The 144179-nt window shown below is 38.3% G+C and overlaps 2 protein-coding genes across 2 annotated transcripts; both read left to right on the top strand.

Annotated features, from left to right (window-relative positions):
- Positions 1–2647: 2647 nt before the first annotated feature.
- On the top strand, positions 2648–6423 carry LOC134041688 (cytochrome c oxidase subunit 7A2, mitochondrial). The gene is made up of 4 exons (XM_062488588.1): positions 2648–2703; positions 3782–3871; positions 5268–5352; positions 6209–6423. Exons 1-4 carry the CDS (start codon positions 2686–2688, stop codon positions 6265–6267), a joined length of 252 nt encoding a protein of 83 aa, XP_062344572.1. The 5' UTR covers positions 2648–2685; the 3' UTR covers positions 6268–6423.
- Positions 6424–23581: 17158 nt separating this feature from the next.
- Positions 23582–119203, top strand: COL12A1 (collagen type XII alpha 1 chain). The gene is made up of 65 exons (XM_062488587.1): positions 23582–23654; positions 31794–31910; positions 32586–32729; positions 33616–33672; positions 34356–34619; positions 34724–34888; positions 35344–35517; positions 36326–36616; positions 36839–37441; positions 38820–39092; positions 41330–41602; positions 42523–42795; positions 53501–53770; positions 55638–55904; positions 57780–57972; positions 59332–59453; positions 62013–62162; positions 62249–62368; positions 62896–63060; positions 63251–63397; positions 63996–64135; positions 65303–65432; positions 66284–66429; positions 66696–66825; positions 67606–67745; positions 68493–68622; positions 70005–70144; positions 70397–70529; positions 70631–70657; positions 70968–71110; positions 73241–73370; positions 74188–74324; positions 75445–75574; positions 76234–76376; positions 77308–77437; positions 78372–78514; positions 79888–80017; positions 80220–80339; positions 80952–81098; positions 81850–81966; positions 82364–82510; positions 82640–82714; positions 83266–83405; positions 85276–85399; positions 85595–85738; positions 87582–87746; positions 90504–90542; positions 90635–90773; positions 92926–93068; positions 93443–93552; positions 98564–98713; positions 99129–99206; positions 99803–99889; positions 100727–100780; positions 101302–101397; positions 102812–102865; positions 103782–103835; positions 105023–105076; positions 106203–106274; positions 111961–111996; positions 112101–112167; positions 113735–113923; positions 114975–115043; positions 116079–116249; positions 118686–119203. Exons 1-65 carry the CDS (start codon positions 23582–23584, stop codon positions 118865–118867), a joined length of 9366 nt encoding a protein of 3121 aa, XP_062344571.1. The 3' UTR covers positions 118868–119203.
- Positions 119204–144179: the final 24976 nt, after the last annotated feature.

Raw genomic sequence — 144179 nt, 5'->3', positions numbered from 1 at the left:
AGAAGAGACTGCTTCCAGCAGTGTAAAAATAGACTGAGGCTTATTTTCGTAAAGCCCAATTGTGAAAAGCTTTGGGATTTTGTTAGTTTAGTATTACTATTAAATTTTCCTCAGAGCACCAGGAGTATTTTCATGTAAATATTCCCTCCCTTCTAGCTCACAGAATGTTCAATATTGTCTTCTATGCCTACATGTGAAGTCTAATCTTATTTGACATTTTCAGTTTGGACTGAGGACCAGTATGAAATGGCCTGATAAAAATTAGCAGGTCCTTACATGACCTGAGTCTCAAGTAATAAAGTACCTCCCCATAAGCCTGCCATTGTGAACACCCTTAGTCAGTGCTGTAAAGTGATACTGTCCACCTGAGTTATAGCAACTGCTGCTTCAAAGTCTGAAGTTGGAAGATTATCTCTGATTTTATGACAGGGATGAAACAAAGAGGAATAAAAGTCTAAGTCAATCATTAAGGAAGCTCAATATGTTTTTTCAAAACTAAATTGAAAGGAAGTATGTGGAGAACTTTCTGACTGGACCCTGGATAAAGATCATGTAAAATAAACAATTTGAGCAAATGTAATTCCAGAGTTATGGGCAAATTCAGTTGAATTTTTACTTGAGTACTTTGCTCAGATTTTGCAAAATACAATGGTGAGTTGCTTAGTGTTAGAAGTGCAAGAAGGTAATTAATAACCTCATTAGTTCTCATTAGTTCTGAAAATGGGAAGGACCAGACTGGTATTCTTGAAAGAAAGGAAAATATAAAATATGACTGTCTTTAGGGTAGCCTACTGAGGCCTAATTTTATGTGTCATCTCTTTATCAGGATTTATGTACCCTTGTATTACTGGCTGATGAGGTAGAACACTTCTGTGATGAATGCTTTTAAACACTAGATTAAACAGCCCTGCTTTCTGTCTTAAACAGAACGGATCAAAAATGAGTTTTGATAAACAGTTTTGTTACACACAATGCAGTACATTCAAGAGTTGCTCTGTTCAGTTAGGAAGAAGCAAGTGTGTTTGTTTCTCATGAAACATACTCATCCTAAAGCAGCAAGTTGCCATTTCTCATTCCCTCAGGTTTTCATTTCTTCACGAATTAGTCAACACTGAAGAAACCAGCTGTGCTTGGTCTGAGCACTTACCATGTAGCTTTGATGGGTCAGTAACTCACGACAATCCTTAAGTATGGCCTTTGTGTTGTGAAGTATATTTTTACAGAAATTACCCCTGAAGTTTAGATTCAGACATAGCAGAAATTAGGAATAATAATTTCTCTGTGAATTATGAATCCTTTTACCAATATCTCATTACAACTGAGTGTATGAAAATCAGAATAAAATATTGTACCCATTCCTAAGATTGCAAGAAGAATGAATGTAAATCTGTCTTGGAGTGGTAGTAATGTATTTTTAAGTATTACTCTGATAGCACTGCTTGAATGTTTGAAAACCATTTGTTAAATAATGCATCCAGTTTCCTCTTTTGTTAAAGCACCTACTTGTCCATGACTGTGCTTTCTAAATTCTATTTTTAGTATTCTGCACAGCTAAGGGTATACCTGTAAATACTCCATCATTGCATTTTCAGTTTCTTTCTGGGACAGCTCATCAGATTGAGAAGTGTAGTGCTTTAAGATGTGATCCTTGTTATTTTCATACTGAATTGAGCACTAATCTGTCGTGTTTGACACACGTTGTTCATCATGAGGTTTGGCACCAGTGCAGAAGCATTGTAATGCTAAAAACCGAGTGCTCTTCAACTGCAGCAAAGCCAGCAAAGAGCATTCCCGACAGCATTGTATTTTAGCATAGGGTTGAAGCATGAGAAGATGCAATTACGGGGCTAGATCTGCAATGCAGAAGAAACAGAGGTTTCTCAGATTAATTTCCTGAAGGGCAAATAAGAGAACGAGATAAACAGATTTGTATTTCGTACAATTCCGGCATTACTTCACTCTATGTAATTTTACATTGTGAAACACGAAGCTGAAGTTGTTTTTTTGGGTTGCCCCCCACTCGGAGGCAGTGGGCAGGTACTACAAGGAGTAGTTAAGAGTTTTCCTGAGTGCAGTGGCTCAACAAGGGATGCCATATCCACCGGGGGCTGAGTCGGACGCAGGCTCTGCCTCGCTCGGCGTCCTTGCCTGAAGTGGCCCCTGGGGATGTCCAGCGAGTCCATGCGAACAGGCACAGCCCAGGATGCTGCTCTTCCAGGACAGGCATCCCGCCCTCCGCAGATATTAAACTTTGCAACGAAAGGGGATTTAAGAATCTGTATGTAGGAGCTCGGGGGGACGTTTCGTGGATTTCCCAAAGCCCCCTCTGAAGGCGCAGGGAGGCGGCCGCCAACCACAGAACGCCGCGGCAGCAGGTTCCCCGCCGGGGCTGTGTGGAAACAAACGCTCCCGGTGTGCCTCAGCCGCTGCCGGCCCCGCGCCTTCCGAGAGCTCACCGCTCCTTCCCGGTGCTGGGGTCTCAGCCCGAGTCCCCGGCCCAGCCCCGCCGCGCTGCCGCAGCCGGGCCGTGCCGGGCCGGGCCGGGCGGACTGGAGGGGGGCGCTGTGGGCTCTGCGGCGGCGCTCCGGGCCGCTCCCTCTGTGGTGCGTCCGCCGTGGGCGGGGGAGCCGCTTCCCCTTCCGCTGCCCTTGTTGCCGGCGGGAGGTGACAGGACCAAGAGCCGCGATGTGGCGAAACGTGCTGGTGAGGCCCGGGGAGAGCGGCCCGCTGCCGCCGGCGGTGTGTGGGGCTCGCTCAGGGTGCCCGCCCGGCTGTGGGGCTCGGCCGTGCTGGCCGCTGTCCCTGCCCGGCGCTGCGGAGCGACCTGCGGGGGTCGGCGCAAGGTCTTGGGCTCGCTGCACGTAGCGCTGAGCTTCAGGGACTGGAGGGGATAAAGTTGAGTCGGGGGGCTCGAGTACTTAGCTCCTCCTTAAGGAGGTATATTTATAGCGTGTTATACCCTTGGGGCGGGTAAGGACGGGAAGTGCCTAGTCTCGTTCCTTGCAACCAGCATCGCCTGTATGTTTGCTCGCCCCGTGGCTGCGTTTTTAGCGGTGTAATTGTGTGGGAACGATATGTTGTCAATATTGCTTGAAGGAGGCCGAAGCCGCTGGCACCTTAGAGCTACCGCGCTTTGAGCCTTGACATTTTACCGAAGGCAGATTAAAGAATTGTATATAGGTCATTGATTTTGGTAGGCTGCCCTGTATGATCAGTCTGTGGAAACAGATTCCAGCTCAGGACATAGCCGGGTGATTTAAGCTGTGTGTGTGTGGCAGGATTGGAGGTGCCTTCTTAGTGCTGTGAAGGTTGTCTCCTGTGCTGGTGGCTCTTAGGTGAACTGCAGCAGTGACAGGACACAAACACAATTGTTAAAATTGTCCCCTTTGGCTAGGGACAATACTATTTTTATTGTCCCTGACAAAGAAAGTGGTGCCTAAAACAGGTATAAGGGGCAGAGGCTGAGATTTCCCCTGGAAGGGAACCTGAAAGTTATGTTGCAGATCCGTAAATCTGTTGTGTCTTACTCAAAGAAATTTTCCCGAGTTTTTCAGGTGGCTAGTCAAGCAGTCCTTTACAAAGATTGCTGAAAATTTTACCGAATTCAAAACTAGCATGTTTAGGCGAAGTTCTGTGTGTTTGTTTGTTTTTAAAAACCTTTTTTTTTTTGTTTATTTTTTGCTATCTCACTTCTTTCTTTTCAAGGAAGCAATTTCTACCCAGTGTGGACAGAGCTGTAAAATGTCACTTTTATTAAAACACTGTTTATCTTTTATTTCAGGCTCTTCGCCAGGTTTCCCAGAGAACCATAAGCACTGCTTCACGCAGGCAGTTTGAAAATAGGGTTTCTGAGAATCAGAAGCTTTTTCAGGTAATGAGTGAGTTGAATAATGTTAGTAGATTAGCGAGGTTTTAGTAGATCATAACTGCATGGTTTTTTTCTGAAGAACTGGTCAGGTCCCCCTTTACATCTGAAGAGAGTGCTCAAAATCTATTTGTATGACAAGAGCATTTGCAGTGCAGTTATTTTCTGCAGAGGTTGAGTATTTTTACATGCATACTTGACTTGCTGTCTCTTTAGGGGGTTTTTTTACCCCATGAAATGAGTTGATATGGGGGAGTATGTCCAAAGAACAAATAGAGAAAAAGAATCAGAAGAAAGAAATACAGTGAAAAGGTAAACCTGAAATCTTACATTTCTTTGATAGCTCATAGATAAGCACCATAATTTTTAATTAGGATGTGGTATTAACATATTTCTCTGTTATGAAAACTATAAAGGTCTTAAGTGATTGGATTAATTCCTTGCAAATTACTGAATCTTCACAAATAATTTCTGAATTACTCTTTTCCTGATTGATAGGGCCACTGAGTGAAGTAGTAAAAGCAGAGAACACTCGAGAGTAATCCCAGCTGCGAGCCACAACCTGGAGCTGTAGCTTCATACTGAGGATAAATTTGGCTTCAGATCTGTGAAAGGGACCAAGTATATTAGAAGCCCCACTTAAATAGTTTTAGCATCTTATTGCTTTCCTTTCCCCTGAAAGAGAAAGCCAGTCTTGTTGAGACCCTTGACTAAGGAGCACGATGTTCATTGTGAGCCAAGGGGAAGGAAATGGGAGGGTGATGTTGGTGATGGGAGGGGGTTAGAGATTCAGTTTCTGCTGGCAGAGGTCTTTAGGCATATCTCTTCCTCCTTTCACTCCTGTCTTGTGGGACAGCAAGTTAAGCTGGAGTAGGTTTTAGTCACCAGCACTGGAGGCTGGCTTGAAGTCCGGAGCAGTGTGATCTTACTGACAGGGGTAAAGATCATGTGGATCTGGTGCTTAGTTTTGCTTTGGGTGGAGCAAAACAATTTCCTGTATGCCACCAAGTGACAGTACAGACTCCTCCCCCTGTTGCTTCCTGTAGCATTGACTGTAGGGATTGACTATACTGGAGATGGATGGGAGGTTTCTAGGGATGGTAATCACATTCTGTGCACTCGAGGGGTCTGGCTGGTGTCAGAAGTGTTCAGGCATCTACCAGTCACTGCTTTACATATGAACTGTGCACATGATTTATTATACTCCCCTAGTGAGTCATCACCTGATACCAGAATGAAAGCTTTCAAGACAGAATGGGGTCTAAATAAGTTTCAGTGTCTTTTGGGACTCAGAAAGATAATGTAGGGTAGTAGTTCTTCCACTGGGTAGTTGTAGTTACATTAACACAATATTGCAAGAACTGCATATAAATAGTTTATTTTTGTCACTTGTTTCCATTAGGAGGATAATGGCCTCCCAGTGCATCTTAAAGGCGGGGCAAAAGATTCTCTGTTGTACAGAACCACTGCGGGTCTTACAGTGTTAGGTAAGGCTAATACTGTAATATTTATTACACTTTGGTACAATTTCCAATGCACTAATATTTTCATATTTTTTCTTTGGTATGGTTTGCAACACAGATGGTGTTTTCTCTGTAAAATGATTACAGAGTGTCTTCAGTCTGTTCTTTATAACATGCAAAGTTTATGTAGAGAAGAAGAAACCACATTTAGACATACTCGGTGTCCATTTGTGCTTTTTTTCCAGGTTTAGATTTTCATATGGCTTTTTCCCAGACTAAGTACTGTGGTCTGAATATTCGTTCAGTTTTCATGTATGGTGTTAGAGAAAAGCAGAATTACTTAATCTATTATGCAAAGGACTAAAATGTAATAATAGCACATACCAGTTTTCAAACTAACCTGACTCTTCTTAGTGATAGGTGATACTCAGTGTACTGAGTTTTCATGTGCTGTAAAAACTAGCAGAATTATAAGCAAGGTTCATAATACTGTATACATTTAACCTTTATGTTGCTTGTTACCTAATTTTGCAATAGCCTCTAACTTAAATATGTTGATGGAACTGATTTTCAGTTCAGATACTTTAAGAATGAGTAACAAGTACTTCTTGATTGTGTGGGTTCCACAGACATGCCTCTCCCCACTTTTTTTTCCCATGTGTCTTTATTTTTGTGCAGCCTGTGGAGATGTATTTAAGTTTTTTCTTCTCTAAAATATGAATTACCAAAAAAAAAAAAATTGAGGCGTGGCTGTGAGAATCTATTTCGTCTGAATTGTAGCTGTTTATTGTCTATATTTCTTCTGGAACAAACTGGAAAGCTGACTTGAAAGGAATTCTGTGTTCTAATCTGAAAATATAATTTCTGTCTCTTAATTCAGGAACAATGTATGCTGTTTATTATCTGCTTGTCTCTTCAATGCCCAAGAAGCCGAACTGATTACATTTGAGAATGTCTCAGCAACTAACATCTCTTTGTCCAGTACCCATGTGACTGTGGTGGCAGCTTATTATAAGCAGCTGGCCCAATGATTGGAATCTTATGTTGATTGTAACATGTAAACTGCAATCAATAAAGCAGTTTTTATGTGGTGTAGTGGGCGTCTGGACTGCATCATCTGTTTATGTGTGTGAGCATATTTGGTCATAGGGTTGTCAAGGGGCTTTACTAAAGTTGCCAGCAGAGGAGAGCCTCAGTCCGTCCCACTCCTCATCTCAATTTGATGCCAGTGCCAGCCATAGGTGCCCAGAGCCAGGAAAGGGGTCACAGGTTAGCAGGTGCACCTGCAGAGCAGCACAGAGGACTCACGGACATTCCAGCCAGGAAGTCTGTCTCATTAGGGACACAACAGTGCCTCTGTGGCAATGCACACAGCCTGGGGAATGAACAGGAGGAGTTAAAGACCTGTAAGACACAGCTAGAGGGCTGTGACCTCAGTGGTGTCACAGAGAAGTGATGGGATGGTGGCTCCTACAGCTGGAGTGCTGGGATGGAAGGACTGGCAGGGAAGTTGTGGTGCTACCCTCTGTGACAATGACTGGCCAGGGTGCAAGGAACTCTGTCTGGGGATAGAATGAGGAGTTGATGCGGAGCTTATGGGTCAGGATTAAAGGGAGGGCAAGGTACAGGTGACATTGTGGTGGGGGGGTCTGTTGCTGGCCACCCAACCAGGAAGATTGAGTGAATGAGTCTACAGACAGCGTCATGGTGGACTTCACCCCAGTCTCTTAGAGGAACAACAGCAGGCCATAAGCATCACTTGTAAGGTACTGTGATGGCTCTTAATAACTTGATTATTGCAGTTATTGGGGAAAATCATAATGGAAACAAATAGCTGTGCATCCCTAGTTCAGTTTTACCTTCTTAACAGAATTTGTTCCTTTTTAACTTTCCTGTCAAGCTGTTTCATGTGGGTTATTATTCCCAAAGTCTGGTATTGACTCTGTAACAAATAGGGTTTCTAAAAAACCCCAGACGATTTCATTAAAGTAGTCCTTTTGTTTCTCTTCTCAAGGAAACAGTGGAATTTTCAAAATGTGAAAACAAGCTCAAAAATCTAGCCTCCCACTACAGTGCTATTTTAAGCCTTTTGTGGATTATGGTTTTTTCCAATTTTTTGTTGCTATCCTGGAGAACTGAAGTATGCTTGTTAAACTTGAGGCAAACTGGAAGAGTACAAGTGTACTCAGGACTCTCTAGTAGAACCAAAAATTAGAACAACCAAAAATAAAGGTGACTGGGGGAATACCCCTCAATGGTAGCTTTTCTACACAGGTGACTTGGCCAATTGCAAGACTAAAAGAATAAGAAATACCTGGATGGATTTGTTGGAAAAAAACGGTTTGGGAAGTGGGGATGAACATTGATGCCTACCATGAGGAACCTCGTGGCCCAGTGAACTATACTACACAGAATCTGAAGCAATCAGTCTGCTCTGTGCAATGCTGCTAAGCCTGCTGCTGCCATCACATGACAGGGTTACCCTCAAGAAGTGGACCAAGTGATGGACATCCGGAAGGCAGCATAAGGAAAGATTAACATGTTTTAAAAGACCACATCTTTTCCTGCCCACAAAGATTATGAAGAATTTTGAAGGGAGTAATTGTTCAAAAACTCCAAATTATAAAAATCCTGTGATGAGCTAGGCAGTAAATACATGTCTGTGTGTGTAACCAAAGCAGAATGTGGAGCTGTTCTTGTTTTTGCATTGAGCTATGTCTCAGAGTCCAATGTCCCAGGATCTGCAGCAGGCTGCGAGCTCTGGGGCCAGCAGCAGCCCTGGTGGAAGAGCACGGGTGGTAAAATGCAGGCTACGAAAAAGCTTCATCCCACACAACAATCACTATTTATAGTCAGAGCCTTGAAATGTTATTTAAATGGATATCAAATGGTAAAAAGTGGTTCTGGCAGGGTTGGGTCCAGTAACCGCGAGACGGGTTTCTGGAGCGTGCAGCTGGGGCAGGCGGGAGAGCGGTGGCATTGCCAGGACTCTCACTGGGAGGCGTCAGCGATCTGCGGGCTGCCAGCACTGCGGGAGCTCTGCTGCTGCAGGAGCAGGGGAAAACCAAACAAAAACCACGCTCAGCACCATTTTATGGGACTGCACTACAACGCTAGCAGGGAACTTCCCATCTGCTGTGCAGTCTATACATGTATTTCATTGCAGGCTCAACCACATCACAGATTGCAAGAGGTAAACTGGGTGCCTGTATTTCCTATACTGTCTCTCTCTAGGAAAATACAAAAATAGAGCTGTGTATTTTCTCTGTTGCTAAAATATCTGAAGATCTTAACCTCAATCTTCCTATGGGTATTATATGAGTAACAGAAAATAAAATAGGCAACTTCCATTACTCCTTGCCAATGTGAAAAGTTGTAACTATAAAGGAATAAAATGGTCACTGATATGAAGTCATGGGCTTCTAGCAGCTAACACCCTCAGCTTAGAAGTGTGCCAGCTTCGTCAAAATGAAAAAAAAATCTTCATGCTACTGTAAGAGAAATTAATATTCATATAATAATCAGATTAAATAATCAGATGAAAAAGTTAAATCCTCAGTACTGCAGTTCCAGGTTCTACAATCCCCTCTGAGACTCCAGATGTACAGATCATGTTTTGCTTTCTCCATTTGGAAGGTAGCTCAAAATATCAGCTCTTAGAATGGTGCCCTGGGCTACATTTTCTTGGCTGCTGAATACATGTATAAATCCAATTAGCTTGACACACACAAAAATTTCCCCAGTAAAAGTCTGAGTACTAATGATATCACAATAACACAGCATTGACTTCCTAAAAGACACCATGAAAAAGTTCAGAAACTCTCAGAAGAAAAAAAAAACAAAACAGGGAGATCTCTAAGTGTATGATCTTCACTGTACTTTTTTATTTTTTCAAGATCCCAGAGTAAAAATACCAGGTTTCTAATGTTGCTCACTTTGACTATCACTGCTCTGAACTATGAGAAAGCATGATGAATGCTGGGGTTTTTTTTGGCTTTTTTCATAATATGCTGTTGCTCCTTTTAAATATCAGACCTGGAGGTTAATCTTCACAGTCACTAGGGTGAATCAGACTTTCAGAGGCAAAATCAATCTGATCAACCTGACTTGACCCTAAATAAGGTATTTAGGGGATGAGTAAGTCAGAACTAATGTATCTTTTCATGTGCATGCTTGTGTGATTATTTTTTTAAAGAAGTTCCTTTTAGCAATAACACCACCTTCTCTAATCTAACTTGCCTGAACCTTTCCACTTATTTTTTCAGTACTCAGCCAATTCTGCTGTAAAAATAATGGCTTGTCCAGAAACACCATCTGATGAGAATCTCTTGGCTGGACTGTAGTTTCTCTGAATGTAAATAGTCACAGAATCACAGAATTAACTAGGCTGGAAATGATTTTTGAGGTAATCAAGTCCAGCCTATATCCAAGTCTTCAAATTCAGAGGGCAACACATACAGTCTGTGATTCATTTTTTGGTCTTGCCCCAGTATTCTTGAAGAGTAGTTATCACCCACAGGTTATCTATTAGACTAAGTGATCATAGCCACTCCCAAAACACATCTAAAGTTAAAAGCACACTTGTACCCATTTCCTCAAAATTTATATCCTTGTCAAAGTTGGTCATTGGCTGGGATTCCTATTTATTAACGTTGTGACAAGCCAAATTCATTCTCAGTGGGTTGGGGAGGTACTTGAAGGAAGGGGTTATCCCACTGAGTCTCCAGTCAGTGAGTTCTGAGCTTAGATCCTCAGTGTGAGTATATAGCTCACTAAGTTCTCAAAACATTCACTCTCATTGCATATAGCCTGCTGAGTCCTAGAGAAAACTGCCAAAGAGAGATAAATTTGTCCTTTGTTTATGTGTTTCTTTCTTTGAGTTCCCAATCCACAAGTCTGAACTTTCTGAAACATAAGGATCTCTTGTCTCTTCAGTCTAGTTTATAAGGTGCAATCTTGTAATCTTCCTTCTGCTTCCACGGTATTTTATTTTTTTTTATTAGATTAAACCACTTTAGTATTTTCATTCATGAAAATGTCTGTCCCTTGCCTTGTTGGGTCTCTGCTGTCTGCAAGAAAAGGCAAGATGCTTGGTGAGCATGGAAATAAGTCGGAAAGTGATGATAAGATTAGTAATATTTAAGCTTTATGTATATCAGAACATAGAAGGAGTTGCAATAAAAAATACCACAGGAGGCTTGGAGTTTAAAAATGGTCTAAGTTAAGATTTCCTGAAGAGAATTCTTGTGAACCAGGTATGAAATGAGCAGGGTCACAGTATTGCTTTAAAAACATATTTCAGCATAAGCACTCTCCTCTGTGAACTACATGTTTGATTGCTAACAGAGTTGTAAAATAAGAGAGAAGTAGAGAGTCTTGTGATACGTCAATCTAATAAAATGGTATCCTTTACCTTAGAGACATATTGTGGAATAGCTCTCTTGAGGCTGCCTGTGAAGCTCAGCTGGAGATACAGTTCCCTGTGAGCTGTAGAAGTATCCCAGGAGCAGCAGAAGAATGGTTTCCTTGAAAGGAACAGTAAGATGTTCAGTGCAGATACTTAAAATGTGCTAATTGAGTTAAATATTTTGTAGAGGACTTTTCGGGCCCAAAGATATATAGTCCAGTTTTAACAATATCTGAATCAGCAGAAAAAAAATAAATACTTTTAGATGTCTGTCTTATTTTTTCCATGGAAGTTTTCCCTTTTAGCCAAGAAATCTGGACTGCACAGTACCTGAAGTACATGATCTGTCCAAAGTTCCATATTACAGATTAAGATTCTAAGACTTTCTACGCAAATCTTATGGTATCATCTTCATCAATGCAACTGTAACATGATTCATAGGTATTTGGAGATTCTTTTGGGAATAAAAGAGAGAGAAGAAGATTCAGTGCTATTAGACTTCATTGTAGGTATTGAGACACTTTGCTCCGAATAACTGTGAGCGGCTTCTGTTCCTACAGGGTTCCAAAGAGAAGCTTGTGATTCCATCAGGATCTTTAAGTTACTAGTGTGTTCATAATAATAATTGAGTTATATATGTTTATGTAATGTAAAAATGTTTCTGTATTGTTTCATTTCAACATGAGCACTTACTCTGGATGACTAATGCTCTGGGCCCTGAAGTTTATAATGGAAAGGTTGACACACACTCAGTCTTATCTATCATAGCACTATGCAAAAGGGAATTATATAATTAAAACATTATAAAGATCTCTATTGCTCAGTGGGCAGTTACAAGTCCCACAGGAGTCAGGCCAACTGTGTTATCAGGTTTATTCCGTCATCTCTTAGGAGCAGTGGGCACATTTTGCTAAATATAGCAAAATGGTGTGCTAATAAGTGCTCCGTGTGGAGCATTGCACTGGGATCACTGTGCCACAGAGCTACAGTGCAGTGCATGGGATGTTAGCCCACCTCTCTGGCTGAGATTTTCAGAAGGAAGTGCTTAAACTTAGACTGCTAAATCCATACTCTGACATTTACATAAATAGCTTGATTTTTCAGAAAAGCAATACCAAGAAATTCTCTTCTATTAAAATAAAAAAAAAATAGAAAAATGTCTTACAACAACAAAAAAAGAGTTGATTATTTCTGGAAATATTGCTCAAGTGTATGAGCAGATTTCTGGGAAAAGAAGAGGGGAACCACAGCTTTTGGTTTCCCCAGCTTAATTAATTGTGGGATGTAAATGTAGTTTCTTAAAGAAAGTCACAAAATGGGTGTGATGCAGGATAGACCTCAACACTATGGCTGGTCTGTATATGATGTGTTTTACAGAGTTAGGCAGGAATCTCTGTCTCAATCCATACCTCGCTTTTTGGGTCTGAGATCCAAAAGCAGAAAAACATATGAGTAGGACCTGAAAACCACATATTTTTATTATCTCCAGGCCCATTTACTGATCTTATTTTGGTTCCTGGTAAATAGATATTTATATGAGTAGACTACAGAGCTTTGCACCAGCAGAATACTTCACTGGCTAAAGTGCCAGAGATGAAAAGTAAAAGTGCTTGATCCAGTGCCTCAGCTGGGGTGCCCAACACCATCTCAGATTATATTGGAGGCATTTGGTTGGGGCTGGCAAATATGACAGAGGATCTGCAGGAGACTCACACTTGCATTACAGCGAAGGGGAACTATCAGGAGACCTGTGATACCCAAAACAGCACAGAGGGCTTGCCTCTGCCTCCTGGGTGGTCCAGAACAGTTTGAGATGTGTCAGCATATGTGGGTCCTTGTCTGTAGCTGACAGCTCCACAAGAGATCTCTGATGCTGCAGAGCACTCGGATGGCTCTAGATCCCACTGTGATAGCAACAGAGCTAAACCCAACAGATGGGGGGTGGCCAGACTGCTGAGGCAGTGCTGAGTTCAGTAACTCAGGTCTTCATCAGACACTGCAGAAGTTTAGATGCTGGGCTCATATGCAGGCACCTAATGTACCATAACCCAGAGCCAAATGCCACCTGAGGTGGCCAGGACAGAGCAGTGGGCACAGCCAATGTTCCTTAAGAGCAAAGCTACAGAGGTGGGGCATGTGTAAAGCAGGACACGTGCCCTGTCTGCCCTCTCAACCACTCTGGAGGACTCTGGAGTTTTTATTTGAAAACTAGATCCCAACAGCTACTCCTAGCATAAAGGGACCTCATCTTGCAGCAGCTGTTCTTAGCTGTGGAAGAAGATCATGATGTAGTAAAGCTTCATGTTATGATGTGCCTTAAACAGGAAACCCTCTAATTACATTTTAAAGGGCACTGGGCAGAGTGTGAAGGAGCAACAGGTCAGGTTTACCAAAAGCCTATTTGTTTAAAACTCCTAAGCAGATAAATTAATTAGTTTATTTAAAAAAAAATAAAAATTGATAAACAAATAAGAGACAGTGGAGCTAGTAGCAAATGCATTTCTCCAGATAAAAAATACATGCAGAAATCAAGACAATGCCAAACCCAAGACATGTTCTCTAAACTGGGCTGACTAAAAGCTAACAGAGTAGGGAGGCCAGCTGGAGAGCATCCAAGAGATAGGAGGAAAGGGCATATGAGAGGAGACATTTTAACAACTTCAACTGAAGCCTCTCAGCAGGCTGTAGAGGTGTTGATATCCAGGAGAGAGACTCAACTCCAACAGGTGAAAAAGGCTGTCAGCAAACAGTACATGGAAGCTTTCAAGTAACCTTTAAAAGTACAAACAAAAGCCAACAGTTTTCTATTTACACAGCAGAGTGCTTCTGATATTGAAGCACAGGGCAACATCTATTTATAATCCAAATAAATCTTGCGTTCTGGTATTTGGAACTGTCCATATTCAGCACACTGGGAAGCAGCAGCCACAAGGCTGCATTAAGTAATACTGATTTAGATCTGCATTGTTTTGGTCCATGCATTTTCCTCCTTAGTCACTTGCCAATGGTGACTTTTGCAAAAGAAACAGGTTTCTTTTTCAAAGCTGGCTCATGTGGAGTTCATAAATGTTGCGACAGGTGACACATAGGCTGTGCTTTTAATACCTGTGAGCTAAACTCTTGCCTGACTCTTTTTTCCACAAACCCTCAAAGTTTCCAAGTGTCCATCAGTATCTGTGATAGGTGACATGCAGATGAGAACCCCAGATGATAGGTACAAGGAAAGTATATGTAAATTAAAGCTATCCAGCTGCTTGGGCCTGTTGCATTCCCTAGCTGCGTCCTAGCCCAAGTTTTACCTCTGTCACTCTTTATTTTGCAGAGGAAAAAGCTGTTATGAATGCCACAGTCTGCCCATTTGAATATGAAGGCACTGAGACTGAGAAGCTATGGGGAGTGGGGAGAAGGGATGGTGGTGACCATGGAGTCCATTTCCCATGAAGTCTGGAAATGGTCAAAAAAATTGCATGACTATTGTATGCAGACATACGGTAACAGCAAAAGGGGTTTTAGCAAAACTGGTGGGATCTGCACCTCTGACAGTTGCATACAAGAAGGGTTCTCCCAGCCTGGCTTCATTGCTCTCTCTCTGAGATTTTGCAGGCATGACAGTTAAGCAAGAAATTTTTCACAATAAACCAAGGCTATTTTTGTGAAATCAAGATGGTTGGAAACTTGATGATTCTTAAGGTCCCTTCCAACCCATACCATTTTATGATTCTCTGATCCAATGATACAGGCACCTCTGGTGTAGCTGTATTTTTTGGTTTCTGACAGCTGTGCTCATAGTCATATTCTGGACAACTTGCAAGTCACCTAAAAAAAGTTATTATCTATTGTCAGCTGCTACAAAACAGCTCCCCAAAGTATGCTGTTAGTACTAAGTATGGTATGGAGAATTTCTCTTTGAAGTCCTGGGGTACTTGAAATAACAGGTCATGAACTAAATGGCCTCTAGGGCTCTTTTCCAGCCTCATTTACTATGGTTGTGTGCATTTGCATCAGATTCACTTGTCAGAATGCTTAAAATTTTGAATGTTTTTCCTGCTGAACTGAGGATTTGGGGCTGACCTTTAATCCTCTAAACCCTCTTGGAAAGATATGTATTGGGATGGAGTGCAGTAGCAGCTGATTATTCCCTCTTGACAACTTTCCTCCAACTTGCTCTTCAGTCAGAGGAGTCACCATATCCTCAATGCCTTTGGTGTTTGTGGTGGAGAGAAGGCCAGCATCAGCCTAATGAGAAGGTACTGAGTCTTAAAATTCCCACCATTAATTATTCCACATTTGCAACAAAAGGATCAGGTCAGTCATTAGCTAGTGCAACCTGAACTTTCAACAGCTTTGAGTACTTTGTCCATTCAGGCACAAGCTTATATTCTCAATAAGACTGCTTACCACCTACACACGCCCTGCTGTCCCAATAGGTACTGATTTTTTTAATATATAGAAGTACTAAGAGGAAATACTAAGCAAAATGTTCCTATTCAGAGCTTGGCACTGCGCCTTTTCAGACTTTCTTGTGGGTTAATATTGACAGCTTCTTCACAGGAAGAAATTACTTTGCAATAGTTGAAGTGCATACCAAATAGTTGAAGTATACTAAATACAGGGAAACCCATGGCTATTAATCCTTCAGCAGATGTTTAATCCAATTATACTATATATTATACCAATTGTATATAATGTATATAATATATATAATTATACCAATTGTATTATAACACTCTGCAAGTAGCAGCTAGTGGCTAGTGATTTCTAAAAATATTTTAATTTTTCAAAATTATGGGTTTTCTCAGTGAACCATCATTCTTTCACCAAAGAACCCTCAGCTACATGAAGAGGAATGCTTAGATCTGCGTTCACAATTATTTGTGGCTAGTCCATTGCTGTGACAGGAACAATTATGTTAAAACATACAGTGATACCTGAAAAATATACAGAGTCACTGTCCTCATTTAATTTATTTTCTTGTCTTCTTTAATCAAGGAAGATTTGTACTGGTTTCATGGAGGAGTGCTTCCTGAATAGATCAGGACTCTGTCATGAAATAATGAACCAGCTTATTTGAAAGAAAAGCAACTTTATTTAGAAATGTTACAATATAAACTGTGTTTGTGTATATATATGGGACTATAGGATCATTGTATCTATGTTTTTCCAATTTTAGTATTAAAGATCTATATTTTTAAAAAAATTACTGACTACAAATTAAGTGGACTTTCTCAGACTCCCAAACTCCACTGAATGCCAGCTTCTTTCTATTTATAACTCTGCTCTTGAAAGATTTATTTACTTTTCCAGTTCTACTTATCTGGAGCCACAATAATTAACTTTCAGAACATTACATAATGGGAAAAAACAGTTACAGAAATTGGAGAAATAAATAGTTGCTAAGGGAAACATACCTGGTAAGGCAGATAATTATTTCATGAATGTCACACTTTCCAGGGATGCTGCTTCTGTAGTTGTTTCACTGAACGAGCAGATTTCAGATAGCACCAGTCCTCTCTGAACACTGCTAATATATGAAGCCAATCCTCATTATGAGAGGTCAGACTAGTTCTGCTCTGTGAATATCAGCTCTGAAATGAACTCATCCAAATAAACAAACACCAGACTGAGTTTTTATCCTGCCATTAACTGGAAATCTCTTGCAGAAGGAAGAGCCTGGTGAAAGCAGTTTAGTATGTTCTGTCCTTCTGCATTTTATGAGTGCAGATATAATCCCATGCAATATTAGTCTTATGACTGATTTAATAGGGAATAAAAAATATGCCGGAAAGTCTGTCCGAATGGGCCTCTTAAATGACTGAACTAAGGCAGTGTTTAATTTAGATGCACTTCAGTGCTAGATGCAGTGATAGACTGATCAGCAAAGTACTTCCTAAGCAGATGTATTGTGCTGACTGCAAGTCACTGGCACCAGCAAAATTTTGCTTACTTAACAACACTTAATGCTTAATCTATATATTGTTTGATGTTCAAAGAGCTGACACTTTTTTTTCATTCTTCCTCTATGCAAAACATATACTCAAATGCGTATAATGTATATATACATATGAATGACACATTTACCATATTCGTATGTAAAGCAGATGGAACTAAATGTCAGGACAACACAGAGGCCAAATCTAGTGTGATAGCCACATGGAAATGATATTCAAGGTTTACAGTGCTGAAATGCAGAATGTCCTGTTTTATTCTGTCCTGGCGATGCAGTTTGAGGTAACAAATAAAAAAAGAGGTGTCAGAAAGACAAAGTTGCCTGAATTACTCTAGATCCAAAACTATTTCAAATTTTCTAAGAAATTCCTGGTTACCTGCAATATTACTATTACATACCTACACCAGAAATGGACAATATTATTAAAAGTATAAATATGAATTTAAATGCTGATTTTTGTACTTAAATCTGTCACTGTTTCAGTGTGTTCAGATTAGATAGCAAAGAAAATTGTAGAGTTAGAGTGCAATGGTCTTAATGTGTTTAACACTTGTCTAAGAAACAAGCAGACAGGAGTGTTAGTAAATGTTTATGCATTTCAGAAATGCCTTCTGCATCACATACTATGTATTCAGACTATGAATGTACATAGCAACAATGCTGATTAAAAACAACCCATTTAATTACTGTGATATATGGAAGCACACACTCTAAATACAATTTGTTGGAGTATTTTGCACATAAATGATCTTAGGATAGTCATGGTTAGAAGAGTTAGAATAAGAAGTTAAGGATAAGAACAAAATCCTGGTGCCCTCGGAGTCAATTGATTGCTTGCTCTTGCCAGCTCTGAATCTTATTTAGTCCAAAGAAATTAAGCAAAGCTGGTCAGCTGACAGGAAGGGGAGTGTTGGGGGTTTGGTTTTTTTCCCTTTCCAGCCTCTGGAATTTTCCCCACTGACATGCTAAGAAGTCTGATAGCTAGTGACAGGGGGAAGGGGGAAAAAGTTGGGGAAAAGGATGGGGAAAACCGCGAGATCAGAAGCAGGTAAAGGCGAAGAGAGAGGCGCTTCTCTCCCCGCTTGCTCGTGGAGTCGGAGGAGGACGGTCGCTGCTGCTGCCCCCACCCCTGCCATCCCAATGCCGGGATCCACCTTTTCTGCGGTTGGATCTCCGCCCTGCTGCCTTCTCGCTCAGCCTGCTATCTCCAAGCTCCCTGCTGAGCACCGGGACCCACACCGTGAGCGGAAGGGTCTCTCCTCCATCCCTTTCCCACCCGGGACAGCGCCACCATCACCCCCAGCACTCCCGAAGCTGTGCGGGACCTGCCGCTGCCCAGCCGCGGTACCTGCAGCACAGGGAGGGGGTGCCTGCGGCCAAAAAAGGACTGCAGCTGAGTTATTGCTCTGTTTGTTGTTCATTTCATAGCTGTTGTTTTGTTTGTCTTGTTAGATATACTAATAAAGAACTGTTATTCCTATCCCCCATCTTTGCCTGAGAGCCCCTTAATTCCAAACTTACACTAATTCAGAGGGGGGGATGGGGGTGGTTTATTAGCTCCATTCCGAGGGAAGGCCCTGCTCTTCCCTAGCACATACCTGTCTTTTCGAACCAGGACAGGGAGATACTCCCCTTGGCAACATCCAAGTCTGTGAGAGAGTGTATGAGGTTCTTGCAGACCTGAGAGACTCCTTGCTTTCTAAGTCTCCACTAACGTAATTCCACTTGTAGCTTTATACCAAATTATTTGAACATTTAAAACAGATATTTCTGAGTGATTTAACTTTTGCATAGAATAATACATATTTTTTTCCAGCCTCATAATTTGCCTTAATTGCTTTTAAATATTAACATAAAATCTTGGTTGTCCTATGATAAAAAAATCCACAGTATATTGTAAAAGAAAAAAAATACCATTGTAGTGCATAAAGTGATAAAAATACCTCATTTGTGTTAATTCACTTCTTGTGGAAGGATATTTCATTGTGATCCCTGACGTCCATTCTTCTGAAACTATTTTCCACACCACGTTTATACTTGTGTTCTTGCTGTGTTCATTCAAAGAACTAAATTTTTTAAAATGTATTATTTCTTAGAAATATTGCTTTTCTATATCAGATCTGGATAAGAAAAATCCAGTTCCCCATGCCAAAATGATGCCAAAAGAGAAAATCCAACTCAACAGGTCAGCAAGGGGGTTTAATAGGTCAAGGGTTTTATCAGCAGAGGAGATGTTGCTTTTGGAAAGTGCATTCTATCAATACCAGTCAGCTGAAACTGTGCCGTGTCCCAAAGAGGAGCTGACTCACTTCCAAAGTGTCTGGAAATGTCAGCGCATGTCTTCTGCTTATCACTTTCTTTTCAGCATTTGGGTTCTTGTGTAGATGACAGGTCTGTTGCAGAAATGAAGCTTAGGAGACACAATTCCTCCTGCCGACAGGTCCTTGATCTTCCAGTCCTGCGGAAAAGTGCCCGGGAGCGGTCCTCTGATAAAATATAAATCTCTGCTATCGGTCACTTCCCGGCTGTAACCCCCCCGATGACTCTGCCAGTCACGTCGTGCACGGAGCCGAAAGGGATCCAGCGCGGTCCCGGCCGCTCCGAGCGGGGGTCCCAAGCTCTGCGCTGAGGCATGGCCCCATCTCTCGCTCCCTCCGTCCTTCTCGACCCGGGTTCCCGTCTCGCCCCCACCGCGGTGGCCCCGGGGGCCCAGCGGCAGCCTCGGCAGGCGGACAGACGGACGGTCGGTCTGTCGGTCCTGCTGCTGCCCGCCGCCGCCACCGGGGGGCGCTCGGTCACCACGGATGGTCCCGGTGCGGCGGGGCCGTGACGCTGGGGCTCCGGAACGAGCGGGGCTGCGGCTGGGACAAACCCGCAGCTTTCTCCCCTCCCTGTTCGCCCCTGCTCCTCGCCCGTCTCTGTTCCACGTCCCGAGTTGGCGCACCCGCTCCTAGGGGACGGTGACAACCCGTGTTTTAGCCCGGAGGGGTCCCGGAGGAGTCTCGCCCGCGAGCGATACTGGGGATGCCGTTCCCCACGGCTTCGGGAGCAACCCCGCTGCTGGCGCGGCCCCCCCGGGATGCTCCGTCTGGGCCCGGGGCAGAGAAGGGCCCGGGCGGTTCTCCCTGTCACTCTCTGGCGCGGCGCGCTGCAGGGGCCGGGACACGTCGGGTGACCCGGGCAGGCTCCCGAGAGCGAGTGATGGGAGTCCCTCGCGGAGCCTGTCCCCCAGCGGATTATCCGATTGTGGAAGGTGAAGTTCCTTAGGAAGACATGGATTTTTCAGACGTGGGCGACGGGCGCGGATTTTCCGCGGGGTCGTAGGGAGGGTCGGTGCGGCGGTGCGCCCCGTCCCTCGGCCCGGGCAGCCGTACCCGCCCCGCCCCAGGCTGCTCCCGGCGCCCGCGGCGATTTGTGCTCCAAGTAATACACCAATGTGCCGGAGAGCTGTCGGTGGGAATGCGTATTTAATGTATGTTTAATGTATGTATGGCTGCACAGCGTTGAGGCCACACACACCTGAACCGTGCCACAGTGTTTATATCCCCTTTGCCCTCAAGGCTCCCGGCCGCGCCACCGGGAGTTCCCGCGCTTCTCTACAAGACTGTGCCGGCGCTCAGCCCAGCCTCGGATCCTCCGCGGGGGCGACGGGGGCTGCGGTGGAACCCCCCGCTCGGGGACACCCTCCTCGCCGCAGTCCCTCGAAGCCTGCCCGGAGACTCAGTTTTTCCACTGCCCTCCCGTGTCCTCCCCGTTTGGGAAGCCTAGGGGAGGGAGGGAGGGGGCGGCGGGCCGGGCCCCTGCCTCTGGGCGCGCTGCCGCCGCGGCTCCCGTCTCATGCCGCAGGAATGCGCGGAGGTATGCGCCAGTTTCCAGAAGTGGATCCCCTTCCTTGCTGGAGCACAGCAGCGCATATATCACCCGGTGGCAGCCGTCCACCTTCCCTGAAGTTTCGTAACCGCTTACGAGGGTAAATTGAGAGTAGGGAACAGCCCTCTATTAAGTAGCAGATTGAGAAGAGGCTCTTCCCACTTGGAGAAGGCAAGTCTTCCCAGACAGACCCCTCGCATCGGGAGCTACAGTAATCGAGACGCCTCCTCTGCGCTCACTGCTGCCGCTGCTGCTGCTCCTCCTTCGACGCTGCTGCTACTTGCTGCTCCTTCCACAAGGTGCCCCCGGAGCTTCATCCTTTATCCTCCTCCCTTTATCCAGGTCCGACGGCTGCGCTCCCGCCGCTGCGGGCACCGCCGAAGCCATCGCCGGAGGAGCTGTCCCGTCACCGACCCCGGCAGCCTACGGCCACCCCGGAAGGTCTGTGTGTGTGTGCCCGCGAAGGAGCGGGGATCCCCTGCCCGCTCCGCCGCCGACCCCCGTGTCCCGCTCTGTCCGCACGCACCACGCACCCAGCCCCTCGCACTGCACCTTAGGCTGGGGTAACAGCTCCGGGCTGGAAGCTGACGGGATTAGCAGGAGCGTGTGTGCGCGCGTTGGGCATGTCGGAGCCGGCTGCAGGCGTGCGGCCGGGCGGGCGGAGAGGTGCGGGGCAGAGCGCCCCGGCACTGCTGGCTGTCAGCCCGGGCGGAGGCACGGGGCATCCCGGCGGGATGCCGGCCCCGAGCGCTGCTGGCGGACCGGTGCCTCGGCAGAAATGCGGGCAGGGGCGGTGGTGTCCCGGAGACGGCGGCTCCCGGCGTCCGGAGGCTCCAGGCGGAGCCCGCTGTCAGCGCCCAGCGCGCCTGCCGGCACGCTACCGCTGCGGGTTTGGCAGGAGCTCTCGCTTCCCTCCCTTGTATGTGCAGCTGCCGGTGATGCTTTCTCCTGCTTCCAGTTTTTTTTTATGTCTTTGATGGGTAGTGGGCTTTCCTTGAGGTTTTTCTCTTTTTCCGTTCACGTTAATTTTTTTCTTCTTGAAAATGATAAATGACGTGCACTGTGAGGTTTAGAAAAATCTTTGGCTAAGCTTTTGCCGGTTGAATTAGCATGAGATAGGACTGGCACTGTGAAAGCTCGGGTTTGACTTTTTCTAAGTGGTCTCTAAAGATCTGTGAGAAAACCTTCGGTCCTGACACGAAGTCAGTTGTGTCCCTGCTGAGCTAGGAGGTGTCCTCTGCTATCTCCAGGGTTTCTTTCACATACCTAAATTCGCGAGAAGGAAACAGTATCTCTAGGTTAGCGAATAAATGCTTTGGCTGAGGTGGTGTATTTCATGAAACAAAAACGTGTATCAGGAATGGTAGACCAGCAGCAGTGGAGAATTCCTAGATGCCTTTGTGAGATGATTAATTTCCGTTGCTTTTCAAAATGATCAAAAGATGGCAGTCAAAGCTTGCACGAGATTATCAGGACAAAATGCCCTTTTGCGTTGAATTTAGACAATGCTTAAACTCACTGCAGGATGCTGTAGATCTGCCCAGGGCAGCTGTTTCCCACGAAGAGCAGCAATAGGATTTTTGAGCTTTCAGAGCAATTTAATGGCAATCTTCGCTTTCCTTATGTTAGTGTCATTATGGTCAGTATTACTCTTCTGTTTAGCCACTGGAACTGCCATTAGACTGAAACCTTTGCTTAGATTTTTGTTTAGCTCTTGGTATTTTCACGTACAGTAAAGGCGTTTGGCCAAGGCAGGTATATACAGCTGCTCAAATGAATCCTGTTAAGCTCAGTGTCAGTAACTGGGAAATTCCTGGATCTCCAAATGTGCCTTGCTGGGTAGTTCTTTAGATGGTAGAAGAATATTGTTTTCCCTTTCAGATATTTCTGCAGACTAATGATTTACGTATTTTTCTTTTGTTTTGCTCCTGGCATCTTCCTGATAGAATCTGTTGCCTAATTGCTTTTGGAATTCTCTTTCCCCCAGACTAATTATGATATATGATGCATTTATTACTTTATCCCCTACTTCTGGAGACAGAAAATCTGAAACTATAGAAACATGCATGTGTAGGTTCATATTAGACTTTACTTAGACAAGGAAATAATTTGGAAGTCCTGCTGGAGTAATTGGCAGTAATTTTACATGACCTAGAGCATATAGTTATGAAGGTATGGCTGCTTGCAATTAAGAACCACTAACTTGGCCTAATCCCACTTATTTTGCTAGACAACCAGCAGTGGTTGTGAGACTCTTATGCCTGTCAGCTTTATATAGTGTATTTTAAATATATTTTCTCTCAGGACATGTAAATGAATTATCAGATGTTGAAACATCATGGCTAGACAGACGCGTCAAATTTCAGATGTGTGTTACACACACTTCTGTGTAACGTATTTCAGACTTTCAAGAAAGAAAGAATAGCACATTTGTAGGCAGAACCCCTCAAAAAAGTTTTATTACAGTTTCCAAACTGCCTTGAGACCAGTAAAACAAAGCTAACTAAGTGGTTCAACAGTTATGAAAAAGGAGCCGATTAAAATCCCCAGCTGAAAGAGACATTTAGTTGATCCAAGGCAGGAATGACCTCTGAATTAGCTATCATCACATTCAGCGATGAAGTCATGGAGCTCCCTTCTGGCTCCTGCCTGTGTGGAGGCACAGATCTTCACTGCACTTCCCTGATCAAATTAACCCTAACTAGGTTAAACCTTCATGTGCTTACTGTGATTGGAAAGAGTTCAGCAACAAAAGGCACATTATTGTGAGATGAGACTCTTCAGTTAGTCATACAGATCTTTTGTCGTCTTGGACAGCTTTCAAGTCTAGAGGTTTCAACCTGGTCCCGTGGGTGGGGGCTGGGGATAAGGGAACAAAGTGAAATCCATGGTTTGTCTTTTTTATGTTTCATGAATACACCCACGCAATCCTTTAATCCACATGTATCATTTCCTTCTCGTTTTTTCCCCTTCCTCTCTTCCCCATCACTGCAGATCCATTCATGTTGTTGTGATCTGAAAGGGCAGAAATGAAGACAGCGCTGTGCTCGGCAGTCGCTGCTCTGTGTGCAGCCACCCTCCTCTCCTCCATCGAGGCTGAAGGTAACCTTCTCCTCCCTGCCCTCTTGCCCCGGTGCCCCGCTGACCAGCAAATCTCCCAATCAGCCTTGAGCTACTGGCTCTCTCCCTCTCTGTTTTTGAGTGTGAATACTTCACCTTCTTTCCTTCTCTCCTTCAGAGAAACGCCTCTCCTTCCTTGCCCAGCTCCTTCTGTGTTCTCTTTCTCCCGGCTAGCGAGCCGGACCGTAGCTCCCTCTCTCTGTCCCTCTGGTGTGCTGTCCACACCACCCCACAGACAGTACGTGGGCCAGCTGCTGTGGCCACCGGGCACGGTGCCCCGAGAAGCCCATTGCCACTGGGGCCATGGCTCTGCCCCCAGGATGGACCAAGAAGGGCTGGTCTCTGGCCTCTTTTGGTAGTGTTGAGAGAGGAAACAGAAAACCTACTACTAAGACAGCTCGCAACTTTGAAATAAAATGCTCCAACAGAGTCTGGCTCTCCGCGCCTGTGTGTTTTGTCCAGCCGGATCCTCGCCTCTGCATCGGCCTCCCCTGCTCGGCGGGGCGACCCCCGGCTGAGCCTCGGGGTGGCCGGACCCTCCCTCAGGGACACCTCAACCTCTGTGGCGGGTCTGACCTGGGGAGCGCGCCTGGGGAGATGCTGCCAGCGCCGTGACGCACGGCATGGGCACCGCTGAAGGGAAGGCTGGGCCAGGCCTTGCTGTGGCAGCCAGGGCTCCGAGGCTCTGGCATGCGTGTGGTACTGTTACCTCCAAAAAGGCTTTTCCTTTCCTTCTTCTTCTCCTCAGCCCTCGGTGCAGTCTCTCTGGAGGCTGGGGCTCCTGCCAGCCCTGGCAGCATCCTGCCTCCGGCTGAAGATGTGGGGAGACCCATTTTCACTGGCTCAAATGGCCTGGCCTGGCATTTGCTCCCCAGTGGATTAACAGCAGCTGCGTCCTGTGCCCTCAGCGTGCCCTTTGCTGTGCTTTTGGTCACAGTCTTGGCATTTCTGGCAGCAGTGGCTGCTGGGGGAAATAAAAAGGCTGTACGTCCTGCACTGAAATGACTTGATCTGACCTCCAGGACCTGACTCCATCATAGGTGTGAACTCCCCTCGATTTCCTGGGAAAAAAAAACAGAAGCCAGCAACTGATAATTCCATTTTTTTTTGCCTTCCTTCTCTTTCTGTCTTGACCTGAAACAAATTCCCTGATCATGGCCTGCTACAAGCTCCTTGTCTGGACCTGGTCACCTTGGCTGATCTCTTCTAAAAGCATGGGGTATCAGAGATGCTTCCGCAGTGTCTGCCCCCCAAGCAGTTGTGCTTGCTTGGGGCATGTAGATGTAAAGTACACTGGCTTTCTGGAAAAAGATGGCATTTTTGCCATTAATGCAATATCTGGTCACCCTAAGAGAGAATCAGTCCACTGCCTTCCTCTCGTGCTGTGTTGCTGTTGGCAAAGGAACTGAAAAAGGTCATTTGAAGTCATTTCAGAGTTGCATTTGAAACACAGGACTGCTGTGCCAGACAAAGCAGAGAAAGTGTAGAGTTTTGATGGAGGAAGGGAGTGGATGTGTTTGTGCATTCTTCCCCATCTTAGAAGGGAGTTCACTTGGAGCTGGAGTAATATTGCTGTTGTCCTGCACTGTGCATTACATGTATGGAGTATGTTGTTTCAGAACACAAGTGAGGGTATCTTATTTAGCTATAGTGTAGACTAAACCAGTCATAGCTTCAGTACTGTTAAAGCAAGCTACAAAAATGTATTTGGAGCAGCACAGTTATAATAGCAAATCTTGACACATAGCTGGATGACCTCGATTAGATGTTGGAGGGTGCACTATTGCCAAGCAAAAGAGTGGATAAAGTCTGATCTTGAGAGTTGTAGAGGGCTTTTGGACAGAACTTATATTACTTTGCATTTAGAAATGTTTGGTAAATAAAATACCAAATTTACAGTGATCATGTTTCTATGAGAAAATTCTCCTAGCTCCAGAGTTTTGAAGTAAGAGCAGAGAAGTGTGGGGTGAAAAATTGTGGTGCTGAAAATGGAGTAAGAAATAGTGGTGCTGAAAATGAAATTTCAAAACTAGGAGTACCTTAGGACTTGTTGTGGTGGGAACTGCTTTTGTAGAGATTTTTACAGTGGGGTTTTTGTTTGCAGTATGCGGGTCATTCTTTTGCACTGTTTTAATTTTATGCTGCAAGTTTGCATAATTTTGTAAATGGCGTCTTATTTACTTTAGAAAATTATTTATTTATTTACTTTATTCTGGTGTCATTGCAACTTAAATTGTGTCTGCTGAACTGACTTTCTCCTGTGAACATTTGGTATTATTGTAGTTCTCTTTGTGGCAAAGCGATCCTCCCCCACCAGTCAGTCAGTCAGTCTTTTTGACTCTGTGTACCATTCACAGGGCATGCATTTTAAATTTTCTTTCAGCCTAAAGGTGTGGGTAGACACTTCATGGTATGAAGAAATGAGAGAATGAGAGAGAGGGCTATTTAATGTGACAAAGATTATCGATATGAGGTGGAAAGATGGGGTGAGAGCAGAGGACAGAAAAAGCTTAGTTTTCTTCCATCCTTCAGCTTTCATTTTTCAGTCTCCCCTGGGAGCACTCTGTTTATCTGATGCTGCTGTTCATAGATTCCTGAACTTTCCAGTATGAAATAGACTCTTCATCAGCATCACAGATGCTCTGAAGTCCTTAGTGAGAGCTATGCTCTGCTGCTTTTGTAAGGCAGTGACCTACAGTAATGATATTAGAGCTTTTCTACAGAGGTACAGCAGAACAGGAGTTTCTAGCTGGTCAGTCAGTGTCGGAGTAGAGGAGGTAAAACCCACATAGAGTCTGAATGTATTCATGCCATTTCACTGGGGAAGTTATTTGTTTACTGCTGTCAAGGAAGCAAGTCTGTTTTCATTCTCAGCATTTTTTGCTCTTTTCTGCTACAGTGTAACTCTTCTTGTTTTATTTTGCAATCCTTCTGATATTTCTTTCCCCGTTTAAATTCTTTGTATGTGATTCTGCATTTTATATTTTGTTTTGTGCCTTTTTAGTCCAGCACAGCAATAGTCCAGTGCACTCCATATCTGTCCACATGTCAGAATTTGTTTCTGTTACAGTATTTTTTTGGTCTGTGATCACAGAGAGCCAAGGGCTCTTATTTTAGTCATAGTTAAGTCAAGTATATTAGCATGTGAAGAATCTATTAGTTATAACCTCAAGTTACTACTGTGGTATTGTCATGGCTTCTGTAGCACATCATGTTTTTTAATACAGAGGGATTTTCAAAGGCACAGAAAAGAAATGAGGAAACCATTGGTTTTGTGTAACCTGACTGAGCTTCTGAAGGTGTTGACTTTTCCATTTTTCAGGAATTGGTTCAGATGTAGAAAAATCTGTTTTCTAGGCTAGAGGTAAGGAAGGAGGGCATCACTGATCAAAGTGAAACCTTTGTGTTGTGCATAAAAAGGTTTGTCTGGTGTAAAATCTGTTACCAGGATACCCAGTACAGTAAGTGACAAATAATTGCAGCACAGCAGTTGCAGAGGATTAGAATTTTTTGGCTTGTAATAAAGCTGTGTTGAGTACATTAATTTTCATTGACTGAATGATTTAGTGGTGATCTGGGATAACTGACACTTTTGAAGTTTTGAAGCTGGTTGGTAGGACAACTTTATTTTATTATATATTTTATTATCTTTTGATGGCAATATCTTTTGAGGAAGAAACTGTTGATTTCAAAGTTCCTAAATAGAAACCATGTAGATTGACACGTGAAATTGAATTTTTTATATACATGAGGGTGACTATACACCTCTATTTTTCCTGCTAATTAAAAGCAAAATATACATGCATTTGTAAGTGTATATACACATGCACATACATACATATGCAGAAACATGCAAAATTTGGTAAATATTCATACATACAAGGTGTGTATATGTACGTGTTATGTTGAGATACATATGTATTTGTATAGGTATATAGATTTAAATGAATTTTTTTCAAAATACATCTATGAGCTATGCATCTTCTATTTTGAAGGAAAGTCATACAATACATAAAATTTAAAAAATGCAAAGATAGAGATGGCAATGTTGCTGTGCTGAGATTGGCAGTGAATATCTAACAAGTCTGAGAAGTTGCTCTTTTGAGAAGCTGCTCTTTTACTACATTTCTAGGCTGTAGGTCATTCTTTCTCCCAGACGTATTGACAATGCAGACTTCAGAGGAGATTAACCAGGGTCATGATCTAGTTGTATCAAATTCATGCAATTTCTAAAAAAATAGTAAATGAAGAGTTTTGACACCTTCCAGCCCCAGCAGGCCTTATTGCTGGGATGGTAAGGCTGAGCTTACTCTTCAGCTTCTGCAGACTGTATGTTATTTTAACATGGGCTAACACATTATTTTACATGCTAATTATAGTGTGTCCTTTCCAGTGATGGAATCGCAAAATATGTTTCTCATAGGGATTGGGGATGGCAGCTACTTCCAAGTTATATAACATTTAAATCTGGTTCTAGATATAAATCACTTGATATTCCAGTTATATTTTATTTCTGTCTTGTTAGGGTGTTAATTGGAATTCTCTAGCAGTCATATTGTGTTATCTGCAAAAAGCTGTAAAATTTTTATTTTACCTGTGAAGTAATACAAGATAATATAAGATACATAAGACATGAATAGCATGAGAAAGATGCTTTTTTTTTGTTTCAGAAATTATATTCTTATTATATGTGCATATAACGCAAGAACTGGCAATGTTTTAAGTATATTATGTCCAATTTTTTCTTTTGTTTTTCTTTCGTGGTACATAATATAGAAGATCCAGTTAAGGAAATGATCATAGCACAGTTCTAAGAGTAGTCAAAATTAGTGCTGTGGAAACATGATTGTTGTACAGCAGGATATTTCTTTTCTACTCGAAACCTGTAGGGGAGCCATGCATTTCTGTGCATCAACAGTTGGATCACTGTATGAAGGCAATACTACAGCACAAAGACACCTTATGGTCATGATCCTATACCTTGACAAGTCAGTGAGAGGTTTGGCATGGATTTTGATGGACGCAGGATTAGCAGTGCCACTACACTAAGAATAGGTGCAGCTTCACTGCTGCAAGTAGCCTGACATCAAGACTGCTTGCTGGAGTTAAGCTGCAATCACATGTAAGATTTTGTTGAGTGAAATTTTAAGGTTTGTCTCTGTAAAGGGGCAAACTCCTACTACAACAAGGGGATTTTTTTCCCAAGGACTCTGCTTTGATTCAGTATTGCAAATATATTCTTTTTCCACTGGTGAATTCCCTTCTGGAAGAATAATTTTAATGAAATGGAGTAACAGTTACCCTATTTTACTATCACAATAAGGTTTTTATCATCTAAACATTTTTCTGTACTTCAGATCAGCTTACTACTCTCAGTCATATGACCATGGTTTGGTCTTCACCCCACAGCTGGTTTCACTTGGGTGAAATCTGACCCCTGTGATGGTCCATGGATATTTTGGAGATTCTCTTTGAGTATCAAAAGCTCACAGGCCATCTGGAAGACATTTTGATGATATTGGATCCAAACGGCTTTTTCTTTCACTCAAGCAAGATTCCTTTTTGGATTCCTATGGGAGAAGTATTCAGTGCTTGAGTTTGATAAAACAGCCATAGGCTGAGAATGAATGGAGTTAAAGTACGGCAATGAAGATGGGGATTAGGTGTCAGAAATAAATATGATGATAAAGGCAGTGAGGTTTTGGAGTAATTTCTGTGGGAAGCTGTCAGTCTTGACAATAGTGGGGGTCTTTAAGAATGATCTGAGAAAACATGTCAGGAATGACACGGGGTGGGCAATCTTGTCTTGACCATGGGATGGACAAAGGGATGTTCAAGTTCCCCTGCAATGCCACTGTTCTATGATCACCTGGATGAATGGATACAACACTCATGTACCAATGTACTTTTCTTGTTATCGGCCAAGATTGACATCTGAATTTTCATGGAATAAAATCCTTTGAAATGCTAAAGACTTCTCACAGTCAGCTTTTTCAGTTTATCTGGAATCCGGTCATTTGGATATCAACAAGTTGGGCTGCTGCTGTTCTTCAGCAGTTAAAGCCTAAAGTCTCTGCTGCAACATGCCAATTTACTTGCAAGGTTGGTGGTGCTACTTTTTCCATGTACTGATTTTTTTTTAAAGCATGCTCAGGTCAGTTGTCTCTGCCTTTGCATTAAATTTGTCCTGAGCCATTGCTACTGAAACAATATTTTATAATGATATTCTTATCAGCTAAATGTATTTTACTATTAACATGTGTTGCATGATTTTGATACTAAGTAACTACTTTGCCATCTCTAGCATTGTGATACTCATAAAGTGAATGATGAATAATCTGTGCATGCAGGTTCATGGTCTAATCTCACTGCCTGTGTATGGACAACAGGAATAATAACATTTACTTCAGTACTAGTGTTATCTATTGTATTAGTGTTATAAAGCCATATTATCCTATGGTTGGAAATTACAGAAAATTAAAAGAAAAAATACCATATTTTTAGCACAGTTTTGCTTTTTGCAATTGGACAGTGTCTTTTCATAAATAAACATTCTAGCATTTACTACTTTATCTGCTTCTAAAATGATATTCAAATCTGATATTAAATCTGACATATGATGGAGATCTTCTATGAAACAGAAGATCTGTCCTTTAAAAATGCCTGCAAAACTCTCTCACTAGTAGTTAAGGAAAGTATGGCTGGATCTAATCTTACTTTGTAGACCTATTTAAACAATAATATATAATACACCTACCATGCACTGACAGTGAGTCAGTAAAATACTGCATGAATAAGCATGATAATTTTACAAAGAGAATATCATTATAAAATATTTATGAAACGTCTTTGTGTAATGAACCTTGTACATGGAGGCTTTGTCCATTGTGGGAAGCTAAAAATCCAATAATCAACATTTCATTTACGTATGCATGATGCTGCAAATTAGCGTATGTAAACTATTTCTTTCTGTACTGTTCAGTTACTTCTGTCATCAGCTCCTAAAAGTTTTATTTGCAGTAATTTGTTCAGTTCAGTGGTGCCCTCTTTGCCATTTTCTATAAATTCTGTAAAATAAATGTCCTTAAATATATTTTGATGTTGTCTTTTCAGAATTAACCATTGTGTTGTTTGGAACCATACTGGCATTTTATGTTAAAATGCCACTATTAGTATGGGTACACCTGCTGCAAAGGGAACAATAGTATGAAAACAATAGTTTACACCTTTAAAATTGTACAGAAATCTGGTGTAAACAGGTAGAATTTTATTTTTGAGAATTTTGCATCAGCTCAAATATTTTGGTAAATTGCAACAATTACTAATGCCACCTATTATTCCCTTAGTTCCTGAATCCTTTGTTGCTATATGCAAAGTATGTCACTTTAGTGGCTTCTAGGAACAAAGGGGTGGAGTGCTCCATATTTTGTAATGTAATGATACATCAGTGTATCATTATTGCTGATATACATTTTTCATCTATATTCATATCTAGACCCCAAAAGAAATTGTTTTACTGAACATTAAATGCCCAATCTTTTCCTGTATACTTTAAATTATTTCTTCTCTCTGCCAAGTTGCTAGATTCAGTGAAATTGATAAGAAATATCATATGCAGAGACTATATTAAAAAGGCTGATCAATTCTTTCAATGTCTAATTAAGAAGAGTATTGTGTTCTCCACATCCTAAATGATCTCACGATATTGTAAGCAGGTTGTGATTTGGCATGCTTGTACAGATTGCACCCAGCATGTAAAAAAAATTCCTTTAATTGTTATGTGAAATGTTTGCATATGTGGTGATTATCTGTGAACTCATTGTACATGTATCCAAATGTGTTTTCTATTGTGCTTGATTTTGCTGGCCATTCTTGAATGTCTTGGCAACTCAAGAAACATATGTTCTGTGCTGTCCTTTGTAATGCATATACTCTTTGATGTTTTGTCGTATTTTGTCAGCTTTTATTTTACTCTTTTTCCAACAATATATTTTTATATTTGTTGGAAACAAATTTATGCAAAGACAATTTTAGTAAGCTTTGCTCAAAATTGTTTTATTCATTCATTTGCCAAAACTTGTTCAAGCTTTTAAACATCTACACGGTATAAATCTTTTGCAGTTAATCCACCATCAGACTTGAATTTTACAATTATAGATGAACATAATGTTCAAATGTCATGGAAAAGGCCACCAGATGCAATAGTGGGTTACAGAATAACTGTGGTTCCAACAAATGGTGAGTTCTGTCAAAATTTTTTATGTGATAACATGTTTTGAAAAGTTGAGTTTACTTTTGCCTGTATATAACTTAGGTATGAGAGTAGCTATTAAAATCTTTTGGAAGTTTGTGATCAAGCCTGGGTAGCAGCAAAGGGCATACAGGAAACATGGTGATTCTTCCAAGTTAGAGCTATTCTTGCCATAGTGTTTTACCATTTTGGGGCTGCAAGTAGCAAGTTTTGGATGCCTTTGCTTTGCAAGGTGCAAAAACAAGGTAGAATCATCACTGCTCCTCTTCTGTGCTTTCACCTAAAAGTTCAAGAATTGTATTACGCTGTGTAAGACAGCCATTATTCTATTTCACTTTGAGAAATAATCAATGTAAAAGTGATATTAAATCCGAACAGGACATGATTTGTTAGATGATAGTACATTTTTAATGCACATTTCAAGTTCCAAATTTCCTGGAATTTATTAAACACTTCAGCAATTTTATTCACTATAAGAAAAGTACATTAGCCTAGAGTTTCATGTTTCAATATTTTTACTTCATGAAAACAGAAAGTGTATAATTCTAAAATTATCATTGGGTTTGAGATAGATTATTGGCTGTTGCATTTTGTTTTACAATGAGCTTATCAATATTATTGTATTTTAAAGCTGCATTGAGTGTTTTATATATTTATTGCAGATGGACCTACTAAAGAATTTACTCTTTCACCTAGCACTACCCAAACTGTCATATCAGATCTTATACCTGATGTAGAGTATGTTGTATCAATTGCTTCTTATGACGACAGAGAGGAGAGTCTACCTGTTTTTGGCCAGCTGACAAGTAAGTAGCTGCAGTACAATTAGAAAGCTAATTAAGATAACTGAGTGGTCATTCACAAAACTTGGCTTTGATCCAGTTCTCCAACAAAATTGCCACATACCTAAACTCTCCCTTGATGGAGCTGTCTGAACAGCCCTTTTCCATTAGACCTAGTAGAAGCAGAGAAAATTTGCAAGAGATCAAAGGATACTGACTTGGATATAGTGTCTGACAACCTGTACAGAATTCTTGGCAGAAGGCCACCACGTTTTTTGAGCTATACCTGCTTCCTATATATTACATCTTCTGAATTCAAAGGGAAGACAATCACTGACCTCAGTAACAAATGAATTGGACTGGCATCCTGTGTGAGAAAGCAAATAATATTAATTAAATAATAATAATAAAATGTGACACAATATACCAAAATGCATTATAAAATATGGAATTTAAGCCTTAATAATTTATATTAATAATTTAAAAAAACATAAAATAAATATAAATAAAAATACACAGCAGACTCTTTTCTATGACACATTTTTTAGCATGTCTCAGGCTTCACAAAGAACCATGGGAAAATTACTAGTTATCAATTCCCCTAGGTGTTAGAGAGAGGTAGTACTCGTATTTCTTCAAGGCATGTTGTAGTTTATTTTCAGGAAATGACTGTACAAGATGTACAAATACAGATGATTCTTAGATATTTGCATTTTCTGTATTTTGTCACCCTGAATTTTGTGTTGTCAAACCTGTAAATATAGGTGGTATATTCAGAGCCTGCATTTATGTTTTTGTATTCTGAGGTTTGTCAGAAGCATGTTTCTAATTCCTTATGTGCTTTTCTTTGATGTTTAAAAATTTAACCCTATTTCCCCCTTTCATTCTGTCTATATTGTGCTTTGTGTAGTTCAGACAGGTGGCCCAGGGATACCAGAGGAGAAGATGATTGAGGCTCAGTTACAAAGTAAGGTGCTTTGCTTTTCAACTTATCTGACATTTATCTTATCTGAAGTCTAGCTCACAAAGTTAAACTGTGCTTCTGTGTTACCTACCAAAGAAGTTAACTTGTGAATTTGGGCAGAGTTAAGAAAACTTGTGAAGGTATTGGGATAGAAGGAATTTATAAGCTGCATTGAAAGATTAAGGTGCAAAGTTGGTACTGAAACTAGGGATTTCATGCATCTAACCTGAGCAAGTCCATGAGTGACTTGATCCTATTAACGAAAGGCATTGTGCTGAGGATAAAAGGTTTTGCAGAAGAACCTGTGCAGCTACAGTGGGGAAATAAAGATGCAAGGCACAAGTGGTAACAAAATAATTTTTTTCTGTAACATCAAATCATTGCAAAAAGTTTTGTTTAGGTGTTTTCATCAGTTGTGTCATACCAGCTTTTGTGGATTAGCATGAGAGGTGTCTTGAAGCAGTTCCCTTTTGTTAATGACTGTTAGAAAACTCATACGGGTGTTCACTTATGTGAGTAATATTTCCCCAAGCAAGATATCCCAGACAAGATCAATCTTTTAAATATCTGTTTGCTTTGGCTTTTACCTACTAAGTTTCCATTAGACATTTCTCAGTGATTTGTAAGAATGCAATTGCTCATTTTCTAATAGAGTTGGTTTTCCTTTTTTCCCTGTTGTGTTCCAGGATGCTCCATAAGTGCAATGACAGATTTAGTTTTCCTGGTAGATGGTTCATGGAGTGTAGGAAGAAATAACTTTGGATATATTCTGGACTTCATGGTTGCCCTCGTATCAGCTTTTGATATTGGGGAAGAAAAGACAAGAGTTGGAGTTGTTCAGTACAGTTCAGATACAAGAACAGAGTTCAATTTAAATCAGTATTTCAGAAGAAGTGACCTTATTGATGCAATTAAAAGGATACCTTACAAAGGTGGCAACACAATGACAGGTACAGATTTCTCACATATTAGCATTTAATTTCATAGTTCAAATTTGCTTTAAATCCCAGTTCATACAAGTCTAAAAAGACACAACTTGTGATGTTGGTTTTAGGTGAGGCCATTGATTACCTTGTTCAAAACACCTTCACTGAGTCTGCTGGAGCAAGAAAAGGCTTTCCCAAAGTAGCAATTGTCATTACTGATGGAAAAGCTCAAGATGATGTAGAAATTCCTGCAAGAGAGCTTCGCGACATAGGAGTTGAAGTTTTTTCCTTGGGTAGGTTGAGTTTTTCTAATGACTGGGAGATTAACTTTCATAAAAAGTTGATTTATAAGTTTTGCAGACTGTGTGGTTGAAGAATTTCATTATGCCACTCTCTTCATGTGTATGCCTTAAAATAGGTAATTTGTGCCCTCCAGAGTGGAACACACCAGTTGAGTTAATTTGATGGTAATAATGTAGATACTACATGGAGATTAATATAACTGACAAGCATAGTTTTAACCTTGGCCTCACTCTTCAATTACACCCTTATTTTCCCTGGGTGAAAATTGAGTCTGCCACCTCATTTCATTAATTATTATTTTGTAGTTCGATTATTGATCATGACAGAAGGCAGAACTAATTTAAACTCAGCTTCACTCCAAGATGTTTGGGTACTTCACACATACATTCACAGGTTTCTGTATTTTATGGCTACTTAACACAGCCGTGTCTATTGCAACTTCTAGGTATCAAAGCAGCAGATGCAAAGGAACTCAAGCTAATTGCATCTCAGCCATCACTGAAGCATGTGTTCAATGTGGCTAATTTTGATGGAATTGTGGATATACAGAATGAAATTATCTTGCAAGTGTGCTCCGGTGTTGATGAACAACTAGGTGAACTGGTTAGTGGGGAAGAAGGTGAGACACTTTATAAAAAAATATTTATAGCTTCAGTTTATTCCAATGTCTATTGAAGAGGCTACCCTACTTCCTTTGCTTTATTTCTAGAGTTTCATCCATTGCCTCACTTAGCAATTGTGGAAAACCAGTCCCAGTTTTGTGTCTTAAAATGCAGGATTTGTTGTAGCAGATTTGGAATGGCTCCATTATTCCATTATTCCGTGGTTTCAAAGGCAACACAGTGATGTACAGTTATCAGAGTCAGTTTGGACACAGGCATCACTACCTTGGAAAAATGTATTAAAGGGAAAAAAACTAACTGCTTGGTGAAGGGTCAGAATAGGTAATAGATTAAGAACCAAAGCATGAAAACTGTAGAAAACTGAGAAAACAAATACATGAAGCTATATCACTGCAGCTTTCTTGCCCTGTAAGATTTTAAGCAACTAGTTATTCTTTGACAAAAATGGCAGTAGAGATGACTGCTGTTGTTGTACTCTGCTCAAGTCTGCATTTGTTCACGCTTTCCACCATGTTCCTGTGAGTGTAGCTTTCACTTTTAGTTGAATCAGTTTTAGAGCTGGGCAGCACTTCTGGTACTTATGCTATACTTGGGGGACCACAAATGCATTGTTCATATTTTTCCCTGTCACTGATGTCTCATCTGGACTGTCCTGTAATTAATTTCTGTCTATTTATGCTAAAAAAAATACAAATTAGTAAAGATCAGCAAAGATAATGAAACCTATTCCTGAAATAGAAACTGTTAGCAAAATACATTTATAATTGTAATTAATATTTTGGATTTGCTTTTGATCTCTTTCAGTGGTGGAGCCTGCTTCCAATCTAGTGGCCACTCAGGTCTCCTCAAAGTCTGTTAGAATCACTTGGGATCCATCCACAAGCCAAATAACTGGCTATCGTCTGCAGTTCATTCCAATGATAGCCGGGGGAAAACAACATGTACTGAGTGTGGGTCCTCAGACTACTGCTCTGAATGTTAAAGATCTCTCTCCAGACACAGAGTATCAAATTAATGTTTATGCAATGAAAGGACTGACCCCCAGTGAACCAATAACGATAATGGAAAAAACACAACCAGTAAAAGTTCAAGTGGGTAAGTTTGGAGACACCTTATTTTCAAATTTTAGCTCTTCATTGATGAAACCTCTGATGTTTGTTTTAATATACTACCTTTATTATTTTTGAGAAACAGCTTTGCTTGGCATAGTTTACTTTGTTTATAAGCATTGTGTGTGATACATGAACTGCAGATATGCTTGTAATGCAATGTGGCAATTGAAAATCTGTTTACAGTGGTTATTCTTTTTCTTCACAGAATGCTCACGTGGTGTGGATGTAAAAGCTGATGTTGTGTTTTTAGTGGATGGTTCCTACAGCATTGGTATTGCCAATTTTGTAAAAGTAAGAGCCTTTTTGGAAGTGTTAGTTAAAAGCTTTGAGATATCACCTCGAAAAGTACAGATAAGTCTTGTCCAGTACAGCAGAGATCCCCATATGGAGTTTTCTTTGAACAGATACAACAAAGTGGAAGACATAATTCAGGCTATTAACACCTTCCCCTACAGAGGTGGATCTACCAACACAGGCAAAGCAATGACATATGTGAGGGAGAAAGTATTTGTTACCAGCAAAGGATCAAGACCAAATGTGCCGAGAGTCATGATTCTTATCACTGATGGAAAATCATCAGATGCTTTTAAAGAACCTGCAATTAAGCTGAGGGATGCAGATGTAGAAATATTTGCAGTTGGTGTGAAGGATGCAGTACGTACTGAGTTGGAAGCAATAGCATCACCTCCCGCGGACACCCATGTTTACACAGTGGAAGACTTTGATGCTTTTCAAAGAATATCATTTGAACTTACTCAGTCTGTCTGCCTACGAATTGAGCAGGAACTAGCTGCTATAAGGAGAAAATGTAAGTAACTGCTATTACTTTGAGGAATGTAGAAAATGCAATGAAAAAAGGATCTGAACCAGTGTTTTGTGCTTATTGTTACCTAAAGAATTTATATTTATGAGATTGTCCATATACAAATGATAATTTTAATAACTGGGGATTTGCTTCTCATTTTCAAGCGTATTAAAAGCAACAAGTTAAATTAATAGATAAATGGAAATGAAAAAAAATATTGGAGAAATTCCCCCCTCCCCCCCTCTCCCCCTGCTAATTAAATGTGTGTCTATTGGAATGACCTTAGTAGATACACTCTGTTTTTGCACTCAATGTCTTAAGTAAAACAGTTATCGGAGCATTCTTTTTTTAGCTCTACAAAATGAGATGGCAAGCCTAAGCTTGTCTCTTAGATTTTCAAAGGCAAGGAAGTAATGCCAACAATTCTAGAGGGCAATCTGATTCATTTTTAGGGTGAAATTAATGGCCCTCTGAAATGGGTTTAGACAAGACAACTTGAGAATGCAGATGCTGGGTGATAGCGATTGCAATCTAACTGTAAAGAGTGAAATGACCTAGCACATGAAAGTCTTCACATGCTTCAAAATTATGCCAGCATGGGTAATATTTAACATTCAAAAGATTTCTAAATGGCCAACTTTTGGCTAGATAAAGTTACTTATGATTAGTTGCATCTACAGGGTCCCTACCTGTGCTTAGTAGGATACTCTTATTGAAGAGTCCACAGTGTTGAAAGCCTCACTCTCTTTAATAAGAAGCCTTTTTTTCAGGACAGCTTTGAAGAACAAACCAGCAAAGCAGCCTTTGTTTTAGGGGGCTCAAACAGTTTTAAGATCCCACTGTTAGGCTGACTACGCCAATCAAAACAAGCCTGGGATGTCAGATTTGTGTTTGTGCCTATTGTCAAATTCCTTGTTCCCCTTTTGACTTCATTCCTGAAAAAATACTGGTTGTTATTTTGTCTTATTTCTAATCTAGATCTGAAGAAAAAAAAAAACAACCATTTTTACTTTCCATTGAGGACATAATGTTATTGCTGTTTGTTTGACATATGAAATTGGGAACCAAATTTGATCATCAGATTCCAAATTAAGTTTCCATAAATATATATATATTTAGATGGACTATTTTAATTTGATCTAGAAAGCACTGAGTTGGTGCTTTTAATTACTGTTGAATGATTTCAGGCAGCCTAGATATGATCTTGAAATTTGATAGATATAAACAAGTATAGAAAACAGATACTGTGCACATCAACAAAATACCTCTTGAATTAGAATAAATCAAATTATTGCGGACCATTTTTTATTTATTTTAAAAATTTTGTGTTTAACATATTCTGACAGGTATGCCTCATATGCACATTTTTATTTCCGTACAGCTTATGTACCTGCAAAGAACATGGTCTTTTCTGACATAACATCAGAGAGTTTCAAAGTGAGCTGGTCTCCAGCTGGACCTGAGGTTTTGTCTTATCTCATCAAATATAAAGTAGCAGTCGGTGGAGAAGAATTCATTGTTTCAGTACCAGCTTCAAGTACTAGCTCAGTTCTCACCAACTTACTACCTGAAACTACTTACACAGTCAGTGTGATTTCTGAATATGAAGATGGTGATGGCCCTCCCTTGGATGGAGAGGAAACCACCTTAGAAGGTAGGATTCCCATTATTCTCAGACAGAGGGGAGTCACATGTTCAAATAAGAATTTGTTTAGCTGGAGAACAGGTAAATGAGGAACAGGTAACTAAAGCTGAGAATCCATACTGCCATGCAGGATGAGAATAAACATTATTGAATCTCAATGCATTCAGTAAAGATTTAAAATTCCAGTAATATGCAAGCATTAAGTTGCTAAGATTGGACTTTTATTTTCCTGAAGGTTGGATGGATGGTGTGTTCCTCTGCAGTGGCCTCCTTTCAGATAAAATAGTGTGTTCTCAGTATTAAATTCTGTGGCATGAATTATTGTCAATATGTACTCAAGTTGGACTAGATAAACATTGTAGATCTTTTCCAACAGAACTATTTGGTTCTATTCTACTCTATTTAATAATTATGACTCTGATGCAGGAATGCATGCTGACTTCAATACATTTAAAAACAAATGTGTGCCTATGCAATTTGCTATGTCATCTAATATAACACTAGCAGTAATCTTGTTTTATATACAAAAAAGCTTTAAAGGGCTTGAGTTTTGGTTAACTGTTTTTTCATCAGAAGTTCATTGGTCTGATCCAATAAGTGATTCAAAACTTCCATTGATGTCGGTACGTGTTTTATGCGATCAATGGCTGCAAATCTAAGCATGGTAGCTTTATTTTTTCTTGGTAGAATTACCATGATGCTTTTCTCCTGGTTGAAAAAAGCAGCATGACAGTAGATTTGATTTTCTATTCCAGTAGTAGAAAACTCAGTCTCCTCTAAATCATGCTTTTAAAAATATTGATCTACTCTTTTTCATTATTCCATGCTGTCATTTGTAACCTTTGGTGACATAAATAATTCCAAGGGAGCAAAAGAAACAGCATGAAGATTTGTTAATTGCTCTTTCCTCTTAAGACTGATAGAAATAAACACTTAAAAAATAGCTTAGTTTGGATGTTAAGTTTGGAAGATACAGGTTTCACTGTCAGTGTGCACATTTCCATGACTGTACCAGTCAGAATATTTTGGCCACACATAATTTTTCCTTAGGAAAACAGGCAAATTCTTGGCTGATAGAACATGTGGCTTGTGTGCATAAGGGACAGGAGAAGGAAAAGCTTTAGCAAAAATAATCTGTCTTCCCATTTGTAACTGATACTACCTTAAATAATTATTAACATTGTGATCTGATGACATCCCATCACATCTCAGAAGAGAGTTCTTCTACAGCCACATAAACATCAGCAGCTCTCCATGCAGATCTAGCAAACAGTTTGAGCCAGATGGCTTTCTTGGCAATTAACTTTGGTTTCAGGCTTTTAAAGGATTTGAAGTTGAGTATTGTGTTTCTGATTAATAGAAAACAAGTTTCTATTTTTAAACTGGTATTGTTAATTACTTCACTCTTATCTCTGAAGAACAATACTTATGGAATATAGATAGCAAACAACAACAAAAAAAAACCCAGAACTTTTTTTCCCTAAGTGACAGTGCTAGGTACTGCTGGGCAGTGTGCAGTACAGTAGATCTTTATGTCTGTTGGAAGACTCAAGTCTTGTTTGGCATGCCCACTGAGTTCATCTGAACTGCTGTATCAAGGAGCAGGCTAGGTTAAAGAATTCACCACAATTTTTCCTTAGTTTCTAGGATAAAAAACTAATTCTTTGAGTTGGAGACTGAATTCAGAAACCTTTCTTAAACATTAGATGCAACTCATATTGGACTGAATATATTTTCTGTTAAAAAAAAACAAACAAATGGAATTAGTTTGGTGGGGTTTTTCTGCTGTTTGTTCCTTGTTCTTGTTTGTTTGTAGCTGCCTGTGTGTAGCCAGGTGTGTCTGACAACTGACATTTTCCACCTGTAAATGGAAGGGGTGCAGAAGGAAATGACCACAGCAAGAAAACATATACCATTTGTTGTGTTAAGAAGTTTCCTCACTATACCCAAATATCCCTTACACAGTTCAGTCCTACTGTTACCCCTAAACACAGTCTGACTGTCTTAAGTTTCAGAAACAGTTGTGTAAACTGAGATAAATGTACTTTTGGGGACAACTTTGTTCCACTACTGATTGTAAGCAGCTATGACCCTAAATTTTCAGAAATTACTAAAGATGTGTATGCCCTAAAGCAAAGGGAGGGCAATATATGCAGTTTTGGTAAACTGGATGAACTAACATTTGCTTCAGATACTTCTTCACTAAAGGCAAATATTTACAATTTACATGTGTATATTTTTTGTAGTTAAAGGTGCTCCTCGAAACTTAAGGATAACAGATGAAACAACTGATAGCTTTGTAGTTGGCTGGACTCCAGCTCCAGGAAATGTCCTACGGTACAGGCTTGTTTATAGACCACTTACTGGAGGAGAAAGGAGACAAGTAACTGTCTCAGCAAATGATAGGTCAACTACTCTGCAGAATTTGATCCAAGATACAAGATATGAAGTGTCTGTTGTTCCAGAGTACCAGTCTGGGCCTGGGAATTCATTGAATGGATATGCAAAAACTGATGAAGGTACATGATCATGCTGTGCACATAGTAAGCATGAGAAAAGCTTGCTGCATGTTGACATATGCATACTGAAAGGAGAATAGACCATATAGTCCATATGTATTATCCTAGATGAACAGAGAGTTATACTGTTGCACAAGCCTAGCTCAGAGATAACTTAAGACCATAGAATTTATCAAAATTGCTATATTTCATTTTAAAATACAGTATCTTGAACCTGATATGGCAAGATGACTTGGGTGAAGAATCTACTTGTATGTTTAATTAATTGCCCCCATGATTCTTCATACTGTCAATGATATAAATTATATGCCTTATTTACCTTTTGAACAAATTCAGAGACTCTATTTGCACTTTGGGCTGAATGCTTAACAAGAAATTAAGGAAACATTTAATTTTCTTAAGTTATCACTGTAGACTTAACGTATATGAAGATGCATGATCCTTTAGCATCCTTTATTAAACAAAATCCAGAGAGTACAAACAGTATGACTGTTCTGATCATTGTTGAAGTTTCACTGACCCATGGAAGTTATCATAAAAAAGACCTCTTTAGGAAACCAAAACATGTAATTTCACATTTCATTTGTCACCTTTGACTCGATTCTGAAGACACTGGCTTCAACATGGATCTTTGTTGAATCTGAGCATATATAGAGGTGTGAGTATGTATAAGTGCTCCAGGATTGAGCCTGCTTTAACAGGAAAAATAGAAGTAGAATTTACTGTACATTTTTGCCTAAGGAGGGTGGAGATGGGATTGTACATTCCTGATTATGGTACAGGTGCACTGTAGCAATGTAGGTCCAGCCTATTAGGAAACTATTTTTTTAGCATAAAATCCTATGTAGTGGTAACCTAAAAGATAAACCAAGAAATTAAGCTTGTTTCAACTTGTTTCCAACATCTTTTAACATGTGCAGTCCGAGGAAATCCGAGGAATCTGAGAGTTTCTGAAGCTACAACATCAACAATGAAGCTGTCTTGGGTTGCTGCTCCTGGCAAAGTGCAGCAGTACTTTATAACATACACTCCAGTCGCAGGAGGTGAAACTAAGGAAGTGACTGTGAAAGGTGACACTACCTCCAAGGTGCTGAAAGGCTTGGACCAAGCCACTAGGTATGCACTATCTGTGTCTGCCTTGTATGCCTCTGGAGCAGGAGACGCTCTTTCTGGAGAGGGAGAAACACTTGAAGGTAATTATTTATTGTTTCTGTTATTATTTGTTCATCATCTTACTGATGTTTATGGTGTCTTAAAGTGTCTTCCCAAGTTTTCTGCAGATGTAAATATCTAAATGAAAAATAGACATAAAGACACTCTCCTGCTTTACATGGACTTTCCAAACCGTCTGTCCTCAAAGAAAGAACAGTGGGTTAAATCACTGGTTGTGGAGGTGACTGTGTCTCTTGAAAAACATATTGCCAGAAGCACAAGCCACCACTCACTGTACTTCCACATCAACTTCCATTAAATATTTTGTGTTATAACTATCATCTTCCAAGCAGTTTTAGTGGCATATTGTTCTTAATGTAACAGAATTAATTAATTGGGTTAAAGCATCTCATCCGTTTGAAAATCTGCAGCATTTCTACAGTAGTGAGGTTGAAAGATGTTCAAAGGCCATTTTTGCATCAGAAAATCAAGTAGTCTTAGGCATACAGAGTCAAATCCTGCTTCTAACAAAGAACCTGGAGCTGAGCATGAACAGAATGCTGACAAAAGCATGTTAGACCCAAACACTTATAAGGAGGAAAGGCTGTTCTTTCTTTGACATTGATGAGATAATATCCCAGACTAATTCTCTGTGAGCATTCTCAATGTGATCTGTAGATTGTCAGAGGATAGGGAAAGTTGCCTTGTAAGGCCTTGAAAGGAAGTGTGACTGCTCTGTGCTGGTCAGGGAGGCACTGCTGAAATCTGGCACTTCAGCTGTGTAGGCACCACACTTGAAAACATCTTATGGATTAATTATGTGGAATTCAGGAATTCATTGATTCTGATCAAGTTACAGTAGGAATATACTTGATTCTCATCCCAACAAGTTCACAATACTGCAGAATATATTGGGCAAGAGTCATGTTTATTCTTTCCACTGACATCCAGGACATGAGCCACTGACCCTCCAGGAAGACAAATTTCACCCTCAGAACAAAAACAGACTGGATACCAAGCAGACACAGAAAGCTGGCAGCCCTGCTCAGCTCCTCTGTGCATAGAGGAATGCCTGAGTCTTCCTTTGCAAATCTTCAGAGGTCTCTCTCACTGTTAAACAGACTGAATGGTTCACTTCCTTAGGGACATAGCTCAAATTTTAGTAAAGGTTTGACCAAGGTAGCTGTTTACATTTGGTGGAAACATTGTTATTGAGCATATTTGCAGTAAACCTATGAGAGCTCCTTTATTAACATGGAGGCATGGATACATCAAATGTGTTTCAAATTCATAAATTAAGTTTAGCTTTTTATCCTATCATAAAACTTAAACAAAAAGAAAAGTCTTTTAGGGCGCTGCCTAGACCTTCACGTTAAAACACATCCTAGAGAATGCAGTGAACGAAATACAGTAGAATCCAAAAGACAGAATCATCAGAAAAACAAAATTCAGTCTCAGATACAGACTGTCCTTTCAGTGCTCCCTGGCCTGTGTCCCCCTTGAGGGCTCTGATTCTTATTTGGATTTACTGCATTGCTAAATTGTTAATAAGAAGAAAAACATTCTCGACATAGGTTAAAGAGCCAATTAATTTAAAAGAACATTTGCCTCTGTTTTAGGATTGAGCTTATATGCAGCCAGATGAAGTTTAAAATGGGTGCTGGACTTAAAACGTCACTTAAGTATTTCTGTAAGAAATTTTTCTCTAAGCAACTGAATCACAGCATTACATAAAAAAATTCAGTGACAGATTTTGTTTTGGAATAAATATGAATAAAGAAGCAGCCTATCACTCAACTGAATGACTTTTTATTCAGTTCGTCAGCTGGGAGGAAAAAAGATTAAAAATTATTTACCATTTTGACATATATAGCTTTATGACTCAAATGTAAATTCTTTGAAGATTCAGCTGGATTTGAAAATCCTATCAGGATGCTGTTCAGAAAACATTACTCTTCATATTAAAACTGTCTCTTAAATTTTCTTGGTTAGATAAAATGTTAGTAAGAGCACTGTAGAGATATCTGTCCTTACTGGGTGATCAAAGGGAAAGAACAGAATACAAATTTCTTTCTGCATGACAGCAAAGACCTAATTAATGATATTTCCTCATGGAATATCTACCGTGTATTTTAGTAATCAGCATATCTGCAGTTTCATGGGACAGTAAAAGTACTTGAATTAGGCCAGGACTCTTTGAACATAGTTGTAGGTATTTTAAAAGACTCTGACTAAACAGTATGAAAGTTTTTCAGAATATTTGTTGCAGTATATAAGACAGTATTTCAGTGTATGGCCCTATCTTACCACAGTGAAGTATAAAATAGCAAAACCTTTGAAGAAACCCAGACAATTATGAATAAAAGAGTTGCAATTTTGGAACTGAAAGTTAGCATTCAAATTGCAGTGCTCAATATAGAAATTTACATTAAGAGAGATCTCATGCTGGCTGTGAAGCTAGAATAAATATGGTTGGACCAGGATGAAAAGTTGCACAGGTCAGTGAAGTGAATACTTGACTAATGAGTAGCTGAAATAACTTGTCTGACTGAGGTTGGAAATAGGACAGGTCTTAACTTCTGGAGAAATAAACTTATCAACAGTAATGACAAAAAAGCTGTGAAAGGAAGCATAAAAAAGTGTTTAGTATTTCAGTTAGTTTTTCCATGAGCCGTGGTGTCTGAGAAACAAAATAGTGTGGTGTGTGTTTTTCATTGCCAACAACCCAGAAAGAACTGAGCACTTAAGTATTTTTCTGTATCAGAATCCCTATGGGGCTTACTTGATGTCTTCACCATATGAATTCTCACCAAACCTATTCAGTCAGTGCTGCCATAGTTCCTCATCATATCAGGAGCTAGGCTTGAGTTTGCCTTTCAAACTGGGATGGTTGCTAGTTCATGGAATTGATATGTAGCCTAAGAGGAATCAGTTTGGGTGTAGAGAACATTTCAGCACTAATAGGAAAGCAAGAAAAGAAGAGTTGGATACAGCACCTTCTCCAGCTATCTTATAGCCAAGTGGCAGGAAATGAAAAATCCAAATTCTCATATGTTTATGGAATTTTTCTGAATTACAAAATGGTCTCCTGTGATTAAGGATGTAGACAAACATTCTTCATGCTTTCAATAATGATTTATTTTGTTCTGCATGTAGTAGTAGAACTCACATGGGCAGTTACTCTCAGACAAGAGTATCCTTCAGCAGAAAGGAAAAAAACTGAGAAATTTTTAGGCTGCTCTAACCTGATCTGCATGGACATGTCCAGACACTCATTGAAGGCCCTTCAGTTATGTTTGTTATCTCCCAAATATTTTGGAGCAGTCACAAGTTGCCCCCTGTTCCCCTCCTTTGCTCTGCATGGTAGGTTTGCAGTGTTTTGAAGTGGTTTGCTTGTTTCAGGATTCACAGGAAAATCAATCCACAGAGACCCAGAAACCATTCTGTGCACTTCATTTCATTTACCATCTGGGTAATCTCAGTTTCTCCTTGTGTTTTTCTTTTTGCTAAGCATATGCTTGCACTTATTGCTTCTCTGCATAAAACAGAGGGCAAATATTCCCCCAAGTAACTGTAGATAATCTCTTTTATAAACTGTTTGCATTGCTCTCTGGTCCAGCCCAAAGATAAACACATGCCAGAGGATCAGCATTTTATGAACTGTTCACAGACAACACAGTGTAGAGAGTTTAGCAAATGAGTAATCAGAAAATGACTCATTTCTGAAAGTGCTGTTCCATTACCAGGTAATTGTTATTCAGAGAGAATGGATTTATTTCTTTGTTTTTTTTCTTTCTTTTTTTTTTTAATGTTTTTGGAGCAGGAAAAAGGAAACAATGCATTTGCCCCTTTGTTGAAGGAGCATGCTTTCCTTCTTCAGTAATCCAGATTTTAGGAAATTTATAGCGTTCTCCACTTTTATATGCCCTCTTTCAGTCATTGCTTGATTTTGTCTACATTTATGAAGTACCGTCCAGAGGTGAAAATTTTGGAGCTTTATATTTCATACTGCTTTAAACATAACTGCATGTGCAAAATATGAGCTGTACAAAACTCTCCACTTTTATTCTCTCACTTTCAAAAGTGCATGGCAATCCATCACTGGGCAGCTTTGGTTGGAGCACTTCTATAAAGGTGCCATGGAAAAATTTTCCTCAGACATACTTTTTGGCTATGATTCCCCTCAGCTCACACAAAGTTGTTGAAACTGCTAAAGTAAATTAAATCAGTGAAGGCTGCCATTTGCCTTGGGGTAGAACAGGGCTTGTGACAGCAGGGGAAACTAAACAAATTTGCACTGATGGTTACATTTGATGTTATGTAATACAGATTGAAGAACAAGCAAGAAACACCCATGAAATGTCTTAGGGAAAAGTCTTTCTCTTATCTCCAAACAAACCATTTGGCTTTCAGTGTTTCTTGGGATCATATGATTTTCACCCAAGTGTTCATACAGCAGAAATAAAATACAATGAGGAACATGGTGAAGGCGGTGAGTGTAAATGCAGCAGACAGAGAGCAGTTTGTGAGAGCTACTGTTTTTCTAATCTGTTTTTTAATAAGAGAAGTGGTTTTAAGTCTGGCAAGAACTTGATTTTCTGCTCAAATGCATGCTGTCAGATGAAAAGAACATACTGTACATTAGCTGCTAAACAGATTAACTCTCATAATTTGCAGTTGTTTTAAAGAATAGCAAATTCATTGTTAGATTAAGCAATCAATACAGAAATGTTAATCCTAATAAATGTATGAAAGCTTGAAAACCGAAGATCTGGTTTATGCATCCTTTTTCTGGCAGCTGTATGGTTTTCAGAAACAAATATTTGAGTAGCTGACTGTAATCAGGGAAGTCATTACACATTCAAATATGAATTTCAGAGGAATTTGGAAAAAAGGCTGGTTCATTTTTTTTTTCCAGAAAAATATTCAGTGATCAGATTTCCATCTCACTTGCACTGAGAAATTTTCAAGTATTTCCACTTATATCAGTGAAGATCCTAGGCTAGACACACTGTTGGTAAAAAAGGACAAAGTTCTTTGGCATACATGATGTTGCTGGTCTCCACTAGCAGAGGTGCCAGCCCGTTTTGTTTCTTATCTTTGTGCTTTTCAGAATAAGCAAAAAGAGGCATATTTTATTATATTCAGGAAAGCATAAATGAATTTGAGAGGTAATGATGTCATTTTGTCTTCTGCTTTAGAAAGAGAATCTTTGTTTCAGTGATATAGGGCCCAAACCTTCCATCCTGTTTGAGGAATAGCTATTTGTGTTGCAAGAATCAGGCTGTACTAAAACAATAAATGAAAAAAAGTTGTCACGACTGGGTCATTTTCAGTTTGAAGTGATTTTCTGTTGTATATGCTTCTTATAGTTTAAGTTTGGGGATTTTGGAGGCAGGATCTTTTTTTTTGGTCAGAATATGGATAGCAGTACTTTGGTAAATAAATGATTCTTTTTTGCTGTGCCTGTAGTAACATAAGAATGCTTTAGAAATGAATGACCTCCTACAGGCAAAATAGTACAAATTCAAGTGACATTTCCTTACAATGAGATTTTTAGCATATCGCGGGGACTTTGCGTAATGGCCAGACGCCGTAGTGCTGCTTCCATCCTGACAGAAACAAGGACTTAGTGTCTCAGGAGATTTAGTGCTGTATCATGCATTTTTAAAATTATACATTCCAAGATTTTTGAGTGTGACCTTTGAAACTGACTTGATAATCAGAGGAAAATTATCTTAGTTTTATCTAGTAAATGAAATATGTATCAGGAAAAAAAAAACAAATGGGGGAAGGTTGAGTCAAAAATAAGATATTTTTACACAGTGTTAACTAAATAACTTTTGGAAAAGACAGAATATTAAAGGCACTGAATGTGAACACCTGTTGGCATTATCCTAGATCAGGGACTCAAGAGTGCTCTGGCTAAAGTTCCTCTGTTTTGGGTTAGAACTCTCCTGGTTGGCATCTTCTTGCCTTTCTGCAGAAGAGAAGAAATCTGCTCTAATGGGGTCATGTGAGGATGCCTCTGTGTAGCAAGTCTTTGGCTTTCCCTTGCACCATGGCCACATCCCCTCTCCACTTGCCTGAGAGCTGGTTGCTAACCACTTTATGTCCTGAAGGGCGGGATATCAGCCCACCCAAGTGACTGCTTCCTCCAGTGCTGAGGAGAGTTTGACCATCAGAGTAACACTGACGTGATCCTGCTATCAACTCATCTGATGCATGCACTTGGATCCTTGGCTGTGGCAATCTAGCCTGATGACACAATGGGATACTCCTGACTTTTGCTCATTATAAACAAGGCAGGACTCAGGCCAGAACATTTTGGTCTATGCCTCTGCAAGTGGAGGCTTATTTAGTTCATTCTGGCATTTTAGGATGCTGGCTTACAGAAATTTTATGTTTACCTTAAATGAAGCCTGTCTCTGCACATTTACCACTGCCGATTCATTATGAAACCTGGTTTTAAAAAACACGTACAGAAAGCTGTTTAAAATTTGGGCCCAAATTGCAAAAATGTAAATGTAAAAATCCAACTGAGATCAGCTGGAGTTGTGTAAATGTCTCTGAGGGGAAAGGCCATTTGAATGAGGACATTTGATTTTTATGAATGTCAACATTTTAATTTTAGCTGATTCAGTCTTGTGTTCAATAACAACAGTGATTGCTGGAGAGCTATGGGAAGTAAGCCAAGTGGACAGAGGGAAACTGCTTTAATATCATATTGTGTCTCTGGCACACTACAGTGGAAAAACTTAATATGGAAACCGGACATTTCAGAAGTCCAGAACAGGGTATGAAAGCACCTGACTGAAAGTTACCAAGAGACTTTTTGAAAGTGTGTTTGCTCTAAGCAATGGTAGGGATGTACAGGGTTCTGTAGGCAGTGAAAATTGCTCTGAGCTAAAAATTGCCAAAGTGAATCTGACAGCCTGAAGCTGCTGCCTGGCTTGCTGTCCCAGGCAAGGGTTTGACCTGTCCATACAAGCACTTTGTTTTCCTGTGTACATACTCACCATGGTTTACAGCTGTGCTTACAGCAGCTGGGTGTTCCAGAGCATCGTAGGACCTCACACCTGTTTGGGAATAATTTTAAAAAAACAAATCTATCCTTGTTTGCTGATGTCTTGGGTGTTGTATGAAGAGATGAACATATACTAGCTTCTATTTCCAGTCAAGGAAAAGTAGGAGTCTTTTGCTTGCCAGCTAGCACTTTTCTTTCTTATGATGTGCATTGTCTCTCCTTGCTCCTTAACCATCCTGTTTAAACAAGCAGGCAAGAAATGGATGTTTAACAAGCATTTCTGAACACATTGGCCAAAGAAAAAAGAAGAGTGTTCATGTGTTACAGTTGTAGATTTTTGTGTGTACATGAAATATAACCAAATTACCCAGGTATTTTTTTTTTAATCCAAGGAAAGGCTATTTCATAGGTCTTGTTGTATGTTTCTTAGTGACCACATTATACCAGTGTTATCATGGAGCATAGATGTTCTTCTTGACTCTGAGTGTAGCAGCTTTGATAATATTTCATGGAATCCTAGCGGTTTAAGACTTAGAGTTGGACTTCATCTTAAACATAGCTGTTCTCCTAATAATAAATTAAAAAAAACCAGCACTGTGGAAGATCAAGTGGAGCAGAAAAAAGCTGTGAGTGAACTTCCACCTCACACGTGAGGTGCAAATCAAGTTAGCATGTTATGTTAAAGAAATGTTCTCAGTTGCAGTGTAACATATAAAAAGTATAATTTCCCTTAGTAGGTAAGTTGTCTTGTCAGCAGTTTCCAACTATTTGAAGTAAAAATTTTCCATTTAGTTCTAGTGGTTTGGTAGAAATCCCAGTTCCTTTTCCCTCTTTTACCTTGCCTTATAAAAAAAAAAAATTAGTTCCAAATAATATTTCTTTCAGAAGCAACTTATTACAGTAACTGCTGTTCATTATAATCCATTCCAAACAAATTATTTTCCTCTATTATTTAATGACTACAATACTGATTTAATCAATAAGGGTTTTAAATAAGAAGTTATTTTTGCAGTATTTCCAACATATATCATTAGCTGTAGTATCCAAGAGTAGACTTGCAAAAAATTGTGCTGTGGTAGCAGATACTTGAATACTGAAATCATGTTGTGGCAGAGCCATGTTTTAAAGTAGCCAAAATAAAGTAACTTGTATATTTATATTACATTAAAATATGGAAAGAAGGTTTTTATTGTGAGACATCTGTGCATTCTATCAAGTTAAGTTTTCCATATTTTTTCCATTTGGATTGCCTTAATATTTTTTTTTATTGTATAAAAAAGCCAAGATTTGAGAGTAGGAGCTTAAGAGCAGACAGAAAAATTGGTGTAATTTACTTTTGAAGGCAAATCTTTTTTTCAGGCTTCCAGGAAAATTGTTATTTGGAGTTAAGATTCTGCCCTGGCTTTCATTTAATGCAGTCACTGAATTTGGTGAGACTTCATGAAGCATGAGTTGAATTGGGCTTTTTCACTATGACTTTTTCAGTATATGTAATCACTGTTGTGAAATTATAAGTGAACTTTACCAAGCCCTCTGTGTCTTGACCTTTTTTTGAAGAGAAGATGCCATAAATCATGGTAATTTATATTGTGAGGTTAAAATTCAGTATGAAGGGTACAATTTTAAGGACTGATGCAGAGTTAAGATGGAAAAAGAACTGTCTCCAGAAAAGCATGACGGAATGTCCCTAAGACTTAATTAAAATCAGAAACCCCCCACAGCACATGTTCTGTTAGCTGTATTTGAGACTCATCTTTGTGACTGCAATGGTACTTTCTGATTCTGTATTCTGTGTAGCTGGTGAGTCTTTGATAGGTTGACATTAATTTCTGTTCATTATTAAGCCAAATGGGATTAATTGGCTCACTTTTAATAAAGTTGCACTAGCAATGAGATGTTTCTAAAACAAAACTTTCTACAGACAATCTTTCCTGCTCCAATGGGACTGTGTTTGGAAGTGTTGCAGATTGTGGTGGAAGTAAAAGAAGAATATGAAAAGTGAAAAGTCAGTATATGACTTTGAGCAACTTGTTGCTCATCCTGAAAATACTTCAGGCTTCTGAATGTAGTGAGGTCTGTTCTTTCAATGAGACTAAATAGTGGAAATTGGATAAGTATTGAATTCCTCTGTGTTCAAAGAATTTTGATTCTGGTCCTGTGGCTGCTATAGATTAGTATAAGGATATATTTTTATCACTGAGGGTAAAATTTAACTGTGATGCCATGAGGCCACCCCAAGTGTTTAAGTCCTCTTGCTAAGCAAGAGTCTCTCAGAAATGTCCTGTACAGTGAGAAATCCCACAGAGAATACACACCAAAGAACTGAGTACTTCTTTGTCTATGCAGATCTGGTTTCATAGAGCCCTTTTACAGATTTTGCTGCAGTGAGGCTGTTGCACTAAATCCACCAGTCAGTGCTCCTTTCCTGCCATCAAAATCAAGCCATTGCAACAGGAAAATTGAACATATGTTATAAATGTACATTAAACATTAAGCAGAGGCACTCCTTTCACTGCACTTTACACCTATGAGCTTCTCTTTTAAGCAGAGGAATTACTCTGGTGTGTTATGTGAGACTCACATATCCATCTGACAACTGGATTTCACAGACTAATGAGCTGCTTCTTTTGTTCCAAGCTGCCTGAAACAAACTTCAGGGAGGAAAGAGGTACAGGTCTTATGAATGGAAAGATGGAGAGTGTTTTCTACAATAAGTGTGGGATGATGTGAACACACTGCAAATTAGTTGTGAGAACAAAATGAAATAGATGATCAGGTAAATGGGACTCTGGAAGATACTAGTACTAATAAATAGCAAAATAAAGTTGTCATAGAAAGGATTCTGACTGATTAGTGGTCTGGGTAATTGCCAACCTTATTAAGTTCAATAAAGGAAAGTGCTGGAGTCTACACGTGGGTTGGGGCTGCCCTGGATTTATGGACAGAGCAGGGTCCACTGAGGGTCCTGTTTGATGGAAAGTTGACTATGAGAGGAGATACAGGAGCTGACACTGATCTCTTTTCTGTGGTGATTAGTGACAGGACCAAAGGAATGGCCTGAAGTTGTGTCAGGGTAGGTTTAGGCTGGATGTTAAAAAAGGTTCTTCATCCAAAGGGTGGTTGGGCACTGGAACAGGCTCCCGAGGGCCGTGGTCACAGCACCAACCTGATGTAGTTCAAGAAGTGCGTGGACAATTCTCTCAGGAACATTATGTGACTCCTGCGGATGGTGCTGTGCAGGGCTAGTAGTTGGTGATCCTTCTGAGTCCCTTCCAAATCAACAGATTCTGTGATTCTGTGAAAAGTCTCCATTATTTAACCCTAGGAAAAAAGTTACACACATAACAATAAAAATGAATTAATGAAATAAAATAATTTTTTGAGAGTTAAAATTTACCTAAGTTGCATCACATTTAAGCACTGGCTTCATTCCAGGTCTTTGAATATTGCCATTTTTATTTTGCATATTCTAAAGCATAGTAGACTGCTAAGTATCTTACATGGTAAGGATAGGATCATGCGTAGTCTAAAGTTAGCTTTAAGCATTTTGTTGAAATCTTCATCTATTTTCTCTTGGGACTACCATTGTATGCTATTGAAAATAATATTGATGGGAAAAGTTTGGTTTAGCTCTTAAGATAATTTGACTTTTACATTTGTACTTTGCTAACTTTTGCTGTTTGCATTTAAAAGAGAATATGCTGTTTTCTTTCTTGCAGAGCGTGGTTCACCACGTAATTTGGTTACCACAGACATAACTGACAGTACAGTTGGGTTATCATGGACACCAGCTCCAGGAACAGTTGACCATTACAGGATAGTATGGAAGTCACTTTATGATGATACCATGGGAGAGAAGAGAGTCCCTGGAAATACAGTGGATGCTGTGATAGAAGGCTTGGAGCCAGAGACTAAATACAGGGTTTCAGTATATGCAGCCTATAGCAGCGGAGAAGGAGACCCAGTAGAAGGAGAGGCTTTTACAGATGGTAAGTATAGTACATTATCACCATTTGTAACATTCTGTTTTTGATAAAATTATAATTTTTTAGAGAAAATGGACCTTATTTTATTTCATCATGTATTTTTTAATGAAGTTTCCCCAAACCAAAATGCTACTTCAGCTCAGCCAATTCTGACATTTTTATTGGACCATTAAAAAAACACACAAAATCTCTTCTATGTCATATAGGTTTGGATTCAGCAAGAATTACTTCCAAGTTAAGATATGATTTTGTATGTATATTACTCTGAATTCAGCCTTTTAGAGGTTTGGTGTGACTGCTAAAAATCAGGTGCAGGAAATATGGACAGAGCAAGGAGGAAAGATGGGGTAAATTCCCACAGAATCAGAGTTTCTTTTCCAGATTGTTGCCCTTCCAATCTTCACAGTCCTCAAGCTGCAGCTCACTGGGTGATTTTGATGTTTGTTATTGACCCTTCTGGGGCTCCTCTCTTTCTTATTTGCCAAACATTATGTTGGATTCATCAAAGCAGGCTCAAGCCTCTCCTGCAGTGCAGGCAAAGTGAAAAAACACAGAGACCAGGGATGACTTGTTTCCTCATAGCAAGAACTGGCAAGTTAGGGAGTCAGAATGAATGAAGGGATGTCCTGGATAAGACTTGACATTTCTGTTGTTTTCTTAAAGGGGCCATGCAAAGACAAAGCCTGAGGGAGGGCTCTGGGGAAGCATCGTGTGTATTTACGTGTTCTTGTGCTCTGTCCCAAGCATCTGTTTTGACTACTGTTGGAGACAGGCTGCTGAACTACTTTAACCTTTGTCCTTGACCCAGTGCAGTTGTTCTTAAGGTTTTGTAAGAGTAGTGATTGCTGCTGTTAGTAAGAGCTGACTCCCCAGAGTCAAAGCAGACTGCTGTCCCAGAGTTTCCTTCTTTATTCAAGCACAGCAACACTAGCTGTTCCAGCTTTTTCATGTTAGGTAGGCAGCCTAGCCATATCATTTCTGACTCTCTCTGTGTGCTGACTGAAGGAACTTTCTATTAGGCCTATCAATAGCCCCAGACCTGGGGCTAATAGCCTGAAACGAATATTGTATCTTTCTGGTATACATACAATTAGAAATGGTCAGTTCCTACAAAGCCTACCTTACTGTGTGATGAAATACTGACCTATTCCACCATGCCAAGGGGGTTCAGCTTTGCCAAAACCTGGATGGCTTATTTTGGCTGACATCCCAGCACTGCATATCTGTCTGTTCACTTGGGATTATTTATACCATTTGTACAGTCTGGAAAATATCTCTTAGAAGCTGAATGCTGCAATTTGTTGAGAAAATGCTTTATTAGTTCATAGGCTTATTTCAGCACATATGCTATGTTGTGATGAGTGATTTTCCAAGCATTTGGAAAGTCACTCACCTCTATCTGAAGGACAGTTTGCATGGGGTTCAACAGCCAGCTTTTTAGGTATTCACCAATACCTTATCCTACCTGTAAAGTCAAAACTTAGAAAATCTGAACTCTATAGGATATTGTGTTCATGAAAATCAATGAGTTTATAATCTATCACTTTCATCTGAGAGTGCTGAATCCATTATTTAATGTATTACTGAAAACATTATACGAAATCCCCAATTATGCTGCGTCATCATGCAATTTATACTTGCCCCTTTTTTGTCTCAGCAGTAAAAACCACATTTCTGTTTTTTTAATCCATTCCAATCAAAAAATAATTAGCAATGGCCTGTGGAATTACCCAGTGTCTCTCACAATCAAATACTGGAATTTTAAAAAGAGTGAATTATTTTTAATACAGCAGAACTAATTTTGTGATCAAGCATTTGAATATCTGTACATGATAAAGTAAAAATTTATCTGTATTTTTACACTGAAAAGTGTCACCAAATGCCAGGACTGTGACAGTAGACAATGAGACAGAAAATACAATGAGAGTTACATGGCAACCTTCACCTGGGAAAGTCTTGTCTTATCGTGTGAACTACAGACCACGCAGTGGAGGAAGACAAATGTCTGGAAGAGTAAATGGTCCTGCTACCAGCATAGTGTTAAAGCGACTTAAGCCCCGAACTACATATGACCTAACTGTTGTTCCAATTTATGATTTTGGACATGGGAAATCAAGAAAAGGAGAAGGAACAACAGGTATGTACCACAAGGTTGTACAGGATTTCATAATGCAAGTTTTGTGCTTAAAATTAATAATCAGGAAACAGAAAGCATGGAGTCAGCCAAGATCATTAATTGACAGACAAAATGAAGAAAATGCTAGAAGGTAACAAGAGAGTTTGATTTTTTTGAAATTTCACTGTGGCATAGCCTGAGCACAGCTTTTTGCTGTTGATATTAAAAGGTGTAAATATGGTGTAAAATCTGTTTGAAAATACTAGAATAATTTTGAAATGCTGTCATCAGAATTTCAAACAAGGTATTTTGTGAGGAAGACAGACTACTTAATCAAGTGTTGTCAGCCATTGTATAATTTGCCATTTCCTTGTGGGTATTGGTTAAATAGCTACCCAGCATCCTGTTATTTAGGTTTGTCTTCTCTGGTCACCATATTTTCTGTGGAAAACCCAAAGTACTAAAAAGGGGGAGTAGATGATTTTGAAGATTCATCTGTGGACGTATGACTTCATGGTCTTTTGGACACGCTGTCTTTTCCCTCAGAAACTGAAACTCTAAAACATTTAAGTCTCAGTGAAGGCATTTTTGTGGTAAAAGCAAAACTCATTTTCTACTCTACCTTTAGTACCAATGTGATGCTGGTCTTACATTTTGTAAGGAAATGTTCTCCAGATGTTCAGATCAATCAAATTTAGTGCCAGTTTTCTGCTTCCATTGATGGAAAGGTATTAACAAAAGAGAAACTTTTTCAAGATGTTTCTGCCTGTGTGACACTAGTGCCATTCACTGAGGTACTCTGTTCATGCCATTCTCTGTTTTATCAATATATGTTATATTGAATGAAGTTTAATATATGTTTTGTTGAAGTAAGATAAAGGTATCCTAACAGTGGAGATATCAACACCTCAGTTACTGAAGAAAGGTTTCTTCTTAACCTAAAATGTGGCTGATATAAAGGAGTCACAAATACTTGATCAGCTCTTAACAAATACCTAGCTTTTTAATGCTGAAAATTATACCGAGACAAATTTTAAATCATCCAGCTGCTTTTGATTTTTGAACTCTTCATCTTGATACATATATGCCTCTGCTTTCAGTCTAAATAACTGTGGTGGTAAACACTTTTTTTAAGTAAGTGAGGCCTGAGTCACCTTTTTAGTTGAAGCTTTCATGATAATTCAGGGAGTATGATGAGAGATGAGACAGACAATCTGTACCTTTCCTTGTGAGTGGGAGTGTATCTACTGTTTCTCAGCAGAATTCACAATTTGAGGACATTTATGATATTTTGGCTATAGTTAGACAATTGCACATGCACAGGGACAAGGCAAACTCTTCTTTGTTTTCCCATCTATCATGCCAAAGCTACAGTAGCAATTTTTGTTTGCTCCAATGCAATTTTTTTTGAACTTTGAGGTTACACTGCTGCATTATTTTCCACGACTGCACCTTAGAGTGGCACACAAGCAAAAGTTGCACAGAATGCAGTAGCTAGCAGCATCTTGTTCACTGCTCTGCCTGTGAATACTGCCCTGCAGTGGGCAGCTGTTAGTCTTCTGAGGGAGTTGCTCTTGACCTAAAAACCTCAAGCTGTTTGGCTGGCACTCCTCAGAAGAATTGTTTTTTGACACATTGCCACACCTGTGGTTGGTGAAGTTGCTTTAGCTGCCAGGCAATTTATCCCTCAGTCCATTGACTGCAGAGGGAGCCTCAACAATAGACTTAACCCATGTACCTATTGGTTAGAAAGCTAAAATTAAGTGGCAGGGATCTCATCTTTCACCTCTAATACTAGACTTGTGTATATGTGTATATATGTACTTCAAAGCATACTTTTTGATTTTTTTCCACGTGCAGACCTGATCTAAACTCTTTTGTTTCTCACTCTTTCAGCCTCTCCCTTTAAGCCACCTCGAAATCTGAGGACTTCTGATTCAACTATGTCAAGCTTCCGAGTAACCTGGGAGCCAGCCCCGGGGAGAGTGAAGGGGTACAAAGTAACTTTCCACCCTACTGAAGATGATGGGAGTCTTGGAGAATTAATAGTGGGACCATACGACAGCACAGTGGTATTGGAGGAGCTTAGGTATGGTAATTCCCTCATGTTGGTTTTTGTTTTGTTTTGTTTCCTTTAAATAACTTTAACCTCGGGTTTTGTTTAATCATGATCTGGTATTGAAATGCCTGGCAAAATCTACTGTAAGTTAACCAAGTAATTTTGTCAATCAGCAATGAAAATCTTATTATTCCATCTATGAAAGGTACCTGGAAGATTTCTTTCTAAGATTATCCACTTACATCACTTGTGGTGTCCTCACAGGAACTGAAGAAGAAAAGATACAGGCTGGAGCTGTATTATGTATTTCATATATGAGAAAGATAATGGAATACTGAAGGATATTTGGGATTTCTAAAATTACCTCTCAAAAGTTTCTTGCCTCATATTTCTCAAAAAATGCTTAGTTTAGCTCTTGATTCATTTTCTCAGAGGCTTTGATTTTTAAAGCAGGCTTCAACACCAAGTCAAAATCTGTTAGGCAATTATACTAAATATAATTAAAATAAGATCATTAGGTCAAAGAATCATGCAGTCATAGAATGGTTTGGGTTGAAAGGGACCTTAAAGATCATCTAGTTCTGACCTTGTTGCTGTAGGCACCTTCCAGTAGATCAGGTTGCTCAAAGCCCCATCCAGCCTAGCTTTAATGTCCTAGGAATGGGACATCCACAACTTCTCTGGGCATCCTGTTCAAGTGTCACACCACCAAAAATTATATTTTTGCCTGAGTTTTCACTGAAAAGTTCTCCAGCCACTCTCTGGGAGGTCACAAAGGGCAAATGCAGGGACTGGGAGTGATGCCGGGGCTGCATCACAAGAGGTCCAAGCCCTTCTTATGTTGGGAGCTGGAGCTGGATGCTATACTTCAGGTGGGGTCTCACATGAGCAGAATAGAGGGTGACAACCACCTCCCCAAACCTGCTGGTCACTTCTTGTGATGCAGCCCTGGCATCACTCCCAGTCCCTGCCTTTGCCTTCTGTGACCTTCCAGCAGTGTGGCTGGAGCACTTTGCAGTGAAAACGGAGGCAAAAATATAATTCAGTACCTCAACCTTCTCCATATCCTGGGTAACCAGGTCTCCTGTTTCCTTCTGGAGGGGGCCCATTTTTTCTCTAGTCTTCCCTTTATCATCAATGTACCATAGAAGCTTTTTTTGGTGCCCTTGATGTCCCTGGCCTGATTTAGTTGTATCAGGGCTTTAGCTTTCCTAACCTGATCTCTAGCTGCCTGGACAATTTCTTTTTATAAAATTAAATAACTTGAATGAGGAAACCTATGCATTTAAGTGTAGAGTGCAAAATCCTGTGGGAATTTAATAAGTGAAGTGTTTAGCATTTAACTAGCCAAATGACTTTAGTTAAAATACACTTCTTTGACTATTTCAGGGCAGGAACTACTTATAAGGTAAATGTTTTTGGGATGTTTGAAGGAGGAGAGAGCAACCCTCTGGTTGGACAAGAGATGACCACCCTTTCAGATACTACTACGGAGCCATTTTTATCTAGAGGTAAACATGACTGAATTGAAGAAAAGGTAGTCTTGTATTTTGGATTTAAAAAATGGTCAAAAGTTTACTCTATTTCCTTTTTGTTTTTCTAAAGCACATGCATACTTGTTTACAGGACTCATTATATTCCCTTCCCTGACAACGTAAAACTTGGTCTGAAATGACCACAAAACATGCCCCAGTTCACAGCTCTGCACCCTTCAGATGATCTTACAAAGATGATAACACAGGCAACCTGTGTTTTGATGATTATTCAAAACCATCTGCATTGCTTTTTCACGCTGTCCACATCTGTGTTAAATCACATAAGGTCAAATTCTTGAACAGAGATCATGGCTCATCTACAGGGGTCTTCTCAGGAGTAGAACAAGGAATTTTAAACAGATTGTTGACCCTTTGCTTGTCCTTATATGGTGACTCTTAAGACTAAGATGATATCATGAACAAAGATCTGATAGTTGGGAATGTCCTAGTGCTAATTTATATTATTTAAGTTTATATTCAACACAGTCATTGTCTAGTCTTTTGGTTTTTTTTTCTATACTAGGAAGAGACATTTTTCGCAAAGGCAATTGCAGAGTGCTCTCCAGCATCTATTTGGCAATTTCTCTCTGTGCCATTAGTAAACCTTTCTTTTAAGGTTTCTGTGAATGTTATGATTTTATCTCCCTTTGGTGTGGTTTCAGGGCTCAGTCCTGCATGGAAAGCATAAAAAAGCAGGTCTACTTCTGAACAGCCAATTATACATGAATAAGTAAAGCCTTTTCTCCTCTGCCATTTCAATGCTTGTACAACCATCAGAGAGAATTTGGTGAGGAGAAAGAATCTAACTGAAAAGTCTTTTCAGAGTTAAATAAAGAAAAAAAGTTTCTGACAGCTGACTACATAGTTTTGCTCAGCCCACACTGGGCTGTGTAAAAAATACTCATTTTGTATATAACTTTATTGAAACATTTTTAGAAACTTTTTAATTAATTGGTGTCCCCCTTCATCTAATACTAGAGGGTAAAACTGAAAAAACCCCAAACCCTAAAACAGGCCATGGGTGACATTCGACTAAAGCTTTAATAAGTCTGGCAACAAAAAATTTCACCAAGAGTGGTTTGTTATTTTTCATTATAGCAGTTTTCATTTCTCTCTTCAGTGTTATACTCTTTAAGCTGATTAGTTTTATTAATGCATGGATTTGAGTCATGGTTAATGTGAAAAATGAATTTATATCTTGGACTGTAAATGTAATAGTAAATTATTTATTAATGGGGGGAAAAGTCACCCTAGATCTGACACATTTACTAGAATTTTCCATGTAAGGGACTATAATATGTTGGAAGAAACATAAAAGTCAAAATAGATTAACTTTTATATTGTACATAAATTTAACTTTAACTTCCATATTAAAGTTATGCATGCAATTTTTTGAACTAACATGGTTTGACTTAAACCCTACTCCCAACTGATTCTATTGTCCTAACTAAAGACTAGATCTATATTTTCTGTGCAGAAGAGGATCATGCTTTTAACCCCCAGGTACATGGAATAGTTATATTCATGAGTCTACAGTGTTGGATCAATTCTGTGGAACATATATGAAATCACAATATCTTTCAACTGTGATGAGTGTGGATGATTTTTCTCAATGGGATTTCTTCCATATAAAGACCAGAAGCTCTGATGGCAGGAAGCCAGAAAATTTGCAGCTGGTAACAAAATCTACAGGAAAAAAGAGAGAAAAGATTTTGGCTATTTTTTTCTTTTTTTTTTTTTTTTTTTTTTTGCAAATGGCTGTAGATAAAATTATTGCGTCTTTCTGTTTTGTGTAAATATTTTGTGATTTTCCTTGTGATGAAAACAATATGATGCATATTTTATTTTGTAATTTGTAAACTGAAGATATCTAAAATAACTTCCTACCTTTTTAGAACGTTGCAGCTTTATATGAATGTTTGTTCTTGTTCCCTCTGTATCTCCTGACCTGTGTTTATGCTTGTGTGTCTTCTCTGGATTGTGCTCTTTCTTTTCTGTACATGCAAACTTCTATACCATATGTATTATTATGTCTTTTTCTCCTGAAAATTGAGGAATGCTATTTATTTGAAAGTGATTGTAATATCTGCTGTTAATCCCACTATTACATGTTTGAAAATTAATCAGTGGTTTAGCTATATGTGACAGATGAAAATACCATAAAATTGTATAATCTAATAGTGCTTACTGCCATATCAGTGGTTCATTTAGTAGTCTTGTACAAAACTTCTGAAATCAAGTTATCAGCCATCTTTGAAGACCAAAACAGAGAATGACATGACAATAGAGAACTCTGGCCTTGACATTTGCAAAGGCTTATTTTTAAAAGGAAACACACATGAAGGAATTTAGACAGCTTTTGCCATGGAACCACTGACTAGTGTGAATAATGCTCTCAAATAGGTCATACTTGATGGAGTGCCAGTGAATAAAACTAGAGCTATTTTGGAAGCTAACTCATGACATATGTCATCTAAAAGGATGGGGAAAGAAAGCCATCATGCTAAGGCTATATTTTTCTGGTTGACATGGCAGGTTTAGAATGTAGAACCAGAGCAGAAGCTGATATTGTGCTGCTGGTGGATGGTTCATGGAGTATCGGGCGGCCAAATTTTAAAACCATCAGGAACTTCATTGCCCGTATTGTTGAAGTTTTCGATATTGGTCCTGACAAAGTACAGATTGGTAAGTTCTCATATGTTGAAGAGAAAATGGAGCATACCTGCTAGAGAGACACATAATAACTGAGTAAATTACTGCTTTTTTCCCAGGTCTTGCACAGTATAGTGGTGATCCCAGGACAGAATGGAATCTCAATGCTTACCGAACCAAACAGTCTTTGTTAGAGGCTGTAGCCAACTTACCATACAAAGGAGGCAATACTCTAACAGGTATGTCACAGGGCCAGGATTTTTCCTAAGCTCCTGTGAAAAGGTTTCTAGTAGCTGACCCTGATATTGTTCAGTGAACTCAAATGTGCCCGTGATGAAAGTTAATAGTTCAGCTCAGTATGGCTGGAAAAGAACAGGCCCAGCATAGGCTTATAGGAGAAATGTGTTAGAAGAGATTTTGGGTGATGAGGAGATTTTGGGTGATGAAGAGTTTGTGTTGGTGTTAAGCCTGTGAGAAGAAGAAAGGTCAGTTCCATGTCAGGGCTGGGATGACGACAACCAGGACCAGAAGGAAGGGCAGTGGAAGTCACTAGGGTGCTGCCAACAGGTAAGAGAGCGCTGAATAGTATCAGGTGCTGTGAAGTCTAGATGATGGGCTGCAACTAGATTCAAAATTCTTCTAGAAGGAAATAAACTGTGGAACTATGTTGTCAGAGTGAAGTCACCAGAATGCACTAATTTCTTTTACCGTGACTATTATATGAAAATAATTAACAGTGATGGTTACTTTCTTTGTGTCATGCTAGGAATGGCTTTGGATTTCATCTTAAGAAACAACTTCAGACCAGCTGCTGGCTTAAGGCCCAGAGCTCGCAAAATTGGTGTTCTCATCACTGATGGCAAATCACAAGATGATGTGGTCACCCCTTCAAGAAAACTCAGAGATGAGGGAGTGGAACTGTATGCAATTGGTAAGTACCCTATGAAGGGATGGCCTGCAGCAACCCCCACCTGCTCATCTGCTAAACGTGCACAGAAGTGGCCACATAGATAAGTGTGTGAAAGGTTATTCAAAGAATGTGTTCAGGGGCTTAATTGCATGTTATTGTTGCTTCATGGACATAATTTCTTACAGGTTTTACTTTCTTCCTCTCTTGTAAGGTATTAAAAATGCAGATGAAAATGAACTGAAGCAGATTGCAACGGATCCAGATGACATCCATGCTTACAATGTTGCAGATTTCTCCTTCCTGGCTAACATTGTTGATAATGTAACCACGAATCTGTGTAACAGTGTGAAAGGCCCAGGTACATCACATTTTCAGTCTATTTCATTCCTTTTCCATGTACATGCTTGCATTGCTAATTCCTTTTTATTGCTTACTGGGAACACTGTGTTAGCCGTGGGCTATTTTTTCAGCTGCTGGTGTGAGGAAGTTGTGCAGACCACCTGGACTACCCTGCAGGGGTTCTTCCTTTCCTCCCAACAGTGACTGTGTTGTAACTAACGCAGCATGATGTTGCTGGATGTGCCTTCTTTTTCTCCCCAGAATTATGAAGTATCTTTCTTAGTGTGTCAGCTGTTAATTAATTGTGGCATATTTTTGATGATACTCATCCAATAAGGACAATTTTAGCAGGCCTACTCTTTTCAATTATTAATGTCTCATAGTCCCAAAGCAAAGCTGAACATGGAAAAACAGTAATGTTAGGTGATGGTGTTGAAGGTGGAATAGGAATTACAGGGAACTATTTTAGTCTTGGGTGTGTTAAGGTAAGCTATCACTTAATGCAGTTGTTTTAAGAATTCCCTGAGGAAAAATAAATATAAGCAACTATATGAAGTGTTTTTTCCCCTTTCTGATAAGATAAATTATTATCTTTTTAATTTGTTTCCCTCTTGCAGGTGATTTGCCACCTCCTTCAAATTTAGTTATTTCAGAAGTGACACCTCGTTCTTTTAGACTGAGATGGAGCCCACCTCCTGAGAGTGTTGATAGATACAGAGTTGAATATTATCCTACCTCTGGAGGTAGCCCTAAACAGGTTAGGATTGTATATTCATCCTTGACAATGTACAGTATAACCTTGGACTTCCACAACATGGTAATATAATTCTGAATTTGTTCTGAGTATAACAGTAACTTAAAAATGCTTCGAAGGTCAAGAATATCATGCTTTGGTAAATGATACACAAAATTACAAAAATATAAGAGAATATATATTACTTTGGTTGTTTTAATATCATGAATCCAGAAGTAGAAGATATTTCTGATGAAGAGTTGTCTTCTGTTTCTAGTAACTCTTTTATTTTCATATTCCACTGTCATATATTAATTGAATTAGTTATATTAGCCTGTTCCAGAAATTTTCTGACCATACTCATGAGTAGGCCCACTGTCCTTTTAAAGCATTTTCTTCTTTGTAGAAAATAAGACAGTGGAGGGATACAGGTTGCAAAAAGTGCTTCAATTAACACTATATGACTCCAAACTCTTAGTTGCATAGGATCAAACTTGTCTTGTAGTTATTATTTCTCTACACAGAGAGCCAGTGGCTGGCAACTCTTGGTTCTAGGAGAACAGAATTGCTCATTACTCTCTTTAACCAAAAATAATAGTATTTGGGAAAATAAAGAGTTTAGAGGAATGTATTTAGATGCTTCTGCATACTTTGCTCTGAATTTCCCGTTTCTGTTTGTGGCTTTTAGATCTTAACTCATATTTGTCTTATGGAGAGTTCAATATTTGGCCTTTGATTAAAGTTTGATCTGTCGTTCCAGTGCGCACTGACTTTACAATTTGACTACTTCCTAGCATTCCTGTTTTGCAAGGTGTTGTTAATGCCTTATTCTGTAACCATCTAGATTATCCTGGATTTTGAAATCTTTCCCAAAGTGGGCCTTTTTTCCCCTGGTCCTTTCTTTATGTTCTTTAGTGATATAGAAGTGTAAACCATGCATGAAATCAGAATGCACTGAAAGTGATACTAAGCAGATCCAGCTCAATTTGAAACAAATGTCTGACTGAGATTTCCCTGCAACTTGCTTTGCAAAAATAATGCTATATTGTCAGACAAAATTTATACAAAATTAGGACCAGACTTATCTCCTTGTCATTGATTACTGCAGTTTCACAAGGAATGATTGCTTTTCTCTGAGATAAGATTACAAACATATTTGTCTTACAGTGATTAACATTGCTTCTCTTGCAGTTTTATGTAAGTAGGATGGAAAGAACAACAGTTCTGAAAGATCTGCAACCTGAAACAGAATATGTGGTTAATGTGTTTTCTGTGGTAGAAGATGAAAGCAGTGAACCTCTTATCGGCAAGGAAACAACTTGTAAGTTAGAAATGGGTCTTGAATAACATGTCAGTGTTAATAACCAGTTTGGCACCTGGGGAACTCTTCAGTAGAACTTTTAGCACTACGGATTTTCTGCTTAGCAGAAGTAAAATATTTGAAATCCGATCATAAACAAATGTGTACTCCTTCATTTTTATGCTAGGTAATTAATTCCTGCTACTACCAGACAGAATTATTTCTAATTACCAAAAGCTAATTCAACATAATTATGCCACTTCTGTGAGTTGTGACTCAGCTATATGTCTCCTATGAGCTGTCTACATGACTGATTTCAGGTATATTTAGGCTATATGCAATATAGGGTGACTTCTGCCTCTTTAATAATATTGAATGTTTGCTGTTTATTTCACTTCATTTTGTATTAGGCTTGTCAAAAATCCTTAAAATGTGTGTGTAATTTTTATGGTCTGTGTTACTTTTTGATATGGCTTCATGGAAACTTTTCATTTATTTAATAATTTGAGAGATATAGAAAACAAAAAGGCAGCAAAAAAAATCCTCTTTGTACAGATTCCAAATCAGTCATGTTGTTTCATATTAGAATTTTCAAGTGAGTTAATTATGCTTTTTACAAGACTAAAATGTTCCAATGCAGATTTATAAGAGTTTTAGCTGTGTATGTAGAAAATCTGTGGCCACATTCAGAGCGGTATGACCATTACGTCATTCTTTAACTAAGAATTTAAGTACCACTGTTCGCAGATCACCTCTCTACTACCCATAACATGCCCTAATACCCATGTGCAATATTCTCAGTAGTATGACCTGTGATTTAAAATATTAAGAAGATGAAAGAAATAAATTAATATGTATTTTTTATTTGACAGTGCCAATCTCTTCAGTTAGAAACTTGAATGTTTATGACATTGGATCAACTTACATGCGAGTGAGATGGGAACCTCTCAACGGAGCTACTGGTTATTTGTTAACGTATGAACCTGTGAATGCTACAGTCCCAGCCACAGAGAAAGAGGTAAGAGAATTTGTCTTTGCTACCTGTGCTCTACCAAAAATAAATTAAGAAAAACTGTTAGACTATCATAATGGCCAAAAGACTGGCATGTACTTCTTCAGGCGCAGTGAATTTACTGGGATATTGTATACAATGACATCAGTCAGGAAACTGTAAATATACTGTGAATTTCACAAACAAAATTCCCTTGAAGTTAAATCATTGCTTGCTTTGCTGTCATTGCTTTCTTCAGTTTTTAAACATGGTGCGTTATTTTTCATGTGCAGATGCGTGTGGGACCATCAGTGAATGAGGTGCAGCTGGTAGATCTCATCCCCAACACCGAGTACACTTTAACAGCTTACGTATTGTTTGGTGATATGAAGAGTGACCCACTCACCACACAGGAAGTGACATGTATGGACATTTTGATTTTTGCTTTGTTATTGCTTCAGCAACACCTAATTTTAATTATATTTAATGCAGTGTTTTTTCTATTATCTGTTTCATTTGGAAGACCGTCTTAATCATGTTTTATGCATTTTCTAACACTCATATGTTTCCCAAAGATCTCAAAGGCAATTTCATTGACTAGAGTCCAGCTACTAAAAGGGGAATAATATAATTTTAAACTTGAAAAATGAAGAAAATCTTGAGATCACAGTGTTTTTAAAAGATTTTGATTTTGCTTGTATTAATTTAGAAACCTTGTTCCTTAAGCATAGAAAATACTAAAGAAATATGCTATTTCAAGAGGAAAATAGATCTAAAAATGGCTTCCTTTTTTATACCCTTCCTTAAACTTTTCCTATTGGCAGAGGCTGGCATCTGAACTAGATACATGCCTCATGGCTACTTTAAAGTCCTTAACAATTTTAAACCATTAACCATAGATGAAAAGTGGCTATTGTCACCAAAAGTTATGGTCTTAATCCCTGACACTTCTGGAAATACTGTGCTCATAAGTTACGAAGGTGAAACAACCACAGTTTACCGCTATTTTGATCATTGCTGGGAAATTAAGCTTCTGAACTCTCTCATCTATTTCCCAGGACAATGAACTTATCAGAGAGTGATTGCCTTCATTCACTGAAAAGACTTTCACTGAAAGACATGAAGAGAATTCACTTCCATCTGTGAGAGACCTATACCTCTGCTATGAATAGCATTCACTTACTATTATCACTATTTTTACAGTACCTTTGCCTGGACCCAGAGGTTTAAAAATTCAGGATGTTACTCACAGCACCATGAATGTTGTTTGGGATCCTGCCCCAGGAAAAGTTCGAAAATACATCCTAAGATACAAAATAGCTGATGATGCTGATGTAAAGGAGGTAACATTTTTAAAGTACTGTGAAAATTTTATTTTGAGAAGCTAGATTACTAAAATAATAGTAAAGGTAGTATTATAACTCACCAGGGAGAGTAAAGAACATCAGTTCATAGTGATTACAGTAAGGAAAGGGTATTGATTCCTTGGAAACTGATTGAGCACAAGATGGATTTCTTGGGTACGTCCTTCTTCCTCCTCCTCCACAAAGGAAAAATCCTTAAACTGACTGGAGAGTTTTCATATCTTTTGGTAAATAGCCATTTATGCCCTGCTTAAATATCATATTGGCAAGGTCTAAGAACAACTCACAATTAAGAGGAGAGGATAGTAGAATAAAGGTGCATTAGCCCCTTTGCCTACTGGGAGGACTTGTGTGAGCATTGTTAGAGATATCTTTTAGTGAAATACAAGCTTTTCTTTAATGTTCTGCTAGGCACAAGTCTCTTGGAGAATTAAATCTGTTTTTTTAAAGGAACCAGAATTTCTCAGAGGTTCAGTCTGAATCCTTGTTTCCAGAGTAATAAAGCAGTGAATGATCCACAAGTACTATGTGCATCTGAAATAATATGTTTTGGAAAGGAATTAGTAGAGTACACTCAAAATTCAGGTGTAAATTTAAGGGCAAATGGCAAAACTTAGTGCAGAATGCTTCTTTGTTTTTCAGTGCAGGAATTTCTGCCATTATACCAAATGCAGCATAAGAAATAGAGCAATTTACAGTCCTTTAAATCATTATTTTTATTCTCAGGTGGAACTAGACAGACTCAAAACTAGCATTACTCTCTCTGACCTTTCCTCCCAAACACTGTACAATGTAAAAGTTGTTGCTGTATATGATGAAGGGGAATCCATACCAACAAATGCAGAGGCTGTCACTCGTAAGTTTTCCTAATAATCATTCTTGTGTTTTTTTTAGCCATATGTTTGATTTAAGTGGTGTGTGTTGCAATATGTTATCGAGTTTAGGTGGGGCTCTAATTTGATCTGAGAAATATTTTATTTGGACTTGGAGGATTATTTGCAATATAATAAACCACAGGAATCTTAGATGAGTTATGTCTTACTGCAGTGAACACTGACATTGCACTCTGCAGAGAGGTGAAGAGCCACTGAAGCAAAACTATTTATTTTTTGAAAGACTGAAGAAGTGTAGGTATAGAATTGGTAAGAAATTATGAGGACTAAGGAAAGGTTTAACAAGTCTTCACAGGAATCTAGGCAAGTGAGTAAGAAGCTGGGCCATATACTAGAGGGTTAGAGAGACACAATCCTGTCTCTGATCCAAGAGAGGTTTTGCATCATGGGATGCTAAAGCAGCCTTTACTTTTAGAGAATCATAAAGGCACATTTGAAAAACCTCAAAAAATAGAGGCAAGAAAATGGAGCTGCACAGGTTGTAAGAACCGATCTCCATAAAAGAGATGTGTCAGACTGAAAGAAGAAAGCAGCAATCAAGGAAGTTCTCATCCTGATCGAGGCTTAGGATTTAAGAATATAGTTAACCAGAAAAGCTACAATAAAAAAGAGTAATTTCACCTTTTCACTGCCCCTCCATCTGTTGTGAAAAAGAAGAAAAAACCCATTAATATTCTCTCTCTTCTTTTTCTTCTGTATTTTTCATTTGGTAGTGTGATGTATTAAAAAATGTTTGTGAGATTTCCTTCTTGTTGTTGTGCTAGTCTTTGCTCTCTACCTGTGCTTTTGTGTGAATGTGTGTGTAAGGAAAGAAGAGGAAAGGTCTGCCAAAGAAATTATTTCTAGTTTAATTCTCTGGTTCTACCTATTTACATATTTCTTCCCAGTGGCTATAATACTTTCCCTCCTTAACCTACAGTTAACCTCTGTGAATTCTTTCTAAATAAGTGGTGACTTATTTGGCTTATATAAAGAATTTTAATATTTGCAAGAAACTCATGCAGAGGAACTTGACCTGTGTCTTTGGGAGTTCATATTTACTCCATATAACTCCAAAATGTAACAGCCAGGGCTTCAGTTGTTTTGAGTAGGCATGTGAATTGTGACCTCTGCTGAGGTCTGTTTTATCAGATAATGACCTAATGATATGACCTTATGAAGGATGATTTGCTTAGTGTAAGTGGACTGAGTTAGATACCACAGCATTTTGTTGCAGTCATTAGAAGCATGATAACTGAGAATCTTCTACATAAATTCTAAATTATTTGTCTGAGTAATTCCTTTGCTTAACTGTATTTATTTTGTAGTTACATTTTGTGGAATATTTTTCCTTTTCTCATAACAGAGTCTGTGCCAGCACCTGTCAATCTCAGAATCACAGATATAACCACAAATAGTTTCAGAGGGACTTGGGATCATGGAGCTCCAGATGTTTCTCTATATAGAATAACATGGGGACCCTATGGAAGAGCGGAAAAACAGGAGGTAAGAGTAGACAGCCACCTCATGCTTTTCTGGGCAGTCTCTCAGAGGGTGCATTTTTAAAACTCAAAAATGTAATTGATACATGGCCTATAGGTTTGAAACTCAGTGAGAAGATGTAGGACACATACTTACAGCCATGTTCAGTGATGTTACTGAGTAAAAAGTTAGTTATATCCCACTCTCTGTCTGCCTGTTTAATTTGTATTTTTGTTTTTGTTTATTTATCTTTTTTTTTTTTAATTTCTTTACAAGACTATCTTAAATGGGGATGAGAATAGTTTGGTCTTTGAAAATTTGAATCCAGACACATTATATGATGTCTCAGTTACTGCCATCTATCCTGATGAATCAGAAAGTGATGATCTCATTGGCAGTGAACGAACATGTAAGTAAATAAAGGGATTCTGCATGCTGTTATTCATAGTTATTGAAACAGAAGGCATACACATACAAGAATTCTGAAAATTCTTTCTACTTTTTTCCTAGTACCCTTGGTACCTATCACTACACAAGGTAAGAATCTGAATTTCCAGGTACCATTTTATTGAAGGAAACTCATAGCTCTCTTTTTCTAAACTGTGACAAATGTTGACATTAAAAAGCTGAGATCATTTAATAAATATTATTGTGTATTTGGAAGAATACTAAACACTAGATTACCACATGTTTATTATTTTACAAACATTACAGTTTATGGTCCCCTGTACTTAATACATTCTGCTCTTGATTAGGCATTCATGCAGCCCTAAAAATAAGAATGAAGTGTTTGTCTCTGCTCTTTGGTGATCTACACATTTATTATTTTCTTTATTATGCTTCTCAGCCCCAAAGAGTGGCCCACGAAACCTTCAGGTGTACAATGCTACTTCACACAGTTTGACTGTCAAATGGGATCCTGCCAGTGGTCGAGTGCAGAGATACAGGATCATTTACCAGCCTATCAGTGGGGATGGCCCTGAACAGTCGGTAACTAATTTTGAAGTGCTAAAGTTATTCAACCTTAAATGCAACCTTCTACAAAGTAGTCCATTAGAATAATTTCTTTTCAAAGCACAACACTGTGTATATTAATCACGTTTTGCGTGAAGATTCATATTTGTAGTGAATAAGTATATGCTCCCATCTTTTTTTTTCTCGCCTTACAAATCCAAGTTAGAATACTCCTAATTGAGCAGCAATAACTTTGGATGTATCCTATTTTCTCAAAAATCACATAATCATAGACTCATTTAGGTTGAAAAAGATCTTTGAATTCGTACGCTCCAACTGTTTGTTTATGGATAAAACTAAAAACGTGTTGAAGAATAAGTCAGTCACCATCTAAGGCTACAAATCACAGATACAGGTGTCAGAACACAAAACAATATGAACTACCATGACTGTTTTCATAGTCCATAGTCTTCCATTGTTTTCATAGTGTGATTCCCATGCTATCAAAGACTTTGCCATGGAACATGATGTGAACAGCTGAGACTGTCTCCCACCAATCTAGGGTCAGAGTAACCACACAGAGGTAGCAGTTGCAAAGAGAAATCCATGCAAAACATGTGCTAATGAAGTATTTAGGGTGTCTTAGACTCTTTTACTCTGATGAGAAGATGTAATGCTATGGAGAGACAGTTCTTTAGGATCAGCCGGCTTTCCCTGTCTTGTCAGCACAAACTGTTTTGGCTACTGGCAGCTTACGCAACACAGCCTGGGAGTGGTAATTCAGTCAGGCTGTTTATCAGAAGTGTGTGCTACTTAAAAATGCCATATTCTGTAGTGGGAGGCTGTTGTGGTTACTGTCAAATGAGTCAGAGGAAGAGTCTCAGATGAGAACCACATTCATTTAGCTCGCTCCTGTAATCAGAGATCACACACGTTCAGAAGTATATCTAGGAATATTTACTTTAGAATCAGTTGGATATTTACACACTCATTTTAACTCTTTTCTGAACCACATGTATTTGGATTGAGGTAATTGAAATGCATATTGAGCAGTGAAACACAATTTTAATGAGAAATCTCTAGAGGAATAAAGAACAACAATAAGTTTAATTAATATCTGTAATTAATTGCTGTCATTGGAGTAAAAAGGGAATTATGATTGTTCTCTTGAAATCTGGAAATAATATGGTTAATAGACTTAATTACTTACAACTGGATAGAGTCAAGCAGTGACAGTTGGAGAAAACACCTCTGTTTAAGGAGAGCACACAGAACTCTCATATTCTGTTCATGTCATTTAATGTCTGTTTGCAAATTACTTGCAGTCCCATGATCATAATTCCTTGTTTTCTTTTGTTACTCTGATATTTTATCAAACTGTAGATACTGGGTAGGCAGTAGAATGGTCCCCACCAAAGTATTTGGAATATAATTTCTGGAGGGTTCTTATTGCCCTGCCCGACTTTTAATGGCCCAGCACCTAGAGGAATCACAGGTGATTTGAAGACAGAAAAAAAGGTCTGCAAAACCTGCATGCAGAACTGCAGAGACCATCATGATCACTTAGGGTCAGGTTTTGAAAGGCAATCAGATGCTAAAATGTAGAGGCAGCCATGATGGGATGATAAAAGCCTTTGTCCTTTGAAAGGAGCTTTGTACACTTGAGTACAAAAAATCTCCTTTGATTGTAAGTTAAAATTGTCTACTTGTGAATTAAAGTAATCTACTGCTATGAAATGTGAAGATGTGTAAATGCTTGCTCATTGTCAGTTCTTCACCAGCAGATGATTTGAAGTGATGCTGAACACACAGCTGAATAGACTTTGAAAATGTGCAGATAGTCTTAAAATTACAAAGAATTATAGGAGTTACAATATAGTTTGTACTGGTACAGAACTGGGAGTTTATATACAATTGTGGTTGTATGCAAGTTTGGAGATTTTAAAGAATAGTGGCTTTGTGTCTAAACTTGCTAAAACCAATATGTACTAAATATTTTTACTGTTCAATGTCTACTGTCAGTGTCAATCACAAGAAAATTTCAGCATTGGATACATCACATTGTTTTCCACTCTGCATCAAAATATTGCATTCTTTACTGTAGCAGTAAACACAGAAGAGACATTATAAAAGGGATTTTAATATTTTCCTTTTGTTTTGCTGCAGACAACTGTTGGAGGGCGACAGAACAGTGTGGTGATACAGAAGCTGCAGCCTGACACACCATATGCTATTACTGTCTCATCAATGTATGCAGATGGTGAGGGGGGACGAATGACAGGACGAGGCAGAACCAGTAAGTAACTTCTTCAGGTCTTCTTATAAGGTACAGAACAATATCGATGTATTGCTTTTCAGAAGAGCTGAGGAAATTTCCTTGTGGTAGAACTCATCCCTTCTATATTTGTGATTTGTCCTTTGGTGGCTTTCAAGTTTCTGAAGTAAGAAACTTCAGACCTGTCAGCCTACTGGCTGTAGAGAAACCTTGGACCTCTGACTTTGACTGGATGCCCAGTTTTTACAGCTGAGAGAAACCCTGACTTTACTATGGAACTTCTTTTTATTTTGTTTAATTGTTTTATGCCACAATATAGCAAACTCCTTAAAGCATCTGAAGGCACGTTACTCTCATATATGAGAGTAATTTTAAGCACTTTCAGTTGAGAGGCTGACCTTCATATTGCACACTTTAGGACTCCTCCACCATTTTTTATTGATACATTCTTTTGATCCTGCTATAGAAATTACTGAGTGACTTGCTGTCAGAAACACTCCAGGTATAAAACCCATTGCAATATAATTAGTTATATAACTATAAAATTGTTAATTTGGTTTCATTTACTTTAATTATGAGCTTGCAATGGAAAGCTTAATTAATTAAGCTGGAAATAATGGAAATTTATTCCAAAATAGTGTCCAGAAATAAATTTTTCTGACTAGCATTTTTTGTGATGTTGGATGGATCTGATGTGTTCTGATTGATGAAGATAAATAAGATTTAACATGACCTACTAATCCTATTTTTAAAATTTTCTAAGGATAAGGTGTGATCTGACAGCAAAAAAGGAGAGAATAGGGTTCCACATTTCTGAAATCTTATTGATCTGTTTCAGAACCTCTCACCACTGTGAAGAATTTGCTGGTTTATGACCCAACCACCAGTACTTTGAATGTTCGATGGGATCATGCAGAAGGAAGTCCTCGTCAGTACAAAGTGTTTTATGGACCGACTGGAGGTGCAGAAGAAATGGTAAATTCTTCATGTGGATCTCACTAACCATTTCAGATAAATTACAGCTCATGGTGCTGGTGAGAGAAATGCTGCTGAATGAAGTAGGTCTTGTTTGTCTGTGAACTAGCTTTTTTCTGTTAATAACCACCCTGGAGAAAATGCACAGCACCTCCAAGAAAGTTCCTCCCATATGTATTGCAGATGTTTGATTTCATATAGAAGACCATCAGTGATTAGGTCTTAGCTAGGCGTTTAATACCACACTCAATTTTTTGTTTCTTTATCCCTAGGGCATTTTATGTGAATGTAAAAATGACTTCAGGGTGTACAAAAGGTTAACAAGTTAGCCGACTTCATTTCTACTCATTTTTACTGCAAAGAAGTCATGTGACTGTAGACTTCAGTGGTAGTTGTGAAAGCAGAAAAATCCACTTTCTAATCTCCTGAAACTGCTTAATTACTAAAGAGCTAAAAGAATCCTGAAAATAGGAAACCCTTGCTGCAGGTTGGGAAATATTTCTTCCTAGTTGTGTTTCTTTTTCTACATCAGTGCAATTTAATGTGTGGATGAAATGAGTCATACATGAATGCCATTGTTTCAATAGCAACTAAAGTGCTACTGGTGAAAAATATTCTCAAATGCTGTGGAGTTTTATTTCCTAACATGAGCTGCTTATTACTTCTTGTCATTAACATGTGGTAGAGTTATGTAATGGGCTATTCTTCTTGACTTAGAAAGTGATATTTTAGTATCTCTGAGCTGCTAAATAGTAGTCATTAAAGATATCACCACAGATTCTGTTACTTTCATTACACTTCATTTCACTACAGCAGGATCTGGACTCAAAAGTGGAGAGAGCTATAAGGGATTATATAGGAGAACATAGATTTCATTTGTATTAAGTATGAGACAGAACCTTCTGGAAAGGCAGTTCCAGAAGATACTACAAACCATGGTTTTTTAAGCTTCACCTTTTCTAAAGTTTTTATTGCATCCAGTCTGGAAATGAGATATGAGTAGGGTAGTAAGTGAGAAATAAAAAACTTAGACTTTTTGTGTTTGCTTGTTTTTGGTGGGGATTTTTTTTTCCATGTTTTTGAAAGTTTCTTGACTCTTCCTTTCTGTATAAATTTGTAGACCACAGTACCAGGAAATACAAACTATGTCATCCTGAGGACTCTTGAACCCAACACACCTTACACTGTAACTGTGGTTCCAGTTTTCCCAGAGGGGGATGGTGGACGCACCTCTGACACTGGACGCACTTGTAAGCAGCACTGTCCTTTTCAAGAAAATGTTTGGATTTTTTAATCAATGGCCTCAGATCATTAGAAATTGATTTTATATTAAAAGTTTACCTGCTTGTTTTTTTTTTTTTCAGCTTTGTAAATTATTCTATTTGCTTTGCTTATTTCTGTAGAGGCTTTCAGTCTGCTTAACTTAGGCAAGCTCAGTCCCAAAGTTGTACAGAACACTTAGTATTTACTTCACAGAATAGTCAAATTTTAATTGTGGTGCTAGTAGAAACACTTGTGGACAAACAGTGAATATTGGTGCTAATCCATGCTAATGTCTCTACCCTGTACTTAAAATTTTCCAGGAAGTTTGAGCTATGAATGTCAGCTTGATCTAAAATGTGCAGTTTGTGATTATTTTTCATACATATCTGATCAACAATAGGATAACAAAGTGTTGCAATCATAGTTTCAATTTGCAGCACAAACATGTACTTTACTGCCTGGTATGAAAGCTTGGAAAGACTCAACATGGAGATTCTTAGCTTTGTAAATTTTGGGCTGACATAAGTAATGTGTTTATCTTGGGCTGTGGTGTTTTTCAACTTTTGAGCACTGTTGTAAATGCATGTAGAAATAGAACTTACACTATCAGCTTTGCAAAACTTAATTTAAATTATCCTTGATCTAGTGGAGAGAGGAACACCAAGAAACATTCATGTTTACAACCCCACACCAAACAGCATGAATGTCCGTTGGGAACCTGCTCCAGGTCCAGTGCAGCAATACAGAATTAATTATGCTCCACTGTCTGGCCCGAGGCCATCAGAATCTGTAAGTAATTTTGTTTTTGTACTAGTAGTGAAATGTGAGTAGGGAATATTGCTTCCTTCAATAAGTGTAAAAAATAGTAGTAAACTCATGCCAACTGTTTGCCCAGGAGAGTCTCTGGTCAGAGCACAGTGTTTATAGGAATCTACTCCTTTGTTAATAAAGGCTTAATCTGGTAAAATTAAAGAAATAAGAAACAAGACTCTCCCATTTAAAATTCTTCATTGAGGATTGAGCATCCTTTATCATATTGCAGGTAAAGATGAGTTAAATTAATGGCTTTTTTTAAAGAGAGTCAGAGACAACAAATGTTTATTAGGAATTTTGTAATTGTGAAACTAGATGCCAGGTTTATGTGATTTTACCACCAAACCATCTGCTTACTTCACATCATTAATGTTTAGTGGGGGTTGGCAAGCAACAAAGTCTGGATATGGGTAAAAAAGTACCCTCCAGATGTGAAGTGAGAATTCTTGGATTTCTATAGAAATAAGTGCAGTTTTAAAGCTTAGACCGTGAATGTATTCACGCAACATGTACACCCATATTGTACAGGTAGGTGTGCATGTTTTTACGTAAAGAATTGTGGATGTTTTTATATCCTTTATGCCTAGTAAACAGTGACAGAATTTACTTTTTTAGTTTCTATTTATGATTGTTTCTCCTACTTTTTCTGAACTATTTTAATGTAAAATTAAAAAAATATCAACTGTATTTGAAGAATGAGAGCTCCTTGTACTGCTGGGGTTTTTTTTCACCCAAAATTGAATTTTTATCAATATTGCATATTTATTTTAAACTTGTGTTATTTTTCTGGGACAGTGTGCAGCATGGTCATGTTTCCAATTTTTATATTTCATTCAAATTGTTTTCTGAAAAGAGATGGTATAAGCTGAGAATTTATTTATATAGGTGCTTTTTGTTTCTGTTTTAGATTGTGGTGCCAGGCAACACTCGTGATGTGATTCTGGAGCGCTTGACTCCTGACACTGCTTACTCAATAAATGTTATAGCTCTGTATGCAGATGGAGAGGGAAATCCAAGCCAAGCACAGGGAAGAACATGTAAGAGACAGTCACTACTTATGTTGTGAAATATACGTCAAAATTTGTGTGGGGAGAACTTACAAAATTGGTTACAATTACAAATAATGTAAGCTATTTAGTGCAACTCTGAATTAATGCATCTGAATTATGCCTGCAGCCATTATAAGGTGCTGTGGCAGGGAACTTTTGCTATGGTGCCTGTCAGCTTTGGTACTTGAGTAATTAGCAATGTAATTTTCAATTGGGAAATTGGAAAAAAATTTAAAAGTTTAGTTTGAATGTGCAAGAGTTTTAAGGCTGTTCTCAAAATCCAATTACAGATGAATAACAATTTTTCTTTTGTAAAAAACCAAGACAGTCTTATTAAGATGCGTAGAATTAGTTGTCAACAAGAAAAAAAGGGCTTTGTGTTTGTTGTCTGACATGGTAATTGTGTGGGTTGGCCTCCCCAGCTGTTTGTTTCTATGCTGCAGACACCTAAACACCTCAATCTCCTTGCTACAACTTATAGGATCTTGGGTGGCTTATGCTTAGATTCTTTGAAGTTCATAGAAATAACATACGCAACCTGTCAACAACAATAATTTTACTTCTTCTATGCTTTCCCTGTAAAATTCCCATATTCATCTAAAACTTGAAGTTGTGACAGGCTATAGTTATACTTATCTGCAGGAGCTTGAGAAGCAGAATGTTTGTAGATGCTCACTTTGCACATCTGGATGTTCTCTCCCTTCTGTACTGCTTCAGTTCCTCCAGTTGGGCCCTCTTTCTATTTAAGATCTTCAGACACTGCTGCATGATCATTGATTTAATCTCCCCATGTATATTAATTTATTCAGAGTTTCAGGAAGGGCCCTTGACATTGGTCTCAGGGCAACATTTGAATTGATGAGAGTGACACAGATCTAGAGGCATCATGCCCCATGCAACCTTCTGTATTTTCATTTTTCAGTGCCTCGCAGTGGTCCAAGGAATGTGAGAGTATTTGATGAGACTACAAATAGCCTTTCTGTACAATGGGACCATGCTGATGGGCCAGTCCAGCAGTACAGAATCATTTATTCACCCACTGTGGGAGACCCTATTGATGAATATGTAAGTTCTACAGTTCATTAGTAAGCACTGAGGTTTTCTCAGTCAATTCTTTAGGCTACAGAAAAACAAAATGTGTTCTACATGTAGTACTGTGCAGGATCTATGGGTTTTCCGGTCATTGTTGTCAATGTTAGGAAGCCATGGTTTGTATAAAACAGTTTTTTCCCATGAAGCTTCAGAAAATATATAGTTTCATGAACAAATATGTGTGTGAAATAATGTTAAATATGTGAGTCACACATTAATCACAAGATTCTGAACAGAATGCTTCCTGGCATTTTGTTAAAATGTGATGCACTGAATAGCCATCTATTACTTCATACTGTATTCATTAAAAGGTCAATGTGCTAGGATACAGAATAAACATAGGTCTGCATTTTATAAATTGAAGAGGGTTGACAGAGTCTAATAAGACAACAATGGTAACTTTGATTCAGCATCTAACTTGCTCTTCTAAGTTACAGTATGAATTGTGTGTTTCATTTCCTGCACCTTAATGACAGCACAAGTTATTCTGAAGCTTATAAAATTCAAAGAGTATTTATATCAAAGATAAGCTCAGATCCTATAGGGGACAATGGCAGAATTCCTGCCAACTGCCACCAGCCAAAATGACAAATTATTATTGTTTTTATGTTACTGTATAGCATATGCTGAAAATTCACTGTTTGAAAATTCCCTACTAGACTTGTTAATCAGGACACACATATTGTCAACACACATATCTTCTTTTCAGAAAAGATTGGAAAATCCATAAAAACAGCAAGTCTCAAACAACTGAAAATTTTAATCAGGCATTCATAGTAAGTGCTGACTGGCATGTGCTCTTGAGAAAGATACCTCAAGTTACTTCCTTTAGTTTCAGTGCTTTATGTCTTCCTTATGGAACAGGATCACTTTTGGGATTGTACCTACATTTTCATTAGAAGGGAGCAATATACATGGCTGCATAAGGAAGCTGAGATTGAGGGATGCATAAATAGGGACATTTTTATATGTCATTATATTTAGAGCTTCCATCTCAGAATAACTTGTTTCTGCCAAGAAAACAAACACATCATTATGACTTTATGTTACTATGAGGGAAGAGTACTGAAATCTCAGTGAGGAACTGCAACATCTCAGTCTGATATGAGGGTTAGGAACTGAAGAGTCAATTTGATTTGTCTTTTTGTAATGCCCACAGCATTTTGCAATTCAAAATAACAAATACTGATAATTGTTTATAGGCTACAACCCTTAAGGTATCCTGAATTACTTTTTCTAGGGTGGACATGAAGCACAGTGTGTCAAATTTTTGTTCCTAGGTACTGTCACTATTGATCAGTTACAAGACTGTGAGTGTGTTTACCTATGTTTCTTTTGTGTTCCAGACAACAGTTCCTGGCATAAGGAATAATGTGATACTACAACCACTACAATCAGATACACCATATAAAATTACTGTTGTTGCTGTGTACGAAGATGGAGATGGTGGACAACTAACTGGAAATGGCAGAACTGGTAATTACAGTTTTCATACTGTTTATCCTTTTTTGAATTTAAGACATATTTCTTGAGCACTTCAACACTGTTAAGGTTTCATTAAGTTAATTAAGTCCTTGATGTGATTTTTACTTTGCAGAGTAACAATCTGCATTTTTTTAGATTGAAGAACAATTAATAGCCTAATTAGAGTGTGTATTTTCTTTTTTTTTTTTTTCAGTTGGCCTGCTTCCTCCTCAAAATATGTATATAACTGATGAGTGGTATACACGTTTCAGAGTTTCCTGGGATCCTTCACCATCCCCTGTTCTTGGCTATAAAATTGTATACAAACCTGTGGGTAAGAGAACCTGTTCATCCTGAGTATGCCACTTTCAGAACAGTGAATAGCTAATTGCAAACCCTTGTAAAAACCATATGTATCATTTTCTGTTAAAGGATCTATTTATTGCCTTTGTTTACCAATTTTAATGAAAACTTTAGTCTTATGATCAGTATTCTATAATAAACGCAAACTATCGATTGCAGTTTCACACATTCAATTACAGGGATTGAATTGTATAGTTAAAACTTTATACAGCGACCTGATTTGCTTTTAACCTCTTTAGTGCCTCTTGTCCTTCTAAGGCTATGAACTGGTGTATGTGAGATGATATTGGACAGGTATTTGGGTACTACTGGCCTGCAGAACTTTTGCTTTATATGGCCTTCAAACAATATATATATATATATATCTTTCTAGAAGCTGAACACAAACATTGCACATTAGTTTGCAAAACTATATGTATATTCTATTTACAGCACTGTAATATGCTAGAATTTAAGAAATCAATATACTTTGTTTTAAAAAAATGAGGTAAACATTTACTGATGTGTAAGAGACTCAATAGTTTTGTAGCTCATGTAATCATGATTCTTTCTTTCTCTGTTCTTAATGCTTCCTTGATTCAAGGTTCAAATGAGCCCAGGGAATTTTTTGTGGGAGAAGTGACTTCCTACACTTTGCATAATCTGTCACCCAGTACTACTTATGATGTGAATGTTTATGCCCAGTATGATTCTGGAATGAGCATACCTTTGACAGATCAAGGCACTACATGTAAGTCAGAATAATTTTGTCATACTCATGATAGATACATGTGCTGGTCTGAGATAACATTGATTAAGAGAAGATTTTGATGGCTGGTTGCTAGGAAGCCTGAGCATCCTCTCATGGAGAATACTCATCATCTGTCCATGATATAGATCTTAAAACACTAATTTTGGAAAGGGTAATGAAGATATATTTTAATGTAATGACTTGATAAAATAAATTTTTTTAGTCTATTTCCTAAAATTTTGTTAATCTATACTTGGAGTCAGTATTTACTTGTCTCCAGGGTACTACAGAATCTAACCATGTTTCAAAGCAGGTCTAGGCTTTTTGATACTCTGCTTTTACCTCATAAGAATGTCCAGTGATTTCGATGATTGCCTCAGCTAAGAAACTTCTACAATTTTCTTCAGTTATGATGAATCAAGCATCCTGACTCAGTACATTCTTTTCATACTGCTATATATATGAATCAGCTTTTTATTTTTGGAGGTTTCTTACTTTTTAAAGAAATCAACTTCATGTGAAATCTCATAAAATGGGCTGTTATCCAGTATGGGATCTGGGGCCTATGTAAATAGCTAGGTGGTGATCTGTAGGGTGTAAAATAAAAGAGATTTGACTAGAGCTGCTCTTTCTTTTTGCAAGTATTTTTAAAAATCAAGTTCCAAAACAGCACTGCTAATATAATTTTTATTTTGGGGTGCTTTACCTATTACATACTATTTTCCAAAAAACAATTTCTCTCTTTTCACAGTATATTTGAATGTCACTGACCTTACAAGTTACAAAGTGGGCTGGGATACTCTCTGTATCCGGTGGTCACCTCATCGGTCAGCAACTTCCTACAGACTGAAGCTAAACCCAACTGATGGTAAGTGTGTTCTATTTTTTGAATTTTCTAGCAACATAATTGTCTTATGTCAGTGACAGCACCACTTATTTGGATTGGTGGCAAGCAATAACCATAATGATACATCTGGTTGACTTTTAAAGCTCTGAATATTACCTGTTTTTCTTGAGTGGTGAAAAAGCTGCAAAGAAGGAGTACTTATAGTTGTCAAGTGGACTTATATCTACCATTTGCCTGGTGTCACATCCACGCTGCAGTTGTACTTTCTAGTGTGCTCCAGGGTTCATAACCACCACACAATTTTGTCTAGAAAGGCTGTCATGGGACAAGAAATTTCTTAATTTTTACACTTATGTCTACATACATTACAAGGGAAGTAATAGGTTGTAACTTTCTTTCTGTTGGGCTTTTTTGTCAGGTTCCAGAGGACAGGAAATCACAATACGTGGGTCAGAAACAAGCCACTGTTTTACTGGCCTCTCACCAGACACAGAATACAATGCTACTGTCTTTGTTCAGACACCTAACCTTGAGGGACCTCCAGTCTCTATGAGGGAGCATACAGGTAGGTAACAGGTACTGTGAACTTTAAGCTTGAGCTATAGAACTTAGCTATAGAATATATATATATAGATATAGATATACAGAATATATAAAACTATAACTGTAGAATAAAATTATTATTTCTTTTCAGTCCTCAAACCTACTGAGGCACCAACTCCACCACCTACACCTCCTCCACCTCCCACAATCCCTCCAGCTCGGGATGGTATGTTTATTTCTAGAATTATTCAATATTTTTCTGTAGTTGCTGTACTACTTCACAGTTTACCTCCATTTTGCATATCTTTAAGTGGATTTAAAACTAGCACAGCATTTTAGAGAAATGAAGATTTAGAGCTTTCCTAATGCCATCCCTTTGTTTAGAGCTTTACTAGACTTCAGCATTTCCTGGTTTAGAACAGCAAGATTCAAACGTTAGGGGAAAAAATTATTGGTAGCCTATAGCTCTGCAGAAGGTCTATGAGATTATCTGCTCTCAGCAGACAATTCATGTTTTAGGGTAGCTGAGCAGAAAAAAAAAGTAATTTTACAACAGTTACATTTTATTCTTGAACTCTTTCACATTTCTTGAAGTTTTCTTTGTTATATTTTAATAAATGCTTTTGTGTGGATCATTAGTCATCTACCAGGTCGAATGCATGGTAGTAGATATTTGCTGAATATTTGTCATTATTGAATTTTCAAATGTTGAAGCAATGTTTATTTCATGCTGATATGGTTGATGTATTTTACGGGTTCTTTTTCTTGGATTTTCAGTATGCAGAGGTGCCAAAGCAGACATAGTATTCTTGACTGATGCTTCCTGGAGTATTGGTGATGATAATTTCAACAAAGTAGTGAAATTTGTTTTTAGTACAGTAGGAGCCTTTGATTTAATCAATCCTGCTGGAATCCAGGTAGGTTTGTTATTCCCATTGGGTACCTTTTCGTGGGAAATTGAAGATGAACTGAATTCTTAGTTTCTTTCAGAATGCTGTCATTTTTTGTATTAGATTGTTGTAAAACACATGTATATGGGTGTGCATACCTATCATTTATTAAATATATTTGCCATTTTATAAATAAAAGGGAAATCCGGTCTATTTTGAGATGTTAATATTCTGAAATACAAAAGTGACAGTTTGTGGGAATCCTCCAGGTAGAGAAACCAGGGTGATGTATGGTCAATTTTATATTTTTGTTTATTTGTATACGGCATCAACGACTAGCGCACTGCTTAGCTCTTATACCCTGGGTTTTATCTCTGTTATATCAGAAATCTGTTTTAGGGACATTATGACTTTTGGTTGAGGGCTACATTTAAATTTTCAGTGTAAAAGATAAGTATTGTGAGTGCAGGGTCCAGTTGGCATGCCATTGCTGAGCTCCCTGGAATCCCACTGCACTAAATAGCAGACTGCCTTTGAAAACAGCACTTGCAGAAGCCTTTTCATGCTGTGATAACATGGGTCTACTCCACAGTGGGCACAGTAAAATATGAGAAGGTCCTCTTAATGAATTAGTGCACTTTGAGAGAGTAAACAGTAATAGCTAATGAGGGATAGACTTTCAGGAGTTCTGGGCTGCTCATATTTATGTCAAAGTAACTTCCTGTCAGGACTTTTGCCATCAGCATTGCACCACTATCAGTTTTCTTCTGCTTGTAGGAAACTGGATGAAATCAATGTCTAGGTTCCCATAATCACTTCTCTTTCACTAGATGAAATGAATGGCATGAATTCTGAGAAAGTTTCTTCTAAAGTGTTCTGGAATTTTGCAGAGAGCTGCAGGTGCAATGCATTTTCTTTGGTTATAAGGCTGACAGGATATTTACATTGTTAAAGGTCTGCTTTTCATTTTCTAGGCATATTTTTAGTCATTTGACTCCCTATCACTCTCTAGACTCAAAGGAAAAGATACTCCTTAAAGTATCAAGGATGTCAACTCCTTACCCTTTATCTTTCTTAGTGCTAATCTATACCGGGTAACTTTCCTTTAAATTTGTTTCTTGTTTCATATATTTTTCTTGCTAATATATATGGAAGCAGAGAGGACAATATAAGTGACACATATTAACACTAATGTTTAATGGAAGAATTAAGTCACGTACCTCTTGAGATGCAACAATCTCAGGTTTTTAATTGAAAATTAGTAATTTTAAAAGGGGAATTTACTATAATAAATGTGAATATATACATACAGAAATATTTCTATTCATCATTAAAATAGTATGCTATAATATTGCAATTTTACAGAATATTAAAAAGAGCAAAATAAGAAAACATTTAATGATTATTTAGTAATACATTTTCTCTGATTGTATTTCTATTTCAGTATTTAAGGCAAGAGAGTATACATTTATGTATGTATCCAACTTTATCGATATTCTATTGACAAATTCTTCTTTATTCCTTAAAAACAGCTGGAAGGAGTTTAGTAGATTCTATACATCCATTCAGAAGTAGAATATAGGCATATATATACCTCACCATAGTAATAGCAGGAATTTCACCATATACATCTAAGGCCATATTACATTTTATACACATAAGATAAAGAAAAAAAAGAAGGAAAGAAGGAAAAAAAGAAAATATAGATGTGTCCACATTGCTGTGATATCTATATATAAAAATACGTATGTGTATGTATGTGCATAGTCAGATATATTTGAAAAATAATTTCTGATTATTTAAGACTTATTAATATGCAAATTTACATATTTCAATGGAGAGAGTTGGCTTGAATGTGGACGTATGAGACTGAACACTGTGTTATATTCCATTTCAGGTTTCATTTGTGCAGTACAGTGATGAGGCAAAATCTGAATTTAAACTGAACACATTTGACGACAAAGCCCAGGCTCTGGGAGCTCTTCAAAATATTCAGTACAGAGGAGGAAACACAAGGACAGGTAATTCTTGGCTGTAATTATATTTCTTTAAGATAAAATATTTTCAGAGAATGCGTAATTATTATACTATAACATGGCTGAAAAAGTAGGTTTTTCTGTTGTGTTTTAGCTCTGTGGGTGTTGCCCTTAAGAGGTAAAAGAATTTTTGTCTCGTGGATAATAAGGATGATTCCTTGTTTGTTGTACACTTTACAGGCAAAGCACTAACATTTATCAAAGAAAAGGTTTTGACTTGGGAGAGTGGCATGAGGCGAGGTGTTCCCAAGGTACTTGTTGTTGTCACAGATGGTCGGTCTCAGGATGAGGTGAGGAAAGCAGCGACAGTCATACAGCACTCTGGTAAGACATTCACAGCACCTGGCTGTTTCTTTTCTGTATTGCTTCAATTATCTGGGAATCATTTGCTCATCCTTTATGGACTTGGAAATGCATTCTGAGTATTTGGGGAAACCTCAAAACTATTCAAAAAATTTGTGCTCTCTGGACCTAGACTTACATTTTCTTTCTTAAGCCTTCTCTCTGGGGAAGGATATGGCTTCCCAAAGATTTCAAGTAATTCCTCATGCAAATAGTTTCAAAGACGTGGCACTTGGTTATTTCTTCTTTTCGGTGTGTGGACACCAGAAATCACTGGGAAGTGTACTCCATAGTAGTGCTTATGTTTCAATGGGCCTGGTTTGCTGAGGTTTATATTTTATCTGGCATAAACCAGTGGATCTCCAGTTAAGTAACTGTTTTTGAAAGAACTGGGTCTGAGTGGACTCCTCTGTTGCCTTTTGAGCTAAGAAGCACTGCACTTCTTCATCAAATTTGATGACTGTTGTTTATTTGAGTACAGTAATCTGTTCCTATCCCAGCACTTGGCATTTTGCATTTCAGTGCATCAACCACCTAGTCCTGATATCTGAGCAGGGAGATGATGTACACCCTTATGGGAAACACATATGTAAAGCACAACCTTTATATCTTCTCCTTCTCTGTAATCTGGAAGAATTAGCTCTGTCTAGATGGTCTCTCAGTCTCCCTGGACAATATGCTTCACTGCTTAACTACCCTACTGGTACCCACCTTTGTCTTGAATTGCATCTAAGTCTTTCTTCATGCTAGTGAGATTGTTGTCTTCATTTACCTAGTTAACCAGGAAAGAAGTTGATCACTGTCCACTGTAATGGACCTTCATATCTGAAACCTGTTGTCATCTCCTCTTTCTGTCTTCTCTTTTCTAGATCAAACTTAGTTCCTTCAATCTCATGTTGATCATGTTTTTGAGACCCCTTATAATTTTTAATTTTCTCTCTACTTGCATTGTTTTCTATACATATCAAAGCATGCATAAAGCTGGACAGAGTATTTCAGTATTTCAAAGTTTACCTTCTTAAAAAAAAATAAAAAAGGATACTTTTATAATTTGGAATAAATGTGAATTCTGGTTTCAGCCTCCAACTGGCTTTTCCAATGTCTGTGCAGTTTCTCTTCAATGAAATTTACACCTGATGTTATGAATGACTTCTATGGTCTGGTTCTTCTCATTTAACTTAAGATATCTGACAGCTAAATGTCTAGTCTAAGGTAATCATGTAGTGTCCTTTTATGACTGGTGAAGAGAGCAACAGATAGCCATATATAGACAATGACTTTTCCTATCCTGAAGTCAGCGTGTTAGGCAGCTAAGATGAACTGCTTTCTAATCTGCCCATGTTTATCTGGTGATTATAGAGTAAAACTAGTCAACTTAACTTAGAAAGTAGAAGTTGGTGAGGTGAATACCACTGTAAGAAAGAGAAACCAAGAGGCATGAAATGCAAGAGGTGGAAACAGATAGATATCTAGGTAACTAATGGTCTGTACAGTTTTTGGCCACAGGACAGATTTAAGATCTGTAGAGCTGAGAGAATTTTATGTTTTGTATTAAAGAGTGAGGGGACTATGTAGCCAAGGCTGCATGAGACTGGATAATGCCCCCAAAAAACAATGAAAGAGGAGAAAGTTTTGAAAGAAAGTGCAAAAACCTTCTGAGCTTTGACAGGGTGAAAAGAGATCCAGAATGTGTGTTCATAGGTAGTTCCTCACAAGTCAATGGTATGTGCAATATTGATGTTTTTGCTTTCAAACCAAGACAATTGACATGAAAAATGCTAATGTATGTTTACTGCATTTCAAGTAACAGGTGTTATTTTTACAGGCTTCAGTGTCTTTGTGGTTGGTGTGGCTGATGTAGATTACAACGAACTGGCCAAGATTGCCAGCAAGCCCAGTGAGCGCCATGTATTTATTGTTGATGACTTTGATGCCTTTGAAAAGATTCAAGATAACCTCGTCACCTTTGTGTGTGAGACAGCTACCTCAAGTGAGTAGAAGACATTCCAAAATTGATATGTTTGCTTATATACTGCTACAAGTGAGTAGTGGGCTGACCTTGTCTGGAAGCTGGGTGCCCACCAAAGCTGCTCTATTGCACCCCTTTCCCTTCCCAGCTGAACAAGGAAGAGAAAATACAATAAAAGGCTCATGGGTTGAGATAAGGGCAGGGTGAAATTACTGAACAGTTACTATCATGGGCAAAAGAGACTCAATGTGGGGGAAAATTAATTTATTATTAATGAAATCAGAGAAGGATAAGGAGAAATAAAACCAAGTATTAAAGACTTTGCCTTCACCCTCCCTTCTTCCTGGAGTTAACTTTACTTCTAATTATCCCTATTTCCTCACCTTGCCACCACAGGAGTGCAGACAATGAGGGCTGTGGTCAGTTCATCATATATTATCTCTGCTGCTCCTTCTTCCCCAGAGGGAGTAGTCTTCAAACTCCTCCCCTGCTCCAGTGAGGGTCCTTACAACTGGAGACAGTTCTCCACAAACTCCTCAACCTGGGTCCTTCCCATGGGCTGCAAGTCTTCCTGAACTGCTCCAATGTGGGTCACAGAATCACAGAATCAGCTTGTTAGGGTTGAGAGGGACCTCTGGAGATCATCCATTCCAATGCCTCTGGTCACCTAGACACAGGAATGTGTCCAGGCAGGTATTGAATTTCTCCAGAGACTCCACAGCCTCCCTGTGCAGCCTGTTCCAGTGCTCTGCCACCTTCAACATAAGAAAGTTCTTCCTCATCTTGAGGTGAAGCTTTTTGTGTTTTATTTTGTGGCCTTTTCTCCTTTTTCTGTTGCTGGGCACTCCTGAAAAGAGTCTGTTACCATCCACTTGACACCCACCTTCAAGATATTTATATGTCAAGATATTTATATATCCATAAATGAGGTCTCTCAGTGTTCTCTAGACTAAACAGGCTTACCTGCCTCAGTCTGTCCTCATAAGAGAGCTGCTCCAGACCCCTCATATTCACGGTACACTTGATAGAACATTTCCAGTAGATCCTAGACTTTCTTGTACTGAGGAGCCCAGAACTGGGATATGACACTCCAGATGTGGCCTCAGCAGGGTTGAGCAGAGGGGCAGGATCACTTCCCTTGACCTGCTGCCCACTCTTCCTGATGCACCCCAGGATGCTGGTGACACCTCTAGCTGCAAGGGCACTGCTAGCTCATAGTCAGCCTGTTGTCCACATCCCACATCCTTTTCAGCAGAACTGCTGTCTAGTAGGTCAACCTCCAACCTGAATTTGGGGTAATTCCTCTCCATGTGCAGGACACTACACTTTCACTTGTTGAACTCCATTAGGTCCCTTGCACTGACTTCCCTGCAGTCCTTCAGGCACAGCCTGCTCCATTGTGAGTCTTTCATGAAGTCAACAAGTCCTGCCAGCAAACTTGTTCTGGCATGGGCTTCTCTCTCCATGGTGCCACAGGTCATGCCAGGAACCTGCTCCAGTATGGGTTTCCCACAGTAACACAATCTCCTTCAGACATTCACTGCTCTGCTATTGGGTTCTCCAGGGACTGCAGGCAGATACCTGATCCTCTGTGGATTTCCATGATCTGCAGAGTGACAGCCTGCCTCACCATAGTCTTCACAGGAAAGACCAGGAATGCAGAGGAGTCTCTACTCTGGTGCTTGACAGGCTTGTTTCTCTCACATATTCTCATTCCTTTCTCCAGCTCCAGGCTGTTGTGTCATTCCAACACACACAACCCCATCCACCACCCCTTGTTAAAGCTGTTATCCCCTGGTCACTACCACCATTGCTGGTGGGCTCAGCCTTGGCCAGCAGCAGGTCTATCTTGAAACCAGGTGGAACTGACTCTGTTGGACACAGGGGAAGTGTCTGACAGCTTCCCACAGAAATGACCCCTCTACCTCCCCCATTACCAAAGCCTTTCCATGCAGACCAAATACAATTTGCCATCTTATTTAAGGTACATCAGAAGATATGTTCATATTAAAAGGTTAGATTTTGGAATAACTGGATATAGTTCAGGGGAACAAGTTACTTTTTAAAATTTTATAGTGAGTATTGTGTTTGTTGTAATCTAATCTTGCATTTCAAAAGTACTAGTAGAAGAAGAAAAGAGCAGCAGTCACTGACAACCATAAGAAGCAGAATGCCTAATTTAAACTACAGGGCACAACAGGTCTCTTATTTAACACTGGAATAGGTAAATGGTGCTAAAGATATATAGCTATAGTGTGTGTGATGCTGTTTTAAAATTATCTAAGTAAAGCTCAGTTGTTTACTCAAGTGAAATCCTTCTATGGCAAAAATAAGAAATTCTCAGGCCTGTCATGTGCAACTGCATGTTCCCTAACTGTCTCATCTGCTGGCTTCTGAGGAGCCACATAAATTTGCAGTTATTTCTTGAGAATCTGACAACTATTATGCAGCTTGACTCATGCCTTAAATATTAATGGAAAGACTGTGTCATTGTTGTCCTTTTTGCTGATGAACTATACTCTTAAAGTATTTGGGGTTCATTTGTCATTCCATACAATTTGTCAGAGTATTAATACCCTACTGAAAGTGCTGAGTAAAGATTTTGACATTACATATACCACAGCTCATGAAACACAATGACAAATGTAATAAAAACTGTCTCATAATTAATAATAGCACAGATTTCTTGGTAATAAAACTTTCTGAGGTATACATATATTCATATCCTGTTCATTCAAATTAGTGGTTTTGAATTATATATTGTTTCATGTCTTTCAGCTTGTCCTCTTATTTACTTGGAGGGATACACTTCACCTGGTAAGTAATTGTCTAGTATTTCAGCATAGGTTAATTTGTCTTCTACAACTCTTCCGTGTTTCTTATTTTTAATTTTTTTTCTGGACTTAAAGGTTTCAAAATGCTGGAATCATACAATCTAACAGAGAAGCATTTTGCCTCTGTGCAAGGAGTTTCACTGGAATCAGGCTCTTTCCCAAGCTATGTAGCATATAGACTCCACAAAAACGCCTTTGTCAGCCAGCCAATACGGTAAGTAAACCTAAAGACTTGTATTTAGGGTGACCAGGTGATGAATTAACAGAGTTTATAGATAGTATTTGTGTATTATGGAAGATGCATTAATGTTCTTTTTACTGAGCTTCAAGAAATACACTCTGAAGAGTGTCTATCATTGTCTTCATTAAATGCTAATCTATTTCTTCCACTGCAATCAAAGTTTACTATTAATCTAGTTACTTATTTTTCTTTGAGATTATGCTTCTTAACCATTCAAATTGCTTATAATCCACAGTTTATACCTAGGCAGTTGGAAAACAACCTCCTTAGTACAATGAATTCCTCCTTAGTACAGTGAATTCCACATTGTTAGACAGAAATGGTTTCAATATGGAGGGATTAGCATCATTTTTTCTTGGAAGCATCGTTCTTAATGCAGTAAGCAGCACATTGATGCCACTGATTTAGGGTAGTTTCTCCTCTACTTGACCTGTCTTATTTGGCAAATGGAGCAAGGTTTTCAAGGGCCTGTGTTCTTAGAACTTGGTTATAGATGGGTAATACGATGGTTATTCTTGCCAACATTTTTTCCCAAACACAAAAAGGACTTACTTAGCAGTTACTTTTGCTAAAAGTGGAACAGTACCTTTCCCCTTTTTTCCTTTTTCTTTAAGTTTTTTTTTTTTTTTACATTTGTTTCTTTCACATCTATTTAAGTAAATTTCAAAAAAAGGTTATTCTGGTTCAGAGGAGATGCCTAAAAATAGCCCATTGTTCCTATTAAATTTAGGAAAATTCAGTTTTCTTTTTACAGAAGCCTTTGAAATAATTTGCAATCCTTCCAGATTGGGTAAAGATCAGATCACAACCACAGAAGCTGAGGTTTATGAAGAAATAATTTACTAGCCATCTGAGATCACAGCTTTAAAAATGGAGGAGTTAAGCATTTTCAAGTTCATTGGCATGCTATTAATACCTGTAGGGATGACAAGTTTCTGAGAGCATGGATTTTTGCAGTCTAGGGAAATACAGATAATCCCAGTTTTGCAACACACTTGCATTGACAGATATTGCATTTAGGATAAATTAATGAAAAGACAATAAAAATATAGGCTTCACATTTATTTATTATTTTTTACAAATATTGTGATACATGATTCTAATGTCTGCTAAAGAGGTGGAACAGACTTGCTAGAGTATTCTGGGAACTTATTTTTCATAAGAATCCAGAAAATAAAACTCTAGACTGAGTCAGCAAAGCAATAAATGCATACTGATCCTAGTGGCACAGTTGTTTCCATATTTGAAATAACTTGTTATCCCAGTTATAAATTGTGTTGCTATATCTATTTTAATATTTGAATTCTTGCACTGTGCTGTGTGATGATGTTTACTATGTGATATGGTTTTTATTGCAGTGTTTCTAACTGTATGGGTTCATAAGCTTTTTCTAACACACAAAGCAGGTCCTCTCTTCATTTTAAGGTTTTTATGTTTATGGTCATGTGATGAAATCTCCTACTGAGCTTTATTATAATGGTTAAGGAGAAGCAGTGATCACCTCCCTTCTTACAGTTCTCTTCCATCATTCCTTCCTTTCCTGGAGGCCATTTCATTCATGCGTTTATTGACTTTTGGCTCTCTGTTTTTTTAACATGTGACAGTCCAAATAACACAAATTTAAACCCGAGCCACTACAGAATGAGCTGGAGCCCAAGTGCATCACCAATTGCAAAGAGACATTAAGTATTCCATCACTGTATCTGCACCTGAAGGGCAGCAATAGTTGAATACTGTTGCCTGACTGAAGCAGGCCAGATGAAAAAAATAAATAAAGCCAAGGTCCTTTCTTTCTGTATTTATCATCAAGGACTTTAAAACATGTGTAGTTTATAGGGAATTTTGCCACAAGAAAAAAGAGTTCTTGGCCATATTCTGGCATCCTCTCTAACTGTGATTCTGGGACCAACTGAAGCCAGGCTGTAAATTCATCTTAACAAATCACAGTGTTTTTATGTCGTGATGGTGTTTTTTATTTGAAAGAGTAGCTGAAATGCTCTGTTCCACTAAACACGGTGGTTTCCCTGTTACTCTTTTGCCTTTTCTTTGAAAAAGAGCAAATGATGATGATCTTATTTTCATCATGTGTTTCCATGAAAAAAATGTCTTTATATTGTCTTAACAGGGAGATTCACCCGGAGGGATTGCCACAGGCGTACACTATCATTCTGTTATTCCGTCTTCTGCCTGAATCCCCCAACGAGCCTTTTGCAATTTGGCAGATTACAGACAGAGATTACAAACCACAAGTTGGAGTTGTGCTTGATCGTAAGGATGGTTATACTTATTGCATAGAGAAGTTACATGTTATGTTACTTTGCATGTGTTCTTACCAAATATTTCCAAACCCAAAGCATGTCTACATGATAAAAGGATTATACATTTTTAGTTTTGAGAGATTTCTTTTAAACTTTGTACATCCATAGTTCATCTAAGAATAATTAATCTAAACTACTATTTCAAATTTGGTATTAACTCTAAAATCAAAGGAAAATTAATCTATATACTTACAGGACATTAAAATCATCTACGATTTATGTTTACCCAAATAAGCGGTAAACTAGGTTTTATCTCTAAGTGTGTATTAGGATGGTGGTTTCAGTAGTCCATATGAAATGCAATGTTATTTTTATTTCTTGCAGCTGCCAGCAAAGTGCTGTCATTCTTTAACAAAGATACAAGAGGAGAGGTTCAAACTGTAACTTTTGATAATGATGCTGTAAAGAAAATATTTTATGGAAGCTTCCATAAGGTAAAGGATTGAAATTATGATGTTGCTTTCTGAAGTACTGTTCTTTTAAATACAAGACAACCAAGCAGAAATCACTTCAGGTGACTGTGTCTGGTTTTTTGGATAGTACTTTAAGTTGACCTACAGGTCAACTAAGGTCCTGATAAGGACCTACAGATCATGTAAAACAAGATCTCTGAAGTTATAAGTCCTCTTTGAGCCAATGTAAGAGATTTGTCAAGAATTTGCTGATTATGTAAGTGGAGGGATATATCTGAAGAAATTGTTGCCTGGTTCCTGCCACAAGAAAGAGAAAGAATAAAAGTCAAAGTGGAAGAAAGAAAGGAAAGGAAGTTGTGGTGAGAAAAGATTGCATGGGAGTGTAATGATTTGAAATGATTCAGAGCATAGGAATATATAGCCAGAGAAAATGAGTTGGCAGGGAACCAGTGTTGGGAAGTCAATAGCATATCTATATGATTCTTATGTTTAACAAACATAATACATGTGTATGTACATATTTTGCAAGTATGAATGTGAATTGTTTTTTTTTTTTTTGCTTAAAAACTGGGCCTAAAATATTCCAGTGTTGGAATATGAGGAGGCAACAAGAAGGAGAGAGATGCCATAAAAGGTCACTTTATGATTTAGACTGAAACTTAGAGTTTTTGAATTGACAAAATGGCTAGTGAAATCTTTACATGTTGTTGTATCTGCCTTTACTTGTTATAGATTTGTGCTTGCTTTTCTAATTTTGTGCACCAAGTTATGAAAATTTGATCTTGCCAAGCTTCCTTATTTCTAGTCATCAGAAAGTGCTTGACCTGGGCTACATGTGTACCTAAAATATTTTTAAAATATTTTCTTGCTGTGTTAAATATATATGTTTTGGGCAAGAAAGTGAGCTGAAATTACAACATTTTTGGTTAGCTGAAATGCACATTCCCAGGTTTTCATTTATCTCCCTTCTATTTAGTTTAGTTTTCATCTGATGACTAAATATGACTTGAGTGTAGAATTTGTTTTCTTTATGATACCATCTTTTGCATGACTTGTCACTACCAGCATTCCTTTGAGGATACTGATAAGTGTTGCCTCTGTCAACTTCCAGACACTGGAGGCCAAATCATCAACTGAGCTTTGCTAGACTGAAAGCTAGGAAAGATAACTGGTGCCAGCATTATAATGTTTTGTGACTTCATCAATTTAAAACATAGGTGATTACAAAAATCAAACAGTACTATGAAAGCTATTGCTTTCCTCAGAATCTGGAGTAACTTCCCAAAGTGGTCTTATATTATATCCAATTATTCTTGTTTTAGAGTTTATGCCTGGCTATTTTAGAATTTAGGCCTGATTAATTTTGTATATATAAAGAAATGTTTATGTCATTGATTTTGTAACTGATAGTTATGAGTAGCTTTGGATCATACCTACATTAAGCAGCCTTTACTTTGTCTTTGACATTTGCCCTTTTTTTAATAGCTTGGTAGGACAACACAATTTTAAGGAAATGTATGAATCTATTGGAGTGAGAAAAACTGCCAGTAAAGGCTAGGTTGTATCTTGTTTTCATATGAAGGTTGAGTCATCCCCAAGAAGTACTGTTTAGACACAAAGCAATATGTAGGTTGTCTCATTTTAGACATCACTGTGAGAGCTGACACTTCTTCATGTCAGTGGTGTGGAGCTCTCCACATGCTGTACTGCCAGCAGTCTGTTTTCAGTATCTGTTGCTAATTTAGTTGATGTTTAGAATAACGTTTTTCCTTATAGTTTCTCTAAATGTGATAGAGCTGAGCAAACTTATCTGACAGCACTTACAGTGATGTTCTGCTCATTTATCAGAGCAAGTGGGAAAAAAAAAACTGAGACCCCTGCTAGCTGCTAGAAGTTAGCAGTTATGTAAAGTTGTTTATTTTACTTGCCAGGGAAAAAAATTACAGGGCAAATAAAAATCCAAAATTTTGTATCATTTTAATAGTTAAATACAGTAATACTTATGGAGAGAAAGTGATCCTAAGATGCCAAAAACTGAATAGGAGTAGCAGTAATTTGCAGATTATCTTAAAGCTTTACAACTACAAATTCTTGCTTAAGAGACTATTTCTTAAGAAAAAAAAATTCTCATTTACTTAATGCAATGTGTAATTCCCTATCTATTTTTCCCAGAAAGACATCAAAAGTTCAGATTTTGATAACACATAAAGTAGCTGGAAGAGTCTTGGTTTAGAGCTATGTTTGGGATTTTTCACCATGAAACTAGGCTGATTTTTCTGGCTTCTCTCCAGTCAATTACTGAGATTGCTATCTCAGTCAGGTTGTTAATGATGGCATCATGGGCTTCCCCAGCCCACCTGCTAGGAAAATTTTATGTATCAGCTGTGTTGATTAGCTCCTAATAATGGACAGCAGTAGTTTCAGATGAATGAAGGAAGGAAAGTAAGATTAACACGTTTCTATAAAGGTATTTTGCAATTTCTCCTACCATCCAGTTTCAAAGAAATGACAAATCTTTACAATGCAAGGAGATGTTTTCCAAAATATTAAACATTTTTGTGGCTTTCATTTGATGACTTACTGGCTTATTTAGTGAAAAACAGTTAACTACACCTAACTGTGGGGAAATTTATTTTGGCAAACTTGAACGCTCTCTGTAGCATAGCCATGGTGAAAGCTGTTGTATCTGGCAAGTTTCATAGGAAAAATTCTGACTGCCTGGGACAGTCATCAAATTTATAACTGATGTTTTGGATAGACAGACAACTTCTACTTTCTTATTCTTGCCACACTAGACTTCCTTTTAGCTTCCCATTTTACAGCAGTTAGCAAGAGGAAATTTGATAATGAGTGTATATCTTTCTGCTGATATACATATGGGAAATTAGTTTGCTTGGCTTATTAATGTGATTCACATGGCAGCACATCAGAACAGCATCAAACTTAAACTTGTAAGGTAGCCGGAGAGAAAAATTAAAGTGTGTTTCCTAAAATGCCATAAATTATATAAATAATCAGAATAAATTCTTTATGTTGGTGTGTTAGAAACTGTTGAAAACAAAATGTACCGGGGTTGAATGAAGAGACATGTTATTTACTATAAATACCAGATACCTCCTTTAATTAGATTTATTGCATAAGCCATGAAATTCAGGCTGGAATTCAGATCTGGCAGTAAATCAGTGTTTAACTGACTGAGTCAATGACTTGGCAGAACTCTCCTTATTTTTGATTGTTGGGATTGCTTCTTCCTTGGATAGGTGATGCTCAGCTGTTATTCCTGTTTGAACCTTTTCAAGCGCATCTCATTCAACATTCTGATGTAGATTTACCTCTCCTAAATTTCTTTGTGCTAATGAAAATATAATCTATATTTGCTATGCAATGTGATTTATTTTATTTAAATTGTGGCAAATGCTTAACATTCCAGTAGAAGGACTTGCATATTAGGTACCTTTCAGAATTAGTAAATTACATCTGTGATGTGTTTAAACTGGATGATACTTTAATCTGTAAAATTTGGTCATATAATTAAATGACTGAGTATAAAATGTACAAATTATAATGAATTTAAAGTTTTGGCATGGCACTTATTTTGTTTTATAGAAAGTTTTACATGTAATACCAAATTATACTTTGGACACACGCATTTATTTTTCATTTTTTTTTAACTATTTGCCCAATGAATACTGTTGGGAATTTTAATTAAAACCCCCACTTGAATACACAGCACTGAGATATAAAGTGTAAGGACATAATTTTAAAAGAGTTTTAGATAAGCTGTGCTGATGCCTTGGAGACAAGTCTGCATGGGAAAATATTTAAAAGGGAAAAAAAAGTAAAAATTCCCAGGATATTCTTCAGGCACTTGTTGACTCAGAACATTTAGGGGAATCTCTCAACTTTATGCCAATTTTTAAAGCAGTCATCAAATAGCAATATGGTTATGTACTGTGATAAGAGAAGATTTAAAGCATAAATACATCAGGGATTCTTTACTCCTGATCTTAATGTGTTGATACTTTAACAATTACATAGATGTTATGATGTTTATGAAATATATGCTGTAGGTAAGATATATAAAGCCCCTGAAAACTTTCTGTTGCCTGAAGATGCTCTTTAATCCACTGCATATTAGATGTGCTAAAGTGGCCCTTGTTTATTTCTTGGAGACTCCTAAATATTTTCTGTGCTTTCAGAGAAATGTAGAAAATTCACTTTTGTAACATTTGCCATATAAATGTTTGGAAAGATAATCTCCTCTTAGGTTTTCTAAGTTCCTGTTTAAGTTTTACTTTGTTTTCCCCAAGCACTTAATTCTCAGCTCTTGGTAAATGTACTCCCTTTTTATTACAATCATTCCTTTCTCCCTCCTAAATGTCTTCTATTTCCAATAATTAATCTCTTTCTCTTCCCTATTTCCTCTTGTTTTGTCATATATTTTGGTAACCAGATTTCTCTCGTGGAAATTTTCTCTTGCATCTTCCATTATTTTGTCTTGTTCTGGGCAGGCTTCTCCAGTCACTTCCTGTAGCTCAATGTAGTTAATGCCTCTGGTTGAGTCATCTGTGGAAACTGAACTCTGTATCTTCGGGTCTGAAACAATCTACTCTTTGAACTACAGTGTCAGTGGGCAGACCCAGGCTTATAAACATCTTGTGTGGTCCCAGACATCAGAAGAGACCAAGAAATCCTTATATTCACTTCCTCTTAAAAGTTCTTTCAGTTTTTATTTTTATGCCATCTTAAAAAACATTTAGGCAAGCTTTTAAAATAGTTAATAATAGTTCAACTATTGCATTAAAGAGTATTTCATAGCTGTGCTTATGTGTTCATCTTCTTGACCTTCAACACATTCTAAAGAGATTATAAATGTCATATACTTTCCCTGAGTTTGATTTTTTCCACCAGTTGCAAGTAAAGCAGGATTACTAGGAATAAAATTTAGAACAGTACTACCAAATCAGTGAAATACTATTAAAGTAACTGTGCCCATGTGTCATGAGTAAATATTTCATTAAACGTTTTTCAGGTCCATATTGTCGTAACTTCATCAAATGTTAAGATTTACATTGACTGCAGTGAAATACTGGAAAAACCAATTAAGGAGGCTGGCAATATCACAACTGATGGCTATGAAATACTTGGGAAACTTCTAAAAGGCGACCGAAGATCAGCAACAGTAAGCAATAAATGTGAATCTGTTCATTATTGCAAGACCTTGAAATTTTCTGAGGAAAGAGATTAGAGATTGGGGATTGCTGGGAAACAAGTGTTGCATCCAAAACTTTCAAGTGTCTGTACTGTCAGAACCAATGTACTTAACTAAGAAGTTTGGTCTTTATAGCTTCTTGTTCTAGCAGAATTGCAAGAACAAAAATGTAATTGCTGGAAGTGGCACTTGGGTAAATTCAAACAAGAGCAGGAATTTTTTACTTTTAAAAGGGAAAGCAGATAGTAATTGAGTGCATATACTGTGGATTATCTATCATTAGAAATAAATGGAGGAATAATTTTTAATGATAATGTCCACAGATTTAACACTTAGCAACATACCTAACTTAATGATCTTTCAAGAGTATTACTTTCTTTTACAGTTAGAAATCCAAAATTTTGACATTGTATGCAGTCCAGTTTGGACTAGCAGAGACAGATGCTGTGATCTCCCTTCTATGGTAAGTATAAATGAACCAGAGGCTAGCCAGAAAAATGATAACAGTAAATTTAATAATATAACTATTAGGCTTTTATTAAACCTTGTACTAAAAACACATCTAAATCACAGTTGTCAGAGCAGCCAGTCAACTGCACCTTATTTCAAAGTTTTGTGTCTGAGAAAGTAAGGTTGTAATGCTAGAACTGAGCCCCTTAGAAATGGTGCAAAAATGTCTGTAATAATTGTATTCCAGAGATGTTTCAAATTCTAGGTATTATAAATGGGGAATATATATATATATATATATATAATCTGTTCTTGGAGTGGCATTCAAAAAATAACTATTCTTTGTCAGAACGAGCTGATTGTCAAATGCATATAAATACTAGAACATTTTGCTTGTGCCTCTATTTTTAATGCCTTGCATAGCTCACAGTGAAAATTTGCTAAAAATATAAAAGATCCTGTAGAAATACTTGGAAACCACAGTTTAGCTGTGAGTTTTACTTGGAAACAGGATAATAGAGAATCTTCCTGCTATTGTTTCAGAAAAGCATGCTCCCAGTAAGTGCCTTTCTTTAAAAGGACAGTATTAAGTTGTGATTGAATTTTCAGAGAGATGAAGCAAAGTGTCCAGCACTTCCAAATGCTTGTACCTGTACTCAAGACAGTGTGGGACCTCCAGGACCTCCTGGACCAGCTGTAAGTTACCAGCTGTAACTGTTCGCAATAGACAAATTTTCTGACTTTTAAATTTATGGTAGTGTTCTGTGTAGGTCTGTGGTTTTGTGAAAAAAATGTCAGAGACATAGCTTCTTATCACTATATCCTTAACAACATGGTAATCCATCCCCTTTTGATCAGCTCCTACCACATCTCTTGCTTGTATCATCTTTTCCTGTATTTTTATTGTGATCACTGAGATTAGCTCCTCATTGTCTGATAGGCTGAAAGACTCTGGCCCAGTCTCTTGTACTTCATGTACAACGTATTTTTAATGGACTGCAAAAATATTTTTCCTAAATGCGGACTCAAGATTTCACTCCAAGGAAAGCTCATTTACTCTGTCAGGGAAATAATTTTTTTTTTTATGGGGAGAGGTAGTAATTTATGGAATTGACATACTCCTATCAATTACTTTGAATACTAGGGAGTTATACTCAGCCTAGCAGTCATACTTTGAAGCTATCAAAAGTGCTGCATGAGGAATCTAAAGCTCAGTTAAGTTGTCTGTTAGTCTACTAGAGAGGTATTCAGAGATTTTGATGAACATAAATTGAAGTTTTGTCTCTGCAGAGACAAAAATCAAAATAATAGTTTTTCATGGGCCAAATTAGCAAGGCTGAAGCTGATGTGGTTTCCCTGAGTTCATGATGCATATTTCATTCTCCTACTCTTTTAAATAGTGTGATCTGTACACTTCAAAATTTTGGGGCTTCACTTAAGTGTTTGTTAAGGAGAATTCATAATGCACAGTAGTATTATGCACCTTTGATTTTTGTTTATGAAATACATTTTCTTTCCAAATATTCAATTTAGGGTGGCCCAGGCGCTAAAGGTCCCAGAGGTGAAAGGGGTTTGACTGGATCATCTGTAAGTATATTTCCCAAAATGCATATATAAGTGATGTTACTGCAGGCTTAGCTGTATTTAAATTTTTATGCTTGGTTTTAATACAAGAAAGTAGATTAAAAATTTAGTTGAAAATACGCCTTTATGTTACTTATGTGCAGCCTACCTATTTGAGACTATATATCACAGTCTGTGTAGCCTCAAAGGCATTTACCACACATCAGGATACTGGGATTATGTGCATCAGAGTGTTAATACACACTCTGCAGCATTACTGTTCTCTCTTCTGTACAGAGGACATGACAATACCTCCAATTGGCACTGCCAGAGGGCATGTACTGGCCTGAGACTGCCAACATGAATTAGAGAATAGCTTATGAAAGAGTATGCTTCTTGAACAACTACTTCCACCATTGTTCTGAAGTATTAGATGTGTCTCCAGGCTTCTGACTCTCCTGAAGTATCTAACCCAAAGGATTTTGCAGTTATGGATTTCAGGCGGGATTGTCATTTACAATTTTGTTTTAATTTTCTGCTTTAAGGGGCCTCCTGGTCCTCGTGGTGAGACAGGTCCTCCAGGCCCTCAAGGTCCCCCAGGTCCACAGGGTCCCAATGGGCTGTCAATCCCAGGAGAACCGGTGAGTGGCCCTTTTGAGTGCCATCAGCAGGCAATGTGTGTGGAGCCAGAGCTGTCCATGAGGGTGGTGGTCCTGGGAACAGGGTGGCAGCTTTTGTTTCTCCCTGCAACGCAGTAGCATTGTGAATCACTTCTCTTTCTGAAACAAGTTTCTTATACAATAGCATTTTCTGTCCTGAATGTCACATGTGCTTATGGGATTCTAATGAAGGAACAAAGTCTGAGTGCTGTAATGTAAGTTGTAAGTGGAAGTTATGCTACTCTGATTTCAGTCTTAATGGCTTTTCTGTGGAGCTGCTGTGCATTCCAGTTTAAGGACTGAAAAACTATAAAACCACGGTACAGAAAAATAAGCATGCAGTATTATTATTATTTGAAGACTTTCTTGCAGACTTACATGTACAACTTCTATTTTCTGGCTTAAATCAGTAGGTAGGGGTTTTCTTCACAACAGCATCCATATTTTAGCAAAATATTTTTTATGATTTCATGTGCATGCCTTCAAAGCCAGAGTAATTCTTATTAACACTGATGAAGTTTCAATATGTTCTGGCTTTTATAAAAGATAGCATGTATAACTCGGCATTGTGAATGTATTAAGGCTGCTTTTGTCATATTTCAATAAATAATCACCCTAAAAGCAAGAATATAATTCTGAGTTTCCTATTTAGGATTAACTTGAATTTTAATATATTCAGGAGCTTTTTTATGAACACTTTGATCAAAATACAAAGTTTAAGGAAAGAAGAAGTGATATCTAATTGCATGCTGTGCCGTTTTTCATTTGAAAATTGGTTACCTGCTCTATCTGTAATGGAATTTGGGAAATGGAAAATAAAATGTGCTTTAAGATAGATATTAGGAACAGCTTCTGCTTTGTAAGGACAAAGTAGAATAATTTTATTACCCTGTGTAGATTCTTTTCATGGTTTTTATGGTTATATATTGGGAGGAAAAATTTAAAGAAGATCTGGAGGTACCAAACAGAAAGAAAGGAAAAACCTTCAATTTACATGTGCAATACAAATAATGCATTTATTTGTCACATTCACTTGAAAAAGTCTGATGAATGAAAACTCCAACATTTGTGGAATTTCTCATTAGCTAACAAGAATTAAGAGCACTTTTGAGTCGTGCAATTTAGTTTTTTATATTGATAGTGATACACGTTCTCAGTCTATGTTTACAAATTTTTTTATTAGTACCAGTTGTTAAATTGAAAGCCACTGTAAAAAATAAATATTGTATTGTCAAGTTTAGCTCATGTGGGTTTGGACTGAGCATTTATACGACAGTGTTGTAGCAGATAGAAAAGCAAGCTGCTTGTGAAAGCAAACAAATTGCTTCTTTATATACTCTTACACCTTGTGTCCTGGAAGTGTGATGTATTCTGTAATAATCTGTGAAATTTATAGGGTCGTCAAGGAATGAAAGGGGATGCTGGCCAGCCTGGACTCCCAGGGCGATCGGTAAGTCAACACTTATACAAGATAATGTCATTTTGCACAATTCCTGATGCAAATTGGCTGCTGGACAGCTGTCTTTGACATTGCTAGGAGTCATAGGCTCTTCTCATACCTCCCTGGGCCACAGTTTTGGAAACACAGTTGTCTTACACTAGAAATTTGAAATGTAGGTAATTGTAAATAATTCAAAGCAGCAAATGTGAAAAAACAGCTGTGCTTGGTCAAGCCAAATGTCCATCTGGACAGTTGTGAATGCAAAGTGACAGGCCATTGGATTAGGAAGAATAGTCTAGTAATTCCCTAGGAAGGTCTCTCATCTTCTGACCACTTGCAGTTAAATGTTTTCCTAAAATAAAAATTGCAGAACCTTTGCTTCCTTAACAGTGTTGCCTAATTACTTTCTATTTTTTGGAATTCAAATGGCCTTGGGACATTAATTGTATGCTTTCTGAAAGAAGAAAACAATATTAAAGTTCAGTTAAGTGCAGGTTTATGTACTGTAAACTATACAAGGAGGAGAAAAAATTAGTCTTTTTAATCAGCCAAATTTATAGATAATCGAAGGTCATTATATGCACATGTCATGGCATAATGAATATTCCTTGGTTATCCCTAATTTTACTGATGATAAAAAGACTATATGAGGAATGCTTAAATGCTGTTGTGCACTTAGTTTAATATATCATATAAGGTCAGTCAGGGGCCAAGGCCTTGTATTCTTTACCTGTTTCATTAGTCCTTATAACCCTGAGTAATATACTTTTACAGAGTAGTAATGTCTTGTAGGAAGCAATGTTACATGTTAGTGTACAATGAGATTAGACAGGAAGGAGGGAAGCACATATATACCTGAGATATGTGTAATAACATAACAGTGATGTTTGTTCTGCCAACAATTCTTCACTCTGTCTGCCTCCAGGGAACACCAGGTTTACCTGGTCCACCTGGACCAGTGGGACCTCCAGGAGAAAGGGTAAGGTTTCCTCAGCTTATGCTCTGAAAAGACCAAGTAATGTCATTTTTGCGCTTTGTTGGATTTTTCTTTATATATCTTTCAATTTTCAAATGTTTTTTCAAGAGGAGTTCTTTCATCAGCATCCTTTCTGGAGAGACAAAAGCAGAAGTGTTGGAAACACCTCAGGGGTGGAAACTACCCCAGACAGCTATTGGTAGCCAGGATAGGTTCTGTAAAAATTGCCCTGCTCCTCCCCTGACTAGTTTCTCAGCTGCCTTCACTCATAGAGCAGTATGTTCCCTGGGCAGGGCTCTGCTGAGGACTCAGCCCTGCTGTCTTCCCCACATTGTTGGTACTGCAGGGGATCTCTTTGAAACTCTGCTTGTCTCAACATCTGGGAGATGTCATATAGGTAAGGAATCTGTCTGTGCCTGACCGGTGAAGGTCAGGGTTGCCCCTAAACCTTTGGCTATCAGGAGCTTCTTTGGATGGAGAACTCTGAAATCTCTTCCTAATGAAGGACATGTACACAGGCATTTCAGTGTGGAGTTGTTGCAATTCCTTTCTTACTGAAGTAAAGTAAGTCTCTTTTGTTGTCCCGGTGGAATATCATCTTTAAGATAACTAAAGCAATTATTTGCCTTTACAGACAAAATTAGTAAGTAATATATGTATTTACAGCTGTCCTTTAGTGGGAGTTGATAGCTGGAAATGAAAATAGACGACTGTGTGTTATCCAGTTTCCAATGAGGACACTGTTGGATTGGTGGGTCACGACCATCAACATTGACTTGTGAATGCTATGTTGGATTACTGAAATGGGGTTTCCCAGCATTCATTCTTGCAGGGGAAATATCTGAGAGGGAGGTGGCTCTCCAGTTAAGTACTAACCTCTGATTGTCCAGTTAAACCATGAAGAGAAGCCATGAATGAGAAAAGAGAGATTTTGGTCCTCTGGGATAGAATAACGATTTACCTTAAAAATATTAAGAAACATTGATTAATTTTCAGGTAATCAACAGTTGCTGAACATTGAATGTATCTGAAGCTCATTTTTCCATAGCCTTCTCCAGCATGATTTGTGATAGCTATTTTATAACTTATATTATGGATAGGTTTTAAAAGAAATGCTAGTAATCAGAAGTATTGCAATTACATAATTGTAAAGGCCATTTTTCTCTAATCTTGACTTTATTTTTGAATAGGGTTTCACAGGAAAAGATGGTCCCACAGGTCCCAGAGGCCCACCAGGACCAGCGGTAAATATAATTTTTTCTTTGATATAATCTGAATTAAGAGATCTGAGCCAAGAGAGTCACAGTGACACTTTCCATTTCTGTCAAATATGAAATGGATCCTTTGCTCAATCTCCTAAATGGGTCTGAAAAACTATTGATAGAAGGTGAGCAGACAGCTGGTCAAAGCATATATTCACAAACATTTGTATAGTGGTTTTGAAACTCATTTCTGCCAGGGTAAATAAGGGAAGTGCCTGTTTATCTGGTTCTTTAGCCATGATCTTTAAATGCATAGCTAGATCTTCTGAAACCAATTGGCTTATTACTTGTACACTGGTGAAAACTAACATGGTTAATACAAGTTTTTCATGACAAGAGTATTTGAAGATGAGTTTTTGCTTGAAGAGATGCTTCACTGTGTTTTGTGGGACCATGCTAGAAAAGAGCCTGGCTGTTAGAGAAAAGCCTGTGTTGGATCAGACAGTCTGAGATAGGCAAGATGCTGCAGCTCCAGGTCCTACCTGCAGGTCACCAGGTCCAGCCTATGGCAAGTTGGACGGTCCATTTCCAGAAGGCAGATGCACACAGAGGACATGCTTGCATTACATATATAGACAGCAGTCTCTAAGTCAGGGTATTATTTGGGCTGGCCCCACTCCCTCCCCCCCCACTCCCGTATCTTTCTCATGTTCCTTTGTGAATGTGCAAATGAGCTTTTGTCACATAATCTGATACTGGTCTTTTAATTTTTTGTATTTTTCTGGTATCACTAGAATGGCTTACGGTCTTTTGTTGTGGATGTTTACATGCTTCACAGATCTGCTAGGTGAACTTAGAAGGCTAAACTGTTTTGCACTGCTTTAGGAATCGGTCATTAAGAATGATACCAAAAACATATAAACACTTTCTGCATCTTTCAATGCTGAAATGCCTGTTAAACTGTGGTGTTACATAAAAGAACATATTTCCAAGAAGAAGCAAACTGTTTATTCCATAAAAAAAATTTGAGCCTGATATGTACCTAACAGAAAACAACCTGATAAGGAACCATTCTTGATATTATTTTGTACTCAATATAGTAGCACATTCCTTAGTAGTGCTTAGGTTGTGTATTTCCACAATTGTTTTTACATGTCTTCTCTTGCAGGGTGCTCCAGGAGTTCCAGGAGTTGCTGGCCCAAGTGGAAAACCAGGGAAACCAGGAGATCGTGGGACACCAGTAAGATAATGATACACTTAGAGTATCAAATTTAAAATTACAGTCTGTTGATGAACTCGAGACTTCTGCTGCATTAAATAGTTGTCTTGCACTTATGGTGGTGGTTAATACAGTGGAGCTGACCTAAACCCACAAGTCTTTTTTAAAAAATAATTTTATTTTTACAGTATGCCATTTTGCTGAGTTTAATAGTTGGGGCTGGAAATTGTGGTCTCTGGTTTCCACTAAAAAGATCTTAGGCTATTATGTGCCAAGACATATATACATTCCTGCTCTGCATAAGCATGAAAAAATAGGTCAGCAAAATGATTATAAAGTCTTTACATTGATGCATGTGTGTGTAGTAAAAAAGTGATAAACTCCTGAATGTGGACAATCTTTGATAATATTACATAATCAGTTCTGTTTTGCAAATGTTTCATTCTTTTTACGATGTTATTTTAAAATTATTTAGGAGTGGCTTCTGTGGGTTCTATTCAAACTTTTAAAGTGCTTCCTGAACAGGGAGAAAGAGCAGGAGGTGCTGCCTCCCACCAGCAGTTTCAGGAGAAATTTAATTTGTTTCATTTATAGGATCTCTGAGAAATTATGCTTGAGTCAGGAGTGGAGACAGCAAGTAAAACGAGAAGTCATTCATTACTTGTGAATAATGTATGGCAGTCATCTAGAATTTTCCATCCTGCCTCAGTGTAGCTGTGTATAGAAAAGCTGGATAATTTGAAAGAATATGTAGTAGGCTGGGAAACTTGATGGCCATGAAGTGGAAGCTCCAAGGAGCACCTGGAATCTGGGTCATTTTCTCATATGCACATTGAATTCAGTCTGTGTTTGCCAGACTATGAATTCTATTTCTCCTTGTAGTAGAGGACATGGAGTGTCTTAGGAAAGTCTTGAAACTTTCCTGCCTTTAGATATACATTGCTAATGGGATATTTGTGCTTGGTTACATGTTGAATAGACATGGCTGGAGCACAAAGTGCCGTGCTTTGTTCGTGAGGGAGCTTTAAATTGTCAGGTGCATCTGATTTTTCCTTCACCTGGTACAATGGATAGCTGACCCAGTTCAGAAGCAAGTATCTTCTGCAGGTAAACAATCTGTTTAGAAGGAAATCTGGCTACAAGCCCAGTTTAAAGGCTTTAGCAAAGCAAGGCAGTCAACTACTGTCCAAGCACCCAGTCTAAATTCTCCTTCACTCTAATTCTTAAGAGCTCCTTTCAATTAGAACTACATTTTTTCCCCCTGCAGTTATTGCACTTTCTTGTAATGGGATGCTGCGCATCACATTTACCATTTCTAATGTTTCTAGAACAGATCCCAGCAGGAATTCTGGCTTGTATCTTGCACAGATGTTTTATCAGATTCCTGGTGGACAAAATTTCAAGGCCTTCCTTTGTTTGCAGTATTACAGTTGCCAAAGATGCATCCTGACAGCCAAATGCAACTTGCACTGTCATGAATCATAATTCTGCCTGAAGAGCAAGGTAATGAGGCTTCACATTGCCTCTGGTAAATACAAAGGATAAATAATTTTAGACCAGATCCTGCCAGTTTTTCTTCTACCTGAACAATCTGTATTGCTAGTACTGTTCAATGAAAGTCAGGAAAAAGACCCCTGCAAACCAAGGGCTATTGCATTCCAGGTAAAGGGTATAGAGTTACCTGAAAATTATGAGCATCCTTGGTGTTATGAAGTTGCTCCCAGTGAATGTGGTCAGCTGGAGCTCCTTCCTAATGTATTCTATACCACTAATGTGCTAAGCTGAGGCAGACCACACTGTAAATATTTCTCTACCTCATTGTGTACTTATACTAGAACAAGTATATCCTAGAAGTGTTAACTGAATTTTCATGGAAATAGGAAATTTAGCTTTTTGGTCTGCTTACAAGTACCTCCAGGAGAAACTTAGGCGTTTATTTCCAGTGTAGCAACACAATGACTGAAAAGGGAACTGTAAGAATACAAATGAGTTGGTGATTTATTAAGAACTGTGTACAGGCTATCCTAGAGGAGACTAAAATATCTGTCTTCTGTCTGGTCAGAGAGTGAGAATTCCATAGTGGTTCATACACATATCATAAGGTAACAACCACCTACATTAAGAAAGACTTATTAAACTATAAGATGCTGTTGGTTCAAGAAGAAATTAATATGTTTTCTATGAATAAATATAATGGGAAATTGAAGATGATGGACTATTGGAGAGGAAAAGTTCCAGTACTTGTTGCTTTATAGGTGAGAGACTGACAACAGCAACAGTGGGTAGGCAGACTAAGTTGTGTTAAGGTAAAGCTGTCCAGCTCATAAAAGACTCTCTGACAACAGGGTCTGAATTTGTTGATTTAGGTGGTTCCTGGGAAAAATGCAAGGCATTTAAATTTAATAAGTAAGGTGCTATTAAATTGATGCCTCCAGGACCAAATAAACTGTGAAAACCTTTTGAGGGTAGTCCCAGTCTGTTCTGAATTACATGCAGGTTTTGAAAATTTTGCATTCTCTGCTGCCATGTGTTCGCTGCTCTTGCATTCATCTATGCAGATGTCCTAGATGAAGTCTCAAAAAGGCACTGCTTTAGGAGCAATGAGCTGCTGGTTCTTGAGGGAAGCAAACATTCTTTTGGGAATAACAACTGAGCACATTATCTTTAAAAGTAAAAATAGCAAAACTTCCTTTGTTTTGTCCTCCTTCAGCTGTAGAACTATGCTGCAACCCCAGCCTTCATCCCACAGCTCAAAAAAATCCCACATACAGTATAAACCAGCTTTTCCTTGCACTGACCCCAAGTGACTCCCTCATTGCAGTGTATCAACAAAACAGAATGCCAGCAGCAGCTGCTGTTTCTCAAAATTCTATCAAGCAGTTGGCTAAACTGCACTTTTTTGTCTATTAAAAGAAAATAAGCTGAAATTTAAGAGGCATATAACCAAGTGGAAGGAAGATGCAAGTAGTAACTCAGCAATTGCATTGTAATTATTTTTTAAAAAATTTGTTTCTAAAATATCCAGGTGGAAAATACACTTTATTGTTAACATGGCCAGTCAGCCTCTAATCTTCAAATTTTAAAGTTAGTTTCAAATAGGCTGTTGACTTCCAGCCACAAGGCTTAATCAACCTATGTTTGCAAGGTCACAAATTGAAGAATGAGGCTCATTTCATTCCAATGGATTTTAAAATTGACCGTGCATTGCTTGTAATGAAGGAAGGGAATTAGAATTTTCCTTGTTGTCAATACTTTGGAAAAATGTTGTGCTTTTGTTACAAGAGCACCTCCTCTGTCTTACCACCATGGTTTGTAGTTGAAGACAGCCTGACAATCTTTTCTTGACCAGTCAGCAAAAAATATATCCAGAAACAGTATATAGGATTTGAACATTTTAACTTTGCACTCTCCTCTCCTCTCCTCTCCTCTCCTCTCCTCTCCTCTCCTCTCCTCTCCTCTCCTCTCCTCTCCTCTCCTCTCCTCTCCTCTCCTCTCCTCTCCTCTCCTCTCCTCTCCTCTCCTCTCCTCTCCTCTCCTCTCCTCTCCTCTCCTCTCCTCTCCTCTCCTCTCCTCTCCTCTCCTCTCCGTGTGAATGTTCCAGCAAGCAAATTGGAATATGGCATTTTAAGTAACTTTCAGGATACTAGATGGGAAATCTGACTTATAATGTGTGCACTTACGTAGTGAATAAATAAAGGATGCACTGTATTATTTGCTTCTTGTAGAAGGTTATACTGTGAAAGCCATAGAAAGCATGAGAGTAAAACATGTAGGTATTATAAATACCTGCAGATGATTTCAAATGAATATGCTTGCAGGAAATAGAAAAATTGGCAAATTTCAAACAGAAAGAGAAGAATGAATAGTTCTTTTGCCATTTTTCCTCCCAGATTTTCCTGTATTAGACTAGTGGAATTAAAAAACCTAGAGTTCTGTTCAATGGATATTTCAGGTACACACAATAGTTTATGAATGAGACATTAATATCTGTTTAACTGGGAATCAAATTACGTTTTTTTAGAGCTTCAGTACATCATCTTCTACCACAACGTTAATTATTGGAGAATGACAGACAGATACGTCATATTTTCCTGATGGTTTTAGTTGTTACCATTTATTTATGGCATGGCATTTACAAGTCTGTAATCTGTTTCAGCATGTGGCTGTAATAAGCTAAAGCTGAAAGACAGACATTTTCCCATGGACTTCTCAGAGTAAGAAAAACATAGATGAAAAGTCAAGGACAGAAGGGAAAGGATATTAATCAGCTTCACAAATTTATTTTTTATGTATTAGTAGCTGCCTCATTGGTGGCATAATTTATTCCAATGGCACATTTATGGTGTTACCATTCTAAATCTTTCATTTGAGTCCGTATAATTAATTTTGCAGGAACGATCTGTTATTCATGATGCAAATGTAGCATATGAAAACTACTTAACTTGGTGATGGATGAACTGTCTCATATTTTCTGTGGCATGTCATAGGGTAGGTGTGTGCAACTCTGCAGCAGAGAAGCTCAGAGGCCACACTAAGTTCACACCCTGACATACCCCAAGGGTATTTGTCTGCCCAAACCCTCGATAGAAGTCTATGAAACAGTGTCACCACATTTGAGAGGTGTCTGCTGTGACCTCAGTGGAATGATTTGGTGTTTTGTGTTGTTGAAATTAATTGTGGGTACTGTAGGAATGTTATGAGAAACAGCTGCAGCCCACACTTGGCCTTTGCTTTGTTAACGGTGATAAATAGATTCCTTAAAGAAATACTACACTGTTAAAAGCAGTGGCACTTAGGATGTGTGTGTTACCATGTGGAGAGCCATGCAGAATAGCAGATGACCAAACTGATCTTTCACCTTTGAAATATGCTTTATATTCAAGTAGTAATTTAGGCTAGAAATTAAAATTCATGTGAACTCATGCTACCCCCATCATTATTCCTGGTATTTTTCATATACACATAAATATATTAAAAATATAATCAGTCCTTCTGGTTTGTTTCTTACATAGTACTCTTGAAAACTGAAAACCCCACAACCACTAAACTATTCAAAGGCAAATGGAAAGTGCTGTTAGAAAAAAGTTGGCAAATGTTAGTAATTATAAAGGAGCTCAAACTAAGACTTCTATGAGACATTTTTAAGACTAGAAATGGTTGAGAATTGAGAGGGAAGCTGTCATTATAAATAGAATAAGCACTCTCTCCTTGTTATGTGTTATCATTTCACTTAATGTAGAATCCTTCTCAATGGATTCAAGAAGACATCTACCCTTCCTTGACATGTGTTATTCATCCTAATACCTTCTGCAATAAGTTGTTGCAAAACTTAAAATTAAACAATCATATATAATACATACAAGACCATTGACCATTTACAGAAATATGATGCTAGAAATTCAACTTTGAAATTGGCAGTGTGATCCAAATTTCAGAATATATCCATTATTTTGTCCTAGTTTGAATATTTCCTTCAAATCCTTTTCTTCTGCATCCATTAGTGTGTTTGATGACAGACAAAACATCATTGTTTCTCCACTCTTTTCTGGCACCTGTTTTAGCATCTCTGAAATGAAAAATTCAAGGAGAAACAGATCTTTCTTCTTGAAGGACTCAAAACTTTTCCTAGAATTACATATCTCAAACTTATAGTTGAGGTGAAAAAACATAATCCTTCAGTTGCTTAATTTTTACTTGTTTATTTTAGGGTGCACCTGGAATGAAAGGAGAAAAAGGTGACAGAGTAAGTCTGCTTGAAAGTCAATTCTCATAATTTAAAAATTAAACACTACATCATTAAAAGTACGGACACTTGCTAATGAAACACTTCTATATTTGATTATTTAGGGTGATATTGCTTCTCAAAACATGATGCGAGCAGTTGCAAGACAAGTTTGTGAACAACTGATAAATGGTAAAGTGTTGCTTGTTTTGTATCCCATACAAGTTATTAAGTATTTTCTTAAAAAGAGAAAACAATGGTTTAAATTTGAATTGACAGATATTGGTCACAGAGCACAGGTCAAGAGCTTGACTAATCTCAGAGGTGTCCAATGCAAATGATTTGGTGGAAAAAATGTAGCAGCAAATTTTTGCCAGATCCAGAGGTTAGCTTCATAATCAGAGAATAACAGAATAAATTGAGTTGGAACTCATCTGTGACCTTTGGAAATACATATATAATTCTAGCATTCTGATGGGGTTCCCTTTGTCATTTTGTTCCAAAATTACTTCATCTTTGCAATAAAATCAGTATATATTTTCTCATTAAACACATCTTATCTTCACGAGAAGGGAATCAGTGAGAAAAAGGATGCTTACTGCAGGCACTTTGCCAGCAGGGGAAGACAGATGAGTGCTGGGTAAATACTGTGCACAGAATCAGTGGTGCCGTGCAAGTAGAAACAATATTTATTTGGAAAAGTACTTAGAATTGAATTTCAGTCCTCTACTGCCACATAGTGCAGCTCTTCAGCCCATGAAGTTGTTCTCTAAAGAGGCTTTCTCTCTGACCCTGAAGCAGTGCTTTTGCTATCAGTAGACCTGCCAAGGACAGAGGCAAATTGGTTTTTAATATTGTACCTATTATAAGAGTAAGTGCTGGCTGAGGAAAACAGATATACCTTTTGGATCAATAAGAGTGTGTGTGAACAGGGAGGAGGACAGTATGTCCTTTAAAATGTCTGTGATTGCTGCTAATAAAAACATGTCTGTTAGCCATCACAGAAGAAGTAAAATACATTTTTGAATGTGTTAGGCTTATGAATAAGCATATCATGTTCAAGATCTTTTAACATTTCTTACAGCATCCCCGCCTTATGGTTTTTTTTTTTGTGTGTGTTCAGCTGATCTCTTCAGTGTTATGCTAGGACTGGCACATTATACTAATCAAGATTTATCATTACATTAAGGCTTCCTTCCTGCACAGTTTCAAAATTCTGTTGCTTTTGTTCACACATCCTTTTTTGGAAATAAAATTTGCCCAAATGAAGAAGGTATATAGGTACAAGCCTGTGCATCCTACAGGCTTAAGAAAATTACTTAATCGACTGTGCTGCTAACTCTACACATTAATAATTTATATTGCCTGTGGTAGCTGCAGACATCTGAAAGCATGGAGAAATGTGATGCTACAGTTTTAAAAATGGAGCAAATCTTTTCTGTTCTTCAGAGTAAAAACAACCTCTAAATAGAACTCCAAGAGCAAGAGTATCATAAAAAAATTTGAATTTAATAGTTCTATGATAATGTTTTTAATGTATTGGCTTCCAGAAGCTCCCATAGCTTTCCTGGCTGGGCCCCTCCCTCCTCCATTTATGTTCAGCCTTCGTATCAGACATTCATGTTAAGCCTTTCTAATTAATGTGTACTAATTTATTTAATGGGAAAAAGAATAGGATTTAATTAGGAGAGATAATATTTTATTCCTTCCCACTCCGATAAAAGATTTTCACTCTTCACATTTTTATTTTCTTCTGAAGGTCAAATGAGCCGGTTCAATCAAATGCTGAATCAAATCCCGAATGATTATTATTCAAACCGAAACCAACCAGGACCACCAGGTCCACCTGGTCCACCAGGAGCTGCTGGGACAAGAGGAGAACCTGGACCTGGAGGAAGACCAGGATTCCCAGGACCTCCTGGGGTTCAAGGACCACCTGGTGAAAGAGGTGAATAAATTCCAAGGCAGCTGTACTGTGGACATAGAGCAGAGGCTGCCAGAGGAGCAGTCTGCTCCCTTTACCATGTCAGACTAGGAAGCCCTGCTAGGGCAATTGGATTGCCTGAGGGACACTGGTGTACTGAAGGACAAAGTTGACTAGATCAGTGCTTTCCTGTTTCTCTCTTGACCAGGTTTCATGAAATACAAATTGATATAAAGTTTTGGCTGCTGTCTGAGACTTCCATATAATATCCCCGGAAAGCAAATATTCTCATATCTCTTCTGGCACTAAACAGCTGCATCTTGAAAGGCTGTTTGGAGTAACACAACTCTTTGCATAATAGAACACCGATTAAGAGACAAAATGAGTTATTAGCAAGTATAAAATGTAGAATTTTCAAGACTTAGATCAACATCCTTAGCTCTTTACAATATTCTGAGGGAGGGAAGCAATGTGAACATATGGGTAAACCTACTTTATGGCTATCTTGAATCACTGCAGTCACATGGGGTGTCTGTAGTGTACTGTTTTCTGGCCTTTGCTTCTTTCCTCTACTCTGCTATAGCATAGACTCACTGCTATGTTTTCTAGGATGTATTTTATAGACTCTTTTTAAGAGGCTAGGAAAAAAATCCAGGAATTCAGAAGAATGTCTTAATTTTTTCTCATTATAATTGTTCCTAAGAAAATGTAGACCATCCTTTATAGCAGAAGTATGCAAAACTGCAAATATCTTCCTGACTGTAGTTTAAAATAAGAAGATTCTGTGGTGTTTCAATACCTCAAAACTTTCCTATGTTTCAGGGAGTTTATTCATGCTAAGTTACATCTGCATCCTATATTAGGATGCATCCTATCCTATCCTTGGGTTACTATATTTATATCCAGATTATTTTCCCAAATTTACATTTGGACATCTGTAGAACATAAATTTTAGCCGCTCTTGTTGCATTAAATCATCGGAAGCAAATATTACTGTCAGTGAGAGAGTGTGAAGAAATAGCTGTTGATGTAGTTTCCTTTCTTTGATTTTCATTGCCTTTTTATTATTCTGTAGGAATCCCTGGAGAGAAAGGTGAAAGAGGGACTGGATCCCAAGGACCACGAGGTTTGCCAGGACCACCTGGTAAATATTTTTTGTTTAATCAGATTACAGAAAAGTAGGAGAAAAGCAAACATTTCTTCATAGCAAACCAGACTGGATATGATGAATGAACACCCTTTGCCTACTTCATCTTTTTGACGTGTATCAGTGCTTACTCTAATAAATTTGTAGGAAACCACCACAAAAATAGCAATTTAGAAAGATTTTTGGACATGGATAATAGGTATTTATTTTTATCTTTTTATTTAGTTATCTGGCATGCTTGTTAATGTGAAAATGTATTTCATGAAAATACATTGTTCAAATATTTGACAGATATTTTTCATAAGTCTTATCAGATGATCCTTTTGTAGTAAGGGTTTTTTTTTTTTTGCTTGCTGGACTACAAAATACTCCCACATGCAGAGTTAATGGATAATAGAGACAGATAATTTAATTATTAGTTTAGTTTTTTGCATTATGAAATTTTGTTTACACCTTGTCATAAATCAGCTGCATCACTTGTATCTGCTTGTAGTTTAGTAGACTAAAATGGCTTTTCATTACCCCATAATGTGCTTGCAGCAAATTATAGCCCCAGTTACTTGAAGCTTTACTTTTCTGCTAACCATAATAAGACTGGTTCCAAAGAAAACATTACCTCATCTACCCTGGGGCTACTGGGCAGTATAATTGATACACTCCTATATTTTAATTGAAATCCAGTGTGCTTGTCTAATCTGGCAGTTTCCCTTGAGATCATCATATCTTACACAAAGGGGAAATTAACCAGAGAATACATTGATGTTTCTTACTTGGCTCAAACCTTACTAAATTAGTTTCTAAGAATAAATACTTAAATAAACCACACACAGGGAAGCAACTCATGATGAGTCACATTTCTAGATTTCTTTTGTTTTTCTTTCTGTTGACCCCCATATAGCAACAAAGTCTGAGTGCTTTCTCACCAAAGACAACCTGGGCTGTGTAGTCTAGACAGAAGTATTGTTAGGTGTTTTATCAAGATGGCTCTTAAAGAAAACAACCTCCCAACCTCCTTCTCAATTCTAAAATTAGGTCCACAAGGAGAATCTAGAACTGGTCCACCAGGCTCCACAGGATCACGAGGACCACCAGGGCCACCAGGCCGTCCTGGAAATGCGGGTATCCGGGGTCCCCCAGGGCCGCCAGGCTATTGTGATTCATCCCAGTGTGCTAGCATCCCTTACAATGGCCAAGGATTCCCAGGTACGTTATGAACAGCTTAACCTTAACCTTACCCAAAATAGCGTTCACAGATGTGGCTGTTCAGATTGAGCTGCTTTACATGAGACAGTCCTGCTAATCTAAGCACACTGAGTCAGGAGGAAATGGCTGCAGTCAGCAGACCTGCCTCATTGTAATGTGCAGATATATGAGCAGCCATTTAGACTTTGGTGTAGGATTACTTGATGTTATGCATGGTTGGTATTAAATAGGAAGTAGTGAGTAAATATTGTAGTCTCGTTTGTATGGGTTTTTTTTTTCTGTGTGTGTTTGTTTGGGTTTTTTTGTTTGTTTTTTTAATGTAGATGGTTTCTAGCTGGTAGTGTTGTACATAGGATTTAAGTGACCAATTTCTTCTCTTCTTTTTTCCCCCTCTATCACCACCCCTTCCAATCGTCTTCAGAACAAGGTTGAATTCTCCATGTTTCTCTTGAAAAATAAAAGGAATGCTGTGGTTGGCAGTTTCCATGTGTCTCTTTTTGAGCCATGTCAGGATTATTTATACAAAATTGATACCTGAAATAAAATTTTTCCACAGAGGAAATTCATTTGTTGATAACAGTGCAGACAACTGAAAAATACCACTGTCCTACAATATCCACCAGGTTAAATACCATGGGGTCTCTGATTAGCCCTGAGTCATATAAGCCTTCCACTTTGTAATGTAGCTCAAAGCAGTAGGCTGCTTCTGGAACCAAAATGAAGGGTCAGAGTGACCACCAATTTTTGACTGGAAAGATTCTAATATATTTTAATATGGGGATCCTGCAGGACCACAGTATTGTTAACAAATTAATATGTATGCCTTGCCAGATCTCAGAATTAGTGTATGTGATACTACTATTGGGTATGGTTTGCTGTTAGTGTAATTGTGCATGTATCCATGAAAAGAAAAAGAGAAAAAATATATATATATATGTACACACTTGCAGACTCAGTGCTTCTGGTTAAAGAGCCAGATGGTTGTGTAGATCTCACAAAAAAATTCTTATTTAAATGAAAAATAAATTGTACGTGTGATTCAGCAGTGTTCTTTCTAGCAAGCAGCGATGTATACATATATAAATATATGCCTAAGACTTAACTGTTATGTATTTAGTTGGATGAAAGTATGTTTTTGCACATCAGAAGGACTTTTAAAAGACTAACATCATCTTTGACCTGTTTCAGGTTTCGGCTAACACATTTTCTAAGTCGCCAGTGCTGCTTACAGTTTGAATACATGAAAATCCTGTTTCTGAGATGTTTGCGCACGTGCTTATTAGAGAATGAGTCCGTATGGATATTTCACCACGGATATGGTTCTTGAACCATGTTGACCTCATAGAACGGGGAGATACTTTTACTAACACAACTCATGAAAGAGAAAAAGGACGGTGACGTCAATTCATTAAGCCTATTGCATTTCAATAATAAAATAGACAGTCTTTCTTTTTATAAAAAACCTAGACCACCAAAAACCTCAGTGGCTAAGGAGGCTTGTAAAATTACTAACCAGCAAAGGTAATGCCATTAGAAGAGAAACAGATTTAACATGGAAAATGAGAAATAACTTATGTAAATAGTAAACTAATTGTGGCTTGTAGATGATTTGTATGGGACTGTATCCACTAAAATCTGTTAACAACTCTACGTGGTACTTTTGCATAAAAGCCTGCTGCTGCTTGCTGTATGCCAGAATAACATCTTTGACAACTTACGAAACCTACCTGTCTGTTTCTTGTTGCCAACATATTTGAATTGGGGCATATACCATTTTTTATGTGTAATCTTGTTGGATCTGTAACTGCAGTTATAAATACCAAAGTTTTATAATAATTTTTCTTCTGTTTTGCTGTAGTTTTTGGTGTTCCTGAAGCACCAGCTGTAACTCGGTTTGTTACGAGGAACAGCACGACAAAATGACATGTACTGTATATTGCCGCTGGTGATAGTTATGTCTACACTTACTCTCCCATTCTCAGAGAAAATTACTATATGCCAAACCCATCTCTTCATTTTACGTGCTCCATGTCTTCTATTAATTATGCAGTCTAAAATAAAGACCAATGCTTAGATTTTTCTGAAGTAGCTGTAAAATAGTAATTTTACTTTATTTTCTTGGTTTTGTTTGGTTTTTATTTTACTAGTTTTACCATGATTTGTCCCTTGCCTAATTTATGACTCTTTCTGCACTGTTTTGTGTATTATAAATACAAGACCTTTCAAGATTAATTTTAAACCTTTTATTATTTTACTGCCAAAAAGCATTCATGAACAAAACTGAGAAACACCCCTAGTGAAGTAATTATTTATATATTTATTATGTGAAAATAAGGTTGAACTAACATTATATAGACAGACTAACTTTCATTGCATATGTGGATTCAAAGACATGCGATAACTATTATGTTCAATCGGACAACTATTTTCAACCAGAATCATACGTGCCTGAAAGCGGACCCTATCAGCCTGAAGGTGAACCCTTTATAGTACCTATGGAGTCAGACAGGAGAGAGGACGAGTATGAGGACTATGGAGTTGAAATGCATTCACCAGAATACCCTGAGCACATGCGCTGGAAAAGATCACTGTCAAGAAAGGCAAAAACAAAACTGTAAAAGATCTGCATCTTGTTTGGGGCTTTTTTTTTTGTTTGGTTTTTTTGTTTTGTTTTGTTTTGTTTTGTTGGTTTTTTTTGTTTGTTTGGTTTTTTTTTGCTGTGCTTGCATATGCAGATACAGACAGGGAGAGTGCATCATTCCTTTTGCAATAAGGCTCTCTGGTCTTTTCGTATCAGACACACTCCTGTTTTGTATCTCGCTTATGTGGGGATAGCAATGTGTGTACCCAAACACTTCATGTTGCTCGGGAAATGCTTGTAAAATACTGTTGCTTATTGTGGTTACATACAGATTAAGGTGTGCATTCAGTTATCCCAGTGCTGCCTTTTCATTAAAATAATGTAAAAACAAATACATTTAAAAAAAGAAAACCAAAAAAACAAAACAAAAATAACCACAGAACTGTTGCAAATTTTCTAAGGACTGTCTGCTTTAGCTCTACATTTTTCTTCTTTTTCAAATGCATGTTTTCAATTCAGTCAGATCACAAGTCTGCAATATCTAGTTAAAAAACACCAAAAATTTCCCTCTCCTTCCAGTATCATTGTAATTTTCTTCTATTCTGAGTTACAATCTGCAGAGCATATACTGCTCTTATACATCTCCTCTAAACACCACAAACATTAAGTGGCTGAAATCATTGTATCAACTGGATACAATTTAATAATGCCTGAAATCTCCTTGTTTGTAGACACAGTTATATTTATGCCAAATTGCAGTCAATCCTGCAGCGATGGAATTGCATGTTTATGTTGTATATTTAGTATGGATTTTTTTTTTCAGAATAAAATGTTTCTTAGTTACCAAAAGCAGTTGGAAATTGTTTGCAAGACTATGGATATAGAATTGCTGCTTTTATATTTTAACTGCAAATTGTGAATTTCACTGCCTTATATTATTTATTTCTGAAATGAAAGAGGCATTTTTCAATAAAACTACTGAAAATGTATGTGTCTCTTCATTTTATGAAAGGCATTGTGGGACTAATATATTTGTATTGTATTAGTGTTATTCACTCAATAATCTGGAAATTCCAGCTATCAAAAAATCAATTACAATTTGAAGAGTCTAATAGGTATTTAGGCTGTGGTGGCTAGAGGTGGCAGGATGAAAGCTGGAGATGCCTTCTCTGTCTGAGGTGTGAGTAGCTTTTAGGAAATTCAGCCTGCAAGGCTTTTGGAGAGGAAAATGAGTTCGACTGTAAGGATTAATTGCTGTCTTTTGGGAGATTTCTAATGGATTGCTGCTGCAGGGAGGGAAGAACTTTCCACCCGTGAACTTCTTGAGCTGCAGAGAGTGCCTAAAGCTATGCAGCCTCTGACTACTGGTGTGCTGTGAGCATTATGGCAGCACTGACACTAACAAATAGCATCCTTGAGGAAGCAGGGTGTGGTGAGAGCCAAGTTGCATCCTTCTGGCACTGTATGAGAGCTGCCTCCTCCTGCTTGGGAAGTCTTCTGTGTTCACAGGAGCTCTGGTCGCAGCGTTGGCTGATGGAACTTTATCTACAGAGGGTGATAAGAGTGATTTGGGAAAGAACCAAAGTGGGCCAGAAGAGTTACTTGCTAACTGAGGAGGAGAGAGTGGACTGGTGGTGACTCTTCTTTTCCACAGTGTCTCAGCTGTCTTCCTGATAAGTAGACATGGCTTTTGCTGTAGGAGCTGGAGCAAAGCCTTTTGACATAAGTGGGAAAGCTGGAGCTATGTTTCTTAAGATCATGCAAGACATCACAGAACTGAAGCTAGATGTGCAGGCTGGTTCCTGATTACAGTATCTTACTCTGCACTGGAAGCTGCATGGCAAATTTTAGTGACCACAAATGGAAATTACACAGCTTCCATAGACTGCTTGACTGGGGTTATCAGAGGAAAGAAATGCAAACATGGAATTCCAAAGGGTGATCCTGATTACATCCACGTCTTTTAGACTGTGAGAGACTAATTCTGGGTTGAACTGAGCAAGGAGAACCAAAGCTAATAATTCTTTATTCTTTTTTCTAAGTGTTCAGAGTTGAGTATCAAAAACGTGTTCTGGGGTTTCATGTACAATAAAGAAAGGCATGAGTCAGGCAGAAAAAGAAAAAGATACTGGTAGAAATTTGGAGAAGCGATTAAAAGGTTTATCTGAATTGTATTTTAAAATAATGACATCTTGCGTTGATGTCCCATCTCTTTTTCTGGCATTTTCTCTAGGACAAGTTTAACAAGATGTCCACGTCTTCATTGAAAAGATTCCCTTCTGCCCTCTAAACAGAAAATTTTACCTTTTTAAAAGCATATATTTTAAATTATTTTTAATTTCTTCAAAAAATACACCAAATGCCTGCCAAGGATGCCTTTGTGGATTTTTGCCTTCTTTATTGATATCAATCCTAGTAGAGATGCCACTATTTGATAATCTGCTGAGCCAAAATATTTAAACATTCAATGAAACTTGAACTTATTGGTAGTCAATACATTTTAATGACAAAATTCTGCTCACAGATCTGAAGGGTAGATGTAAGCTCTAGGTTGTGTGCTCCCTACAGGCACAGAATTGCAAAATATGAGTCTTGACGATCTGTGTGCTTGAGATAAGTGCTTATATGCATTTATGTTTAATTTAAAAGTCCCCACAACCCTCAAAGCTGGTTAATACTACTTTCACCTGTTTGACATGAGTCAGATTTCTCACTACATTTTGAAGCAAAAAGAACTTTCACTGGCCCAGCCAGAATATGAAGAAAATACTTTAGATGTTTGGGCAGCTTAGAAATGCGTGTTTACAGTTTGAGTCCAACAAAGAAGAAAACTTATTTCCAGGAATATACAGAATACAGATTCAATGCAAACACAAACAAATTTCAGTTCCTGAATATCTCATATACAACTGAGCAGTTTACATAGCCTGAGAGTTTGAAAGAAAGAAATTGTTTGAGAGCTGAATTTTAATTGCATACACATTTCCCTTCATTTTGGCAAAAGCTGTGGATACAAACAACCAGGTGGGAAAGGGCTGCTGTTTGCTTGAAATCTGTATGAAACACTTGATAGGCTGAGGGAGTTGAGCCTGATCAGCCTTGAGAAGAGATGACTGAGAGGAGACCTCATCACTGTCTCTTAGTATGTGAAGGGAGGGTGTCAAGAGGATGTTTCTAGGCTCTGCTCAGTCATGCCAAGCAACAGGACAAGAGGGAATGGGCAAAAACTGATGCACAGGAAGTTCCATCTGAATATGAGGAAGAACTTCATTACTTGTGAATGACTGAGCACTGGAACAGATTTCTCAGAGACAGTGTGGAGATATTCAAGAAACATCTGGATACAATTCTGTGCCCTGTGATCTGGGATGACCCTGCTTGAGCAGAAAGGTTGGGCCAGATGACCCACTGTGATCCCTTTCAAACTTACCCATTCTGTGACTCTGTGATTTTGTGATTCCTTGTTTGCAGAGAGGAGCTTAATGAAGACAGCCTTTGTTCCACAGGCCCCATGCTCAGGGAGCAAGCTCTTTGCGTTTCTGATAGCATGGATAGCAAAACTGAAAAAATACACAGACAATGTTATTTATTTATGGAGGCTAAATATTGTGGTAACGCATCACCACTGAAATCTTTGTGCAAGACTGGGTAAAAAGGGAGCAAAGGAAAGGATGTGAGAGTGCTGTCCTCAATTTCTACTTTTGCTGTTGTTTTGCAGTAGTCTGTTGAATGCTCTAGTTCTGACTGCACAGAGAGACTTATAAAAGAAGATAAAGGGAAAATAACTGATTTGGCCAGACACAAAGGGTTTCAAAAAACAACACATGCAGTCGACCTTTGTTCTCATGAAGGCCCCTCTTTGTATTAAAAAAAAAAATTATATATATATATATATATATTAGTGGCAAATTGAACACTCTCTATAGATCTTAAAGTCAATAATTCTTAGTAAGTTTCCAAAACATATCCTCCTGTGGAAAACACATTAAAGAAGGCACATAATCCTTGAGATTGTCCCTTGCTGTTATGAAGTGAAATAATGTTTTGGCATTTTTTGACTGCAGCTCAGACCACCACTACAAATGGGAAAACATTTCAAGAAGATGTTGCACTGTGAAAATATAAATTGTTTTCATGTTAGTTTTTAAATGAGAATTAATGCCTTTGTATATATATTTTTTTAATGTACCATTGAACTTACTGGTATGAAGGTAGCTGTATTCCTGGTCTCCAAAGTAAAAAAGATCTTACCAGCTTATAGCCATCAAGAAAACACAGCTACTAATAAAGGGTGTGTTTCCTTCAGTTTTGCCTTGACCAACTAGCTAAAAACATTGATAACTTTCTGATCACTTTCACATGTTGGAAAAGGAGTTGAGGATTTAAAGAAATTCTCTTGAATGTTTCTCCAGATATGAAAATTTCTTAGATCACACTCAGCTAAGAGGAATAGAATACATTAGTGATTTTAGTGGTAATGCACTCTTGGCATCTGAAAAAAAATGCTCAGTTGTGTTTTCATTGATTTATGCTTAATATGTTTCCACCTTATTATTTTTGTTCTTTTGTGCAATCATTGAGCTAATTGTGACAGTTACGCCTCAGAGAGTGACTGTGAAATTCTCTTGTATGATCAGCTATGTTCTTTCCATCAAATTTAGTGAGGTTGCATTTGCAGTCCTGCTTTGAGTGAACAAATCTGGAGCAAATTTGTGTGCACAAATCCCTAAGACTGGAGATTTAGAAAGCCCTTTAGAAATCAGATATTTGCTTTTTGATAAGGAAATGCAGAAAGACTGTATTGAGCTGGTTACACAAGTGCTGGTCTCAGTTTCATTTCTGTGTCAGCTTTGTGGTTATGAATTTCTTCATCCTTGAACACTCCTGTTGTTTCTGAACTGTTTGTAAAGAACAGTTCTGTGGTCAGTTTGACTCCCTCTGTCTGTCATATCTCTATAGGCAGTCCAGGATGTCTTGAGGTTTTTATTCATTACCACTGTAATTGCACTGTAATTTTTTTTTTTTTTTTTTTTTTTTTTTTTGTGCAGCTCATATTTATTACTTCCTGGGCTGATGCAATCTACTCACTGGATTTTCAAGAGTTCCTAAAGTTTAAGAGCGTGACATTTCTGGGAGCTTACTTTGAGACACCCATTGAACTCTGAGTTTCAGAAAGCAATATGGCCCTAATAACTTGGCCTCTCTAACCAGCCTTGAGTTACCTTCCAAGTCACTACAAATATTATTTTTATAATATTAAATATTTAATAAATCAATTAAAATGGACAGCGAAGAAATGAAATACCTTCTGTTTCTCATTTTCAGAGTGTGTTATCTCAGTAAAGTTCAGAAGTTAAAAATATTGAAGGAGATGTATTTTCTTCCTTCATCTGTAATGAAAGTAGAAAAGCTTCAGATGCACAGGAAATACCAGAAATAGGAAAACAAAAACTGTCTCTTCTTCTATTAGAGAAGGAACATATCCAGGGCCTACTGTCATGAACTTCACCAGAATTATTAATCTCAGAGCAAAAACCAGAACTCCAGCCTTGTGAAAAAAAGAAGAAAAAGTATTCCTGTCTGGGAAAAGCAGAAGTATAGAAAACCAATAAATACCTCGAGTAATACTGGATTTGCAGATGTCAACCTGAAAAAACAAACAAACAAACAAAAAATATATTTTTTTAAAAAAAGTTTATTTGTTTTAGTAGTGCCGCGACGCTTATGCTTTGTAGCAACCTCTACTGGAAAATTGCAAACACTTTATTCAATGTTTGCAGCTTTGGGTTCTGTTCACGACAATGAACAGACCAAAGTAACTAAAATTACTGTACACTGTACAGGAGTGTTTTTTGTCTCTCATGCATGCCAACATGTGGTGCCTGGCATGGTGTTTCTTCCCTCCTTCCATGCTCTCTTTCCTTCCTGAAGCTTACGTGCTATGCCGCACTGTGAAGGCCTCCTGCATATTTAACTCCCGGAAATGTGAAGGATAAGGACATGTTACAGCTAGTTCATCTGAGGGACACCAAGGTGGTCCAGGGGCTGGAGCACCCAGTGATTGCAGGAGTTGAGCTTGTTTAGCCTGCCAAAGTAAAGCCTGACAGGAAGGAATCCCTCCGCTCTCTTCTGCTCCCTTTGCCTTCCTGCTATTTCAATCACTTGTTTAATTGCTATTTTTCTGTCAGCATATGAAAAAAAGACTAAGAAAGTCTCTAGGACTCCTGAATCATACTCCATGTGACTTGCATTTTGCTATTACCCATCTTGCATCCAGAACTCTAAAGCAGGGGCTTGGACACAGAGCTTTAGTTTCTTATAGCTGACGCTCGTATAAATATTGGCCTTTCCAAATCTCCCTGTATCTTTTTGAACTGTTAGACCTCTTTCAGCTTTTATACTCCTGTTGTGATAGATTAACAAGTGGGAAATCTTCTGGGTAAATTATATTATTTTCTTCTTATATGTAGCTACACATAGTTCTTGACTGTTAAGTGAGATGGTAAAAGACATGATTTTAAACAAAATCTGTTACTTCTATGCAATTCTAAGGAACAAAAATACTTTTTTGGTGCACTGAAAAACAGTGGAAAATAAGGTTCTTTTAACTACAATGGCTTTTAATCTCAATATTATTTTGCATTATGGGTAAATAAGCAAAGATATAAAACCATAGCCAAGGTTTGAATAGAAAGCAGGAATTCTGACCCAGAATCCATTCTTAGATGTTTATCCTTTAATTTTCAGTTCCAGAAACCCTGTTCATATGAAAAATGTCAGCATAACATCAAATAAAGGGTAATCTGCAGATTGTTTTCTTTGGCAGTTCTTCAGAATACCATGAATACTCTGTTGTTATTTGGCAATGCCCTTGTGTATAGTATATTTGACAGAAAATGCCTGTAGGCTTTTTAGTAAGGCCTAAAACCTTTTTAGATTTTTAGTAAAATCCCAGCCAGTGCATCCTCTAAGGTAGTATCCTGCAGTTATATTTCTCAGTCTCCTGAACTGATCTCTTTTCAGTAGCAGAAAAAGTCAAAACAGCACCAAACATTCCCTGTATCTGATCTGTTCCGCGAATACACATCTGAAAGATGTGTCTTCCTTTTATGGCACTTGCTTCCCCAAAAATGAGGCAAGAAATTTCATAGTGAAATAGGAAGCTTTCAGAAATTTGAAGAGAAAGACGTTTAAATGTACAGTAAAGATCAAAAGCTTTCCTTAGACAGTGGTATGAAATTAAAGTGTTTTCATGACAGTGCTGGGGCAGGGACTGATGGGCCCAGGCTGGGCTGAAATAGCATCCTGGAGCATAGGAGGGTGGGGAGGCTCCCATGTTTGTTTGGGAAGGACAGTCAGGCTCAGCATTTATCTCCAAAAATACTATTTTCTACTCATGCAGTGTATTAACAATATTTAGTTTGGGAAATCCTTAAATGCTCATCAGTGGGACTATTCCTTCACAGGTTGGGTGTTAAAACTGTATAAAACCTGTCCTTTAGGAGGTCTGTATGGACTGTTACTACTAAGGCTGAAGGTGTGCTAGGAGGGACAGTGGCTGTTGACACTGGAATGTGACTCAGTGCACTGGAGTCTTGCTGGAAGGATGGAAGACAATGAGTTTCGTCACTAAATAAAGATGAAAATGAGGCCTCTGCTGGAAACAGAAAAGTGGAATAAATTAAGAACTGAGATATTGCACATGTGTAATGGTTTGAAAGCAAAACCAGTGAGAGACTCCAAGTCAGAAATACAGTTTCATAGGAAAAACAGAAAAATAAAATACATGCAATAGTACAAAAGAAAAACCACTGACAGAGTCAGAATACAACCTGACACCCTGCTAGCTGCAGTGGTGTAGCAGTCCAGATGAAGTGGTCTTGTTGAAGTAGTGATTCTGTAGAATGGTCTGGCAGCTCTTGTCCTCTGGAAACCAGGGGTAAGGGCTGCCGTGATGATAAAAATCTCAGTTTTTATCTAGGTAGGAAATGTTTGGCTCCTCCTTCTGGGTGAAGCATCTCCTAATAGGATGATGTTATTTTATCAGCCATGCAGTGGGACCCAATGGCCCATTAACGGAAGATATCTCCCTGGAGAAAGGATAAGTCATGGAAAAGATGACTGCCCCACCTGCTTTTAACAGATAGTGAGAGAACACATAATTTTGGGCACACTTTTAGACTATAACCTAGAACAATATGTATTACTTAAACTATAGATCCTGAAATAGATGCAAAATTTAAGAAAACCTACAATTTTGCTCACAAATCTTCGTGTTCATATTTAAGACAATGCTTTGTACTGCGATTAATTGAGATTTACTGGGAAAAAATGGTGAAGATTGTAGCTTGTGATCTACAGAAATATAGAAACTGAAGGAAGAGCCCTGCACTTTAAAATAAACATACTCACCATCCCTTTTTGGCAGACAATACACAGACACAATTTCTGCATATTCTAAAAATACAGAAATTGGTAGCAGAATGTGATTGATATTTTTTCAAAAGGGAGCATGTTAGAAATGTGAATGATACCTATATCCTGCCTTATGTACCAGCATACAGAAATAGTCCAAGAAATGTAGAATGGATAAGAGTCACAGGCAGATTTTATAGATATTTTAGACAATTCTCATTGAAATTTACTCTAAATGGAAAGATATTAAAAACAGGCTAAATGATAATCTTTCAGCCAAACACTACTGTGTCAGGAACAATAATAACAATTTCCCGAAATAAAGGTTTTCTTTAACAACCCTACTTATTCAGCTGTATAACTGACTCAGCCCATTTTTCATATCTCAAACTCAGTCTAACTGTGTTACTCAGACTCACAAGTTAAAAATTTCTCTTTTACATGAAAAAAATATTTTCTTATTTCTGAATCATTCTATGTCTCTTATTCAGAGGTGAATGGGTAACATTGGAGCTATATATATTTGTGTGTATATATATGAGATTACGTACCACAAGAAGATTTTTCCTATTTTCTGCATAGTAATATAATGTATTTTAATAGATCCATCTTGCTCATTGGAGAACATAAAGAGTTCTTGAGGTTTCAAACCCAAAATATATTATTCATTCATTCTTAAAAGTACTTCTAAGATGGTCTCATAAGATGTGGAGGTGTTCAAACCACACTTAGAAATTCTGGAGAGGTAAAAATCCTCTGGATGGATGTATGAAAAACCAGTTTCATTTCAGATCAAGGTATAGGTCTTACCTAGAAGTCATCAAAGAAGGCAGATTTCCCTTATTTTTGTTCACTGTCAGATGTCTTTGTCAGACTTTGTGCATGTATTGCAAAGCTTCAAAAAGTATGTAGGTCAGAGTATAACACATTGGTTTTGTGCTAACTTACCATACATTTCTTTAAAATATTTTTCATTTTGGAAGAATGCTTCTATGATACCTAGACACTCCACTACATGGTAAATTAAGAAAGAGTAGTCAACTGTGCTTTTAGAAAACCAGAAGATCCAAACAGCTTATATTTCACATGTAAATGACTTTGTTTTCACCTTGTTTTGCATTCTGCATAAACAGAGTGAATAGAATTATAAATTATTATCATTATGACAAATTATGATCATTACAATAAAATATGTTTTGTGATTCATAAGTGGCATATTCGCTGCCATGTCTTATATACATATTTCTCACATTCAACTGATTTTGGTTTTGCAGTTTTATGAATGGCTCCATCTAGAGCAGCTAGGAAGATCTTACTGCTATGCCAATATTGTATGGCATTTTGTTCCAGTTTAAAATTCACCTTCCTTTGTAAGTTGTACTGGATTGTATTCTTGCTAGTCTTTCCCCAGGTTGTGCACCTACACAAATTGCTGCAAAAGTATATATGTTTTTAAAGCTGAATGAATCAATTCAGCTTTGGCAGCCAAATTTTACAACCAACATGTCTCACTTAGCATGTAGTTTTTGGCACATTACATTGGACTATGGTTATCCTGTAACATTAATAGCATTGTGCATTGTACTGTGGGAAAAGCCACACCTCATTGTGGTGGAAATTCAACTGGAGAAAGAACAAGTTCCTTCCAAACCAATAGAGTTTTGCCTTTAATAAACTCGTTGGAAATGGATCAGCATGGAATTTCATGAATTATGGCCAGATTTTCAATAGGTCTCAGTACCCTGAGTTAATTTTTTTTCCCGGAAAGTTCAGCTTCTGTTTGGCACTGGGACTGGCTATTCTCTGGTTTCAGACATGAAGCAGCTTTGTAAAGAAGCCTGTTTAGGTGTGCTGTCATGGTGCTGAGGACTAGATAGGAAGATCTGATGATAGCAGAATATAGCAGAATATGACAGCAGTTTTTGCTGAGGTCTAGTACCACACTGATACATCTAAGTAACTTCTGCATAGGAGATGACTTGTAACTCACCATCTTCAGATGCAGCTCAGGTTTGCAAGTGCCTCTATGCAGCCTTAATTTAAAGGAAATGGCCCTATTTTCAAGAATTCCTTCCACGTGAGGACTCATTATGAGGCTTCCATGAATGTGCATATGGAGGACTTAGTTTACTTTGCCATCCGTAGCTACAGTAAATTCATTCCCTTTACATCACGAGACTGGGCTTTCCATGAGGAAGGAGTAGGTGCCTTGCAGAAAGGTGGAGAGCCAAGAGTAAAATATGAAGTCTTTTGCTAAAATATTTTCCTCCCTGATTAGCCCACCACGCTATTTAGATGGAAACTGCATAGTAAGTGCTCTGTTGTGGGAATCCCATGCATAGTTTAAGTTTTGGGATACAAAACCTCAGCTCCTGTTGAACTTTTCAAGCCCAAGGGAAAATAAAATCATTTAGTGGGTGAATTTGGATCTCTTAGCTGGATATGTTATGTACACTGTAGAAAAGGAAAATGCAGAATAATTTTCATGTGAGCAATTATTAGCGTAGAAACCAGAAAATGCTCCAAGGAGCAATACAGTACAAAAAAAATTGTGTCTTTCATATTAAAAATATCCATCCATCTTTCCTAAGAGGCAAGACACAAGCAGCACATCTGCTCAGAGTAACTCCCACAGAACAGAAGCATAAGAGCTAGCTTATATAAAAGCCAAATTATTTTAGAAAATGATGAATAAAAATGATATCAGTTTTATAATTCTTATAAGTCCCTCTGTCATCATATAAATTCAAATTAAATGTGGGTAGTTGAACAAGAACAATTTAAAAAGCACCAAAACCAACAACAACTTATCTGTCTGTGTTCTCTTGCACTTTAACATTTGCAATATTCTCAGAGACTGCATTGTATCCAATTGTGACTTCATGTGTATTGAAAAATGAGGTCAATTTTAGTGCTGCTATTCTTAACTGGGGAAAAAGTTGATGTGGTAAAGCTCCATGTTGTAATAATCTAAACACATTTCAGAGGACACTGGGCAGAGGGTAAAGAAGCAACAGGTCAGATTTACCAGCTAAACAATTACACTCAAGAAAATATACTACCATGGATAGAAGAACCTGGCTGGACTGCTTATTCTGGGGAATAGAAGGTTCAGGGTGGAGTTTATCAATGTGTATAAACACCTGATGGAGGGAGAAAAGAAGACAGAGCCAGGATCTTTCCAGTGGTATCCAGTGACAGGAACAGAAGCAATGGGCCCAATCTGAAACACAGAAGGCTCCACCTGAAAATCAGGAAAACCTTTTTCACTGTCTGAGTGGCTAAGCAGTGCCAGAGGTTGTCCAGAGACAAAGTGGAGTCTCCATCCTTGAATAGACATTAAAAAACTCTCTGGACATATTCTTGGGTCACTGGCTCTAGGTAGATTGGACCTCCAGGGGCTCCTTCCAGGCTCAACAGTTCTCTAATACTATGATTCAGTAATAGGCTCCTACTTAATTCTTGTGATGCAAAGTGGATTATACCTGCATGCAAAACACTTGGGCAAATGTAATAAAATGAATGTAACTTGAATTTCTGGCACAGTTCCTAATGCTGTAAAAATAATTGTTGAGGCAAAGTACAAAGATGTTATTAGATGTGTTCTATGATTTCCTCAGATTTTGATGTCTTGCCAGTGTAGCCTTCCCCCGCAGCTCCCACTGCAAACTTATCTCAAAGAAATGTTGAGTATCCATCATAAGCAAAGCAATTTTCCAAGGATTGTGAAATGCGTCATGTAAATTTATGCAGTCACTGTCAAAGCATTTAAAACAGAGGCTTATTTTCAGAAGTGAACCCTTAGAGAGGACAAAATTTTTATGTAAACAGATGACAAAATACTAAATACTGGCTGTAGTTTTGGTAGAGGATGTGTGCAGAGGTGGCTTTATAAGCATTTCTGCTGGGTCCTCCATGACCTAGCAGTGTTCCAGGGACTACATAATTTCCGACCCCAGGTTATCTAGCATGTGATAGCTCTGATCACACACACAAAGGAACTGTGTGCTTTGCCTCAATCACTACTTTCTACCATAGTTTGAAAAAATGCAGTTCTGAACTGCTTTGTGTAGAATTCAAAATTGAGGTGATTTATTCCATGGAAAAGCTTTTAGGGAAAGAGTCATCTTAGGAATGATGAAGGGTGAAGGAGTTGGTAGGTCATAAAATAGATGATTATTGAGTGTACTCATCCAATTCCTGATCTTCATTTTTCCCCAGCACCTTGAAAAATAAATAATTGAAGACAGCGTGGGAAGTGAGATTTTTACAAGACCCTTTTTTATTTTTGACTAAAAAAGTTAAGTAATAATAGATTCAGCTCTTTTTGTCTCATTTGGTTATCTTTCCTCATAAGAGTCTGAAAGCATGGAAGAGAAAGAAGACCAATTTTTGTCTTCACTCAAATGGTCTGCTTTTAAATTAACCATTAGCTGTCACTGACAGAAAACTGGAGCATGGACCCTGGCAGTAACTGGAATACCATTGATTTACCCAAGGGGGAACCTTCTAATCTATTGAAAGAGTTTGCGGATTTTTCAGATCACTGACATCTGTCTCTCAGTGGTTTGTCACTTTGTGACATGTTATTGTTTGGATGTAGTATATTATTTTCATTTTATCACTAATTTTTTCTTTTTTTATAAGCAGATTTCAGCCTTTTAGTGGAAGCTTGTTTTATTGCCAGGCATTATCACAAACACAAACACAAACACAAACACAAACACAAGCATTTTCAGGAAGGGATGAAATATATGTTTATATATGTCTAAGTGGATACTCGGTTCTGTTACAGTCAATATACTGTGAGCAAATAAAAGCATCTGGTCTTTCAGAATATAAACCAGCAGTTCACCTCCCTGCTAGGAGGACAATCCATGCCCCATAGCTCTTTCTAGCTATGCTGCTCTTCAAGAAAAAGGCTGAAATACATTTTGTCATCTGGTGGGGAATTGCCTTCAGAACTTGATGAATAGAGGAAAGTCTTCATCGTTTGATTTCATTTCCCCTCTGGAGTTATTCAACCACTCAAGTCTAAAATTAATGCTTATGACACTCAAAGCAGAATAAAACCCTGGCACTGAAGGCTTTTATGGATTGTGGTGTCATGCCTAGAGACAAGTTTGTTTATGTGGTTGAAGGGGGATTTACCAGTTTTTCCCACTGCTTTTTGTCTGCCTATGGCAGTACACTCTGTTCTTGCAGAATGTTGGTTTCTCAAGACACGTTTTGGAAAGAAAAAACAAACATTATCTTTTATATGTATAGACATCTTCTCTTTTGATCTTTTATTTGTCATCTTAAGTTTTCTGACGAGTTATCCTAGTCCTCCATGGTACTAATCCAGTATTGACTGGATTGGTCAGTGGCCTAGATTGCAACTGCAAAACCAGGTGGATTTCAACATTTTCCTATCCTGTTCTTATTTTTGCATTCTCAAAGAGAAACTTTGGTTTGGATGTGTTCAGATTTATGATGAACATTTAAATTCAACCTTACAACCAAATTTGGGTGATTTGAAACCATAATGGTACTCCAGAACATTTGGAAATTCATGAATTGTAACACTTTGCCCTACCTTCAAACCCAGCAGCAGTCTCACAAGAGCAAGGACACAATAAACAGACTGTTTTCATGGCAGCACCTTGGGCTCAAGAAGGACTTAAAACATTCTGATGGCCTCGTGGCAGTGAGAGCTGGGTCTTCCTCAGTGGGGAGGGTAGTACAACAGGACAAGGTGATACAAGTGGCTGCATGTCCAGTGCCTGGACAAGTGCCCACATGTCTAGGCTGGCAAAGCAGCAGGTTCATCTGCTCTGATCCTGGTGCCCTGAGGTGCTCCTTGGAGATTGAATCTGGGCAAGATGTTCTATTACTATGAAACCCCTAATTTTTCCTTGTACTGCTGGGGTGGGTCTGGATGTACACCCTGAGACTCATGCCTCCCCAGCGAGGCTGCTGTGATTCCATGGGATAGAGACTCAGCAAGCCCACTGCTGCTTTTCACAGCACCAACTGTATTCATGCAATTAGCCCATCAGTGTCCCAGAAACTCTAGGACTTCCACTCTCCAAAAAATCCAAGTCCAGCAGCCCCAGGCACAGAAGGTCCTATGCTCTCTCTCTCTCAGACACATTAAGATCCTTTCATAACAGTCAGCAGGGAAAATCTTTTGCCCATAAGCTGTGCAAAGAACTCAAAATTTTCAGTGTGCCAAGTTTTCCCATTCTTCCAGGAGCGCAGTTCAATTGTCACGTTTAATGAAACATATCATGATTGCTTCACAATTTTGGCAATCCAACAAGAATTTTTGTCAGTGAAAACAATCAATGACTTCCACTAGAAATTGGCAGAAATATTTTTTTTTATATATAAAATATACTGTGTCTGTGTCTTCTAGGGTAAAGTCCCATATTATTCTCTTGTCAATTTCCCTGGCAATTCTGATTGCTGCAGTGTTTCATAAATAGAACAGCTTTTGTACAGACTCATACCTTCACAATGGTAATGGTGTTTCAAAACTTTTCTGTTTGTTTTTCTGCACATTATAGATGATGTATTATCTTTACTGAGCATTTGCTACATACTGGTTTGTTGTTTTGGGTGTGGTGACTCACAGTTGCTTTTTATGCCCTTTGGAACTTTTCTATGAAGAAGGGAACTTTGTGCTGAGGCACTTGGGTCTTTGTTTTGGACCATTATTTGGAAAATATTTGAAAAGGCAATATGGATGTGCTACTATGTGGAAGAAAAGCAGCTAAAGACAGCATGTATGTTCTAGCCCTATGAAGTATTCTTGGTCCAGAGAGAATGGAAGTCAACCAAAAGTCTTTCCATTGACGGTAGTGGGTTTTGGATCAAGTCTTGTGTATGTAAGTGGTTTCCAAATATCTGAGCTGTTCACAAATGGTCCATGTCTGTTATAGTTACCAGGAAATGCAGGCATTGGGCCAGAGTTCAAAGATTCAGCTTTTTCAAATCCAAGTCACACTTAGAAAAAGAAAGATGCCTTTATCCAACCTGTTCCAGGCCTCCCAGGTGATGATTTTCTTGTGACTCAAGTCCTCAGCTATTAAAAAAACAACATAAACTTTCCTAGCTAGATGCATATTGGGCAGGAACTAGTAATTCTCAGGAAAGGTGGAGCATAATTCTGAAAATGGCCTGGAAAGTAGGAGCACAGTTTCTTTTGAAACCAGACCTCTGATATAAGCTAAACCTACAAATGTACTGAGTTTTGAAATGAGGATTGGTAAGCCTAAGGAGGGGAATCTTAGGGGAGCAATCTGATTCTGGCAAAATTAGTAGCCAGAGAGTGTCTTAGGAAGGAATTGCATGATACAGGGTCTGCCATTGTGGGGACTAGGCCAATTGAATATATTTGTGCCATGGTAAATGCACTGAAGACTACAAGGCATGCAGGTACCAAGGGAGCTGCAAAAACACACAGGGGAAATTTCTGAGTACACTGTATCAAGGTACTCAAATAATCTCTTCAAGTGTAACATAAAGTCATACTGTACTGGAGAACAGCCATGGGTCTCAATTTAAAAGTTATTTCTCATGTTGATTTTAAGTACAACATTGAAGAGACTGTGAGTGCTTTGAACTTGAATTTCCCATCATCACATTAAAAAAAATACCATAAACTGATGACCTGAAGAATTCTGTTCACTGGAACAAATTAGACTATTGGTAAGTCATTTTAAGGGAACTTACATGCACAGATAGAAAACACTGCAAGAATAATTGCATAAAAAATAACCAAAATAATTAAGAATTTGTTGATCTTTTCTTGAGAAATAATGGTCTAAAAGACAGCTGTTTGCTATACTGGCAGCTAGTTTCCAATAAGTATTCCCAAGAAGGACCCATTTGCATCTCCAGGTGAGCTTAATCAATGGCACTGTTAAGTAGAACTTAAATTGCATTCAGCATCTGTAACCTTTTACTCATGTTAGTTAAGAAAATAACAGTTATTTCTGCCAATGCTTCAGATATTCCCAGGAAGTCAAGTGTATATAAAGAATAGGAGTGAGAAGATTGGAAAGTTCTTGCTCCTTGCTTACAAGTGCTTCAAAAATGATTAACAATTGCTTTCTTCAGAAGGAGTTCTATAATATGACCTGGTTGATCAATCAGTTTCAGGAATACAGAAAAAAATCTTCAGCTTTGTGGCACCTTACCAAATATGACAGAAGATGTTTAAAACTTGTTTATTACCAATGTGTCCATTGAGAGGAATGCTAGACATCAACAGCTGAACACAAAATAGAGGGAAACATCTAGTTAGAAAATTATCCACTGTTCTTGGAAGTAATGGAAAATTCTCCATGATTTAGCTGGCTATCATTATCATTTGATTAAATCCTGACAAGAAAAAATGCAGATAAATTAAAATATGAGGTTTTGTATATGTACTGGGTGCTCTTTATGTCTAGGAAGCACACAGCTTTTGAGAAAACAAAATAAAAATTTATCAGAATTAAACACTTTGGCTTCAGACTTGCAAAAATGCCATGAGAAAAGTAGCACAGAAGAATTTGCCTTACAATTGCAGAAAATCTATTCATCCCTATTTTCATCAGTGGTGACAAGAGCCAAAAAATGCTTTACTTACTGCTTAAAATGAAAGGTGACTCACACGGGCAGTGTAAGTAAGATTTTGAAAGACTCCCTTTCATATTTGACCAGTTTAATGATTGTGTTGCAGACCTTTTATGGATGATTTGGAGTACATGTGAGCATAGAATGAATGTGGGGGTGAGGAAAAGTTATTTTCCCCACATAGAAACCCTAACCACATTAGTCTTAAAGGAGCCATAAAGTCATAGTCCAAACCAAGCCCACCTACACTGGACTGCACTCTAGAGTTCTCAGTTTGCAAAAAGACCAGGAAAGAGGAGCTTGTGCTCTTTTCAGAGTCTGTTTAGGACAATGTAAGTCCTGGAAGATTGGAAGCAGAACAACTGCTGTCTTCCCTTAATCAGAAAGGCTGTCACATACGGTCAGTTTATGCCTGTAGACTTGATTCTATTCCCCACCACAGATATTCTTGGTACTATTTCTCCTCTCCTGTCTGCCTAACCCCCTTCAAATTTCTTTTTTTTCTCTGTGGATCCAATCTAAATTTGTCTGCAGCTTTAGGGACATGAAGAAATTTCTCATTTATATGATCCCTCCTGTTACCTAGCTGTTATGAAGGAAGAGTTTGGTGTAGCCAGAGTTGAATGTGGTGACATCATAGAAGAGAACAGTGCAGCTAAAGCATGGGACACTGGCTATGGGACAGTGAAACTACATACACTGGTAAAACTCTTCCAGTAGTTATCTCCTTCTCTTTGGGTTCACTAAAAGCACCAGCATCTCCTCTTGACATATAACCTGCACTTCCACTTCTTCATTAACAGGAGCAGCAGACAAACGTCCATTTCAGGGGAAAAAGAAATCCTCTGATATGCAGCATTATCCTATATTTCATACATTCATGACCTTGAGGTACTAATTGTGGAAAATGGGTACAGAAGGAAGGCAAGGAGATCTGGAGCACTATCTTTGACCACTCCGCAACCTTGGGAAGGTTTTTCTCTTACAGTGACCTGGCATGCAATTTTACATCTTTTTGCAATTTGAATTGCCAAAAATCACAATGACGTTTGTTTTGTTACTTAGCTTCTAAATGTATATCTAAGTCAACTGAGACTATTGCTCCTTGCAAGTTCCTTGCAAAATCTCTCCTTTTTAATGGTCAGATTTTGAATTTCCTGTTCTAGACATATCACTTCCATGATATCTTAGTTACAGAAGTATAATCCAAAATGTATAGTTTAAAAACAATTTGATTTTATTTTTGGAAGTTCTCTGTAGATATACAAAAGAAAAAGAGGTTGTTAATCAGTAGGACCAAAGTTTTGTATGCATGGTAGCGTTTTCAGAAATTCCTTCCTTATGTATAACATACTAGTGTTCTGATCAAATCACATCACCACTGCTGGGGCTTTCCCCAGCTATATTTTTCAGTTTCTGAAACTGTTTAGTTTAAGATGTGTCAGAAACAGAAATAATTATTATACATTGTCCTTCTGATGTTTTTTATGTTGGAATGAGTTAGTGCCCTTGTAGGGATCATCCAGCTAATCCCTCTTTTCAAGAAGGCCACTGCTAGAAGTCACTTGACAGCATCTGGAGTGAATTGCCTGAAGGAAATGTAGGCAATCTTTGGATGTCTGGCTTTTGTCTATACCACTGAAGATATTAATGATGATATGATGCAAGCAAAGTCCTTCATTCCTGCTCAGCCTTGTCTGCAAGCAAGTTCCTTAGTGCTACCGTGAGAGAAAACTGTTTAATCTGTCATGTAGGCAATTTAAGGATTTCCACTGCCCTTTCTCCTGCCAGCAGATAGAAGAATGAGCAGGACCACACAGTCATAAAGAGCCTTAGGATGTGTGTACCAAACCCAGCTAGTCTAACATTAAGATGTCTCTGTTCTTTCATCAAGGTTTTGGGGGTTTTTGAACATGTGAACACCAATGCATGCAGAGCAGGTGCTTACTATTTGATAGCTCCTCACACCTTTTTTTTTTTTTTTCTATCTAAAGCCAAAGAATAAAATAGTATTTCTATTCTTGGCAAATCTGAGTCATACCCAGCACAACCCTATGGCTACTTTTACCTTGTAAGACTCATGACAAAACATAGTGAAGGGTTCTGGGTTTTTACCCCTCATTTTTTATATAAATCACAAAAAATAGGAAAGGACCCCAAGTCTCAGTTTTATATAGTCAAAATTCTGCTCTGCTTAGTACATTTGTTTTTTTTCAAGTAAAAGTTAAGTCTGCTGACAGCTGCAGGACATGACTTCTATGAGGCTGCTTTGAATCTTCTTGCATTGCTTTGTGTAACGACATCAGATGTTCTACCTTAGCTTACAACAAGGCTGTGTCTCTGCAGGGAGATGAGCCAGGACTTGGCCCTCACTCTGAGCTCCACTCACTTCTCTGTTTCCTCCCCTGCATTCTTTGGCAGTCCAGTCTGCTGCAGAAGTCCTCTAACTCTCCAGCTGGGCTAAACATTTTTGAAAAACTGCTTCCTCAGGTACAACTAAGCAATGCAAAGATGTCCTTTGGAGTAGAAAGGCACAAGATACACCCCTTGTCTCTAGTCTGCCCACCAGAAGTCTGTCAGCTTCTGGAGGGGAGGATGTAGATGGGAAATCATGTAAGTTGGAATAAAGTTTCTGTTGACTAAACCTTTTTCTTAACACTAATTTAACCCACACAGAACCATTATTCAGGATATCTAATGGAATAAATAAAAAAAGGTTTGATTTCCTTCTTTGTGATTTTGGTTTGGCCTCATGTTAGCATAGTATTTGAGCACCTGAGCTAAAAATGGCATGGCAAATATTTTGGCTCCTAATTAGGAATGCTTCTGCAAGAGTTATTTTCCTTGTCCTCTCTAATTTCTCTCTGAGAAGCTGTTTCACCATCTATTTATTGCCAGTACTAGCACTAAGCAGGACAGTACCATCCTGATATCACATATTTATGAGAAACGCCTTCATGCATTTTCCCAAGTTGCTCTTCTGATGAGAGAGAAACCTCTTCATATGTATTCATAAATTCAGTAACCACAGAGACGTTTTAGCAGCTGCCTTTTCTATAGTACCTGAGAGGCTTGGAATTAGTTGGTGACATGCTGAGAGAATTGCCCACCAGATTAAGTACTATGCATCTATGTAGATCGAACTCTTGTCTCTTCCTTTATACAAATTTTCTGCATAGTGCACAAGGGTTCTGAATGTGACTGACACACAGAGGTATCACTGAAGCAAGTAACCAGTAAAAATTAGGGGTAATAATAGTCACAAGACACTCCTCCAAGTGTCAGGTTATGAGGTCCCATCCTGGACTCTCAGGATGAGAAATGAAAAATGATCATGCGTGCAGGAAAGGGAGAGGAATCTAACACCTGTTATTAACATGTATTTAATTAGGTTGTGTCAGATAGGGCACAAGTTCTTTGGAAAAGGTGGGATAGAAGTGACACAGACACACACACTGTATCTTTTATGTAAATCTATATGAGCACCCACATACTCACTAAAATGTCCTTCTATTTTATGATTCAAACCAGACAATTAACAAAGAATTTATCTGCTGAACTAATGAATGTTTGTAAAAACATTGTTATTCAAACACAAACATCATAGGATGTGATTTTCAAAAAGCAGTCAGGGATAAGGTTTGACTATCCTGAGTTATGGTTCACCATTTCCACAGTACTTCACATTCTACTTTTAAAAAGAAATCTTGTCTCTCTGATTTTCTGATCTAATGTTCACCTAAAAAGCAATGCAAAACTGCACAAACTGCCATGCCATCACTATGTAGCAGTACTGTTTTGAACAATTATATATGGAAAAACCTGGTGGCAGCTCACAGTATTGTTGTTCAGATCACCTATTACAAGATAAAGCACATTACCCAGTAAATAACGTTATGCTCACATACCATTATTTATTAAAATAACTTTCCACGCTTCTCCATGGGGATATCAATTTAATTTGCTTAAAAAATAAAGCAGCTTAAAATAGAAAATAAAAGGTCCAGCAGTTGGAAATCAAACCCAAGTAAACCAGGTGACAGTACTAACTGTAAATGCAATTATTAAAATATTGTAACTAAGGAAATTATGTGTGTAATTTCTCACAATTTATATCTTTAAGTAAAAGCTGTGCACACTTTGGAAACATATGATCTGGTTGTGGGAATAACCCAATGAAGATCCATAAACAGAATAGAGAGACAGTCACAAGAAAAGAAGGTTTAAATGGCTTTCTCTATCCTGGCTCAGATTTTCCAGGCTTCTAGGCAAAACATTTGCTATGATTATTGGTTTTGTTCCTAATGACACATTATCTGGACTTGAAATCACCTGTGATTTAAAGATTGGATGCAAAGAAGAATACGTTAATATTAGTTAGTTAATATGCAATGGATCCCACAGGATGTGCCCTGACATGGAAGGATAATGGACTTGAGAAAACCAGGTGAGTGGAAAAAAAAGTTCAAGTCCCTGTGTCAGAGAGACATGGCTTATAAGGTCTCAGGGGTCCCTCTGAAGTTTGTGTAATTCCTTCACAAAAGCCAGAAGCCCTGGGATCATGTCCAAAGGCTGAGTTAGATATGGGAAGCTGCTTTCCCCAAATGGTCATCTTTACAAGCAAAGAAAGGAAAAGTTCTTCTCCAGCAACCTATAAGTTGTATTTCAGGTTACTGCTTTCAGGCCCTTCTCTCCTGAACAGAGCTGTTCTGGGGTACTGGATGAAATGTAGCTCTTTGGAATGCTTCTTTCCTTTCACTTCGAAGCAAATAGTCCAAGAGTTTTCCAGTTTCATTAACTCTGCTAACCTCTCTGACTGACTAGTTTAAGGGCTTGCATTGTTAAGAGCAATTGTTCAGTCTGTAACTTCAAACAATGTCTGTATTGTTGGGAGAAATATTGCTCAGAGTTAGAAAATGTTGCATTGACCCCAGAGAAGGCCTGGAAAATGCTCTTTTGGATAAACTTAATCTCTATATGTGTCCAGAGTCTTTGTCTTATTCCAAGTTTGGTTTACCATGATGGGTCGTCATAAGGCAGAGGAGGAGCCAAAACACATTTTCTGTTAACATCCTCATTTGGACATTTGCTGACTACGTGCAGGCTCTGATTCCTGTCTGCAGGGAGCAGCTTGGCAGCCTTGCTTGCTGGCTACTGCTTAGCCTCACCCAGTCAGATATTTGGCATCTGTGACGCAGTCACCCATCAGCCAGCACACTTACACACAGAAGGAAGGTCCAAAAAGATAGATTCCCATGGGTTTCCCCAGGAATGTGGACACAGAAGATCAGTATAGGAAGCTGTGGCTTGAGTAGAAGTAGTGAGAAGAGGGAGGTTAATGTTGTGGTTGTGATTCAGAGCCCATGAGATCTAGCACTAATTTAGCCCCTCTGCTGCTCCCTGCGTAACTTCAAGGAAGTCACGTAGTATCTCCAGGCTCTGGCTTTCCATCAGTATGTTGAGTTAACACTTCTTCTTTCTTAAACTTTGTCAAGATGTGATTTCTGAAACCGTGGGGCTTTATGCAAGACTAAAGTGAACTCATGTAATTATAGAGAGTGTATGTTAATTATATAGTCTTCATGTTATTTAACTGTGGGATTTATAGGAAAATATTTGAAGGTATTTTAATCAGTTACAAAATGCTATATCCAGCATGTTATCTAAGCACAATGACATTCAGATGACAAATGGGCCAATTTAAAATATACTAAAATTAACAACCCATAAGCAAGTCTTAGAATGTGACCTTTAGAGGATCAAAATAGCAGTGAACAGAATAATCATTGCAATTTTAACCTACCTCATAGGGCTTCCAAAAAGTGACCAAATTTTATTTGGTGACAGTCTATGAGGTTTGTATACGAACACTGTCTTCCACACATTGTTTTTAAATGTTAAATTCTTAAGACCTCCAACAAGTTGAGCTGACCGGTGCAAAGGAATTAAACCAGATATTGTCTGGCTTCAGTGGATAAGTAGATTTAATTTCAAATTTAATATTAACATGTTCTGTTCGTGTAGTCAGTTTACGGCAGGAGCACAGGTCAGGAACAGCCACGCTGACTCAGACTGATATCCTTTTACAAGAGCAAGGGGAATCCTTGAGGAATCCTTGAGGCAACCATGAGAGCCTTTTTTCCCAAATACTCTTCTGATCTCCAACTATTTCAGCTCAGGGATTTTCCTGAGACACATATCATGCTGAACCATACTAATTTGAAGAGTCTTTTATGAAGTAAGTTGGGCAACAGAGCCAGGTACATACAAGGTGTACCCAGCATTTCAGTGATTGTTGGAAGGGGGAGCCTAAAAAATCTGCTTGGTGGTCTTCTCTGTGCTGTTCTAGATTGCCTGCTTGGCTTCCAAACCCTCTACCCTCCACTGCTTTTTAAGCTGGTTGGGATTTCTGCTTCCTACTCATGCTGGCATTAACAAAGAGAGTAGTTTGAGTAAATGCAGATAAACTGTAGATAACTGCTGCACTGCCAGTTATAAAAGCCTGTCCAGCAGCAATGCCTTAAGGATAAACAATCAGAATACCATACTGAACAGTAAAGTATGAACCACTTCCTATTCAGAACAATTTGTAGTCCCAAAGTATCTGTTTGTAGATCTGCTGCCTTTTAATTTAATACCCTTTTAAGCCTGCTGATATTTCTTGCCTCCACAAACTCCTGCGACAAAAAGTTCCAGGAATTCACTACCCTTGGTATAAAAAATGTACTTCATTTTAAAGCTGTTTCATACTAACCTCCTGCTAATTCAGCCTGTGCCTGCTGTTATGGTCTTGTGGATTATGCCGAAAAAAGGTTTTGTGTTCTTTTTAACCACACTGTAAACCTCATGAATATATCATTCAACCTCCTACTTTCCAAATTTAAGTGTCCCTGGGTTTTTAGTTTCCTACTGCATGGTAGTTACTTCATCCTCCTGAGCCTTCCTCTGCACTCTTGCATCTCCTGCTCTCTGTAGAGGTCAAGACCAGGACTACACACCTTATACCAAATGCAGGTGCAATGAAGTTTTCAGTATGGGCAAAATTATGCCCATGAAGTTCTCCATACCCTTTGTAGTGACACAGTGCACTGCAGTGCTTCTTTTTAAGCTGCTCCTGCACACCAAACCAATTTCAGAGAGCTGACTCCAAATGTTTGAGTTGCACATTGAGTTGCTGAATTAAGACCTGAGAACTGCATCTGTAAACGTGATATACATAATTCCTACTTCAAGGAATGACAGAGCTGCAGAATGGGTAAGGTTGGAAAGACTACTGGAGGCCACCTAGTTCCAATAGCCTTTCTCAAGTAGGGTCCCCCAGAGTACCTTGCACAGAATTATGTCCAGATGGCTTTTGAATGTCTCCAGAGAAGACTCCAGAGCGTCCCTGGGCAGCCTGTTCCCGTGCTCAGTCACCTACATAATAAATGAGTTCTTCCTCATATTCAGGTGGAACTTCCTGTGCTCTATTTTTTCCTGTTGCCTCTTGTCCTAGTGCTCAAGCAGAGCCTGGCTCCATCCTTTTAACACCTTCTCTTCAGACACTTGCATGCATTGATAAGATCCCCTCTCAGTTTTCTCTTCTCTTGGCTCAGCTTCCCCAGCCTTTCTTCATAATTGAGGTGATACAGGCCCCAAATCATATTTCTAGCCCTGTACTTAAATGTACCACTTTTTGTTTTTCTGTACTGAAACTCACTCAGCACCTTTTGCCCACCCACTGAGCATTTTAGTAGGTGAAAGGTTTTGGTATCATTGCCAGACTTGGACATTTCATTGTGTTGTATAACCACGTCCCTCTCATCAGATCACTGATAAAGATGTGAATTAAACCAGTCCAAAGAGCACATCCCAAGGGACATTACTACTGAAACACTGCTTCCCCTCATCTAAACAATTCTAATTCACAATAGGACATTTAATACAGTTCCATGGTGACTTAATTTCTGTTATTGTCAGGGTCTGAGGGCAGCAGTAAACCTTAATTGCTCTGACCATCTTCACCTGGGGCCACATCCACATCTATAACTGAGGGCCCGGGGGTTTTAGCTCAGCTCTAGCCCTGAGTCTGAGCTGTACTGCAGGTAAATCTTTTTCTTGTCCTTTTGTCCTCCTGCCCTGGCTTTCTGGGTGAGATTTTATTGTACTGCTGGTTTAACCTTGTCTCTAGACCTGTCTCATGGTTGGCCCTATACTGTAATCCCCTGCTTTCTCTCCTGTTCCTCCTGGAAGGACATCCTGAACCAAACCTGGGTCAGATTCAGCACCTGCCATTGCTCTGCCAGGTTATCCCTGAGTAATGGATGCCACTCATTGTGTTCACCCAC

This window comes from Cinclus cinclus, chromosome 3, assembly GCF_963662255.1.
Source record: "Cinclus cinclus chromosome 3, bCinCin1.1, whole genome shotgun sequence".
In the NCBI taxonomy this organism is placed as follows: domain Eukaryota; kingdom Metazoa; phylum Chordata; class Aves; order Passeriformes; family Cinclidae; genus Cinclus; species Cinclus cinclus.
The sequence above is the reverse complement of the archived record's forward strand: the minus strand, read 5'-3'. Positions and strand labels throughout refer to the sequence as shown.

Coding starts and splice junctions, on each gene's coding strand:
- LOC134041688 (XM_062488588.1), top strand. Junction 3,872..5,267: donor AGAATCAGAAGCTTTTTCAG/GTAATGAGTGAG, acceptor TGTTTCCATTAG/GAGGATAATGGCCTCCCAGT. Junction 5,353..6,208: donor TGCGGGTCTTACAGTGTTAG/GTAAGGCTAATA, acceptor CTCTTAATTCAG/GAACAATGTATGCTGTTTAT.
- COL12A1 (XM_062488587.1), top strand. CDS start 23,582: ATGAAGACAGCGCTGTGCTCGGCAGTCGCTGCTCTGTGTGCAGCCACC. Junction 93,553..98,563: donor TTTATGGAAGCTTCCATAAG/GTAAAGGATTGA, acceptor AACGTTTTTCAG/GTCCATATTGTCGTAACTTC. Junction 105,077..106,202: donor GAGGCCCACCAGGACCAGCG/GTAAATATAATT, acceptor CTTCTCTTGCAG/GGTGCTCCAGGAGTTCCAGG.